We start from the raw sequence: 125,111 nt of genomic DNA, 5'->3' as shown, positions 1-125,111 counted from the left end.
ACCATTCTGGGTTGTTGTACTCATTGGTCGAGTGGATTGGTCGAGTGGTCCGGTCGACCAATCGGTCACATGCGTGTGTTATATCGAGTTTTGAGATATGAATCCAATTTGGTGGTTCAAAGGGTACTAATCAAGGGGTAGACTACATCGGTAGTATTCTAGCATATAGGGGACCTCAAACACCAATCAAATCAAGGTATCAAGATCCAAATTAGGAAACAAAGTTACCATAAATAAATCAAACATGGATCTTGATGAATTTTGAAATAGAAACAAGGACAAGAACAATAGGAGGATGGATCATTGCTTTGGTATGAAACATGACATGCATAGGTCTTCATGGAATAGGCTTAGAGCATAAATCTAAATAGGAAATAAACCTACCATATATGTACTATCATGCATCATGAGAACACATAGTAAGGTAGAAGAGACAACTAGAATTCTATGGATTATGGATCATAGAAAGCACAACCATTAACCACTAACATGATCAATGAGAAGATCCAAAGAGATCGAATTCGATTAGGAATTACGAGATTAAATCATGGTTTGATCATGAATCCTTCAAAGCTTGCAATGATCATGGTTAAGACCATTGTTCTAGCCTTAAATCCTTAGGATGATCATGAGAACATGTTCGGAGATGTTTGAAGAGGATGCAGCATCTCTTCTCTGTCTCAACTCAGGAGAACAAAGATGGAGGAGAGAAGAGAGAGTAGACATACCTTTTGATGCAAGAAGAGTTCCGACGAAGATCCGAAGAAACTCCAAGGATGAGAGAGTGACTTGCAGAGGTCTTTGGTTCGTTCCGGAGGGTTTGGAGGCAGCAATACGAGTGGACTCGAGGTTAGACTTAAATAGAGCAAGAATCAACCTAATTGCCAAAGACAGCACCCATTGGTTGAGTGGATTGGTCGACGGCCCGCCCGACCAATGCGCAACAGGCCAAACAGGGAATTGAAGGCCCGGATCAAATCCAAACCTAAAGAGGTTTTGCACACAAGTCAAGTGACTTACCTAGTAGGTAGAAATGCCTTCAAACCAAGATAGAGATCACTCCAAGTCCATCAACTAATTAGATCTTCATCAGGATTCTGTTTCCATAAATAGAACCTCATCATCACCTTCATGGATTCAAAGCCGACACCAAGTCCTCTCGGGATGGCCCAAAGCTGACTTCTTACTTTACTTCGGGTCATCGGACCTACAAATAACAAGGTTTCCGGGTCAAGGTTAGGGCTGGGTTTCCCAGAATCTCCTTCGTTGGATGCACTTGAGCCTTCTTCGGGTAGTCGCTGGATCTTATCAGTGAGATCCGTTGAGCAATAGACTTCTACTCGTTTGGGCTAGTAGAGGACTCCTGAGATAACCTTTAGGTTATACGATGTTTATCCCTTCAATAATGATTATCCACAGCCGTCAATTCGAGTCTGCCATCATTAGGGTGATTACCCTAATCCATAAGTAGGATTAGGGCACGCTTGCGGCCGAATAAGCTTTCTTCTTCAGCAAGCCATCTTCTGGATCCGGTTAGCTCGGGAGCGAGTCGGTTCTCTCCATCTCGACCGGGGTCGAGGGTCGGACCAGGTATAAACCCGATCGGATCATAAACTCTCCATATCACGTATTAACTTTATTTTTACTTATTTGGTAGCTTTTGGGAATGTGAATTCTTTAAAATGAGGTTTTTACTACTACTAACTTTAAGTAGTAGTGAAACTTTGGTCTCTCCCCTTCCTCTTTAAGTGGGAAATATTACTGGTAACCCATTTTCATCAAAAACAAATATTACTCGTTATCCAGTGTTACTCAATCTGTTAATTTTACAATTGAAATGACCATTTTGCCCATATGGAGGGTGTCATGAATAAATTACCCTTTCATACCCAGCCTTAGGAGAAAGAAGTCACATGACTTATCTTCTACCTACACTTTGTCTATCCAAAAACACCAGCCACCACTAGCTCCCTGCAGAAATCACTCACTATCGTCTCCTGCTGGAAGAATCTCTACCTATGCAAGGGTATAGACTCTTTGTGAGACGATTATTCAGAGAGGGAGTCTCCAACAATGGAACGGTGGTGGGTTATTAGAAAATCTTAGGTGAGAGAGAGAGATAGAGAGAGAGAGAGAGAGAGAAGAAGGAAGAAGAAGAATAGCCGACAAAGTTCCAAGGACAGTTGTTGGTGTAGATTTTGTCATGATCTTCAGACCGTGAATCTAACACCGAACTAGACAAATTTGGATTGATCTGAGTTGATCTTGACTGAATTGAATTGAACTCTCGCTCTCTGAAACTGAAGTTAGAAAAGCCTCAACCCAATAGCGCAATGGAACTGAGGCATGAAACATTAAAGCTAGTCCCAATTCAACAAGATAACGGTGTTTACGTTCCACAATACTATTTTGAGAAGGAGTGTGGGGACAAGAAAAATGATGAATGATACCCTGAGAGGCTAAATGTGCTTGAAAAGCAGTGAGAACAAACTCTCCTCCACAATCACTCTGAAAAACCTTGATTTTTGAACCAAACTGACGCTCAACCAAGGCTTGAAACCGAAGAAAACAAGAAAAGAATTCAGATTTCTTCCGAAGTGGATATAACCAAGTAAATCTTGAATAATCATCCACAAACAAACAATAATAACGAAACCGTTGAACACTAGCAATGGGAGCCTTTCCCCATAGATCACAATGAACACGTTCTAAGGGAATCAAAGCACGGGTAAAAGAAGAGGTATAAGGCAGATGAGCACTCTTGCTAGACTGACACCCATGACACAAACTTTTGTTTTTAGCAGTAACTTTAATAAGACCAGTTGAATGAAGATAGGAAGTAACTCTAGAATATGGATGACCAAGATGTTGGTGCCATAATTCCTTAGAACCAGCAATATTCTTTGAGGAAAACATAACTTGACAAGAAGAAGATTCAGAGATGTTACCAGTAACACAGGTACTAGTAGATCCATCAAAAACATACAAACCATTTCTGCTACTCCCCGATGCCAGGACCTTCTGATTCACAGGATCCTTAACACAAAAACCTGATGCAGTAAATTCCACAAAGCATCCAGTATCATGAGTTAGTTTTGCAATCAAAACCAAAATTTTCTGAATAGAAGGTACAACCAAAACATCCTTCAAAGGCAAACCAGACACTGTACTATCTCCAATATGAGTGATCAGTAGAAATGCTCCATTACCAACCATTAAACTGGAATTACCAAGAAAAAAATTGTGTATTACAAAGAGTACCTGGTGTAGTAATGACATGATCAGTAGCACCAGAGTCAGGAAGCCACCCAGGATCTTGAAGAGTATTCAAACGCATAGCAGTTAAAGCCCTTGGAATCCCTTCTGCTTGATACGCATTATCATAACGACTCCAACAATGAAGAGCATCATGCCTAGTTTCTTGCAGATCTGACACTTCAAAGGAGATCTTGAGGTAGACGATTCAGAAATAGCTGAAGAACCAGAAACACCAGGAGGTTGATTCTCTTGATTCGATGGAGACGAACCGAAAGTACTAGAAGGTTGTAACGAAGGAGCAAAACCCCTATTATAAGAGGTAAAACCAGAACCTCCACGAAACGCATAACCACCACGAAATCCACGAAAAACAGAGCGACCACCGGGAAAACCACCGCCAAAATTATGACGACCACCACGGGATCCCCGAGAGGATTGAGTGCCAAAAAACACCATATTAGAATGTGGTGGATCATCAAGAACACCACGGCTACGCAAATCATGACTCTGCAATAGTGGAATTAGTTCAGTGTAAGATGGAACTGGTGGCTTGAGCATCGTGGTAGCGAACGATTCGTAACGAGATCCAAGATTTGTAAGAAGTAGAAACACCTTCCGTTGATCAGGAACCGGCTTGCCAATAGCAGACAATTGATCACATAGGGTCTTAAATCGAAGCAAGAAATCAGTAAGAGACTGAGTATCACACTTGCGGAGAAAATGAAGACGAGAAAGCAACTCAAACTCCCTAGCCTCAGACATTTGTGCAAAAGAATCAGACAAAAGTTTCCACAAATCAACAATAGATTGAACACCGTAAGCAAGACCGACCACATCCTCAGAAAGAGTCCCTGTGATCCACGTTTTGACAAGACGATCAGTACGTAAGCACAGAGAATAAGCAGGATTAGAAACCATTTCTCCAACTGCAGATTGGATCAAATGATCTGGAGGAGCGGACTTGCCAGTGATAAACCCTAACAAATCTTGACTTTCCACCAAGGAAACAATCTGAGTATGCCATAACAAATAGTTCTCAGATCTCAAACGAAGAGTGACAAAATTCGCCACATTCAGATTGCTAGGATATGGATAGGTAGAAGACGAAGGAGAAACCAGTGAATCGGATGAAGAAGCCATGAGAGAAGCTTGAAGAAATAATCGTTTCAAAAGAAAAAGCAAGAAAAATTCACGAAAATCAAGAACTTTTGCACAAGAAACGAGAGTTTAGTAGAAAAGCTAGACTTGACTCGACTCTAGAAAAGCCTGATACCATAAAAGACAAAACAATCTTATTTCTCATTAACTAAGTATGATACTGTACATCAATATATATAAAGAATGTACCACACACGTGGCTACATCCTAGTATTATTCCCAATAGGCACTTTTACTTTTATTTGGATCTGCCTTTTATCATCTTGTCTGTCCTTTTCTTCAACTTTTTTTTCTGAACATTTGTAATTCGTAGATTAATAAGACAACTTTCTATTTCCAAATTATAATTCACATGTAAATTGAAGCCAATCATTTTCCACGCTTGTATACCCACCTTTCTCATTGATTTATGGACCTGTGAAGGAAGTTTAGGTTTTCCAAAAGTCTTTTCTTTATAATCTCGCTCATTTATGAAGCTTTATTGGAGAGTAATTACGCAATAGAATTTGCAACCTTTGATTTCAAGCACCTCAGTATCAGCCTCCAGCTGAATAGTGTAGGATCTCTAGGATTCTTAGTCATTTTGACTTGGGAAAATGTTATGGTTTCGTGTTCTTGTGTTGTGTACGCCAAGAATTTTTTTTTTTTTTTCTTATGTTAGGTTGTCAATATGTTAATTTCTCCAACTATGCCTGATATGGAGAGTTTATGATCCGACCGGGTTCATACCTGGTCCAACCCTCGACCCCGGTCGAGACGAAGAAAACCGAATCGCTCTCGAGCGAACCGGAGCCGGAAGATGGCTTGTTGAAGAAGAAAGATTATTCTGCTGCAAGTGCGCCCTAATCTTACTTATGGATTAGGGTAATCACCCTGATGACAGCAGACTCAAACTGACGGCTGCGGATAATAATCATCATCAAAGGGATAACTATCGCATAACCTAACGGTTATCTCAGGAGTCCTCTACTAGCCCAAACTAGTAGAAGTCTATCGCTCAACGGGTCTTATTGATAAGATCCAACAACTACCCGAAGAAGGCTCGAGTGCATCCAACGAAGGAGATTCGAAGGTACACTCTATATAAACCTCACTACTATACAAGGTGAGGGACGGATCAATTGATCAAGGAGAATATTATCTGAGACTCGAGTTCGGATACGGATCGATAGACCTCAACTATCGCATCCTCGCTATCTAGATCACCTTTCCCGTTTCTTCATTCATTAGCTCGTGCTTCTAGCGGCCGTTTGTGATTAAGTTCATCAACCGACTTAGCCTTCGGAGGTGGACTCCCGACCCCAGCGGTCGGGCCACATCCGACGCTTTTGTTTTGCAGACACTACGTGGAGATCCAAGGGCTGAGCGATTTTGGACGCATCATTTGGCGCCGTCTGTGGGAAAGACTTGAAAAAGCCATGGTGACTAGATCAGCAGCCGCAGCAGCCGCCGCACAACGCAATTCCGGTGTTCGGATACCGGGGTGAATAATCCAGATATTCCCTAGGAAAGCCAAAATCCTATCGAAGTGGATAAGGGCCGGGGAGGACGTAATCCTCCCGATACAATCCAAGATCAATTGGATAAGGTAAAGATTCAACTCTTGGAGGTGAGCCAAGCACTCCGCTTGCTCACCGGACAGTGGTTTTGCCACAAGAACCTGATCAACACGATTCGGGAGACGTGCATTGCCACGTGACCAAAGAATGGTCGAAGACCGGAATGTTGATCAGAATTTTCGTGAAGGAGATCGAGGACTTGGAGGATTGATGATCAACTAAGGCGAGGCGATCGGTTCGATAGACCGCAAGAGAGTACAACCGATTCAAATACAAGGTTGGATTCTGGGGTAAGAACTCACTCACCCACTGTCGAAGAACCGTTCGTGATGATCGAGCGATTCGTAACGATAGAAACGTTCGTGAAGGACGAGCTGTTCGTGATGATCGAGTAGCACGTGATGATCGTGTTAATCGAGGTCGTGATCGTATTGCTGAAGATCACCGGACCCAGTTGGTCAAGAATTGGCCAACATCAATGAGAAGTTAGGGCAATTGGCTAAGGGAAGAATAATCGAGGATATATACTCGGTCATTCGGAAGACTCCTTTTGCTGAGCCAATCGTGGGATATCGGTTTCCCCATAACTTCGTTTGCCTACCTTCTCAACATTCGATGGCTCCGGAGATCCAATAGCTCACATTGGCTATTACCAACGGACCATGGCGCTTCGTAATTCGATGAAATTTTATGCGGGTTTTCGGATCATCTCTAATCGGAGCGGCACAAAAGTGGTTTTCTAACCTCCCCTCTCGGAAGGATCGTAAACTTTGACGATTGGCACGCCAATTCATAGGGCGATTCCGAGTGGGATACAGTCAAGAAAACGGAAGAAACCTTGTTTACTGTCGGACGGGGAAAGAACGAATCGATCGGAGAGTTTCTGAAAAGATTCAACAAGGTGACGATGGAGATAGAAAACTTGGATGAACAGTAGCCGAACCGCTCTATTCACAGGACTCACAAATCGGAAACTCCCGGAGTTATTACTACATGATATACCCACGACTTATGCTGAGTTGGTACAGAGATGCCGAGCAGTGAAGTCATGGAGATTCTAGATGCGCGCCAAGGAGATAATAAAGTCTCCAATAAGGAACAAAAGGCTCCCGAGCGAGAGCGAGCCAAGGAAGAATGTTCGTGATCGGGTTGGAAGATCCCAACCTTGGCGCCAAAGATCCCCGGCAGTGAGTGAGTACACTCCATTGAATGCTCCTCGGGCCGATATTCTGAATATCCTCAAAAGAAAAAATATTTGAAGTGGCCGCCTAAAATTCTTTTGAAACCCGAGAGCAGCGGGATCGGGAAAAGTATTGCCGATTCCACAAGGACTATGGTCATTACACTAATGACTGTCGTCATCTCAAGGCGTATATTGAGAGATTGATATCTCGGGGACATCTGTCCGGTTTTGTTAGCGTGAAGAAGGGGAGGAGCCACGCGGGCCACGTGCGGCTGCTCCTAAAAGGAATCGTTTGGTCGGTTCGTAACGATCAAGGGAGGCCCCGAAGTCCAAAAAGGCAAGGAGGTGATTGAAGCTGCTACTCGGTCACCGATCCTTACCATCTTTGGGGGTCCAGAGCCCGAATCATTCCGGAGTTTAAAAACCAAATCCAAATTTGTTGGAGCCGGAGAGGTGCGGGGGGAGAAGCTGAATGGTGAAGATTCTATCACCTTTAGTGAAGAAGACGAGAGAGATGTTTGTTTACCTCACGATGATGCTATAGTCATCAAGGTAGAGATTGCACATGGGAAGTGCATAGAGTATTGATTGATACAGGTCTCAGCTGACCTAATTTCTTACGAAGTGTATCAAAAATTGAAGGTGGATCAAGATTTGATGAAACCTTCATCAACACACCTATATGGCTTTGCGGGGGTCATCTCAGTGGCGGAAGGATCGGTTCGGTTGGATCTTTCCATTGGAAGTTTTCCCAAAGAAACAACTGTCCGAATCAACTTTCTGGTGGTTCGAGAACTACCAGCCTATAATATGATTATTGGGCGACCATCTTTATCCAAGATAGGTGCTATTGTTTCGACAAAGCACCTAAAGATAAAATTCCCGACGATATGGGAATCGGTCAAGTCTCCTCCGACTCGGAAGATCTCTCGGCGGTGTTATGTTGCCTATTTAAAAGACAAGGAGGGTCCGAAGAAGGTTACTGCCCTCCCCATAGAAGTTCGAGATGATCGGGAAGAGACAGAGATGCAAAGGCCCGAACCAAGGAGAACTGGAGCAAATCCAGCTGTGTATCGAGGATGAGAAAAAATTACTTATGTCGGGTCCGAACAGATTGGAAGAGTTTAAAGATGAGTTGAAGTTATTTCTCCAACAGAATAAAGATGTATTCGCGTGGTCTGCTGAGGACATGCTCGGGATCGATCGGGCCATTGCAGAGCACAAACTCGGATAGACCCTAAGGCGAAACCAAGTGATACGAAAAGAAGAAATTTCTCTATTGAAAAGTATGAAGCCATTCGGAATGAAGTTGAAAACTTAAGAATTCTGGTTTCATAGAACCAATCGAGTGCCCAACTTGGTTGGCCAACGTGGTGATGGTGAAAAAGGCGAATGGGAAGTGGAGGATGTTACGACTACACGGATCTAAACAAAGCTTGCCCAAAAGATTGTTACCCGCTGCCTCGGATTGACCTCTTGATAGATGCTATCTGCAGGGTATGAAACTTTAAGTTTCATGGATGCCTACTCGGGGTATAATCGGATCCTTATGAATAAGGAAGATGAGAAATATACGGCTTTTATGACTGATCGTGAAAGCTATTATTACAAGGTCATGCCTTTTGGCCTGAAAATGCAGGAGCAACATATCGAGGGGCCATCAACAAGATTTTCAAAGAGCCGATAGGAAAGAACGTTGAAGCATATGTTGACGACATGTCGGTGAAAAGCTTTACAAAAGCAAATCACATTGCAGATTTGACCGAGGTTTTCTCAGATCGAGGAAACATCAAATGAAGTTGAACCCCGAAAAATGTGCCTTTGGAGTCTCCTCGGGCAAATTCTTGGGTTTCATGGTATCACAGAGGGGAATTGAGGCAAATCCTGCCAAAATACAAGCTCGATTGATATGGAGGCTCCCAAACCGTTCGGGATGTACAATGTTTGACGGAGAGTTGTTGCCTTAAATCGATTTATCTCCAAGTCCTGAGAAAAATGTTTGCCTTTCTTCAAGGCACTTAAAGACCAAGGGCGTAAGGAAGCAAAGTGGACTGAAGAGTGCCGAAAGCTTTTGAGGAATTAAAAGATGCACTTGGACAACCACCGATCCCGTCCCGCACCGGAGAAGGGGGAAATATTACAGCTATATCTAGCGACATCCCTTTCCGCGGTCGTGCGGTACTTGTTCGGGAGAAAGATAAGAAACAAGTGGCCGATTTACTATGTAAGCCACGTGTTGCTGGATCGGAGACGAGATATTCGCAGATTGAGAAGGTGCTCGGCTCTCATGATGGCCGCCGAAGCTAAGGCCATATTTTCGTGCTCATCCAATTGAGGTATTTACAACTTTTCCTCTTAGTAAAGTTCTTAACAAACCCGATTTGTCCGGAAGGATGGTATCCTGGTCGGTTGAGCTAAGTGAGTTCCAAGTGAGCTTTAAGCCCAGGATGCAATCAAGGCTCAGCATTAGCCGACTTTGTAGTAGAAACTACCGCACCAAGGAACCCACCATTGAAGATCCCATTATACCAACCACTTGGGAGGTATATGTCGATGGTTCGAGTAATAAAGATGGAGCAGCGCTGGAATTCTATTAAAAAGTTCGGCAGATTCATTATTCGATATGCTTTGAGATTCGCATTTGATGCGAGTAATAACGGCGGAGTACGAGGCCCTAATAGCAGGACTTCGGTTGTCAAAGGCATTAGCTATTGCGATGTTACTATTTATAGTGACTCTCGGCTTATAGTCAACCAAGTCCGGGGGAGTATGGCATTAAAGAACCACGCTTGCAAAAATATCGGGAGATAGTGCGGCATTTCAAACCAATTTCGAATTTGAAGATATCTCAGATTTCGAGGAATGAAAATTCAGGCGGATGAGCTATCCCGACTAGCCAATGCCAAGGAAAAGAATCTAGACCCTTCGGTCTATATTGAAGAAGTAACTTTTCCAAGTTACCATGAGAAAGAAATTTCTTATATTGAAGCGAACGTGCTGGATGGATCCAATAATTGAATATCTAAGGGATGACAAGTTACCCGAGGATCCAAGAGAAGCAAGGTTGATCAAGATTCGATCAACTAGATTTGTCATTCAGAATGGAAGACTATATAAAAGATCTTATGCTGGACCCCTTATGAGATGTATAGGCCCGAGGAGCAAACTCGCTTTGGGAGGTTCATGAAGGAATTTGTGGCGCTCACATGGGTGGCGAGCCCGCCCACAAAATTTAAGATTGGGGTTATATTGGCCTAAGATCCAAGAAGCGCTATGGACTACGTTCGCGATGTAGTAATCCAAATTTATGCTACAGATCGAGGCCCTGGAGATTATGACTTCAATTCTAAATCCCATTCCCTTTGCAATGTGGGGAATTGATATCATGGGCAAATTCACCAAGGCATCGGGCGGACGAGAATATCTGATAGTAGCAATTGATTACTTCACAAAATGGGTAGAAGCTGCACCATCGCGACAATTCTGAGAAAAAGTGGAGAAATTTGTGCTTGAATCAATCATATATCGCTTTGGGATTCCAAAGATAATTGTCACCGACCATGGTACTCAGTTCGACTATCCACAATTTGAGCAATTTTGTGGAACATATATGATCGAGCATCGTATGTCCTCGGTGGCATACCCCCAAAGCAATGGCCGGTAGAGGTTACTAACCGAACGCTACCGGAAGGAATAAAGAGAAGACTCGAAGCCGACAAAGCTTCTTGGGTCGAAGAACTATATAATGTACTGTGGGCTTATAGAACTACGGTTCGAACACCTACAGGAGAAACTCCATTCAGGTTGGCATATGGATCCGAAGCATTGGCACCAAGTGGAGATAATGGCAGGGACGTTAAGGGATCGTGAGTTCGAGAAAAAGCAAATGAACAAGGACCGCTTGATAGTCTTGATTTGTTGGATGAAGTTCGGGCAAAGGCAATAGCACGAACTCAACATTATCAAAGAAGGATAGCGTCTCATTATAATACTCGAGTGAAGAATCGTCGGTACTTAGCCGGAGATTTGGTGTTGAGAAACACCCTAGCTTCCTACCCGCGTCACCAAAGAAAGTTGGACCCTTCCCCGGAAGGACCTTATATGGTTGTGAAACCGGTCGGTTCAGAGCTTACAAGTTGAAGAACATTGATTCCCAGAAAGAATTGGATCGCTCGTGGAATGCTAGGCATCTCAAAAAGTTTTATCCTTGAAGATGATTTCAATTTTGTTCGCGATGTAATCATTTTCAACTCAATCAATGCAATTTTTGGTTTTCAACAAACTATCTTTTGATTGGGGGGCATCATACACCACATTCAAGAACAAGATCCAACTATAAGGCATCGGATGAAAATTCGTGTGGGTCCTTCAACACTTCAACACTTATGGAAAATCTTTCGAACTTTCTTAAGTCGGGGCATCGGATGAAAATCCGAGTGAGTTCCTTTTGCAAGGCGTCGGTTTAATACCCGAGTAAGTTCCTTCGAGACTTATTGAATTTTTGAATTATCCTTAAGTATAAGGCATCGATTTAAAACCCGAGTGAGTTCCTTCTCGCACTTATTGTATTTCTCCGGAAATCCTTAAGTATAAGGCATCGGTTTAAAACCCGAGTGAGTTCCTTCTCGACTTATTGTATTTCTCCGGAAATCCTTAAGTGTAGGCATTGTTTCGCATAACTAAGACCTAATACAACGACGATTCAAGTGGCTAGCAAAGTTCAAGATAAAGTAATTTCTTATTTCTTCGTAAGATCCAAAGAGGCCAGATCAAAACAATTACAAGAGCTGGATACAATCTCCGATCAAAGAAGAAGGTCATTACATGATTGTTAACAAGTTATACAAGATCGATCGACTTTGCTAGAACAAACATATGAGTCAACCATTGAGAGGAGTCAAGGAAAAGAAGAGAAGAAATGAGGATTACAAAAATATTCCAATATTCAGAAAATCCTCTGCAATTTCATACTCTTTGCCCAGCTTGTCCGAGAAGAATGGTCCTCACCAAACTCGCATTCGGCACAAGCTCGTCATAATTGACTTCTTCCAGCGGAGAATAAACAGAGAATCTTCCAGATATTGCATAATATCCGGATCGGAAGGTGAAGGATCAATCTTATCCTTGGTCCATCGGAGGAGGAATACCCATGTTGGTAAATACTTCATGGCAAACAAGACTCAGGGAGTCGTATCAAAATGAGGATCTTTCCTTAGTATTGATTCCCATACTTCTCTCACCATCCCACCCCAAGTTGTAAGCATTCAACATATCAACAAAAGGCTTACCGTGTAAATACTTGAAGACACAAGCTCCGAACATCGCTTGGAAGGGATTCGCAGGAACGACGCTTGCCTTTCTGTAATGTTTCGCATCCTTTAGCTCCCGACTTTCCAACCGTCCGTTCTAGTCGCCGGATCTTCTCCCGCATCATCCAAATCCGACCGAAGACACCAATCAACAAATTCTTTTCTCCGCCACCTCAGCTAGATTCAAGGCAGCAATCTCAACATCTTTAGCTTCTAGATTCCAGCCTAGAAACTTCATTGCTCAACCTACGAGTCTAGTAACCGCTTCCACTTGGTTGTGGAAGTTACCGGACTCCCGCAAACAACTTTCGAGTTAGCAGAGCAAAGTAATTTTTCAAAATCGAGAAATGAAGAAAGACTTACATCACCGTGACTTTGTAAAGACTTCATCCGGAAGTTTGGAAAGAACCGCGCTCTCGAAGTCATTCGAGCAGCAAGACACCATTCCAACGCTTTGTCAAACTCGTTTGACACTAATTCAGCGAAGGATGGGGTGCCACTACACCAGAGAAGGATGAGCTTCATCACTTGTCTCCCCTTCTTAGCAAATCCTCCAACTAAGAGGAGGTGCCAAACAAGACCGAGTTAGAAATATGAGCACACCCTCCCACCTCATCACCCAACATATTCCTCATGCAAGAGTCTCCTTCGGGTGCCTCACCAACGCTCCCATTACCATCCACAGTGATCAGATCTTGAAAGACTCACTGCGGAGCGGACCATCACGCTATCACTTAAGATTCACCCCCACGCTGGATTCCTACTAAACCACCACCCCCCAATCCCACCACACTTTCTTCTTTTCTCATAAATCCTGATCTTGGAGCCACTATACAAAAACAACACCATCGCGTAATAAACGCGCATGGGAAACCCTTTTTCTAAAGCATCTCCCAAACTAAACCCCAGTATAACTACTCTTCTTGGGGGAAAAGGGAAGGAGATGAGAAATCTAAAACTCACTTGTTCAAATGGATAGAGCTTCGTCGAATACAGCCCCGTTGCTTCACTTTAGCAATCTATCTTTCTATAGATGGAGGGTAAGCTTTAATAGCTCTTATAATTCTAAGACAACCACCCATCCACTTCCCTCAATCACTGGATGCCACATGAACATGTGGCCACCTCCTCAATCACCGCCATTAAATAATGAGGTTTTCCATTCATTGGAAACGATGGTACACAAAAAAAACCTTGAACTTCAAAACCACTTTCAATGGTAGTAGATTAACATCTTCCCAACCATCTTCACAATATTTCTACAAGATCATTATTCATGAGTTAGTGATAAGTTTTATCATTAATACTTTGATATTTAAGGCAATACTATGATTTTAGACCAACATGAGTAAAAATGTCTATTCATTAAAATGGGGTACATCTTTACGAAAGAACAACACCCTAACTTTTTTCATTTTGCTTACTTTCTTGAGGGTCTAGAATTCACTCTCACTACTTTTCTCTTCTTTTTTTTCCTCCCTTTCCCAACCTCTCCCCGATTCGATCTAACCTATCTCATTTGTGCCTCATTCAGTCTCCTTTTTGCCCTTCTTTCTTTTTGGATTCAACTTCATTTCTTAGATCCCTACTTTATTTTCCCCTTCCTGCTTTCCTTCTCTGTTTTCTCTTTCTTGCTTGCCATTTCTCTTCGTTTCACTATTTTTGCTCCTCTTCTGTTTGACATATCCTTCCTTTTACTCATGTGCTTTCAGAGCTCCACTTTTCCTAGACTTCCTCACATTTGTTGGCCATTTTCATCCTCCTTGTTCTGTCTTTTTTTTCCTTTACCCACACCGTTTGATGGCCTCTATTTTTCCAAAGGAAGGATCAGACATATCACTTAGATGTGTTCTCCATTCGATGGAGTTTACTCCATTTCATATCATGTATCTTTATACCACGAATTTATCTTATCCTCACTTCTTTGGATAAGAACCCTTCTTTAATACCTCTTTGTCTGCTATCTCGCGCCATCTTTTGTGGTTAGAAGGGCAAGTTCCTTTGGCGAGGATGCTGCCCCTCCAATCAAGTTCAGCCCTATTGCGTTTGGAAAGAAAGACCCATCCGGGAGGATGGGAGATAGAAAGAACATGAAAATGTACAAAAAGAGAAAGAGATGGCGTGATGCCAAGCTCAAAACACAAACCCAAGAAGCCGACAATGAGACGCCAGCTATTGGGGAGGAGCATTCCGGGACAAATGTTCCAGTGATTCAAAACTGCGGAAAATAAAGGATTAAAAAGGGAAAGCGAACCCCGCTTTCCGGGGTATCTATGTCAGAGAAAATTCACCCGAAAGGGATGAATCAACCCTCTCATCGGGTGCGGAGCCCTAACCCGATATGAGGAAGGAAGGTCAAAATCTTGGACAGCGGAAAGAAGAGTTTCTCCATTATAAATGGAGGGGAATGAGCCGGGTCCACTATTGGACCCGGAGGTTTGAGGTTGCCAAGAGGAATCAACAATCTTGGAAGATCCGGACTCGACAAGGACAGGAGAAGTTTCGGTTTTTCTTTCAAAACCTTTTGAGAAACTTCAGCGAACTCCCGCGCAGGACGGTTAGGGTTTTGTTATCACTATCCGATCGTTCGGGCGGGAGAAGCAAAAGCATCATCGCTATCACCAACATGGGGTACTAAAGAAGCCCTATCGTCCGCCATTACTCGCTTCATAAACTACAAAAAGAAAAGATCAAGAAACTTACCGATTCAGGAGACGAAAGCTTGAGAGCAGGAAGGCGCGGGCGATGACAAAGGTTCAAATTTCGCGGAAGAATGAAACCTACGAAGACAACGAACCGCTTTTAAAACTCCCGCACGAGTGTTCGGGAATCCGAACGATCGAGATTGATTCAAAATCAACGATTAAGATTGAAAGACGTTTGAAAGTTTGAACTCACGAATCCGAAATAGGCGTTCGGAAACCGTCGCTTGGATGACGTGAGCAACGACAGATCAACTACAACGAAGACATGTGGCCTTACACTCACAACGCTCGAGGAAAAGTGACCACCGCATTAAATGTGATATGACATTTAATGAAGCACGCAGAGATCATCACTTGAGGACGAACCCGGTTAAAAACCAAACCCTCGGATCGACCGACGCTGGTCCGGGGGCTCGTGATATGGAGAGTTTATGATCCGACCGGGTTCATACCTGGTCCGACCCTCGACCCCGGTCGAGACGGAGAAAACCGAATCGCCCCGAGCGAACCGGAGCCCGGAAGATGGCTTGTCAAGAAGAAAGATTATTCTGCGCAGCGTGCCCTAATCTTACTTATGGATTAGGGTAATCACCCCGATGACAGCAGACTCAAACCGACGGCTGCGGATAATAATCATCATCAAAGGGATAACTATCGCATAACCTAACGGTTATCTCAGGAGTCCTCTACTAGCCCAAACTAGTAGAAGTCTATCGCTCAACGGGTCTTATTGATAAGATCCAACGACTACCCGAAGAAGGCTCGAGTGCATCCAACGAAGGAGATTCGAAGGTACACTCTATATAAACCTCACTACTATACAAGGTGAGGGACGGATCAATTGATCAAGGAGAATATTATCTGAGACTCAGGTTCAGATACAGACTGATAGACCTCAACTATCAGCGTCCTGCTATCTAGATCACCTTTCCCGTTTCTTCATTCATTAGCTCGTGCTTCTAGCGAGCCGTTTGTGATTAAGTTCATCAACCGACTTAGCCTTCGGAGGTGGACTCCGACCCCACGGTCGGGCCACATCTGACGCTTTTGTTTTGCAGGACACTACGTGGAGATCCAAGGGCTGAGCAGATTTTGGACGCATCAATGCCATATTTAAGGGAGAGCATGCTTATGTTGAGGGGGAGCTCTATTTTAGGGGAATTTATTGATGGCAATTTGGGAAGAAAAGGTGTGTAGTATAAATTATTCATGATGAAATATTCATATGTTCATAGGAAAAATATCGTCTGCTGTGCAGATCGTCTACGGTACATAGCAGTGCAGCACCACATGCTGACACTTGGATATTGTTAAATTGAATGGCTGAGATTAAAATGAAATGGGTAAGTATTAGGAATAGAAATTTAAACCCATTTAACATATCTGACCGTACAGTTAAACCCATACCCGGCTACTTTGATCACTCATTTTCTCTCTCCCCCTGTATCTCCCCGTATCTCTCCTTCTTGTTTAGGTTTTGCGACTCCTTACGCAGAGGAACACATCGCCTGCCTTCAGCCACCGGTCACTTCGCAGGGATCCTCACTCGGAGGAGGTCGGAGATCTACCTCCAGCTCAACAGATCTGGCCAATTAGCTACTGTAATAGACGTTTCTAAACTGTAAATTCTTTCCATCTACTCCTTCCATCTTTCATCACTTTTCCTCTGCAAATTAAGAGAAATCTCATTGGGAAGAGTTGCTGAGAACAGTTTTTCAGTTTTCAAAGATCCTAGACCATGGTTGATCCAAAACCTTTGTGGAGATAGTTGATCCATCTTCAATATTCCTTTTATATCTGTTTTAACGATTTTGGGGAAAGTTTGAACTCGAGGTTTGCACCCATTTCTTCCTCTTTACCGTGAAAACTAAAAATAAATAAAGAAGCTTAGTTCTTCCTTGGCACAGTGGTTATTATCTGAGGAATTATTTTCAATATTTTAAGTCCTCCACCTTGGTTCTAATGGAGTGCAATCGATTACAAATTCAAGGATTGAAATATTAAGAAGCTTTCAGTACACCAAATCATTCGTTCAATCTCTCTGAATCATTCAAGTCTCAAAAGTGGCACTCAAGAAAGGGAAGGTTGTGCAGCAGAGTTGCAGCAGGCTTAGAATCGACCATGGTGGGGCGTCCGGGAGGTTCTGGAGTTGTCGGCGACAATAGTCCAAATCAATGGAGTTTTTGAGTCCCGGACGACGATATTTGCAGAAGCCGGGTTGACTGCAGAGGTTGGCGTCTTGGCGAATTTGATTCGGGCGTAAAAGTAAACCCGACAAAATAGGTCCAGTTTGATCAAATGAAACTCAAAAAATCCTAACCGTAAGATACTAATCTTCCACGTGGCATTTCAAGAAAGTGCACCGTTGTGCACTGCAGGGGATTTGCACTGCAGACGATGTTTTCCCATGTTCATAAGCATTTCTTTGATGAAATTTGTCTATTAATGTTCATTTGAGACGGTTTATCATTCATGTGTTTATTATCATCATAAGGGGGAAATTGTTGGGAAAATTGCCACATCAATCCCACATGAGCCTTCATTAATTTTGATAATAACAAACACAAAGTACTAATGACTACATTGAGTTGTGCATAAATCAAGCCAAATGAAGAACATGAACCAAAAGCATGCTTGAGACGACCCAACTCCAGTCCCAAGCAATATCCCAATCAAGTTGGATATGAAGATTGATGCTTGAAGCACAAGAAGATTCAACAGCAAAGATGAAGATCAAATCAAGCTCAAGAAAAAAAACTTAGTACACCTAGGGCCTAGGACACCTCGTATGCACAATTATATGTATTTGCACTTATCTTTTTGTAAAACATGTGCGACATATCAGCAGTATGGCCTAGGACATGCTAGGAGAGTCTATGTCGGCATAGGGTTGGTTAGGAGGATCAACACCCTATGAAAAATACAAATCTAAGACTTGTCCGTAACGGCTCATCTTTTTCTAGAAGTAGCACATCGTTTTGAAAAATCTTTCAGTTAGAATGTGATTGTTTTTTAGCGGTTAGGATTTGGACCAAGGGGAGTTTAATGCACTCTATTTAAGCCCAACTACCTCCATTTAAGCTACTCTACGAAGTGCATTGTTGATACTTACCATACACACTCTCAAGCTCTCTTAATTTTACTTATGTTCTTGCCTTTCACCCTTACTCAACCCTTAAAGCATATTCCAAGAAAACAAAGCAAGCTCATTGGAGCTAGGCTGAGGTGATTGAAGGCATTTGGGAAGTTCATTAGGGTTGCAAACCATTCAACATTTGCATTAATTCCATTTGCATCACACTCATTTAAGGGTAAAGTGTCATACCTCTTGATAAGCAATATCTTACCTTAATCATGTAACTTTGTTGTTTCAATTATAGTCTAAAGAGATTAAAATTTGTAGAGGATGCTTTTACCGTTGGATAACCAAAGATTGTAGAGGGTGCTCTTGCCCTATTAGAACAAGGATTGCAAAACAGTGTTCTTGCCCTTGACCAATCAAGACTTGTAAGGGTTTAATTCTCTGTCTATTGTATTGGAAGAGATCATCAGTTTGTACCCCTAACAAAAAATTATTAGTGGAAACCTCTCTTCAGACCAAGAGAGAAGTGGACATAGACTTAATAAGTCGAACCACAATTAATTCTTGTGTTGTGGATTAATCACAATTGTTTAATTTCATTTTAATTCGTCAATTTAATCTTGAATTTGCAATTAATCAAAGAATTTATAAAATCCAATAGAGGTAACCTATTTAACACCAACATTTTCCCCCCAAAAAAGATCATGTCTGTAACTCTAACTGATGCATGGAAACTTTGGGGGACAAAGAAAGTTTAAAAACATTTATATAGATTTTCATGAGTTATTTTTCCTAAATTGGTGAGATTTTTCAGAAAATGAGAGTACCCTTGGGTTTAAGGTAACACGTTTCTTAGAGTTAGATTTATTAAGAATTGATGAAGAGAAAAGAGTTAGATGGTACTATTCTTTTAGAATATGAAGAGTGGGTTTACATAATCATTAAAATTTAAAAAATATATAATAAGAATTAAAAAAAATTAAGAATGGTATAAAGACTAAGGAAATTGAAGAAATATTAGTTCCTAGGCTTTCAAAAATAATCTATTAATTTTCTTTAATTATTAAAATTTATTAGTTAATTATGATTGAAATTTATTAATTATGATGTATATAGAAAAGGATGTAATGAATATTAATCTATTTCATATTTATTAAATGTATACTTAACATGTCTATTAGGTTAAGTAAGAATTTTTAAGAAAATAAAATATAACCAAGTCCTTTGTGTTCATGCTTTATAATAGTAGTATGAATTTTATGAGAACTTCAATTGCTTTATCTTTATATGTAATTCAATGAACTTGTTAATGATCTATAAGAAATATATTTCGAGGAAAATATACATTCTCGATACAACAAAACAATAGTTAGCAATAATTAATTAAGAGGATAAAGTATTAGTTAAAGTCAATTATGAAAGCATTGTTTTATTTCTTTGTGGTAACGCTTATTTTATGGAAGAGCTCAGTGGGAGTCGAATCTAATTGATTTTGATACTTTTGTAGTTGATGTAGAAAATATTTTTCTCATGCATGCATTTAGTTATGTATTTGTTGTTATGAAGTGATGGAAATGGTGGTTGTACCATCTTCAAGATGTGATTTTTAGCTATAATTGTTGAATTGATTATCAACCAACTCTTTGAGCATGAAAATTTGTTTAGTCTTTGAATATGCTAGTGTTTTAAGGGGTATGATTAAGCATCTCTAAGGAATAATGTTATTAATGTGGATCACATTTGGTGAATATTCTGTTTATTTATCTCATTTTGGTTCATTTAGTAAGTAGAATTTTATTGTAACTAATAGAAATATGTATATCATATGATGAAGCATACACTTTGCTACTATTCCATATAGTGTAGACTTATTAGTTCGATCAAGAATTAATGACAAATTCTATTATAGAGATTCCATCACCACATCAATTCGATCTCGATCGTAATAGAGTAATTAACCTGGCCCAAGTGAGAGATTCTTAAGACTATCATAGGCAATCTATGACCTTAAATTATTTACTAACTTAATAATCGATGGAGGTCTTAATACATTAGCTTGATACATTACCATTTGATTTGAAATGAGCTGCGCTATTCTACTGTGGAAATGAACTAGGATCTGAAGTTATTATTGCTAATTGTCAAAATAGTTCTCCCTTCTCTCAACAAGAAAGAGGCATCGAAGGAAAGATAAGTAGATTGGAGGAAACTTCTCACCCTAAAAATCTCAACATTTCAAGTTTAAATTGATCTTTTCAACATATATGTGGTGTAAGGTACCTAATTTCTCATTAAATTATTTACATTGTATGCTAATTTGTGTATGTGTTTCAACTAAGGTTTTGTTCCAGCCATTAGGTTCCCAACTCACACTCCTCTGCTGGACCTAAAAACAAGGGAGCTGGATATAAAGGGGTTGTATGGTAACGATTCTAGCACACTTATTCTGTGCCATTTGCTGCAGTTCAAGAGCACAACTACAATAGAAAGACCAACCGAAGGATCATGGTCAAACATTCTACCTGAAAAAGATAATATTAGTAAAACATAGAAGCCTCCGCAACATATATGATATACCTGCTCTGTTTACCCAAAAAATATCAACATATACCTGCTCTGATATGTCATCTTCAATAAATTACCAAGCAGAGAACACCCCTACAAATCATTCTACTTCCACCAGAAAACGAAAGGCGTACTTTGGGAGCGAACACAAGGTCAGGGGCCTCTAACCTCTAAGCATTTCACATTTGCATCCCTCACCCCATGATCGGTATGATGACCACAAAAATTAAGGTTCATTGCCCATGGGACATGATAGACTTGATAACTTAAGCATGTTTTATCACTTCCATATGCTCACTTGATACTTCCATTGGGAATGGAAGATGTGCATGGACCTGCAGATGTCATAAATGGTACTCCCTTGAAAGTAGCCACACCCTTGTCGTCTGTGTAAAAATGCTGCATGCACCATTAACCACAATCATCACATGCATAGAAGAAAACCTATCAGAAACCAAATGAGTAGAAAGAAGCTAAAATTGGTTTTGACAACAGAACAATACCAGTTCATCCAGTATTAATGCGGATGAAAGCAATTACCTAAATGAACCACCCAAAAAAAATAAATTCTGGAAAGTGGAAAGTGGAAAGTGGAAAGCATGCCAACCCAAATCCCAGACATCCATGTGATCAATCTCTTGAAACCTACTTTCTACTTGAATGGTAACAAGAAAAACTAGTCAGGTCAGGCTTGGGTAGACAAAAGGTCAAACTGGGACCACCCCAAAACAGCATTGTGTTGACTAATAGAGAAAAGAGAGGGTGGTGATGGCAGGTTAATCAGGTTCAATGAATGATTCCAAATACAAACTGAACAAGTTATTGGACAGAATATGCAAGCAAGAAGAAATGTCTGGACAGGTTGGCAGTTCAGGTAGGCATTATTATGTAAGTTAAAAATTTGCATGTTATAATTGGTCATAAAGTTGCTTGGTTTTGATTGAAAAAACCTTTTCATTACCATTCCTGGATGGGTTCTACAGAGTGAAGAGGACAGAGGTACATAGGATTTGATACCAAGACCTGGCAACAAGCAACCAAAGCCCATTCCAGCTGCGCAACTGCCGCCAACACTTCTCACTGACACACCAAGGGCAGTGTCAATTGTTCAACCCTCGTCACTTGTTCACCCAAGAAACAAGTAGAGCTTACAACCCATTTTCTGTGACTTAGAAATGTGGAGTAACATAAAATTTAGTTTCAAAGATTCTCAACATGAAAGATTCATATACCGGTGTAATCTTGTCCAATTGTTTCTTTTTGGGATTTAGAACATCCTCTGGCTTTCCATCATGCCTGCACAAAAAATTCACGACTTCAGTGAACTAATTTCTTAATCTGTATTTAACAACTAACAGTGTTTGCTAGAACACAGTCATGCAGGGAAAATAATTCTATAATCAGTAGAAGACAACTTATAATGTTTGCTAGGACACAAGAATAACTCCAGTCAGCTTAAGCTGAACTCAATTGACAACCTATTTTGCTAGGGAAGTGGCTTTGCTGCTTTGGTATCTCAGATTGGGCCTAGGCCTGAGAAAGCAAAGCCAACTTGGGTACGAAGTTTGGGTCGCATTAGGGTTGAGCAATCAACTTTTTAATTTGGTTTGTGGTCAGCCCCAACTTGCTGAAGGGCACAACCCCCAAAGGACAAAAAAAAAATTGGATCAAATACGAATATAAAACATTACACTTGAATATCCCCCTATTGTAGCCAGAAAAATTGTACTATGTTAATAGGCACAGTAGAAAGTTCAGAGTATTTATTACAGCAGAGGGTTGGTACACCTGTATTTGTAAGTTAGTGTATACAGATTATGCACGATACAATAACTTTGAGCTACAATTGATATCCAGGAAAGGAGTAGTCAACAAACCAAACAGCAGCGTAATCCAATAAAATTACCATATAGAAACCTAAATAAGAATTTTGATGAAGTTTTTACCAGTCAAAGCAAAGGAGTGATAATTGATCCGGATAGGATTAGTTAGTGCTAGCTATATTTCAAAATAACAAATTCTATGCGATGAGAACAGGTTTTCCAACAAAAAATCGATTGACATACTTGTACTTTTCAGTATAGCTGCTGAAGATGACATATGTAGGTAACAGTTTTGTACTCCTTATCACCATAAAATGCATTTGTTCCATTATACATTCTTTGCATGCTTACCCTGAAAATGAAATGCGTTCACCATATTTAGCCCCTTCTGGAGGAAGCAAGGGCTCCACAACCGTATGATCCTGATTAGAAGCACACAGCACCTGAACAAGGGAGATATCAGTCACAAACGTATAAAACATTTGACACATCGTTTCTAGTGGTGAGAGAATAAGCGAATTAAATGGTGAAATTAAGCAACAGAAAGATGATATTGCAAGTTTGCAACTTTGCAGCAACTCAAAAGAATGGTTCAACGTACAAATATACAAAATCTAGGACAACACTTAAGTAAAACCAGGAAGTAGACAAAAAGACATACTGATGCAGCAAAGTCCAGTTGGGTCAATTTGTCCTCAGAAGACTTCATTTTAGCCCATGGTTGGGTCCTAAAGCAATAGGCTTCTTATTTTGGGGATTATTGATGTAGTGGGCCTAATATAAATTAGCCAAAAAAGTGGGGGTAATGTCAGTGCACGAGACTAGTAATTAACTGAGTGCTTGACTTAGATGAGAATATTTAGTAGCTAGATAAGATTCTCTTTTGATTTTATTTATTCTATTGTGTCTATCACGGTGATTGTGAGTTCTTTTATGAGTCAAATTAGGAACTCTGAATGTGGATATCTATGTAATTCATCCACCATCAATTGAAGATACTTTGAATAAAGAATGCAAGTTTCTAAGAGTTTCGTTGTCTTCCCTTATATCTCCTCTCTTTTCTTCTTCTCTGAAACATCTTCAGCCACTCAAACTGCCCTTCAAGAAAATCTTTTACAACAGCAATGGGATCATCCCAACCCATTTTAATTTGTCTAGTTCCCTTGACCACACCACTTTTCCTTCATCTGCAGAAACAATCCACAACCCCTAAATTCCATCTAGACAAAACTAGCATCATTTTGCTTCCATATTTGGATTAAATTGTCCTCCATAACTACGAGAACCTAATCTGAATTGAAGCCTCATCAACTCAGATGAAGACCAAGCTTTAACGGTTTCAAAGGATTAAGTTTTTATTTGTGTACTCTCTTGAAATACTATGTATCACTCCAGTCACCTCAAAGCCATTTAAAACGTATATTAGGTGACCTAACAAGATGATGCCAAACACTCTCTTATAGAATACATTGTTAGTCATTATTGAAACTTCACAGAGACGATACTCTATTGGCTTCAAGAAATGGTCAACATGCAGTGAATGACATGACTAGCTTAAGCAGACAATCCAAGTAACCAACCATAGGAAATGTCACAGTTTGCATACGAACAGCCAGCAGGCAATCAACTGGCCAAGGACTTAGTATGCATTTGGTAGCGGTTTTTTCTAAGAACAACTTTTTTTTCCCATTATCGTTTTCTAGCATTCTCATCAAGGAACAGTGGTCTGAGCACAGTTTTGGCTGTTTGGTAAAACATTTGTTCAGAATATTTGAGAATGACTGTGGAACAAATTAGCATTTGGTAACTTATGTTATTAAGAAAGATTTTTAAAATACAAAAATCTGAAAAAGATAATTGTTGTTGCCCCCTTGTACTGTAGCATTATTACTAATAGAACCTTGCTCTCTATGAAACTACTATTGCCTCCACACTTTTAATAGTATTAAGAGGCTGTTAACATTGGATGTGTAATGTCCATTTTTCCTTCATTAGAATGAAAAAGCCAAAAGACGAAATTACCCTCATATAGTAAAACCATATGAATTTTTTTACCTTTGTTTTCCAATCATTTTGGATTTCAAAGAGTTGGATCCTAATGAGATGGATAAATAGTAAAAAATATCTCCAGTTTATTTTGGAGTTTTTGAAAAGTACAAAAATGTCACGTTATCAATTAACTAGCAAAACTTAACAATAGGCGGCATTGGAAATTAAAAGTAAAGTCTAAGGTTATATTAGTAATTTCAATAATCACATAAGGTAGTAATTAAGCTATAGTTTGGGGTACGAGCATCAATAATTATCCCTTGTTTAAAGGGAAAGGAGTTGAATAATGTGCAAAGGAAATTTAAATCATGTGTAATACTGTAATCCCTTTCATTCATAACTGGAGTTGTTTTTTTAATTCTGAGAACGAAGAAACATGTCAAAGTTGTTTTACAAAAAGCCTTCTCAAGCATGAAAATTGGACCGGTTTGTTTCTTGAAAATGATAGACGACCCAATTTGTCAACCACATTTTGGTTGTTTTTCCGTGCTCTGAGAACGATTGATTGCCAAAAACTGTTCTTCGACCCATTACCAAACACGCTTTTAATCTGACCCAAAAAAAACTCCCTGTACCAAGGTCTAGATTTCTGATCATGCAACCAAAGGTAATATTACAGCCTCCCAAAAGATTCAAGCTTGTTGGACTCCACGACACCCTAATGATTAAAGCTAGTGAGGGTAACCACCTTGTTACCCTGAAACTAGAGCCTTTTCTGAATAGTATTAGGATGACATGGAGAAGTTTAGTGGCTATTTGGAATCACGAAACGTAAGAGGAAGATCCAACCTGAGATGCTCAATAATGTCTCAACTTGGGTAATTGTTATTCAGTATCTAGAGCTCCCTTCCACATCCTTAATGTTAGAACCATATCAACCCACCACAGGAGCAGACTCCACAAGCATGCTGTCCACCAGGAGAATCAACTGGAAAGTTACAGGTGCTAGTTTTTGTGCCACTCATCATGGCAATAATAGCCAGGGCTGTTAAGGAAACATTTTTCCTCCTGGATAAGCATTGTTCATTGATCGCACTTTTATGAGCCAAAACATTCATAGAACCCTAAAGAGCACCACGCCTGCGATAGCATACCATATCATTACAGTTGTCATTAGTGATGTACCGTATGATGCCACGCAAGCCCCACCGGCTAAAATACAGGTGAATAACAGGCCTGACACCACATGTATTGAAACATCATCTGTGCTCAAACCACATGTTGGACAGGAGTGGCAGCAAGTCTAGTGCAAAAGCGGTGGGGTAGGATAAAGGAGTGGAGGAGGAAGAACAGAGTATGGGATAGGGGTTGAGAGAGGGAGGAGGCACAAGGTGGGAGTGGGAGCAGGAGTGGGGATGGGTGAGGGCAGAAACCAGAGATGAGGGTAGAGGGCGCAGAAGGGGGCATAGGCAACACCTTCATTTCACAAGTAAAACTTCAGAGTTAAGTACAAAATCCAGCCTTCACTATATGCTTGCAGGAGGCTCAATCAGATATGAAGCCTGTTGGGTCTGGCTGGGTCCAAGTCAGGGCTAAAGTACCCTCGAGCTGTGGGTCTTCAAAAGACCTGGGCCTTTCTAAATGCATGGACTACCCCTACCTCCTCTAACCCACCACCTGTTGGAATTTCTAAATGCGCGGACTTCTAAATTGCCTTATCAAATACAATGTATCTACTACTGAGTCTACCATTAGTTGTTTGGAATCCAGTGCTGCTCCTTTCACCGGCTCACAACGTATGTGTTTGGATCTAAAAAATTAATTCAATAGCAATACAAACTCTATGACAGAAGCCACCCAATTATTTATCCTTAAGAAAACAAGAAATCTAGTGGCTTACTATTGACAAGGAAAAGCAAACCATCAACTCAGCTTCATGAATCATGCCTCTCTTTTTTTTAGGTCACATCAAGGGTTAAAATCATGGCCTCCTAATCATGAGGTGCTGGTGTTCATTGTTACCCATGTGGGATTATGCTTAATTATTTATTTCTCTATCGTAATAGAGATGTCCAACTCTGCCAATAGTTTAAATGAAAACATTGAATAATTCCACTACACTCATCATCATTAACAACAAGCCTTATTCCAACTAAATGGGGTCGGCTACATGGATTCTTGCCTTCCAATCAGCTCTGTTTGAGGTTATACTAGATACAAGGCTAAGCTATGCATATATCATTTTTCACCACTTCTCTTAAGGTTATGTTAGGTCTACCCCTTAACTGTTCTAATTCCTTCAATCCGGATTATATCACTTCTCCAAACAATGGCATTTACAGGCCTCTGTTGAGCGTGGTCATGCCACCTCAAACGACTTTCTTGTAGCTTATCACTTATTGGAGCTACTCCAGACCAACTCTAATCTGATCATTTCTTATCTTATCTTTTCTAGTATCTAAGCATCCTCATTTTTGCTACACTGAGTTTACCTACATGATTCTTTTTAACAACCCAATACTTCGCATCATAGTTGGTCGAACAACGGTCCTACAAAAATTTTTCTTTAAGCTTTAAAACAATACGCCAATCACGCAAGACCATGAATGCACCTCTCCACTTCATCCACCTTATTTTAATTTTTTTATAAATATCATTTTTTATGTCACATTTTTTATTTATGATTGAACCAATGTACCTAAAACAATCACTTAGAGGAATCTCCCTATCATCAAGTTTCACCACCTCATTGTCTGCCCGATCATGACCAAAGTTACAAACTAGATACTCTGTCTTCATTCTACTTCGTTTAAAGCCTTTTGATTTCAAAGCTCCTCTATGATTCTAACTTGGTATTAATCCCTACTTGAGTTTCATCTATCAACACAATATCATCAACAAAAAGCATACACTAAGGAACCTCGTTTTAAATGTCGTTGGTTAAGTCATCCATTATAGGTGCAAATAAATATGGGCTTAAAACTGATCCTCGATGTAACCCAACTGTATTCATTACTTTGTCCCCCACTATTCTTACACTTGTCACTAAACCATCATACATATCCTTAACTATATCCATATATTTACTGGCAACACTTATTTTCTCTAGTGCTTGCCAAATTAACAATCTAGGAACTCTAACATAAGTTTTTTTTAGGTCAATAAATACCATATAAAGGTCTTTCCTACACTCTATACATTTCTATAAGTCTCTAATTAGGTAAACAGCCTCCATTGTAGATCTTCTTGGCATAAACTCAAATTAGTTCTCTGTAGTTGTGGTTAAGTATCTCAAACAGGTTTCAATAACTCATTCCCATAATTTCATAGTATGGCTCATCAGTTTAATGACTCTATAGTTATTACAACTTTGAATATCATCTCCAACATTTTTTGTAAATGGGAACCACGAAGTTTTTCCCCATTCATCTGGCATTTTTCCTATGCTTGTAATCTTATCAAACAACTTAGTCAACCAAGCTAGCCAGTAGGTTCCTAAGCTCTTCCATACTTCTATTGGGATTTCATCAAGACCTTGTCTCTTGCCTATATTCATCCACCTTAGGGCTTCTTTACTTCAGAGCACACCAAAATTTTTCGCATATATGTTCGAAGATTGGTGTTTTGGTGAATGGTGTAATCATCCGAACCACAAATGCCTGAAGTATTCTCCTTTAGTAGACTAGACAAATAGATTTCTCATATCTTCTTAATGGCCTCATCACATACTAATATTTTACCATCTTCACTTTTAATACATCTAACATGGTCAAGATCTCTACTCTTCCTATCCCTTATTTTAGCTATCTTATAAATAGACTTTTTTCCCTTCCTTAATGCCCAACTTATTATATAACTCTTCATACTTCTTCTCCCTTACTTTTCCCACAGCTTTCTTAGCTTCATTTCTAGCCTACCTATACTTTTGAAGATCCTCAACATCCTTAGTCCTTTGTCATGTTTTAAAACTAGCTTTCTTATTCCTGATGGCTGCATTAACCTTACTATCCCACCACCATCTCTCTCTATAAGAATGGAACTTCCTTTTGATTCACCTATGACATCTTTAGCCACCTTCCTAATACCGTAATCATCTCATTCCATTTCGCATTAGTGCCCCCCCCCCCCCCCACTCAAAAAAAATCTCACTTTCCTTATTTGACTAGTTTCATCCAATCCTACTTAAGGTGCATATGAACTAATTTACAATCTCTTTCTCCATTACAAGCTTGATAGCAATAATCCTATCACCTACTCTTTTTAACATCCACCACATCATTCTTAAAATCTTTATACACTATTAAACCTAATCTATTTTTGTTAGTTTTATCCTCCGTATACCAAAGTTTAAAGTCATCCAACTCTTCAGTTTTCTTACCCTTCCATCTAGTCTGTTGAATGCAAACTATACTAATCCTTCTTTTCCTCATAACATCTATCAATTTTGAGCTATTACCTATTAAAGATCTTATGTTCTAAGATGCCAATCTATTCCTACATTTCTGGACTAGCTTCTTTACTTGCAGTCGTCCATGGCGCGGGACCCTTGCCTATTTATCACTGCCTCCGGGTGCCAATGCGACACCTCGCTTATGGGGACACCTTAGCTAACCCTTGCCCACTCATCACTACACTCAGACCATAGTGTAGCGCGTCACTTCTTTTGTCGAGGAACGCCCTAGTATAGCGACACATTCCACTTTATACACTCATATAGTTATTATATCTATTTAAAAAAAAAATGTACAACAAAAAGTAGTGACCACATTATAGCCTACATCACCAAAACCTAGAACTGGCAAATATCCAAAAAGCCAAGCTCTAAAAGAAGGCTGCCCACAATATGAAAAAAAAAAAAAATCTATGCTCAAGATAGACCAATCTGTTGAACTTCAGCAGAGTGCACATTTGGACTAGGGCTGATGTAGCCTCAGTCAAATGAGGGCCAATCTTCCAAGATCTCCAAGGCAGGACTACTTCCAGGCAAGGTTAAAGTATCGGTATCGAGTATCGTATCGGTCAGGTGATTTTAAGAGCCGTATCGTCCTGTATCGATAATTGTATCGTTCTGGTTAATGTATTTTAGTGTAAATCAATAGAGAGATGTATCGAGATGTATCGCATCGGTTGGGTCAAATAGGGATACGTATTGGCTAGTATCATATGGTATCGTGAGATACTTTAAACCTTGCTTCCACGCCCAAACTAATGAATTCGGCTATGACCCATGTGGCCACTAAGAAGGACCCTATGAATATGACACAAGAAGTGCTAAATTACTCTGATGGGAATAGTTGGTACTATTAGGTTAAACGGAGTAGTTTTAGATAGCTTTATAGGGTTTAGGATAATGGGGCACATGGGATGAATGTGGATAAGTTTCTTGAGATAACTTATGTGGTCTTAATGATGGGAACAAGATGAAACTTTAATTGAATATAAAGCTGATTGTCTCATAGTTCTTAAGGCGTCGCCTAGGCGTCCAGGCACCCTTCCAATGTGTAAGGTGACAATCGCCTTATGGTATGCCCATTGTCAACAAGGCAGTTGCCTCAGCCCCTAAAGCATCACCTCAAGCACTTCGGTCCAAGGCGTCTACCTTTTTGTTTTTTTGTATTTAATTAACATACTAATAGCATTTCAAGGGCTCTGATTGAGTTGTTCGTTAGATTATCATCCAAACAATATTATTGGTGGTGTATTACACTGATTGTATGATACTGCTACATGGGATAAGATAGTAAATTAAGAAAAGAAAACATAGAACAAACCTAAAAACCCAATTTGCAAATCAGTTCACAAAAGGGATCTACAAAACATAAAGAATCAATGGCATGACAACTCGCTGGCGATTATTTCTTGATTCTCTTTTCCAGCAAAGTTATCTCTCTCTCTCTCTCTCCGGTGACTCTTTTTTGTTTTTTTTTCAAACTATGTTACGGTTTGACAAAATCGGACACCTTCTTCTTCAGCCACAGCAACAATTGCAGGTTGCAACTGAAACTCTCCAGCAATTCTTTCTCGACTCTCTTCTTTGGCGAAGGTATGTCTCTCCTGCAGCAGATTAGCCCTTGTAGCATCCACCAGAGCTTGACTAGCAGTCTAACACCGATAGATTTGGAGGGAAAAGATGATCCCTAAATCAATAATTGATAGACCTAGGGTTTGGTTAGGTGCATTTTTTCTATCTTTTGTGTAGAAGATTGGCTGTGTTGGGTTGCACTTGGATCGAAGGTGTGAGATATGATGGGAGATGGATGCTGGAAATTGAAGGGATTGTGATTGCTGGTTGGTGAGATGGATGAGTTCTTGATATGAGGTGAAAGAAGTGCTCGAACCAGGCATAGAGATTTCCAAACCAAAATTAAAGGGAATGAGAAAGGGGACGGGGTAGGCTACCAGATACCCAGATGAAAACCTGGTAGATGCTGGATTTAGATGGAGGTGATGATGTTGAAGGATGTCCTTACAGCCATAGTGATCTAGGTTTGATTTCACCATAGAACCCTGGAAGTTTCTTCAATCTTCGATCTTGACCAACCAAATTGAACACAAACAGCGTAACTGCAGCAAAACACAAGGGGATACTTGAATGAAGAAGCTTTTTTAATCATATAATCAATTGGTGTCATCCCCTTTGAGCAAACGAACTTATTTGTACATGATACGGTGGGGGTCCAAATCCCCAGCTGGACTCTAACTGAAAAATAAAACGACTTATCTAGGAACTAGAAATACTACCACAATTAAGGTCTTTGTAGTCAAATCTCCTCATGACGTGGGCCACTTTATGACTAAAAACTGAATTAAAAGAGTTACCGATATGCCCTCAAAGTGGGCATCATTAAAATTCTGCCACTAACAAACAAAGCTAGAGCTATTATTTTCAAAGAGACAAGGTGAGGTGAGTCGGAAGAGGACAATGAAGACCAAGGCGACACCAAATAAGGCAACAAGGCGGCACTAGGTTGCTTTGATCCAAAAAAGGGCCAGGACACTTAGGTGACGCCTTGACAACTATGACTGGAAACTATAATTAAAAAGTTAATTATGCTGCTGGACAGAAACCCTAGGGGCTTATCTTGGCCTTCCACTTGGTCTCGGAGGGCTTGGATCCTTCATCAAGGACCATAGAACATATTGCTCGTCAAACTTCATAGTTTGATTGAACATTTAAGAGGGATTAAATCAAGGGCAAAGAAGGTGGTGATTTTTCCCAGTTCTGTTGTTCGCATGTTAAAATTCATCATTAATCAACTACAACTTCAAACAACACAATCATAAGAAAACTAGACGAGTCCAAAAGAAATATCAGTACACTATGAAATAGGCATAATTGGATAGAAATGCCAAGAGACATACCAGTCCAGCAGACATTACATCTCGCAACTTTCCAGGCTTAACATTTGAAATCAGTACCACACGACGATTCTGCATGACAAATCAAGTATCTTCAGGAACAAGTCATAGATAAGCTCCATAAGAAATGACGTAATGCAAGTTCATGGCCAACAAGTCAAACATCATTCTTACCACTAATGAATCAGGGCTGCAGTACTTTGCAAGTCCACTGACCACCTGCCGCATGTTACCGTCTCCCAAGTCTATCTCCTCAACTAGTAAACTAAGTGACAGTACCAAAATAAGTTAAGAGATCCAAGTTGTAACGTGTAAGCTGACCAACCAAACAAAAGTGATATCCTTGTTTATGTAAAGATATAGTAACCGAATAGGTTAGCTAGTTGAATAAACAAAAGTCAGAAAACCAGAACCAAAATTAACCAAAGATGAGAAACCTAAGGCACAAATCGTGAGAGGGATTTCTCATAAACCACAAAAACCAATGGCATAAGGTCCTAATCCTAGCTCCAGAACTCGATCTTGAGGCTCACTACAAAAACGCGGACTGATTGAAGATCTCAGTGAAACATCTGCGAGTTGAAGAACTTTTTTTTCTTCTTCAAAGCTCGACTGTTAGTGAATTTCAAACATAGTGGTGGATTCAGATTTATGGAAAAGGTAGTGTAAATGTGATTTCCACTTTTTAATCCCAATTTGGGAACAGCCACATTGCCTATTGTAAACATCAGCACCACATATACTCGTATATAACGCTCTTAGTTCAACTTCAAATAAGTCTAATGAATTACACAAGTTCATAGTGAAATGAAAGAAAAAAAATCTGGCAGAAGATCCAGGCAGAATACGTGAAATGAAGTGGCAGCAAGCAGTTCCTGGTGAAACCTTCCTGTCTTGGTGAGAACGATTCAAGAGATCTCAACTCACGCGAGTTGGGGCTCTTTTAAAAGCTGGGTAGGGTAGAGATAGCTTTATCCCCACAGGACATCCTAATGCCTAGATGCCATAAGAACTATGCTTGTCAGCCAGTAAGTTTCTAGGGAGTTTTGTACCGCAATATCACAGACTCATGCCTGACCACAACCCAAAAACAGCTTTAAGGAAAATGAAATAAAGGATAACAAAGACAGGAATCTTTTCAAAGCTCATATATCACAAGACAAATGCAGTAATCACCTTTGGATTATCGAATTCATGCACCAAAACTCCATGTCTCCAGTAAGGTAATTATTCTAACCCACATTATAAAATGCATTTCAAATAGGAAAACTAAGTAGAAAGCACAGTACTAAATTTTGCAAAATATCGGTTGTCTCAAGCCTACAGAAACAAAATTGAGTTAGTGGATTAATTTCCATTGAAATTTCAGTATTCCGGTGAAATTCCGGCAAAATTTGAAGAATTTCAAGGGGTTGTAATTGTAAGTTGTAGTTTATAGTTTGTAATTGAGATTTGATTAATTCACAATATTTGTTCTTAATTAAAGTTTCAATATTTTATTGTATATCCATGTTTAGATTTGTGAAAATACATGACCTAGTTTTGTGCGCATACAGCTGTGCAAATGTGCACGTTAAGAACCCATGAATCGACTCTAAGAACTACTAGTATTTAATTACTGTAATGGATAAACAAGAACAATAACAGGTTTTAATGGTGCTAGTCACCCCCAAAGCACCTTGCTGCCCTCAGCCAATAGGCTGCCCAAACATTAACACGAAATATTTCCCCCTCTCCAAATCCCTCTCTTCCCCTTAATATAACCTAGACACATCCTAGCAAATCTCAATCCAGACAACTACTTTCCATGTCCATGAGAAGAAGATGTCTTTCCAAGTATGAAATTGATCCCCTATCTTCCGCTTCATATTTCACCTATATTATGTGCGCCTTTTATTGGAATACTATTCCCTAACAGTGCAAATCAAGAAGACTCAGTTTGTGTTAGGTTTTAGTAAAAAAATAACGTTGTCATTGTGTTTATTAACCTAACATTAAGCTGTACAACAAATACCAGGTGAAAACTCCATCACACTGAAAACAATAATCTGAAACATGGTACACTATTGTACCATGTTTCCTGAAATTTTGACCATTTCGGTAACTCAAGTCAAAACAAAATCTCAAACCTTTATAGAAAGTAGTCTAATTTAAATAACATGGCTTCTTTATTGATATTTCTTGAATGCTGCTGATAAAAAATACAATGCAACAACTACTCAGCCCTCTCCAAACTAAATGGGGTTCAGTACATGGATCTTTGCCTTCCAATCAGCTATACTTGCTGATATTATTTACTCATTAGGAATAAAGTAAATGGCTCATAAGTTTTAAAAAACCAGATCATAGCTTCTTTACAGTTTAGCCTGGACATAGAAACCACCTAGAGACCAAAATCAGAAAGAATCAAGTTTTTTAAAGGAGTGAGGGGGAGTTCTTTTTATGTCCACCAGTTCTCCAATTTTTCCTACTCTTTACTTTTAATTTTGCTCAACTTTTAAACACTTTTAGTTCTCATTTTAAAAACCACGGTTTTATTGCTCAGAACCGGATTGAACTGGAATGTATCCCTTTTCAGTTCAATGCCAAGGTCTAGTATGAGAAATTTATGGTTCAAGCCACCTGGATTGTGGAATTCATGCTCTGTTGGAAATCCAACATAACTCAGGATTGTAGGTTGAAAATCTTCTTTCAACCCACCTCCCCCACCCCAAAATAAATAAATAAATAAATGGTTGGAAAATACAGTAGAAACAGGAAAAAGAAGCAACTGAGCAAGCACCTGTCAGCGGATGGATGCTTCCATGCCTTAACAATTAGGCCAACCTGAATATTTAGTAAACTAACAGGAACTTCTATATCATTCTCAACTGCTTCTTTCTTTTCCTTCTGAACTGATACACTTTCTGCTACCTTCTTTTTCTCCGTACTTTTAACATTTTCAGCAGCTTTTTTCTGTAAGTCCTCCAGGAACATAGCAACAAGATCCATGAGAATTAGGTGAATACAAAAACTTCTAAGTAGAAATAACACATCAGCCTACAATAACTACTCTATAAAACATGTTAAGAACAATGCCAACTAACATTCAGAAACTACTTAAGGAAGGGAAAACTTGCAAAGACAGATAATTTTACAATTTTACATTATTTTGGGCTGCACTGATCATTAATAAGAAATTATCACCCAAACAGTTTTTTTTTTCTGACAATGCATAAGATAAAAGGTGTTATAACCCTTTTCGGAATAAATAAATAAACACAAATCAACAAATAGATTACCTCAGAAGCATTTTTTTCTGACTTCAAGACTGCTTCAGTCTTTGCAACATTCTTTGAGTTTTGTTCAATATTCTTGGTAGTTGTTGCCTCCACCTTTTCTATACTTTTTGGGCACTGAAAAGCAATGAAGAGAAAGCAATTAAAACTTATCATTCAGAATTTCTATAAATCTATAAAAGTATATAAAAGGGGAACTACATCTAAATTATCTGATGCAGTTAGAATAAGAGATTGTCAGGGGCTTCCTTTTAATATGGAGTTATTTGTCATTTGCTAATTATGCTTATTGATCTATTTTCTTGCCAGTTATCACTGTTGGGTTCAGAGAAGCAGTCAAGTTAGGTTCGAACCCTACCTCCAAAACATTGAATGATCAGGAATAGTTCTAATTTCTTTAAGCTTGAAAGTTACCATCAATTCAAGTGATTGTAGTTTTTTGAATAGAACGTTGATATGGTTGCTGGTTGCAATTACTGGAGACCATTGTGCAGCTTACTCTAATGTCTCTCTCTGAGTGACCAATAATCAGGGAGAGTGAACCCAGGATCGCATCATTTGTTATCATAGCCAAATTCCATAAACTATGATAAAAACTCTCACATCACCAACCATAAAATTTACATGCTATATGAGGAATTACAGGAGATCCAGCAGGTATTGGAACGAAACTTAATAAGTTCAAGGCAGAGGCTCAGTACGACGAAAGCAACAAGACATTTGCTGGGAGTCTTGGCTTAAGAAGAGATTTAACAAATGATGCGATGTAAGCAAATCTACACCCAATCCTCAGTCTGGCTAAGGATTACAGATACACCCCCACAAGACAGAAACCTAAGGCAGTTAATCCCTAAAATGTCACTAAACAATTTTTAGACAGATTATTGCAGCAAGGTCAATGTTATAGAGTTCAATGCTTAGTTGCAAGATGACGCTTGCCTTCCAGGCACATTTCTCTCACCTTGTTTGCTGGTGTTGCCTAGGCAGTGTCATGTAGACTCAGTTGATAGAGGGCCATCTGCCAGATAGCCATGTTCTTATCAGAACAATCCTGACAGGTCAAAAGAAAAGGGTCTTTATAGTTTCAGTTATGTTATCTCTATGGGGGGGGGAAGAGATCTCTAAGAGGGTCCCAGGGACGTCTGTAGGCTATGCGATTTGGATGGTGTGATAATTAAGAGCTAGAAAAGCTGTGTGTCAAGTTAGGTATCAAACAGATCTACGTAGAAAAAGCTCTCAGTTGTCACGTGGATGTTTCAAAGAGATGCAGGCTGGGAGTTCAGATCAGGAGAATAGGAGATCATATGGTTGGATTGGCCTGTGATATGGGGAAAACCTAGATGATGGCGTAAGGAATGACCCCTAAAGTTTTGTCATGATCTAATGGGTAGATTGAGCTGGATCTAGAGTTTTGGTTTAGGGGGTCTAGGGAATCCAAAAATTCAAGAAACTGTTATAACTCAGAATTTGAAGATGGGAATGGACTGCTACTGGGATCAAGTGTTAGAGATTCTATACATTAGCTAGGGCTGAAAGAATAGTCAATTTCGATGCCTTGTTTTGTCAGTTAAGGAGGCTGCAACTCTAGATCAAACTGGGTCCTTTTGGCCAGGGTGTGAGGTGATGGGTGGGAGAGTAACCTGTTTTCAAATACTTTGAAAAAAATAAAGATGGAAATGGTAGAACTTAGAACAAAGGTTCCAGTCTGTGGGAAGGGGGGATCGTGACTTCCTGTATTGGTCCAAAACCTGCTTCATAAATCATTGAGCACTATTCTGCAGCTTCTGTGGATAGTGATAAGGTCCCAGACCTTGATGATGGTTCCTGCCTATGTCCCAAACCTCCTTGCAAACAAGGGATGAACACTGTTTCTTGGGGAAAAGATCCCTGACCTGCAACTCCAATTCAATTTCACAAAATCTGATTAACTAAACTATTGAATATTGATTACTTTATTCTACCCATGATTGGGGGGAAGGGGTATAAATAGAAGTCTTACAACCTAAAACTGAATAAGTGCAAAGTGAATCCTGATAACACATGAGCTTGAAAACTAAAGATAGTAGAACTCAGGTTCCCCCTTAACAGTGGAGGTCCCTAAATAGCCTAGGAATTAAATAGAACATAGTGCAATGACCATCTTGTCCTTAGAACTTAAATGGACCAGGATTACATTAGACCATTTGAACAGTGGCTGAACCAAATCCGGCCAAATTTGAACTCTGGAAAAACTAGGTATAGACTGACTTCTTCTACAATTAATAATGCTGCTGGACAGCAGCCTTTGGGCCCTATCTGCAATTCCTCTCTGTAGGTCTTTAAACCTGTATCACAGTGCAAACAGAATCCTGATATAACATGAGCTCAAAAACCTAATAATAGTAGAATTCTGGTTCCCCCTTAATAGTGGAGGCCTCTAATTAGCCTAGGAATTAAATAAAACATAGTGAAATGACCATCTTGTCCTTGAAACTTAAATGGATCAGGGTTACATTAATGGACCACTTGAACAGTGGCTGAACCAAACCCAGCCAACGTTTAAAGACTCCAAAGTATAGACTGACTTCTTCTACTACTGCAGCTGCTGCTGGGCATCAGCCTTTAAAGCCCTTCTTGCAATTCCTCTCTGTAGGTCTTTGGACCTGCATCAAGTGCCTTGTAGTTTTCTTACCCTCCTCCACCCACCCCCTCAGACAGAAAATCGCCTTCTAGATGACATTCTGATGTTACTGGATTCATGACCAAATTAGGGCCTAGGGTAGCTTCTCCAAACCCTACGGCCCTCAAGTACAAGCAGGGGTATTTTGATAATTGTGCACTTTTTTGTTGAGTCCAAATTAGGGTTTAGTCAGGTCCATTATGTTTGAAGGACCCTAGATCTACGTTTGTTTTTGAATTTGAGTCCATATTTGTAAAATTTTAAAGTCTCTCTCTTAGGTTAGGATTCCTAAGTTATGAAGAAGCCCTCTAGTTTTATCCTACTCCTTGCAAGGAACCAATATCTACTCCTAGAATTCAATTTAGACTCTTCTAGAGTGAGATATGAAGGTTCCTTATGTGAGTAAGAGTCCTAAGTCAAGTAGGATTTTCAATTTTAGTTGTTTTCTAAATTAGAGTCTGATGTGAACACAAGGACCCCCCCTGGCGGAAACCTCAAGTGGGGCCCCAAGATGGCTCCAAGAAGCCACCCCAAGCTGGTGGAGCCCCTATTTGGGGGTATTTTGGGCATTTTGCTCCCTTTTGAGTTGAGTTTGGATTGGTTTAGGGAATTTTATTTTGATTCAAAGTTGTTTAGTTGAGTCCTAGACTATCTTAAATTAGCATGTGCTTATTTAAGCTAACTTAAAGTTTAACTCTAGCATGTGTTTTTAATTAGTAGAGTTCAATTCAAAGAGTACATGTTATGAGGTGGGCTCCTAATCTATAAAAGAACCCCACCTAGAGTCCAAGTCTTTTACTTAATTAGATTCCAATTCAAGGGTTTTAGTCAAGAGGTGGGATCCTTATACATTAGGGAATCCCATCCCAAGTAACAGTATTTTTGAAAGCTATAAATAGCTTGTCAGTTCATTGTAATTCTTAGTCTGGATTATTGAATGAAAAGTTATTAGGACCGGGGTTCCTATTTTTAAGGGGACTCAGGCAGATTTTAAGAAAAGTTTCTTTAATATTCAGCATCTTCATTCAAGTTTCTTCAAGATCAAGCAATTCTCTGCAGTCTTCAACCAATTCCAGCAAATAGTCATCTTACACAGCAGCTAACCCAATCACAGCAACCTTTCAACCATGTAAGTACAAACCCCCTATCCTCCCCCACCTCCCCAAGGTCCTTGTACCCATCCCAGCCCTCCCCTGTTTCTGAGCAACACTCCCCACCCCCTTATTAGGGACAAGAATTGATATATCATGTATATAGTCATATAATATTTTTCCCTCATGGTATGGCAACTCTTTATGATATTGTAACTCTGTTGTTATATAAATATAAGCCTGGTCTCATTCAGAGGTCAGACAATTCACTTCATTTCAATACAGTATCACGAGCCTAGCTGGTTCTCTGTGGTTCTGGTTCTCTAACCACTTGGGCCTAACCGTTTTCTTAGCACTTTTTTCTCTCTTTCTTGATCTTTACCCTAATTTCCTGATTCTTCTCTTGTTTGTCTTCTTGGTTCTTCCTCCTTGGACGGCAATGGCGTCTTCTCTTCCTCCAGCTTCTGCTGTACCGAAGGTACCATCTGCATCGGCTTCGTTTTCGATGACTTCTGCTCCATCTTCGTCAGCATCTCTACCTTCTGCTTTATCTGCGTTCTCCAATTTTCACCATTTTTTGAACATTAAGCTCTCTGGTGATAACTCCCTCATCTGGAGGTCTCAGTTTCTTCCTATGTTAGATAGCTCCGGTTTTATGAATCTTGTTGATGGATCTACCCCTTCTCCATCTCCTGTTCTTGATCCAACTTCCTCCACCCCTGTTGCTAATCCTGAGTATCTTTCCTGGTATACTCACGATCAAATCCTTCAGAGCTGGTTATTGTCATCGTTAACCGATTCGATCCACTCACAAGTTGTTGGTCTTCGAACATCTGCAAAAGTCTGGCAAGCTTTAGCTTCAATTTATGCTTTGTCTTCTCAAGCCAGCATGATGCAATTGAGAATGCAACTTCACACCATTCACAAAGGAGCTAATACTATGACTGTGTATCTTCTTAAGATCAAGAAGATTGTTGATGATCTTGCTCTTGCCTCTCAAGCTCTCTCTGACTTAGATCTTGCTTTGTTCATTCTTGGGGGTTTAGGTTCAAAGTATCAAGCGTTTGTAACCTCTGTTACTACCAAGGATTCACCAATAAAGCTTGCTGATCTTCATGGTTTCTTATAATGTGAGGAAATGTGAATTGCTTCTACTCTACATGATATCACCAATATCTCTGCAAATCTTGCTTCTACGTCTCTCAACTCTTCTTCTGGTCATTCTTCAAGAGGTGTCTATGGCAGAGGTTCCTTTTCTCTCGTTTTCATGGTCGCTCTTCGAGTAGAGGTCATTTTCAGAGTGGAAGAAATGCTGGTCACTCTGTTCATTCTCTGATTTGTCAATTGTGTGATCGGCCAGGGCATCATGCAAAGAATTGCTATCAGAGAACTAAAATTCCTTCTTATGGCTAGTCCTCTATTTCTACTAATGTTGCATCAAAATTTCAAACTCCAGGAACATTTCCTCAACCAAATTACTCTTGGACTCCTGGTACAACAATTGATCATCTCGTTCAGCTTTCTTCTTCAAGTATAACTTCATTTGTAGTTATGAATTGGATTCCAAATTCAGGAGCACCACACCACATTACCACTAATCTCACTGTTGTTAGTTCTCCTTCAGAATTTTTGGGAGCTGATACTGTCCAAATTGGTGATGGATCTGGTTATGTCTATCAAACACATTGGTGATTCTTCTATATCTCTTGGTGATTCATCTTACAAGCTTACTGGTGTTCTTCGTGTTCCCACGATATCTCAACATTTATTATCTTGTGCATAAATTTGCTACTAATAACCATGTCTTCTTTGAATTTCATGCCAACTGCTTTCATATTAAGGATCCATTCTCGGGGTGTGTCCTCCACACAGGACCTATTGAAAACGGTGTCTATAACCTTCCTGTGATGATGCAATCAAATAATTTTGTGATGGCTTTCTCTGCAACTAAAGCTTCACCAGATACTAGGCATTTTAGCCTTGGTCATGCAGTTTTCCTACTATGAATAAGATTATTCAGAAATTCCAATTGCCTTTTGTGGGTGTTAAACAAACTTCTATATGTTCTTCTTGTTAGTTGGGCAAATCTCATAAACTCCCACTTCAATCTTGTGATCATCTTACTACTGCACCCCTTCAGTTAGTCTATTCTGATTTATGGGGGCCTTCACATGTTACTTCTAATGAGGGGCATCGGTTTTATGTCTCTTTTGTGGATGATTATACTCGATTCACATGGATATATACCATTGCTCATAAGTCTGATGCATTGCATGTTTTTCAAATTTTTTAAGACTTTGGTAGAGAATTAGTTTTCTTCTACTATCAAAAATTTGCAGTCAGATTGGGGGGGGGGTGAATTCCAGGGTTTTTCCTCCTTTCTTCAAAAATGTGGTATTCAACATCGATTGTCTTGTCCATATGCTTCTGAACAAAATGGCAAGGAAGAACGTGCATCGACACAATGTTGATATGGGTCTTTCTCTTTTGGCTCACTCTGGTTTACCTTTTCGTTTTTGGGGCAATGCTTTCATCACTGTTGTTTTCATCATTAATAGACTTCCTACTTCTGTTTTGGGGTTTGACTCTCCCTTTTATAGAGTTTTTCAGTGCTTACCAGATTATAATTTCCTTCAAGTCTTTGGTTGCACTTGCTATCCAATGCTTTGCCCTTTTAATAGGCATAAAATGGAGTTTAGGTCTACTCCTTGTGTCTTTGTTGGATATAGCCCCAATCATCATGGCTATCGTTGCTTGAATCTCTCTACTGGAAGAATTTTTATTTCTAGACATGTTGTATTTGATGAGTCTAGTTTTCCATTTCGATCTCCTGATCCTCCATCTTCTGTCTCCCCTTCTCCCTCTTCTAATTCCCCATTGGTTCTACCTTGCTTTCCCCAACTTGACACTAAGTCTGTTGTACAATCATTCTACTGGTGTTGATGCTCCTACCACTATACCTTTCTCATGATGCTACTGATGTTTCTGATGGGCTATGTTCAAAGGGTTTTTCTACAGGACTTTTTGAAGCTTCTCCAAGTGGTCCTCCTAATGTCACTCATTGTACTAATGATGTCTCAAAAATACATGGGCAGCATGATTTATCTACTAATGGTTCACTACCTATTTCAGATTCAGCTTCTCCACATGGGCCCAGATGTGCACAAGCTGCTGGACCTTTTCAGATGTTTAGTGGATGGGATAATATTCATTCTAATGTTGAAAATTTTGTACTTAATGGATTGTATTGGACTGTAGATGGGACTGTTGTTAATACTTCCAACAGTTTAGATACTATTGGCACACACCTCTGTTTTGGAGCCTCATGGGTCAATTTTGTTTGATGCAGCACATTCTCCTTTACAAAAGGACTTGGTTATTTCTCAGCCCTTTTCTACTCGAGTTCATCCTATGATTACTCAAGTCTTTAGAGGGGACATGAATCCCTAAGATACCTATGAGCTATTATGCTACCAAGCATCCCTTACCATTGGCTTTACATGTTGTTGGATCTAGTGAAATGGAACCCACTTGCTATAGTCAAGCTACTAAATCCCTTGTTAGGCACCAAGCTATGGACAATGAGTTTAATGCCTTGGTATCCAATCATACTTGGATTCTTACTCCTCCAACAGATCGTCATGTTATTGGGTGTAAGTGGCTTTTTTGCATCAAATGTAAATCTAATGGTACCATTGAACGTCATGAGGCTCACTTGGTAGCCAAGGGCTATACTCAAGAATATAATTAGATTATGAAGAAACTTTTAGCCCTGTTGTCAAACCCACTACTATACGAATCATTTTTGCCATAGCTGTTTCGGCGAAGTGGCCAATTTGTCAATTAGATGTTAATAATGCCTTTTTAAATGGTGTTATTTTTTAGGATGTCAACATGCAACAACCCTCGGGTTATATTGATTCTAGATATTCGGCTCATGTCTGCAAATTACAGTGATCTTTATATGGCCTCAAACAGGCTCCACGGACTTGATTTCAACGCCTTAGTGCATATCTGCTGCAACTTGGCTTTGTGGGGTCAAAGACCGATTCTTCACTCTTTATTCGTCGTCATACGTCTGAGCCATTATATGTATTAGTATATGTGGATGATATACTAATTACAGGACCTTCTTCTTAGACTATTGATGCGTTAATGCAATCTCTATCTTTGAAGTTTGCACTTAAGGACCTTGGTGCTGCTCAATACTTTTTGAGTATTGAATTTATGCCACTTGGATCTGGAGTCTTGTTATAGCAACAAAAATATGTTTACAGTTTGCTTGATCGAGCTGGTCTTCTTGATGCTAAACCTGTTTCTACATTATTGCTCCATCTCATCATTTGAGCTCTTCTAGACAGCTCTTGGACGATCATATATTGTATTGAATCTTGGTGAGTGGCTTGCAATATGTGACCCTCACTAGACCTATTTATCTTACTCGGTCAACAAACTTTGTCAGTTTATTTCTCGCCAACAGAAGATCATTGGTTGGCCTTAAAACGCCTTTGCGCTATCTAAAAGGCTCTATTCTATATGGACTTCATATTACTCCTTCATGTTCTATCAGTTTGGATGCCTATTCGGATGCTGATTGGGCAGGATGCCCTGATGACAGAAAATCTCAAGGTGGTTATCTTGGATCCAATCTCATATCTTGGCAGTCTCGCAAATAGACTATTGTTGCTCGCTCTAGCACGGAGAGTGAGTATCGTTGTCACATCCCCCTAGCCAGTACCCTAGCTGCAATACCCGGAGGTGTGACCCACAGCCACAAAGACCAAGTCTTAACAATCATCCTCCCACATAGCACAATAGTACAATCATAAGAAAGAAATAATCACCAGTATTAAAGTAATTAAAAGAATAATCAAAGAATGAATCTTATAAGGGCCGATGTACCGAGGGCTAAGCTTTCTTTTGATGTTGAATGTCATTACACCCTTCATAGGTGATACTTTCGGAAAAGCTTTTTCTGAGCAGTCACTTTTGGGAAATTAGGTTCCGAAGCCCTATTTAATCAATTGTTGTTCTAAAACGTGTCATTGTGTCGTAAGGTTGTCAGAGACACTCTATAGAACCCACTCCAAGGTGAAGGAAGATTTTGAAGCATCCGTGAAGTTTTCTGTCCAACGATTCTTCTTCTACAAGGTTAGCATTCACTCTCTTCCTTCTAGTTCTACTTTATCTATTGTTTCTACCTATTGTAGTCTTTGAAGAAGGTTTAAATATATTGTAATGACCTATTTTTCCATTCTCTTCATTCTAGAGTGAATGGAGATTCACTCTAGCTCTTCCACGAACTTCACGGTGTGATTTCGGTAAAAACCTAATATAAATCTATGTGATTTCTATTCTTGTTGATTAGTCTGATTTTCGAACCATGTTAGATCATATTCTATTATATTTTCAAACCTTATTCTACTATTCTCTTTACCTTAGAGTGAATTTGCGGTTTGATTTCAGATGAAACATAATATAGGACTCGTTAGGTTTTCATTCCTTTGGCCATGATTAATGCCTAAATCATACTAGATAGTGTCCTACCAATATTTTAGAGTTTTCTAATTAATTTCAAAGTGGTTTGGAACCCAAACGATGAGTTTCCGATCAATTTTAGGTTTTACTGTTCGTACACAGCAGCCTTGGTCGATTGGCTTTGCAACCTTAGGCGACCAAAGGTACTGCTAATAGCAAAATGCCTTGATTTGCCCTCTTTTCATCTTTGAACCTTAAGGTTTTTTCCTAACATTGAATCATCATATTATTAGGACTTTTTAGGCAAATTTGAATCCATCTTTTGGTTTCCTCTTCAAAGGTTTCAAAACAACAAGGTGAGGACGTTCACTTACATATAACATAAGTTACTTTCTTATTTGTAATAAGACTTGAATGCATGTTCTATATTACTGTTTTAGGACTTCAACATGATTACCATTGCCTCTATAATTTAAGAATATTATTTTATTTGTAATGATGTATGCATATTTGACAAATTTGTGAATGTTTGGAATGTGAATGAATTATGATATGATGATGTGATTGGAATCATATTGTAATGTGAATGCTTAGGTTGTGATTGTGGAATGGTGAATGCCAATTGGGAGTTTCTGTCATGGGACATCAGTGGAGGTGGTATGGGACGCATTATTATGATGCCCCTTGGCACTTTCCATGATTATTGGATGTCATACCTAGGATGTCTAGAAGTGTCTGGTTAGAAATCCCGTCATATCACACCCTATTAGCGTGGGTATTGAGGCCGAGTGACCCGTGACAACAATGGGGATTGTGGGCACTCAAGACCAGTAGCTAACCCGTGAGAGGACACAATCACATTGTGGGGGCCATTCATTGGTAGGATCACATCATAATAAGCTTGGGCTCATGGGTGCTCAAGACCGATAGACAACCCGTGAAAGGACATAAGAGCTTCCCTTTTGTTATATGTGGAAGACCAACAGGGTTAAGAGTTCGAGTCGGTTGGAGCCATAGGATACGATGACTTTAGGGGGAAGGATACCGGAACCGATTATGAGAGGCATGAGGGGAAGTATCTAACCCTAAGTTGATGTGACTCAGTAGATTACTTGCACTCAGTAGATAACTTGCATGCGCCAGTACTCATACCAAATGGTGTGGTGAGAGAGCGGTGACCTAAACCTTAGCCATGGTTATAGTCCGAGAGGGATGCCTTCACCCAACTACCGCGGAGAACTCGTAAGACGTGCTTAAGAGTCGTGAGGGAGAGTGACTGAGACCTTCCCAGAGGAGGCTAGTATTCTATCTTAATGTGTGTCCGCCATCAAAGACTAGCATCTATTAAAGTTAATTGCATACTTGCATATTGTCTCATAGCATATTGCATCATGCTTTGTTCTTGAATTGGATTGTAATTGTTATTTGTATATGAACTATTTGCTGAGTTCTTTTAAGCTCACCCTTCGGGAACAATGTTTACTTTAGACTTAGTTGCAGGTGTTGATGACGTCAAGGCCCAAGAATACAAGACCCCGACAAGTGACCTGTACTATATAAAAAGTGTTGGCGATCACGAATATCACGGTGAAGAATGTTTGTGTGTCAACCATAGTTGTCACGACGACGAGGCGATGCAAGGCGGTTTAGGCTAATTGAGGCGATGAGTCGACGAGGCACCCTCCGAGGCGCTTTTGAGGCGGTTGAGGCGTTTTAAGTGAAATTTTTAATGTACATCTCATTCACTCTAAATCTATCATATCTTATATAATAAAAAAAACTAATATTAGACTACCTTAAGTCATCCAACATACTACAAACCACACATAATAGGTCCTAAATAAAAAGTCACGAGAAGAAAGGAAGAGAAAAAGTTGTTTGTCGCTGGCCACTGCTTGCCGGAGTGTCGTCGCGGGAATGGAAGAGAAGAAGAGAGGAAGAGAGAAAGAGATTAGGGATTAGAGTGAGAGTGAGAGTGTGAGACTTGAGTCAAGAACTTATTCTCTTTCGAATTTTGTTTGTTTTTATTTTTATTTTAACATTTGATCACATGTAGTGTCATTATACATATACATATAGGTTCAAACAATAGATACTTTACAATCGGAATCTAATAAGTATTTCAATATATGCCTTCGATTAGGCATCTTCTCGTGATTTAAAAAAAAAAAAAAAAAAGTGGAAGCCTTATTGCCTAAAAATAAGGTGACGCCTTGACAACTATGGTGTCAACTACACATACCAGTATTAGTCCAATACTGGAGTTGGTCTATCCCATACTGGATACAGAGATCTTTGATTATAGACATTACCTTTTATATAAAGAAACATACTATGAGTAGTTCTTAGAACAATTTCGAGACTTCTTTATTTCTTTCAGTTGTAATACTTTAGTTTGACCGTTCTTCCACACTTTTGACTATTAGAGTTTACTTTCACATACTCTTTTACTCTGATTACTTTGGTACCATTTTCTGCACTCTAATATTGTTTTGAGATCCATTCTTTGATTATTCTTATAATTACATTAATACCATGATTATTTCTTGCTCATGATTGTACTATTGTATTATGTGGAGGATGAATGTTAAGACTTGGTCTTTGGGGCTGTGGATCACACCTCCGGGTAGTTAAGGTACCAGCTGGGGGGATGTGACACCAATTCTATCTTGAAGTCATAGTTTGAGTTAGTTGTTTGAGTTCTATCATCATAGGGAAAATCTCTTTTAAGTAGGACTCTTTAGGAATAATTAGGTCTTTTCAGCTGTTATTTAATTGTAAGGGGCATCCTAACTAATAAAGGAAACCCTAGTTGGGTTAGTTTATAATTCCTAGCTAAGTCTAAGTCGATTTCCCAGCTAGATTCCAGTTTTTTCTTTCTTGATGTAAGGCTATAAATAAGTCATTCTCTTCATTGTAAAATCGGTGTGCATTGAATGAAGAATTGAGAATTCCTGTGGAAAAATAGGCTGTGGCCTTCTTGGGAGGGCCACAGCGGATTTCAAGTTTCTTGCCTTCATTTGCAGCATTCAACTTCAAGAACCAACAACTCCTCCACCTCCAGCAGCTTCTCCAAGTAAGTACACACACCCAGCCCCATTTCCCTTCATCCCAAACCCATTGTAGCCCTTCCCCTTCCCTCCCGTTCCCTCTATTGCGCAAACCCTAGGAGCCCACCCCACCCCCGTCACAGCCCCCTAATCCCTCTCCCCTGCCCTGCAGCCCCATGGATCCCTCCCCCAACCCCCAACGATCCTTCTAGGCCCATCCCCGAACCCACCCGTCCATACCCTGTGGCACCTTCCCACCCTCTCTTTCTCTCTCGGCTCCCTTTCTCAGTCTTTTCTGGCTTGCAGCAGAGCAGAAACAGAAAAGAAAGAAAAATAAAAGAAAAGAAAGAAGAAACAAAAGAGAAAGAAAGGTAAAGATCCAAGTAAGATTGCCCAAGATCCATTCCCAAAACCCTAAATTTACCCTTTTTCTAGATTTTGTTAATAGAGCTTTCCCCATATTAAGTTTGGGTTATCTCAAATCATCTCACAGGAGCTTATTAGAACCCTTAACTTCCCCTTATCAACCCATTTAGCTTGATCAAACCAAATCTTATTCAAAATCATCTCTTAAGAATTTAGTAAAATGCTAAATTCCCCTAGCAACCCATATCCCTTTCCATAAGCATTCCTTGTTATCTTAAATCAGTCCGTAGAATTTTTTGATTAGTTGCTGGAAGATTCTAGGCTAACCCTAAACTTTAGGGAATTATTTCAAAGAACCGTAACCCCAGAGTTGGTTACATCAATGTGCCTCCTCATCAAGCTCATTACAAGTTCACCTTGGTTTCACAACTGAATTCAACAGGGCTTTCTTAGAGAGAGAGCAACTTGGTGCTATTTTGTCATTTGGCACTTTTTCATTTTTTTTTTCCCCTTATTTTTTTCACTTAGCACCATTGGATGAGTCAAGGAGTTTAGTTTGATTCAATATCGATCTTCATAATAGAGTACGATTATGACATTTTGATTAGTTTAAATATGCATGATCCAATCAATACAACGGATTGGAGTTCTAATAGAAGGTTGCAATTGTTGCTGGTTTCTCTCATTCGAGACCATCATGCAGCTCTATCCAATACATCTCTCTCTAAGCAAACCCAAAATCAGGTTCTTGAACCTAGGATCCCATCAAAGTCCCAAAGAGTCCTCCCATAACGAATGCTATAACCAAGGGATTTTCGAGCAAGTGTTGAGCACATTCTAACCCAACTGTAGGCAGCACACTACAACCATAGGAGCACTCCTATGAAATAATATCATTGTCTCAAATGTGCATCCAATCTTCCTCCCAAAAAAAATTATTACTTTCCTGAGTGTTACAACTTTACCCTTACAAAGACCTGGCTCCCATCATAGGTCAGTGCGGGTGTGAAAGGAAAATACAAAGGAAATAACCATAAAACCTAGGGAGTCAAAAGAAGCAAAGTTATGTTTAGCATCACATAAGTATAAGCTCTTCATCAATATAATAAGAGATCTTTGGAGATTACTCACTGGAGGTTCAAATGCTGTCTTTTCCACTGAGATCTTCTTCTCAAATAATCCCAAGAGATCCTCCTTGCACTGCACAAGTGAACATAAGAATAAAACTGCAACTAAGCCTTGTCCAAACTAAAATTATATCAGCTACAGTAGATGTGACAAAACAGCTTCAATAACATACGCTACAATTTATAAGCAGAAAACACATAAAAAATCACAAGACAGCTTAGACTTTATAGAATACTGCTCAATACATCTTCATATACTACTACAGTAACAGTACTGTTTGTGCAATGAAAATGTACTATAAGTGGACAAAGGAATGAGAAAATCAGGACAAGACACATAATCATGGTTCGAAATCACGATTTCTAAGGCCAATGCAGTGGTCCAAAAAACTGAGTTGGACTACGTCTTGCCAATTTGGTGCTTTTTTTTGGGTTGAGAGAAAGCTAGTTTTGGGTGAGAAGCATTGATTTAAACTAAAATTATGAGATATATCAAGATCTTGCCTAGATCTAACCAAAATACCATCTCACAGGGCATTTCATATTGATCAGAGAGAGAGAGATTGCCAAGGATCTCAATGGGATCTTGGTGAGTTCTTGTACTATGCATATAACCTACCACTTTAAAATAGATAGACTATTACTAGTAGCACTAGTTAGTGTTAAGTATCTGAAAATTTTGTACAATACCACATGATGTGGCCCTAGATTGAAGAGGTTCAACTAGAAGCCAGCTTTGCAAGATCTCAACTTTAAAAAAAAGGGCTCAGGGTTTTAAGATTTTGCAGTAGTTGATTGGTATACACAAAAACATAGGTTATGGTGGTCGGATAGTTATCCAGAGGCTGAGTAATAGGGAGGACATGGTGGGTTCTTGAGATATAAAAGAATAGCTCTAGTATGGGATTTCATAGGTTTGGGAAAGGGTGGGATGGGATGACCATTTAGCCCTTTCGGGCTTCAAGCTAACCATACACCACCTACGGGGGTGGGCTCCGCACGGTTCGCATTTTCTTGTGTTGAGAGCTTCTCATTCTCTTAAAGTGAGCCCCATTATTTATTCTTTATATAGAATAAGATGTAAGGCAACCTAGTTTTAGCTCCCTTGCCCTGCAAGAAAACCAAAATTCAACAATCTCTCGCTCGCGAGAACAGAAGAAAGTGACACCATCCTCCCAATCACTTAAGAGGGAATCTAAAAGCACTCCCTATGTGGACATTCAAGCTGATGATGATATAAGGGTACTTCAAGAAGGAGCGAAAGCCATAGACCATCATAGGAAGCAAATGGAAAAGGAACACCGAGTGGGATTAAAGAAACTAGTGGATTGATCACTAAATAGATCCATGGAACCCTTCTCTCAATACACTACATTTGCTCATTGTCCCCCTCTGCGCTAGAAACATAGCCCCTGTGACATTTCGAAGATTCACCGTCAAATTCCATTAACAATGGATGAAGCACTCATTTCCTCCTTTTTCATGTTTTCTTATTCTTGTAAAAGCAATTCATAGAAAATTAAATTGTCTATCTAGTCGTATATCTTTCTTCAGTTGGAAACTGATCATTTTAATCTCTGATGCACGGTAAGGATTTTTTTTAGACATGTTTATGCCACTGGTTCTACTTTTCAGCAGACTAACTTTAAATTGACCAAAAAGCAGGGCACACTTCTTCTAACTTGGGAAAGAAAATGAATGCCCAAGGAGATAGCAACTTAGACACAATTTGCATGGGCATGTGTTGATCCTATCTATTGAATGTTTGTTTTCTATTTGTTGCTAGAGTACCTCCTCCATCTCTTGCAGATTATCATAATCTCCTAATGGTTTCTTTTAATACTTTCAATCTTTTGAGGTGTACAAAATATAATTTGAGGTGTTTCTTGATAATGCTGGTAGCATAGAAGAAAATTCGACCGAAATTGTCGAAATTCCGGTCAAAATTCCGGCATTTTTCAAAAAACGACACGAAATCCCAATTATTTCGGAAAAGTGTCAAATTTCAACCGAAATTTCGGAGATTTCAACATTCCAACTTGTTTTTACTTAGTTTTTGTTGATTTATATCCCATTTTTACCTAATTTCCACAACTCCTTTGCCTTCAAACACCTCCTAAGTCACAACAACTACAAAGAAAACTCTGGCAACAATAGAATGTGAAGCATAAGCCATACCCAACAGTTTCCGAACTTCCCTTTTTTATTTTTGTTTTATTCATGCCTTAAATGATCTTGTATTGTCTTGAGATTAATATATGTTTAGCCTAAGACTATAATCTATGATTGTGTTTTGTAACTTACCTTTTTATTATTTGCTACCATTTTTTCATTTTCTGATTTTAATAATTATTTTCTAAAATTATGTATTTTTATTTTATGTATATATGATATATAGGCTTCAACTTAATATATGTGAGACACCATCACTTGATATAGTCGGTCATTTTATTTTGTTGACTTATTATACATGTAATCATTCTACCAAACAATTCATGTATGCTGATGATTTTATGCTTGTATGCAATACAATTTGCACTTATCGGAACCAGTCATTTGTTAGTATACTTGAATGATAAATTTTCAATGAATTTTTTAGGCAAAATACTAGTTCCATTGTATTTATTATGCTTGAAATAGGTAGTATGCAAGAATCCAAATCATTTTGAGTCCATATGAGGCCCGAAATTGAAGTTTCAATTTCTAGAAAAAAGTGTCCAGTTTAGACCGAAATTTCGGCCTTTTGCAAGGTTGAAATTCCTGTTTCGGTCGAATTTTCTTCCTTGGTTGGTAGATGTTAAAAAGTTGTTAAAGAATAAGGAAATCTTGAGTTACTGCTTCAGAGTTCAGTGCAAATACTGAAACAAGGTGTACTTGGTTTTTGGTAATTGTTAAAATATATGTTTTTAGGCCTAAATGTTATGGATAGAATGTTTTAGGTTATACTTTTTTTGGTGGGAACCATATCAAATGAGTTTAGTGGTATTATATGTTGATTATTGGGTGTTGAATGTCATTGCCCAAGGTTGTTGGGGGTCATGCATTCAAGACAAGTGATTTATATCAAGCTGAATAAAGCATAAAGCCAGATTATATTCACGAAGTTTAAATTCTGTATGTGTAGACCAAGTTGAAATATACCAGACATTATTGTTTCAAAGGCCAGTGTAAATACTGAAACAGGGTGTATTTTGGTTCTATAATTATTAAAGATAAATGTTTTGGGGCTTTTACCAACAGATAGAATGTTTGAGGTTATGCTTTGTTTGGTGAGAACCATATCAAATGAGATTAGTGGCATTATATGTTGATTGTTGAGTGTTAACCCAAGGTTGTTGTGGGTCATATATTCACATTTAGTAATTTGTATTAAGCTGAATAAAGTATAAAGCCAAATCGTCTTCAAGAAATTTAAATTCTGCATGTGTAAACCAATTTGAAGTATACCAAACGTGTCGCTAAATTAGAGAGAGAATACTAAAAATGAAAATATATTATAATTAATATAATTCTCGAGAAACTATATTGAAATTAAATATTAAGTTGTACAAACAAATTAAGTAAACCCATTACAAAGTATTTTCCTCTATTTTAATCTTTTGCATTTATTGTCTTCAAATTCTTCTAAATCAACCCATTGTTTAATCTAATCATTTTTTATTGGCAGCTGCAATTATTACCTTTGATGTACGGGTGTAAGTTGTTTCTGCTATCCAATTTGAAAAAGAAACAATACACCCTAAAATGAGTTCAATTTACTTTTGTGTTGCAAAATTATAAGAAAAGCATCAGAAATCTAATGACGCTATCTGAGTGAGTGTTATAAATAATTTCTTTTACGATGTTAATTTCATTGCATACTTAGCTTTCCAGGAAATCTTACATATTCAATTGTTGAACATCCAACAATATTTTGAATAACATCAAACAGAGTAATTCATATTGTATTTGTCGAATCTAAAACTTTAAATCTTACCATAAACTTGTGAATAAAAAAATAATTGGTAACTAATTTAGTCATTAGCATTATTTGTCAATAAAAATTAGTTCAACAAATATTCCTATGTTGTGTATTATAAGATCTCGCTCTCAAGCGAGATCTCGACCATCTCGGCGAGATGTCAAGATCTCGGTCGAGATATGCCATTTTTTAGGCGTCGTCTCGGTAGGCCATCTCGATGGGTTTTAGGGTCCCATTTGGGCTAAAACTTGGAATTTAGCCTATTTAAGGCCTTTTGAACACGCTAATGACTTTGGATTTGTGAGAAAATAGCTCTAAGTATGACTTCTAAGCCTACCCATAGTGGGAAACCAAATGCTGTAGGATTAAAGAATGCAAGTTTATATAACATTTAATATAAAACCATTAAAGCATATAAATGAAAATCAAGTGTATCAAATACATTAAATAACTTAAATGTCATCAAGTTAACATTCATATGAGTATTACAATCTTAATTTTCGAGAATAGAATGATACAAGTATACAATTGTTAGAAGTTCTATATAAGTCATTAAAACATAAGTTCATAAGACAAGTAGAGGATGATTGAGCTTCCTTTGATGTTGTAGATGTGCTAAGAGTAGTTGCAAGAGAAACTTTGGCTGAAATCTACAATTGGGCAAAAATTGAGAGTTCCAGCGAGATATGGTGAGATTTGGGGCGAGATATGGCGAGATCTCAAGTGAGATATCCCATTTCGCAGATCTCGCACTTAATCTAGTCTCGATTTATGAAAAAACCAAGATATCTCGCGAGATCTCCCACCATGATCACCATTGACCCCACGATGTTGTTTATCCTCTACTACAAGAGCCGGCATGCATTGTGTCATAATTTTAAATTTTTCATTTTTATGATTATTCATTTTATCTAATAGCATTCATCTATAAATGCATGTATATTATAAATTGTAAAAAATATATTAAAATATAAATAATATAAAATTATTTTAGAACTAAAATGATCAGTAAATATCAATAACTCTAATGGTTTTAAATTAAATAAATATATGAATATTACATGCTTTGTATCCATTTACTTTTGGTCTCTTGGTTTTTACTGATAAATTTTTATGATATCAATATCCAATTTTAACCTATAACATACAAGTTCTGTAAACCACATCTTATCGAAATATGTAATAAACGAAACTTTTTGTAAAAAATGATTACTTACCATCTCCTTAATTCTACAATTATGAAACTTTGAGGATAGATATAATTGTATATAAGAAAAATCCTAAGAAATATAAACATTTTCATAATTGAAATATCTTCAATAATAATTTTTTTTTAAGAATATATATTCACTTTATCTTTTTAAGATGATATTATTACCGATAAAAAACCACAATCGGGTTTTCTTATACAAACTCCATCAACTTGTCTCCTTTATTAATAGTGTATTCTCTCCACAAAGTTAACATGATAGAATTTAACCTAGTAAATAATAAATCGAAAATAAATTAACTAGTAATTCTATAAAATTTTCTAAAATTATTAATATTAAAGGAAAACTTACTTCATATTGCTAATTTGACTCTCTTTGTTCTCCTTTTCTCATCTTGTTAGTATTGTAGTTAAAAGTTTAAATTTTATTACAATCTCAATAGTAGCTAATAATGAGAGCTTAAATAAGCAAACATGATCAATAAACTTAAATAAATAAATGATTAAATAATTTTCATAATAAATTATAAATTACTTACTAAATACATCTTTTTCTTTTATATCAATTTTATTTCTCAAATCATTAAACTTAATGAAATTATAAATCATAGTGGTAATCTCAACTTTCTTCTATAACTAAATTGTTATTTAAAGAAAGTTCATATTGTTTATGCACATTATTATAAGCTAAATCTATCGATTTTACCATTCCGTAACTTAGAAAATATAATCTCCCAAAGTTAAGTTTATTCTCAAATTTATTAACAATTTCATTGAACATGGCTACTTGAATTTTGGTTCCCTAGAAAATAAAAAATTATGATTATTTTGATTGAAGACAATAGAAATTAAATTGATGATGGGACTATACCATCTAGACCAATCCCGATATAAAAAGAAATTGACCCACTAAGGGTTGGAATTTCAGACTTTCAGGAATTTCTTGGAGTAGTTGACCCATTAGATTGGAATTTCAGACTTTTAGATGTATACAAATATATAGGTTTAAAAATTTTCTGGGTTGAAATTTCAGACTTTTAGGAGTTTCCAAGAGGGCAATCTCTGAGGGTTGAAGACTAAGAAGTCGGTAGTGTTTAACTCGATGTTTGGTGTTGCCCAACCGGCATATTGAAAGGGAAAATAGATTGTATGAAAAATGTTGATTACCCTTTTTATGATAAAGTATTTAATCACAAAATCATCTTTTACCATTTTTTTCAGGAAACCAAAATTCAAGCGGTCATGTTCAATGAAATTGCTGATAAATTTAGGGACAAACTTATCCCTAGAAGATCATATATTTCTATGTTATATAATGGTAGAACTGATAAATACAATTTATATTAATGTGCATAAAGAATATGAGCTTCTAAACAACAATTCAGTTTTTTTTAAAAAAAAAAGAAAGTTAAACACGTAATGATAAACACTATGACCTATAATTTCATTCAACCATATGATTTGAGAAGAAAATTTGATATGAAAGAAAAATACGCATTTGGTAAGTAATTTATAATCTATTACAAAAATTATTTAATCATTTATTTATTAAACAAATGTACTAACCATATTGGTTTATTTTCGTTTTCACTTTTAAATGTCATTAGGATTGTAATCAAAGTCAAACCTTTGACTACCATACTAACACTAACAAATGAGGGGGAAAAAAAAGAAAAATAAATTTAAATTAACAGCATAAAGTAGGTTTTTCTTTGATATTAATAATTTATAAATTCTATATAAAATTTACAAATAAGTTTATTTTTTTGTATTATTTATTAGTTTTTATCCTATCATGTTAATTTTATGGGAAAAATATGCTATTAATGAAGAAAACACATCAATAAAACTTCATTAAAAACCCCATTGTAGTTTTCTCATCGATCGCAGTATAATCTTATAAATAAAAGTGGATGTACATATATTTTTCTTGATAAAAAAGTCACTATTGAAAATATTATAGTTATAAGAATATGTTTATTTCTAAGGATTCTCCCTATGTACAACTACATTACCATTGATACCTTATCAATCCTCAAACCTCACTAGTGGAAGAATAAAAGAAATGATAAGTATTCATTTTATACACATAATTTATTTACCATTTACTAACTTTTCTACTAAAACCTTTTACATAACTTGTATAGCATTTGTTAAAATTGAATGTTGAATCATCAAAATTAATTAATACAAACCAATAAAGCAAAACTATAAAGATAGAAAGCTTGAAACACTCATCGACTTAATTAAAAAACTATTAGAACATTTTAGGGTAAATATTCATTGATCATCTTAGTTTTCAAATAACCCTAAAATATCAATTTTTCATTTTAACATATTTCTATAACTACAAACACATGTACATTTATAGGATGAATGCTATTATATGAATCATGGTACAATGCATGCAGCTCTTTTAGCAAAAAAAATACAATTAAAAATAAAGACGGCACCATACGAAAAATGTGAAATTAATAATGCACAATACATATCACCGTAAGATTTCTAACTATAATTTTTGTTTAATAAAAATATAATGCTATGAACAATTAATACTAATTAATTTTTCATTCACAGATTTATAGTAAGATTCAAAATCTTATATTCAACAAGTACAACAATAATCTACCATGTTTGATGCTATTAAAAATATTGTTGAATGTCCAACAACCGGATAGTAAGATAACCCCAAAAAATGAATATACAATGAAATTAACATCATAAAAGAAATTATTAATAACATTAGCTTAATTAACTTCATCATATTTCTAATTTTTTTTTAATTTTGATCCAAAGAATTAGTGCCTTGGATCAGTCAGATGTTACAGTTGTGCGACGACACAAGTCATGTAACAACGTAAAACATCTATTGAATTTAAGACACTTGGTTTAAGGTAAATAATCATATTAGAGTTGGTCTGGAGTTGCTCCCATAAGTGATATGCTTTGAGAAAGTCGTTTGAGGTGGCACGGCCACGTTCAACGGAGACCTATAAATGCCCTTGTACAGAGAAGTGATATAATCCATATTAAAGGAACTAAAAGAGCTAGGGGTAGACCTAAGATAACCTTAGGAGAAGTGGTAAGAAAGGATATGTATAGCGTAGGCCTTGTATCTAGCATGGCCTCGAACAGAACTGATTAGAGGGCAAGAATCCATGTAGTTGACCCCATTTAGTTGGGATGAGGCTTATTGTTGTTGTTGGTTTAAGGTAAATGAATGTTGAACTATTATTGGTGTTTTAGTTGTGATGGGTGTTAGGGTTATGTTACAGCACAAACCATGTAACAGCATTGAGCATCCATTGAATTTGAAACACACAGTTTATGATAGATGGATGTTCGGTTTTACAACACACATAGGCCATATAATGATATAGGACATCTTATCGAATTTAGACCAATGAGATACTTGATTACTAATGATTTATCAGTGTAGTATTGAGTAAAATTTGCATAACTGAGCATATTATGTTATTCTTGTCACATTCATTAAATTTATTGTGTATAAAAACTTTTATGTGGTTATGCAAGAAAAAAAAAAATGTTAATTTACTATATGGTTATGCTTGCTAAGTTTATTCCCGAAGCTTATCCCTTCTACAAATGTAGGCCTCAACCAAGGAGATGATGGATACACGAAGGATGAAGGAGAACATATCTATTGTCTTTCTTATAGTAGAACTATTTGGAAATTCTATTAATTATAATCTTTTGAAATTTTATATTTTAAATTTTATCAGAATCACGGATTATTTATGAAACATTTTTTTATTTTAATATTTGATTATATTCAATAATAATGTTATTGGATTAATTTTACAAATCTGGCCAGTGGTCCACAAAGGGTTTCAGTTCACCACCTAAATATTATCAATCCTTGACAAATTATGGCCTTCTCCCTAACATAAAGAGTGGGGCGTCACATTTAATGCATCAATACACATAGACTAAATGCTGCAACCTGAGTCTAAGGTTAGGGTAGGTAAACTCCCTACACTTTAGGGTTAGCCCAGGAGGGTCCAACAAGGGGGAATGACAGAACTGAAGGGTTGAGGGAGGGTTATGGGGTCAAGGGTCCAAATGAAGGCTGGAGTTGGGGTTTTAGGACTGCATTAGGTTAACTAGGTTCATAAAAATTCTGCAAAATTCAATTGGAGAAGAAGAGTTGCAGAAAATTTCCAGAATTGTATAGCTAGGACAGATGGGGCAGTGGTTATTACGAAAGGGTTCCAGGATTAGGGATGATGCTAGGAAAAGGTAAATAGGGTCTAAAGGGGCTGGGGATTAAGGAAAAACAGAGGTGGGAGGTAGGCTGTGTCACAGGGAAGATGAAGAAAAGGGGAAGAGCTATGGTGGCTAGGATTTGGGTGGGAATGGGCTGGAACTGCGAGGGAAGGGGGCTTCTTAACTTACTTGTCAATGAGTAAGCTTGCTAGAATTTATCTTGAATGCTTGGAGAAGAAGATGAAAGTCTTTATTGAGAGAGAGAAGAACACACAATCCAGCCAGAGGTCACCAAGGAGGTTCCCACAACTTTTCCAAAACCAATCTTCTATTCAATTCATTCAATAATTAGCAAACTGACTCTTATATTAAAAGTTAGGCTATTTATAGCCTTCAAAACCAAAACAGACTCTAAAAGGAATCCCTAAGTAATTGGGATCTAATTTGACCCTTAAGCAAACAAATAGTTACTATTATAGGACTCAACCAACTCGAAAAGTACTTTTAAGATAAGGAATCCTATCCTAACCAACTTACAACTCATAACTAACAAACAAATACCTAATTTTACTCATCAACTATGACTCTAAAATACAAATAAAATCAGAATTAAATTAAGAATTAAAGCTGAACTTGATCCAGCAAAGTACGGCTCAAACCAGGGGTGGAGAAAGACCAACTAGCCCCTAGTCTATTTTGGCCTCCCTAGCTTAGCTCTTGCTCCTGCATGGGCTTGGGCCCTCTTTAGGGGTTGTCCAAGTTGGTTACATCAGTAAAATCAATATGATACTCTTCTCAAATAATACTAAATTGACTAAGATGCATGGTTGTCAAAGCATCCGCCTAGGCCACAAGGCGGTTCCCAATCGCCTTGTTTTGATCCACTTGACTAACGTGCAATTCTTTTACAGCTTTTTCGTCTTATTCGCCCTGTTGCCGCCTAGACACTAAAGCAGCAGCTTTTTTGACATTTTGTACATAATATTTTTTTCTTGATTTTATTTTTTAAATCAAAATTTATTCTACAAAGCAGTATATACATTTAATAGTTAGTCATTTTGTAATCGAGAATCAATGAATCATTAAATGCTTGATTTTATTCTTGAATGCTTTTTTTTTTGGATGAATGTGATTACTAAATGTTTATTTAGCTTATTATAGAAAGTAGTTGTATTGAAAAATTTTAACCCAACTGCTTTGGTCACCTTATTGCCGCCTAGGTACAGCTTTGTTGCCTAATCGCCTAGGCAGAACTCCAACTGCTTTGATCGCCTTGACGCCTTGACAACCATGCCAAGAAGCAAATCTTAGTTTTGAATATCGACAACCAGGAATAGAGATATCGAAATGTTGGTTTTTAACACCCCAAAACTTTTCTTTCTTTTTTTTTTTTTTTTTTTTCCAGCTGAGTTTTTCCACACAACCTTGACCTTCTAAACAAAATCCATGAACCATTAACCCCCAAAAAAAAAGAACACTCAAAAATGATGCTTGTGGTTTTGAGCCAAGTTTGATATGGTATGTCACTATTGGAAATTGGCTGCAAAATATGACACGGTAGACACTTTAAGCCAAAAACATAATTCAACTAAAATTATGAAAATTGTAATTCCAAGAGAAAAAAAAAAGAATTTGTGCTCCTCCCCTCACAGTTCCCCAAAAAAAATCTTAATATGTTTTTCTAAGGCTCTTAGACATTTAAGTTGTTTTTACCTTGCAATGTCTTATTTATACCTAGCATCATCTAAGTAAATTAAATTAGAAAATCTATTACTACATTGGTACTAACAAGTACTAACAAAAACAAATTGTAGTATGTGCAAATTTGTCAACATAAAAAAGATATAGCCTGGCATAATCCACTTATGCAGGATACTGAAGGGGGTTGACTAGAGTTGATCCTAGTCTTTGGCAAAAACAGTTTAAGCAAGTGGCAGCTCTCAAGCACTAAGCCCCTAACACTAGTTCTCAAGTGCAGTCCGAGATTTAAGCACTACATGATGGCACCTTGAATCTCTTCCATCTATAAACTAAAAGCAGAAGCATCTAACATATGGCAACATTATACTACTGCTTTTAGGAAACTTTAGGTTTCATGAATGTAAGTTTTGACCCCTGGTTTCATGAATGTAACATCTACCATAAACAATAGATCTTCTTACGGGGTCAAAACTTACATTCATAAAAACTAAAGTTCCACAAAATAATGAGGTCCTAAAAAACAAGTCATGAATGCAGATCTCTTACTTGACAGCATCATCAATGAAGCCAAACCAATGGGATGAGATGATGATAAGGAAAGCACATACCTGAATGTAGTCCATCCATCTAATCACATGTGGAAACCTCAGTGTCTGTGAAATTGAAAGGCCACTCTGGCAAAGAGACAACACTAACAAAATAGTTAGAACGTATGCTTCATGTGAAGTTCTACACTTACTTCTACTGTTTTAAACAAAGTAATTGATGAATTTAGACCAACCCTATCTGATGCAAACAGTAATAATCAGTTTTAAAGTAGAGAAAGAAACCAACTTCTGAAACCATGACAATGTAAGCAGCCTCTTAAATATGTGGTCATCCATTCAAGAACTGTTTCGAAGAAATTTAAAATTCCCAGCAACAAATCAATTCTTGAAACTTCAAGATATCAAAAAGAAACAATAATGAAATTTAAGTAGAGCATAAAGATAACATACCACAAAGGAATACAGCACAGAGAAGACAAAAATATCAACTTCAGCAGGTTTCAGTCCATTCCACAGGAGAACAGATCTTTGGACCAATTCTTCATTCAGACCCTTGAGAATCTCATTGCAGGCTCCAGCATCGGTCGGGAAATTCTCTGCAAACTCCACCCACTTAATCACCTACACAGAACATTTGTACTTGAGGAAACAAAATAAAACTTAAACTGTATTATTTCACTGATGCAGTTACAATTAGGAAAGAGAATTTATTTTCTAAGTTATTTTTGTAATATTATTTTCTTTATTATTGATTAATTGCTGTTGATGGAGTCATAGACAGAAATAAGAGTTCGTTTCAGTTTTGAGTGTAAATTATATTCAAACTTTCTTTTGTTTTTGGATAAGGAATTTTTACAATTATTTACCTCTTTCTATAATCTTCACAACCATCGTATTATTAAAATTGGAATTGAAGTTGGCAAATGGATTAACCTGCTCATTACAAACTGTATTACTCGGATCGTCCTTCCTCTCGTCACTCATTGTATGTAGTTTCTCTCCTGAACTCATTTAATCTCACGTAAGATCTCCAAAATGCTTCTCTGGTTCTATAGCAAAGTCTCAGTAACGTCATACACTCCCTTTTTACATCATTATTTCACATGGTACTGTGGTTCATATGCTTTCCAGTTCTTGTTCAGACAGCAAGTGTCAGGAGTGAGTTTTTTGGAACTCAATATAATACCAGTTTACTTGAGAATTTGGCCGAAGGTACATAAAAAGAAACCTTGAATACTATCCTTCAAGCCCCTCCTCTATCGTGTGTAACTGAAGTTGCAGGTTAGAGATTGCAAGTACTGCCAAATTAGGTTGCAAAACGATTTTTTTCTATTTGTTTCATGATTGTAGGAAAAGTTCTTGGTGTAAGTTCAACAGATGCCAGATTTATAATTGAAATGTCTTACTATCTGGAGCAATGATTGGGAGAATTTGTTAATCAAAACCCAGCCTAGTACCACTGGTTGGTCAATATTTGAGAGGTTGAACTCTTGCTAACTTAATACTTTGTCACATGGTTTTCAAAGCGCCCGCTTAGGCCTAGGCGGTAAGGCGGTTTTTCAACTACCTTATTTGCAACCGCTTTGCTGACATGCATTTTTCAGCCGCTTTTTCGACACACTTGCTATCCTTTTTGTCACCTTATTGCCGCCTAACGCCAAAGCAGCCGCTTTTTTTACATTTTGTACATAATAATAAATTTTATTCTACAAAGCCGTATATGAACTTAATAGTTAGTCATTTCAGAATCAAGAATCAATGAATCATTAAATGGATAAGGCACTTATTTGACATCACACTATCATAGAGGTAAGTAAAAATGTAAAATTACTACTTTCATTTCCATACTTATAATTTGATATAGTTCATAGTCATATGTTATGATGATTGATGAGATGAACCTATGTTTGTGTCCTTTTTTGGATAATATTACATAATTATGATTCTTGAATGCCTGGTGTTTTTTGGATGAATGTGATTCTTGAATGTTTGTTTAGCTTATAATAGAAATTTATCAATTTAAAAGTAATTGTATTGAAAAAATTTGACCCAACCACTTTAGTTGCCTTATTGCCGCCTAGAGGCCGCTTTGTCGCCTAATTGCCTAGGTGGAGCCCCATCCGCTTTAGTCACCTTGCCACCTCGACAACCATGCTCTATCATATTTATATAATTTACCCTTCTTTACCCTTCTATTCATTTCCAACATTTTCCTTGTCTTATTCAGAGTTTCTTGCTTCCCTTTAACAATTTACAATTTCCCTGACTTCTAACTTTTACTCCCCAAGAGACCCATATAAGATGCTCTAAATTACAATTCTGCCGCTCTGTTGTAACACTTCATTTATTTATCAAATTGCCACCAGACTCGTTGAGTCATCTATTGTTACATTAGGCCCACAGCAAACAAACCTAATTAGTGTTTCTGAACCCCGGGATCACATCAGTGGCTCCAAGCAACTTACTAGATGCGTTTAAGCAACACCATGGACTAACTTTGCCAAGTGGCTTTTAAAGCACAAAGAATGATATGCTTCAGAATCAAAAGATTGTATCATAAAGAAAACCTCCCAGTCACCAGAAATTCTTACCTCCTTGTTTCCAAGGTCAACATTATTTCCTGAAACCTTCAAAATGTTTAAAAATAGCTCCTTGAGGTCATTTTCCCCGATGGTTTCGCTAGGTAAACTTCTCTGCAAGGATTAGTTTCAAAATACAGCATCAGAATCAGCAACTAATCATCATATTCATATCAACCAAAAGAGAACAGATTAGGGGTCCAAGCAAGGTTTAAACTAGTTTTTGGAATTGTATCAAAAGGGTGATTTTAACTATTGTATTAATTTATCCAAAAAACAAAGCAAACCACCTCTTTGTGAAAGCAGGGTTAAGTCTGGTTACATTATAACCCTTACCAGACCCCACAGTGGTTGGAGCCTCATGCGTCAGGTATGCCCTTTTCATTGACTTACCAAAAAAGAAGAATATATTGTATCGTATTGTATCTCAGAGTCACAAGATATGCTCAAATTACATGGAAATGACCAGAAATAACTGCTTAGGACTTGGATGCACACATCATTGGAAAAATACATCGTTAGATGCAATTACTCAGGTTTTTTTCACTAATTTGTGACTGAATGCAACAAATAAAACATTACAAATCAATATAAGCAACTAAACAACAAATTAAAAGATTTAACAGAAACCACTCGAACACAAATTTAATTTCAATCGTCGATTGCAAACTGTTTGATGAAATCTCAAAAACCCAATGAGGTTCACTTACAAGCTCAAACGACTAATGAAAAAACTCACTTGTACTGTATAATGGTCGTTATATTAATAGATGTGTTGACACAGATCCAACACCAAATTGGGATTCTGTACTTAGAAAATAGCCTAGGGATGGTTTATGTAATTTATAGCCCTTTGGTCCCTTGAGTTTTGTGCTGTAATTGGCCAACTTCTTGGACCTAAAACATGGGTATATAAGTCAAGTACAAAAATGGGTTAATTAGTTTAATTTTTGTTAAGAGGTCATGTGACCACTTAAGAGTCACGATAACTTAATCAGAAATAGTTGCACAAATTTGAGATAAGGTACTTTACTCTTTTAGACTGATTAGTTTTACATTTTAATTCCATTTTCATTCCTAGCTGGGATAAAACCTGTAATTTGGCTGACACAGCCCATCTTAATACCCCCATTGTGGGAGAATGAAAGTAGACCTGAACAATTGAATTTTGCATTGAAAACACTTGGCTGTTGCCTTCCTACTCTGTGAGAGAGTTCTCTGATGTTCAAATACAGATAACCTAGCTGTTGGTGTTTGACGTAATTTATTGTGCTGGAGTTTAAGGTCCAAGAGCTGATTTTCCCCGTGTTTTAAGTCCAGCAGAAGCTTGGATGTAAGATATTTGAAGTCCCAGTGCTTGTCTTTGACCCTAGAATCAGTCTACTACAGAAATCTGCACTACAAGTTGCTTCCAGTCACAAAGTCAAATCGATTCTTCAAAAGGAAAACAAGTTGCTTCCAGGCACCAAGTCAACTTGGTTCTTTGATAGGATAGTTTCCTTTCACAAATGGGTATCAATACCCTATCCCATAACTTCTACATGCCATTCACTAGTTTAATCCCTCTATAGTTATTGCAGGTCTAAATATCCCTTTTTATTTTGGTAATCACAGCACCATTGATTGTCCTCCATCCATCTGGCTTTTTCTATGGTCAAAATTTTGTTAAGCAGCTTGATTGGCCAGGTTAAACGACACAACCCAGGCTCTTCCACACTTTAGTTGAGACTACTCTTGTTGTGGAAGTGGTACCTTTCCTATTTTCGTCTTAGTCATAGCTTCTTTGACTTCAGGAACCCATATTTTGCGCGTATCTACAAGTTGTGCCACAATAATAAAAATTTTCAAAGGATCAAACAAATGGTTGATTCATGTCCTTATTAAGATGGGACAGAAGCTTATCATTTCTATGAATGGTCTTCTTATAGAGAGAAAAAAAGAGGGGAAAAAAAAGGGAAAAGGCCAAGGTGACAAAATTATATTTTTCCAACAAGACTCAGAAATCACTCCTTGCCCCATGGTGGGAGACCTCGGCGAAATTTCACAAGATATCTCACTAAATCTCCTTAGCGAGACGAAAGAAGAGGCGAGATGGGAGAGATGGGAGATCTCGCCATTAGTGGTCCAAACACATGCTTTAGGGGCTTTTAAAACCCCCTATCTTATGCAAGAGAGGTAGATCTCACCTCTCTCTTGCTATAACTCTCCAATCTCGCCGGAAAATCGATTTTTAGCTGGAATTTTTTGGGGATCCAATTAGATTTCAACTTCCAAACATCCTTAACACATCTACAACATCAGATTATCATCATTCAAGCCTATTTCAACTAGATCTTCAATAAAACTAAGATTTGTTCTCAAATTTGAATTTTTTCAAATAGAATGTTCTACAATGGGTGTGAGTCTAGTATAAATATATATATATAAATTGCTCTACTAGAAACACATTTAATTTTCTGCTATTAATTTATTTTTTGAATTTTTGTATTTAAAAAATATGATATCCAAAAAATTAAAAAAATATTAAAAAAATAATTATGATATGAATGTGATTATCACTTATGTCTATAAACAACATTGAGAGGGCAACAACCCCATGCAGTCATATTTTGATTATCATGCTTGCTGTATTTTTTTAATAAAATAATTATGAAAAATAATATTTTATTAAAAATTTATCTTTTTTTTTAAATGATGCTTATATTATGTAGTTTATTTTAAATATATAAACATGTCTGTTTGAGCATTGTATATATGTTATTTTAGAACAAAGTTTGTGTTTTGTTGTTTTATAAATTGTTTTTACTATGTTTTAATTATCTAAAAATTATTCTAATGATTATTTAGGAACATTCATGTATGTATTTGAGTGTTTTAGACTTGTAGCTTAAATGGCAACTAGTGGGAGTGGCGTCACTGGCAATGCGACTCAGGACATTGCTTGGCAACATGGGGACCCACTAACTGCCAAAAAAAATAAAAAATCCCGATGCAAGTATTGCTACAAGACCTTCAATTCTGGTGGTTCAACTGGATTAAAGCAACACTTAGCTGGTGGCTACAAAGATGTTGCCAAGTGTCCCAAGGTTCCTTATGAAATGCCAAAAGCAATTGCAGCAACTTTAAAGGGAATGAGACAAAGAAAAGATGAGATGGCACAAAAGCAAAGGGAATTTGAGGATACAATGTTGTGTAGACCTTTTTGTTCACGTTGATTAGGAGTCGGACAATGATGAGGAGAGGAGAGGAGAGGAGAGGAGAGGAGTATGGGTATTGAATCACAGGCTGAGTGGAGATAGATAAAGTCTATAATGGAAGCTAGCAGACAGTCCTAACATTTTGAGAATGTGAGGCAATATGAACAGACAAGAGGAGCAGGTGGTTTGGGGTCAGGGGCATCCATGCCACCTAGACATAGTTTTCATGGAAGTGAGGAAAGTGAAAGGACTGAAAGGAGGAAGACTATACATTTGACCAAGACCCTTCCCTCTTTAGGCATCAAGACACCTATCAAAGAAGCATTCCATACACGTTTATTGGAGGTAGAGAAGGCAGTAGAGATGAGGAAGCTAGGTTGGCGATTAGCAAATTCATGCTCTACAACACCATTGCAGCCAATGTAGCCAAAACACCATACTATCAAGGGATGATCAATGCAGTTGCTAGGGCAGGTGTAGGGGTTAAAGGCCCAACAGCTTGGGAAGTAATGAATAAATATTTACCAAAGGTGAAGCAAGAGGTGGAGGAATACATTGGTTCATTGAAGGAAAGATGGACAACATATGGAGTTACTGTGGTGGCTAATGGATGGATTGGTCCTACTAGACAGTCCATCATTAATTTTATGCTGAGCTGCAATGGAAAGACATCCTTCCTTAAGTCAATGGATGCCTCAGATAAAATCAAAGATGCTAATTACCTTTACAAGCTTCTTAGGCAGGTGGTCCTCGAGGTAGGGCCAAGCAATGTTGTCCGAATTGTCATAAATAATGGTGCTAACTTCAAAAAAGCTGGTTAAATGTTGATGAAGAAGAAGAGCAACAGGATCCACCTCTTTTGAACACCACGTGCAGCACACTCGATTGATCTTATGTTGAAAGACTTGGGGAAGAGAAAGTCAATCAATGTTGTGGTTGACAGGCTAGAAGGGTCAGTAATTTTATCTATAACTATGGTTATGTGTTAAAGATAATGAGGAACCACTGTAAGGGTGATCTAGCTAGACCTAGATTAACTCGATTCACCACCAACTATGTAGCGCTCTGAAAAGCTTCCAAAAGAAAGTGTTGGGTCTACAGCACATGTTTGCAAGTGAGGAGTGGTTTAATTGGCATGGATCTAGCCATTCTAATGCAGTAGTAGTCCAACAAACCATTGCTGATGATTCCTTTTGGAGGCAGCTAAATAGGACAGTGGACATTTTAGAGTCGATTGTGTTTGTTTTAAGGATGGTGGATTCGGAGAAGAAGGCCACAATGCCCCCACATATATGTTGCCCTCTAACAAATGAAATAGTTAGTTAAAGCTACTGCCCCTGGCTCCTTCAAATCCTATACGGGGTAGTCATCGGAGTTTGGCCAGTTGGCAATCATCTGAGTACCTATATAGGGATCACAGCACTGGGTCAATTTACAATGGGAATCACTTGATATCTCTATATTACATGTTGTCAAACCTTGCATTTCACAGCATTTCGGTTTTACACATAGGGTTGACTTAGAAAACATACTCAGGGTTATTTTTCACAAATCCAAGGCAACCAGTGTGTTTAACTAGGCTAAATACCAAATTTCAGCCCAACCAGGGCCCGAAAACCCACCGAGATGGGCCACCAAGTTTATGCCAAAAAAATTGGTATATCTTGATTCTTGACTGAGATCTTGCCATCTCGGTTAAGATCTCTGTAGTTTAAGGTGGCGAGATCTCGCCATCTCAGTTGAGATTTTTGAGGTGGCGAGATCTCGCTATCGAGCGAGATCGATCTCCCACCATGCTTGCCCCACCCACCCTCAACCCAAGAAAAGGTGGAACATAGTAACAGTTTCCATAGTTTTTAAGAGATAGGAACAACTCTCGCATCAATCCATTCACATCATTCACTGAGGAAACCTAAAAATTTGTTCTCGCATCAATCCATTCACATCATTCACTGAGGAAACCTAAAAACTCACCATTACAATGAAGACAGTCAATACCTGGTATTCCAATTAACCCTCCCAACTCCTCTCCCAATAGTTCATATGCATCTATGAGGAATCCAAATTGAACATCATACAAGAAAACCACTTGATGGGAACCCGATGTTAGGGTTCCTACGATGATTTCCTTAAAATTAAGGGTTTGCCCAAAACCTTCCAACAAATAAACTTAAAATCCTATGGGTAGAATGGATATATGGAGGGCTAGTTAGGAGTCATAGGAAAGACAAGGAGATAAAATTGGGATCCTAAGGGTTGATAGGGAAAAGGTTAGGGTTTTACCAAATTCCCATTTGATGATCTTGAGGGATAAAAACTTAACCTAGGATTGGTAGGAAAAGGAAAGGAATAATTTGGTTTAGTTTTGGTAAGGATTAGGGAAGATTTTGGGCAACTATGGGCTTGGTCTTTGAGGGCAGGAAAGATCTTGACAAGATCTTGAGCAATCTTTCAATCTTTCTTTTCTTTCTTCTTCTCTTTTCTTTCTTCCTTTCTTTCTTTCTTTTCTTCTTTTCTTTCTTTCTTTCTTTTCTTCTTTTCTTTCTTTTTCTTCTTTTCTTTTCTTTTCTTTTCTTTTCTTCTCTTCCTTCCTTTTCTCTTTCGTCTTCATTCTTTTCCTTTATTTTCTTGTTTCAGATCTGCCCCAAGTCAGAGAGGGGTTGGGAGGGTAACTGAATGGGGGAGAGGGGGAAGGGAATGCCGCAAGATGGAAGGGAGGCAGGGGAAGGGTTCAGGTGAGTCACAGGGGGTAGGGGAGGGGTTCTAAGGTATCGCAGGGGTTAGGGAGGGTGCTGCCAAGGGTGCAACAGCAAGGGTAACAGGGTTTCTGGGTTGTGCAAACAGGGGGAGGGGGCAAGGTGGGTTGCGCAATGGGTTTAGAGGTGATGGGAGAGGACTGGGGTTGCTGCGAAAGGGAAAAAAGAAAAGAGTGGCTTCTGGTACTTAGCTGTGTGCAGAATTAGGAGGAAGGTTGCTGAACTGTGCTGGAATCGCAGGACAAAATTGATGAAGATAAGAGAACTCTTGATAACCACAAGGTCCCTCTCAAAAGGACCCTGCCGTACCTCTTGGCTGCAATTCTTCAATAATTTATTAATTCAGACTTGAAGATTACAATGAAAAGACTAGGCTACATACAGCCTACACTAAAGACTAATGATCTGCATGCGAATCCTTTATAATGTAGGATCTCCCACACATTTAATCTCAGCCACTCTATTAAAAGACTCTATTTAAACTAAACAACTAATGGAATATTTTTGAAAATAGATCACCTAAGACACTAAGACACAAACATAAAGGAAAGGAACTCTTCTTGAAATAAAAGACTTATAAGAGTCCTACTTTAAAGAAAGACTTCTAAGGACTCAAGAACTCAACTCACAAATCAAACCAAGACTTCTAAAGATAACAAGACTGAAAAATAAGAATAAAATTCTGAAAATTACTTCCAACAGATAATTAGTGTTGAAATTGACCAAAATACCCCTCTAGAAGAGTTTGGCCAGCCCTAGGTGTGCCACTTTGGAGTGGCCTTAGGGCCTTTGGCCCGGGGGGTGAACCCTTGTTCACATCACCACTTCTCAACCATTCAAATCTTTATTAAACCTTAGAAATCCAAGATGGAATGACTTCTGATTCTTCAAGACAACCCCAAACCAAAGCTTATTGCATCCTTTCCAACTTGCACAACATTGGCTAATAGTGTCAAAAGCAACCCTTGATGTAAAATGTTTCTAGGAGTTCCACCAAGGCCTAGGGTTGCTTCACCAAACCCTAGGACCCCAAATTCAAACCAAGTGTATTTTGGAAATTCTACAAATTTTCAGTTGTCATAGATCCAGTTCCCATTGAGTCGAGTTTGTTGTGTAGACACCAAATCCATTTTTGTTTTCTCATTGGTTTAGTATTTTAAGAGTTATTGCAGTCCTTATCAGGTGTGATTCCCAGTTGCGTTGAGATCCCCTAATTTGAGTCTACTTTTTATTAGAACTCCTAATCTACTCTTACAATCCTAATTGGATCTCTCAAGAGCAAGTTATGCTAGAGTCCTTGTTTATGTTGGAGGTTGTTAGTTAAGTCAAAGTTCTAATTAGATCTAGTACATCAATTTGAAGTCAATTAGATTTCCTAACTAAGTCCTACTCTACTTGTTTTGAGGCTATAAATAAAGCCTTCTTACTCTATAATCAACAAGTTGAATTGAATAAATTATTTGAGTTTGGAGACAAGCAAAGTCATGGCTTCCTTGGGAGGCCCATGGCGGATTTGATTGTTCATCTTCTTCAAAGCTCAGCCTTCTACTTCAATTCCAGCAGCAATTCAACCACAACAGCAGCCTTTCCTTCTCCAAGTAGAGCCCCTCCCCTCCTCATTCCAGCCCCTTCCCCCACCTTCCCTAACCTACTCGCAAGCCCCTTCCACCCTTCTGCTTCCCACGGCAGCAGCAGCTTTCTTCCCATAGAACTCCAAGGTTCCCATTCCCATCTCCTCCCTACATCTCCGTATAGGACTGCACCATTTCCCTTCCCTTATCCCTACTTTTAGTTCCATCAAATGCCCTTAATCCATTAGGATCTAAAATTTCTCCAATTCATCTTCAACCTCTAGAAACCTTAAACCTTAGTTTCATTAGAACTCCTATATCTCTCCAACCCCAACTCCAATCACCTCACCCTCTTACGATTATCCTTTCCAACCCCTCTCACACACTCATCCCAACCACAGCCCAATCCAAGAACCCTAAACCCTAAAGGACTCGTCAAACCCATCCTAAACCAACTAGGACTGACTAAACCAATTAGAAAAAACCTGAAATTGCAAAACACCAACATCAGCCTCTATCCTAAGCCAACCGAACCCTAAGGCATCAATTTCTCAACCCTAATTCTAATTTCAGTTCCGAAATTAAAATACAGCACCAGCCAAAACTTTAAAACATCCCTTAAAACCTAAACCTTGTCCTAATCCCTAAAACCATTCTAAGCCTGGCCAAACCCTTCTAGGGTATTTTTTTGTTACTTCCTCCAAGAAATCTCCTACAAGACTGTTGGTTCCCTGAGAGAGGATCCTGGAGTGAACCTAAATCTAGGGCAACATTATTACAAGCAAGGATCAAGGTTTCAGTTTTGAGGCCGGTTTCGACCTAGCCAAAAACCAAAATCTTTCGACCCCAAGTTTTGAGGTTTATACGCCCTCCATTTCATCTGATTTCTTGCCTCTTACCTATTTAAAGCATAATAAACACAATATAACTACTAGTTCCCCCCCCCCCCCAAAAAAAAAAAAACACTGAAAAGTTATCACTTAAGTATACTAACAAATGACTGGTTCCAAGAAGTACAAACCGTATTGCATACAGTCATAGAATCATCAGCATACATGAATTGTTTGGTAAAAGGGTTATATATACAACAAGTCAACAAAATACAATGACCAACTAGATCAAGTGATGGCTCATTCAATGCATGAACAAAACAAAAATAAAAAACTGGGAAGTTTGTATGGCTCATATTTCACATTCTAACAAACACAGGGGTCAAAACCTACGATATTTCACAAGTTCCGATTGAGAAAAAGGATTTTATAAGGAATAATTGACCAGTTTCAGTTGAAATTTTGGTCTATTTCAACTAAAACATCATAACGACATGAAATATTGTAGGTTTCATTTTGATTTTGAAAAAATGTAGTAATTTTGGTCGCTCAACCATTTCGGTCGAAATTTATTCCATGATTACAACGTAACCTAGAATTTCAGTTTACATCAACTCGGCTTCCTCTTTCTACCAAAGAAGGCAATACACTCCTCAAAGTCCTATGCTTGATACCATCCATTTACAACAATCACAATTTTTGAAACATTAAACAACATGGGAAAGAATCTAAAAGAAACACCACATGACCAACAATCTTCCTAAATTTTAAACATGCCCCCCCCCCCCTCCCTTCCCATCTTCAGTGACCAAATACCACCACTAGAATGGTTTTATTACTCCTCAATTCTCAAAATCATGCTCCGACAGTGAGAACTAAAATCCTCAACCTTTACTAGTTCCATCCAGTTTGGAGTATCCCTTATACTATTATACTAGGACTAAATTGGACATACCAAATCTTAAAATCAGTGTTATGTTAAATTTTGGAAGCACTTGTCCTCAAAATTTACTTTTTGCATTAATGAGACAAAATGCATATATATCTTAATTCACGTATAAATGTGTACAAGGATAAGCCAAAGGGCACTTCTAAACATAGAGAATATTCTAATTTGTCACCCCGTACTGTCACTTCTTTGCCTGCTCTTGCTCATGTCTCATGCTTTGGCCATTATTTTCCAATTCCCACCTTCAAGGCTATAGACTTATTAAGCTTGGAAGTTACCCTGCCCCCATGAGAGGCACTGTCTATGGGCTATCACAATGTTATGTAGCTAATTGACAAATTCATCTCCATACCACAATGTATGACCAGCATCCACCAAGAGTTGTTGTCAATTGCCCCCCATTAAGTTCTACTTAGTTCATTGAAGTTCAGAACTAAAATACAGAAAGTATCAAGAGCGAAACTCAGAATTCCTTTCAATGAACATGATATCTCAACTATCCAATCATATATGAGCCTGAATTCCTTTGGTGATAAATGCTAAGAATCCAAACAAGACAGAAGATAAAAGAATGTCTTGTTGAACTAAGGCTAAATATAAATTCAGCCAATGGAAGAGTCAAAATGGTAACTGTGCAATTGAGGATAGGCTCACAATAAATCCTTCATCCACAGTTACAGAAGTATTACAGCCAATAAAGTTCATCCCATCACACAACTACTCTAATTGAAGCAACACCAACCCAGAAAATTGCAGCAAACCCATGAAAAATGTACTAAATAGAAAATATCATCCATTGTAAAATTCCGATTAGGTTTGAACATAAAGATTTTAAAGAACGCGTTGCATGCATGTAAACTGCTCCACAGAACCACATTCACCGTTGCAGGGGAGGGGATATCTCACATACTAAGCAGTTATCCATGCTTACCAGATCCAGGTGGAGGTATTTGCAGAGACAACGAACGACATCTTGCTTTCTTCTGTGAGGGATGCTATCGCTTGCAGAACCGTTGCTGTCCATCGCTTCCGTCTCTGTTCGTGCTTTGCTCTTTGCTCTTGCAGTTCTAGACTTCTAGTCCATGTCCTCTTAAGTCATTGCTTACTATATTGATGCTCCTTTGTTAGGGTTGTCAATAATAGTTTATGGACTGGTCCTGTTTGGTGCCTTTTATTACACAGGCCCACTCAAATATGGGCTGGTGGATATTGGCAAATCAGGCTCATTCGAACCGATATACATGGGCCAGCAAGGCCTAACTTTAATTTGCACTTCCAAATAATAACCAATAACAGATCCGAACTGGACCAATTCTAATAAGATAAGGTTTTTCTTAGATGCACAATCACGAAGAATAACACAAGCAAAACACACTCACAATGGCAAGAAATTCACCATGATTTGGCAAACTTGCCTACATGGAAAAGAGATTTCACTATTTATTGAAAACCTCTATACTCTACTCTCCACTTTACAAAATGTAATCCTTTTATTGTCATATTTGTTTGGGTTATCCCACAAATATATATTTATTAGGAAACAGATACCCTAATCGCCATACAATAAAAATTGTACCATATACAAGTATTCGTTCTAAAACCCATTTTTGTTATAATTACAGTCAAACTCTAACTATATATATATAGATCTGCATTCAAACCCAAGACTTTACAGTTTCAAAACCGATCAAAAACTTGGTCCAAATCTGGATCTTACTTCCATAGCTTGAAAAGCAAATACTTTCTTGCAACTCATACACTACAAAAAGTATTGTTACTTATTTGATGAAGGATGAACCAATGACATGTCATTTTCCCCAAGTATAAATAGATTGTCGAGTAACACACACCACCACAGTAGAAACCAAGTAACACCTGCTGTGAAACTCCAAGTTTCAATTTCAAAGTATAAATTAACCTAATGTGGCATCCAATGATTAATCTTTAACCAAGGTTTAACGTATCAATATCAAGAATTATATTGGTTTAGGGATTTTAAGAGATGTATCTTCTCATATCGAGTATTTTATCATATTTACCAATATATTTTGATGTGATCCAATAGGTGTCTCTTAAAAAAAAAAAGACGTATTAATATGTGTTGTATCGATTGTATCCAATATGGACATATATCAACTAATATCGTCTTGTATCGTAGAATCCTTTATACCACACTTGTAACATCATTGTGTCACTACTTACAAGAAAAGAATTATAAATCTAGTGCACCCAATGGTCCCAAGTCAGAAATGTCATCCATATCATGATGAGGAAGACAAAGACACATAAATGGAAAGGTCTTGAGGCCAACAAAGAATCCCCAGAGACACTAGTCGCTGAAGCAATGAAGGCCCATGTCCCAATAAAACTCACATGGTGGGCGCATTGGGTTGGTTTTAGAGCCACCACCTTCAAATTTTGGCTATTGTGAGTTAGGCAACAGGGCCCCCCTTATCTAACCCAAAAATTTTATTGGCTAGGGTGAGTTTGGCAACTGATGGCTGGGAAAGGAAAGAGAGGGGTGTCCCTCTTTGATCAGTTGAGAAGTCCATATCAAGTGGGGACCAAAGGGACATCCCTTATGAAGGGCTCTTTCAATAGAATAATCATCAAAATAATAATAACATAAAATTCACGTGCTTTGTCTTTGAGTAGAGTTCATCATTCATGTAATTAGAGTTCTCATTTCGATTCGAATAAATACAACCATATACATTAAGGCTCTTTTTTGTATCAATTCTCATTCTCAATTATGAGGTTTTTTCATTATTTTAAGTTGTTTGGTATCTATTACCAGTTTTATTTGTATTTAAAATAATAGAAAAACTTTCAAAATCCATAATGAACTTTTTATCTATTATGAATTATGGTAAGAATTTCATTCTGTTCATTTATGCACAAGTTTACTTAAAATTTAATGGTTAAGATGAGGGTAAAATAGTCAATACACATTCTTTTAATAAAAATCATTTTTCCTCTTTTATCACTTGCTCACTATTATTTACTAACAATTATTTATTTTGACACCAAACTTATTTTTCATTCCATAATTTATTTTCTACAAAATTCACCAAACCATTTTTCATTCTTGACCAATAATGAATTCTTGAACTTATTTCTTTTAAATAGGCATAATAGAGAATGAAAATTGATATCAAAAAGAGCCTAAGATGTCTCACGTAATTGAAAACAAAACAATTAAATAAAATCCACGTGCAATAGTTAAACAAAAAAGAGAAAAGAATAATAATGAATCAAATAACAATGACGGAGAACCTTGAACAAAATTTAAAGTTGTTTGCCAAAGAGTTACCGATACAAAAGATTTTTTTTTTTTTTTTTCGCACAATATTACATCTAAGTAATATGATATACTATACAACCATGTTGTGTAATACCACATCAATGTGTGAAAGTGATATAATGTTCAACACTGTATGACATTAATATAAGACTTTTGGTGTTCAGTACTAAAACCATACCAAATTGGTCTCTTATAATGACCGATGATGCAACTCAACCATGCTAACCTCTAATAATGTTATTTCTATTACATGATTATAGAGGATGTAATATACACATCAGTGAAAGATTAGTAGGAGTACTAATCATTAAACAACTAGACAAATTCTTGGGTAACAAGTCAGTCTTCCTAACGAATGCAGACGAGATGAACAAATGAGATGCACCCATATCAAACAATACAAATGCAGGAATAGAAGCGATTAACAAAGTACCTGTCACAACTTCATAGCTTGCATCTTGTTCAATACCAGATATACTAAACACTTTTCCAGGCACAGGGGCAGGTGCACTCTTCGCTCCAGAGACATAGGGCTGATTAGGCTTCTTGGGACAAGTACGCGCAAAATGATCGGGCTGCTTACAAACAAAACAAACCGGCTGCCCAACTGAAGGTGATACCACTGGAGGCTTCTAACCCATAGGTCTAGGGTTCACATTCACTGGCCTAGCATTTGGAACATTCACAATTGGTCTATTCCCACTAAATTGGCGCTGCTGTCCGGCCGGTGCAAAACTAGAATTTTGGCCTACACTTCTAGGCTGAAAATTAGGAGTAGGATACGGTGTAGGTCTAGTGAACCTTCTCCCCGTACGGTCAACCAAACCAGTGTTCCTTGGTTGCCACATTCTTTACACACGTGCATTTTCCTTCTCAGTTTCTTCAATCTTCTTCGAAACTTGAACTACCTGGGCGTAGCTCTCAATCGGAATCACAGTAAGATAAGCCTTGATTGCAGGACGCAATCCCTTGAAGAATTTCTTTGCCTTGGCACGGTCATGTCTCACAGAATCCGGGGCAAAGTAAAATAGTTCTTCAAACTTCTGTTGGTACTCCAACACAGAAACAAAGGTCCTTGCATAAGGGCCATGAACTCAGCTTCCTTAGCATCAGTCACTGCTTCAGGGAAATAGTTCTTACATGTTGGAGTTTATTAATATAATTAATAAATTAGTTGCCCAAGGGCAAATCTGGAAACTCACAATTAGGGCGGTTACAGAATATAGGTTATATATTTGTAACCACCGCATTAGTGAGTAAGGGTGTGATTCATTCGTACGAGATTTCTTCAAGAAAAGAGGCGGCTCCATCTTTCTCTCTCTCCTAGAATCGCTGGCTTGGAGGTTTCCTTCCTTGCTTTAGATCTTCTTGCATCTTTTATTCCACAGGCATTTGGGTTGTGGAAATACTTCCCTTTCCTTGTGATTGTGGAATCATCTCGGTAGAGATTTGGTGGTGGAACGAGAACGTGGATCCAAATTTACTTCCGCTGCGAATACTTCACAAAAGGGAAAGCGAATCCAAGTAAGGAATCTTTCCCCATCAATTAATTGAATTGAACTATTTTTGGAGTATTACCAACATTGGCATCAGAGCCATTGGTTCCCACGGTTCTTTGTTCCTCCCCATTGTTTAATTTCATTGTATGGATCCAATCGGAGGATCAAGGGTTTAATACGAAACCCATGGGAGAATTGATAGGGTTTTTGGAAACCCTTATTTTTTGTTCGGATCCGAGTGGGAGGATCCTTGTGAATTTCCCTAATGAAGATTTGCATGAATTAATAATCCATGATGATAATTTTTGTTTAAGATTTAATGCTGGATTTTTTTCATGTGTTTTTGGATGATTTTTTGAAAGAAAAAAAAAACGTGATTTTCCGTTTTTTTTGAAATTTTTTTTTCGTTAAATGGGGAATTGATGTCTGTGTACCAGACAGATTCGGAGATGGCTCACCGTCTCAGAATCCGTCTGGTCACAAAAGCCTAACGGACTCTCAGACGGTGCGCCGTCTCAGAATTCGTCTGATCACAGAAGCCAGACGGACTCTTAGACGGTGTGCCGTCTCAGAATCCGTCTGGTCCTGAAATGCCGGACGGATCGTCGGTGCAGGCGAGATGGACTCCCAGACGGAGAGCCGTCTCAGAATCCGTCTCAGACGGATTGTTAGACAGTGATCCGTCTCAGAATCCGTTTGAGTTTTTTTTTTGTCCAGTTTTGAATGTGTTTCTATTTACTGGACATCAATGGCTCACAATCTATGTGATGTTTGAGCATTGAGGGCCTAATGGGGCCTAGTGGAAGCTAATGAGGTAGAAGTGTTATGTGTGAACCACCTCATAGCATTAACATGATTACATGTTTTATTTTAATAAAACTATTTTTTATTATGGGTCTATCAATCATGTTTCTTGCACAGAATGAAACTAGTGTATAAGTCTATGTGGGTTTGCATGAGAATTTGATTGAATGTTTATTAGCATCTCTTTTGGTTTAAGTGCTTATCCCATAGGTTGACTATGCTAGTGTGATTTGTTGTTGCATGAGTTGTGTTTTATGCTAGATTTATTGAACTCATTCTTGTATTTAATATCTCTAGAATAAATGGCTGCTACAAAGAGCATTGTTGCTGACCTCACTAAAGGAGATAAGCTGAATGAGAGGAATTATGACCTCTAGCACCGAAAGGTGCAATATCTCCTGGAAGAGCAGGATATGCTGGAGACCATAAACCAGACCATGAACCCACCTGAGGAAGGTACCACTGCACATCATCGCAGGGACCTTGAGACATACAATGCTTGGAAGAGGAAAGACTGGGTAGCCAGGATTACAATCCTGAGTTCCATGAGGGATGACCTGATGCTTCGTTATGAGAAGCATAGGACTGCAAAGTCTTTGTGGGAGGCTGAGAAGTTCCAGTACGGAGGGACTTCCACCACAAGAGGCCGCCAGCTCGGACTCACCTTTGACAGTTATAAGATGCGCCAGGGTCACACCATGAGGCAGCATATAACCATCATGTCTAACATGATTAGAGAGTTGAGCGCATGTGGGCACCAGAAGACTGATGAGGAGCAAGTCTCCGCAGTCATTAGGTCATTGCCAAAGACTTGGGAGCATAGGAAGATCTTCTTGACTCATGCTGATGAGGTCAAGACTTTTGATCAAGCTGCCAAGCACCTTGAGCTTGATGAGATCGGATATTGGTCGATGCCCCTCAAACTGATGTATTTGCTGCTGAAGCTAGCACTAGTAAGGGTGCAGGTTTCAAGCTCAAGAGAGAGAAAGCTCAACCTCAGCGGTCCAAGCAAAGTAACCAGGGTGGGAACAAAAACAAGAGTGGCCCCAAGCGTTCAAGGGGGACTAGTGCTGGCAAGAAGAAATCGGCTTTGATTTGCTTCAAGTGCCGAAAGCCTGGTCATTTTGCTCGTGATTGCACCGAGCAAGAGGTATGTCTTGTGTGTTATACCTCATCTTGTTATGTAACAAGTTCTACTATGCTTGCTGAACTAAATCCTTTGTGGATTGTTGATTCAGATGCGACATAACACATAACAAGGGAACGCTCGAGCTTCATGGAATACCGTTGTATTCCAAGAGGAAGCAGAAGAATAACGATGGGGAACAACTCAAGCGTGGAGGTTCAGGGCGTAGGCACATGCAAATTAGTTTTGCGAGGTGGCCAGACGCTATTACTCTATGATGTGCTGTATGCTCCAGACATTCGGCGAAATCTTGTTTTATTTATTTTTCTTTTAAGACATGGTTTTAGAGTTGTATTTGAAAACAATTCTTTGGTTTTGTATCTGGGTGATACAGTTTATGGTTATGGTTTTCTTAATAATGGTTTCATTGTATTGGATACAATTGATTATTCATTTAATTCTAGTAGTGCTTTTGTTTGCCAAAATACTGTGTGTATTGATTCTAATTTGTGGCATGCTAGACTAGGACATATTGGCTTAGATAGGATGAACAGGTTGGCAAGAGAAGGTCTCTTAGGCCAAGGTTCACTATCTGATTTGCCAACCTGTGAGTCATGTCTAGCAGGAAAAGCAACTAGAAAACCATTTAAAAAGGCTTTGAGAGCCTCTCTTCCTTTAGAACTTATCCATTCAGATGTGTGTGGACCCATGAATGTGCATACTAGAAAAGGACAGTCTTATTTCATCACATTCGTAGATGACTATACACGGTATGGTCACATTTATCTAATTTCTCATAAGTCAGAAGCTCTAGAATGTTTTAAGAAATTCATGAGCTTAGTCGAGAATCAGTTAGATAAAAGGATTAAAACTCTTAGAACGGATAGAGGTAGAGAGTATCTCTCCGATATGTTCAAAGGGTTATGTGATGAAAAGGGGATATCTAGACAACTTACTATTCCAGGGACTCCACAACAAAATGGGGTTGCTAAGAGGAGAAATAGAACCTTGCTAGACATGGTGAGATCCATGATGGCGCAGGAAAATCTACCCATCTCTTATTGGGGAGATGCTTTGCTAACTGCGGCCTATATCCTCAACAGAGTTCCAACCAAATCGGTTCCTTCCACACCATATGAGTTGTGGACCGGAAGGAAGCCAGATTTGAGTTACTTGCGCGCATGGGGATGTGCAACATATGTTCACTCTACTTCTCACCAATATGGAAAGCTTGGACCCAAAGGAAGAAAGTGTATCTTTGTGAGATATTCTAAACCCTCAAAGGGCCATGTCTTCATTGGACTAGATGAGAGTGAGAGGAGAATGGAACTTGAGTCTAGGGATGCAACATTCTTGGAGAATGATTTTCCATCTCTTTCAGGAGTTAACAAAGAATCATCGGAATTCTTTGAAATACAAGATAGTGGTCTTGTCACTCCAGGGATTCAGATTCTGGATAATGAACCTGGGGTTCATCCAGAAGATCCTAGTGGGAGTGGGAGTGCATATGTGATAGCTACCTCAGAGGGTGAGCAATCTGACATGCACTTACGCCGTAGTGGGCGCGGACAAGTTCCTTGTCGACGTTTCGACATAGAGGATGAAGCCTACATGGTAACTCCTGAAGAGATCAACTGTGAGATGACTTCAGTCGATGAACATGAACTGAAGAGCGTGCAGGAAGCTCTTGCGGGGTCAAGCTCAAAGGAATGGTTGAAAGCAATAGAGGAAGAGTTGGAGTCGATGAAAGTTAATCATGTCTGGGACTTGGTTGACTTGCCGCCAGGCCGAAAGGCAATTGGGAACAAGTGGGTTCTCAAGATCAAGAGAAAGGTTCTTAAGATCAAGATCAAGAGAAAGGCGGATGGATCCATTGAGAGATACAAGGCTCGTTTAGTGGCTAAGGGCTACACCCAATTAGAGGGCGTTGATTATGAGGAAACTTTTTCCCCTGTGGTTAGGTTTGCCTCAATTCGCCTCATACTAGCCATTGTTGCTCAGTTGGACTTGGAGCTTTATCAGATGGATGTAAAAATTGCTTTTCTCAATGGAGAACTTGAGGAAGAGATCTATATGGATCAACCTCAAGGCTTTGAAACTAATGGACTTAAGCGCAAAGTGTGCAAGCTTAAGAAGTCCATATATGGCATAAAGCAAGCATCTAGACAGTGGAATGTGCGCTTCCACCAAGCTATAATGGAAAATGGTTTTTCCATGCTTGAGGAAGACCACTGTGTTTACACCAAGAGATCTGATAGTAATTATGTCATTCTGACACTGTACGTAGATGACATACTTATGGCTAGCAATAGCAAGGAGCTATTGGAAACCATTAAGAAATGATTGTCCTCCGTATTTGATATGAAGGACATGGGTGAAGCAAGCTATGTGCTTAGTGTCAAGATTGTCAGAAATAGGCAAAAGAGATTACTGGGTTTATCTCAAGAGACCTATATTGACAATGTCTTGACGAGATACTAGATGCACAACTGCAAACCAATTGATACTCCAGTGGAGAAGGGTTTGCATTTGAGCCTTGATATGGGTCCTAAGACTCCAGAGGAGAAAACCAAGATGGAAAGAGTTCCATATTCTAGTGCAGTGGGTAGCCTTATGTACGCTATGATGTGTACTAGGCCGGATATTTATTATGCAGTGGATTTGGTTAGTCGGTACCAATCAAACCCAGGCATAGAGCACTGGAAAGCAGATCAAGAGGATATTGAGATATCTCAGAGGAACGAGTAACTACATGTTGTGTTACCAAGGATCGGATTTGCGGTTAGTTGGCTATAGTGATGCCGACTGGGCTGGAGACATCGATGAGCGCAAATCAACCTCTGGATATGCTTTCTTGCTGAATGGCGGGGCCATTTCATGGTGTAGCAAGAAGTAGGCTTGTATATCCCTCTCGACCATGGAAGCAGAGTATGTGGCATGCTCAGCTGCGGTTCAAGAGGCTGTTTGGTTGAGGAGATTCCTTCGACATACTAAGATTGTGATGACATCCAAAGAGGCTGCCCTTGTTTACTGTGATAGTACGGCAGCTCTTAGTTATGTCAAGGACCCCAAGTATCATGGGAAGACCAAACATATACAGTTGAGATATCACTTTATTAGAGACATTACATCAAGGAAGAAAGTTGTACTTAAGCACATATCTACTAGTCAGATGGTAGCTGACCCTCTTACCAAACCTATAGCCAAGGATGTTTTTATTTCTCATGTAAAATCCTTGGGCTTGCGTAGATTGTGACTTACTTTTGTATTGAGACTTTCTTATTATAGAGTAATATGAGTTCATTCCAGCATTTATTTTATTCACTTTCTGTATGATTGTGTTTCTTCTAGCATAAAACAAGATATGTCAATAGGCAAGAGAATGGCTCACTCACATGAGCATTCGCCTCTGGCGCCTTGGAGGCGAGCAGAGATGAGACGGATTGTGAATGACTTTGTGTAGGTCAATTCATAATCATGATGTCGCCTTGATTTGGAATCAAGATGAGTTTCTCTATTGTGAAGAGAATTGACATGAATGTTCCCACTATTCATGTTGCCTATAGGAGCAAGGTGCGAGTACTTTATGTAGCGCTGGGGTGGCGACAATAAAGAAACTCGGGTTAGGCGCAAGAGGTTGCGACTAGACTAAGATATGTATGGTGTGGAGATGGACATATGTTCTATTGTATATAGAATGCTCCACCATAGCACGTATATCATACTATGTGTGCTTAGCGATCATTGGAAATGAGAGGATGGATCCCTACTCCTCTCATTGTGTGAGTCCTGGACCTTATGGTCCATTAGTGTTCTTAGTGACTTTCGACAACATCATGAAACGAAGGGTTGATGTGGCTACTTTGGGGTGTTACCTATGGTCATGATTGATTCAACCTAAAGGGGCACTACTGGGAAAGGAGTCAATCCTAAGTGTAGTGATAGTCTAGGGCGAAAGGAAAGATTTGATTCAACTGCACCCTAAAAGTGTTTGCTGGCGCCAACTGTATGTGTTACAGTAGTGAACATTTTAAGGACAAGAAGGTGATCTCTCAGAGGGATCGAGATATGTTTAGTCTGTTGAGTTTGAATAAACCTAGGACATTGTGTTATACTAATGCTTATTTGATTTGTTTCTTTGAGTGATGTGTCATTCTGGCCTTCTGGGAAGGTTTCTAGTTTGGGGCTCACGCGTGTAGGTATATCACAGGTCGCACAACCCATTTTGCCAGTATGACTTGTGGATGTTAGTGTCTGGGCCACAGGTGGTCTATGTATCTGGGATACATAGCGAAGAGATCAATATATATGTATGTCTGGGATATACATGTGTGTCGGGACACATTGAGAGATTAACACTTGCCCTTGTGCAAGTGGGAGCTGTTGGAATTTATTAATATAATTAATAAATTAGTTGCCCAAGGGCAAATCTAGAAACTCACAATTAGGGCGGTTACAGAATATAGGTTATATATTTGTAACCACCGCATTAGTGAGTAAGGGTGTGATTCATTCGTACGAGATTTCTTCCAGAAAAGAGGTAGCTCCATCTTTCTCTCTCTTCTAGAATCGCTGGCTTGGAGGTTTCCTTCCTTGCTTTAGATCTTCTTCCATCTTTTATTCCACAAGCATTTGGGTTGTGGAAATACTTCCCTTTCCTTGTGATTGTGGAATCATCCCGGTAGAGATTTGGTGGTGGAACGAGAACGTGGATCCAAATTTACTTCCGCTGCGAATACTTCACAAAAGGGAAAGCGAATCAAGGTAAGGAATCTTTCCCCATCAATTAGTTGAATTGAACTATTTTTGGAGTATTACCTTACAAAATGCATCCTTGAAAATCTCCCAAGTCAATCCACAAATATGCAAGGTTTCCAAGATAAGATGAGTGGAGGTCCACCAAGCGTCGGCTTCTTGCTGAAGCTTTTGTTCGGCAAACAAGATCTTCTATGCCTCAGAGCACTGCAGGTGACTGAATGCTTTCTCTAATTCCCTCTGCCACTTGTTAGGGAACAAGGTGTCCTTAGTAACACCAGTGAAAGAAGGCACTTGCATCTTCCTAAAACTTTCCATCAGACGAGTATGAGGAGTTCCAGCTAGCTTTTCCACATTAGGGGCTGCGGTATGAGGAGTTCCATTCACACCAGTACGAGTCTCATTATGAAGCGACATGAAACCCGTCATCATCTGGTTGAATTGATTCGATTGCTGCTGCATGATGTTGCCCATGATATTGGCAATATCACGAAAACTATTCACTTCATGAGCATTAAGTATACCGGTCGTATTATCACCATTCACATGAGTGTGCTTGTAACAACCCCCATATTTCTAACCCGAGATCCATATTCCGGTCCGAGAACCCGAAGGTCTAGTCGGGTGAACTTGTGGAGTGTCTAGATTGAAGCCCATAATCCATACCCTGGACCCATGGATCTGGATCCTTTATCTGAAGAGCCTGCCTTGGCTGGAATTTGGAATTCTGGAAGTCAGGTGTTGTTCAGAGATGTCCGGAATGAAGGTAAGATCTTCCCCATCTCTTCTTTAGGGCTAGGTTGGCCTTGGGTATCAACCCCCTAGCAAAAGCACCCTTGTATGGAAAATTACATGGGGGCGGTTACTAGTGGCGGTCGATCAAACCAAGCGACCGGCCCAAGCGACCGCCCGATTTGTTTTCTGGGATTTTGCCCTATTTTGCCCCCTGACTTCTATAAAAGGCAACCTTCGTCTAATTAACGAATACTTTATTTGTGGTTGCTTATTTGGGAGGTTAGACTGCTGCGGGGAAGTTCCGAAAGAGCCTCTGGAGGCTTGGCAGTGACTTGGAAGATCAGTTCTTTCCTTCTCTAACTCTCTGGCGTGAGGTAATGAATTAATCCTTTGTTCTTTACTCTCTTTGTCCGTTAAATTAGTGTTAACCCATCCCCTCGTTTTTGTGATTACCCCCTTGAATATTTTAACTCTCTTTTTAATCTACTTGAGATGAATTAACCGTAAACGAAACCCTGTTTTCGTGAGAAGGTTAATCCAGTCAAGGGGAGAGTTCTGGGTAATCTATTGATGGTAATGGTTAATTTTCCCTCACCCTTTTGGCTTAGGGAGTATTAGATTCGAGACTTAGGTCAAGATTACTCGAAATCCGGATTGAAAATGAGTAATCAGAGGCCTAAGTTTTGGATTGGAACTCACTGTTTTTGGGGCGGTCACTAGTGGCGGTCGCTCGACATAAGCGACCAACCCAAGCGACCGGCTGGTAAACAGAGACCAAATGGTTTTTGGTTCTGATTCAAATTGATTCATTTAACTTATATGTTACTGTAACCCTGTATATAGGTAACTACTGTTTGAAAGAAAAGTCATATAATTGTTATCGGATTTCATTTTACGGACAATCTTATTATATGCAGGTAAGGACAATTCATCTCATCTCTTGAATAGACTTATAATATGTTAATCTAGTGTATATTTGAAATCATATCTCTTTATATATGCTGTTGTTTATATGTCTTATATAGAAATCATATTACTTTATTGCTGTTTGTCTTACTTATATACATATTGTGTTGATTTTGGATGTTATGGATTGATGGTAGTTGGTATATAGTTCTGATGGATGAGGTATCTAATTTGGGATATCTTAGCTAGGGATATCAGGAGGCTGTGGAATGGGACACATGCTTGCTGATGTCTCCAGCACTGTCTTTACTATTTGATGGCATTATTTAGGTAGAGTCTAGATTGCATGGTTAGGTACCCCACATGCTACTACCCTTTCGGTAGGGGGATTGAAACCGAGTGACCCGTGATGACAGTGATGTGACTTGGTGGTCCATTGTTAGTCATATAAATGGTAGGGTTGCATATGTTAGGGTTGGCTCATGGATGTCCAAGGATCGGACCGGGTGTCGTGAGGAATCATGAGAGCATCCGCCCCAATAATATGTGGATGACCATAGGGTTAAGGAGTGGAGTCCAACAGAGGTATCCAGTCCATGAGGATTCTCTCTCCTAGGTTGCGAAGGATACTGAACCGAGTTGGTTGGTGCCATAGGGAATGTATCTGGACTTCATGTAGACATGTAACCAATATGACCTTGCATTGGATTAGAAACCCCAACATGCGCCAGTACTCATTACCAATGGTCGTGGTAAGAGAGTGTTGACTTAACCCCCAGCCATGGAATTGAGAGCCAGGTGTGGACTTTCCCCTTTTACCCAGGATCCCTACAGAGGTAGCCAGTCCTTGCCGGATCAGAGTGATGAGACTTACCAATAAGGAGGGCTGGTGTATAACTTAAAGCATGTCAACTATTAGAGACTTGCATAGTTAGAAATCATAGTATCATTCATGTTTTGCATTCACTTATCTTATTCATGTATCTTGGCATTATTGGATATATTGATGGGATGTTGATTGTTTCTTACAGAGTTCTCTAGAACTCACGTCTTTATTTTGTATTGTTTATTAGCCTGCACAGAAGAAGGAACTTTATAGGAAGATGGACTGGTTTCCTATGAAGGAACCATCCCGTATGAAGAAAATGTGGCACCGTTAGTGGGAGATGGAAATAGCATGTGCGGGAGCTCCTGTAGCTGCATGGAGTGCGCTTATCGCACCTATTGATGATCAAAGGCGGAGGGTGGTCAGAAAGTTTGCTCGGCAAATAGAGTTGAATTGGAGAACACCTTACCTTGAGATCCATGAAAAACACTTTTTAGATTTAGAAAAGGAAACTGGGAAGAAATTGATATGACCTTTTTGTTTACTTCCGCTGAAACCTTTATTCCTTTTATTCATTATTTCTTTCCTTTATTTATTGAGATTGAAGTATTTTGGACTCTTGTAATTTATTTAATTCAGTTATTGAATATTCTTTGCTCTTGATTATATTTATTTGTCTTAAATATTGTTGATAGACTAAAACCTTGGATCTTGTGACGGATCGCACCCACGGGTTGTCGGGCGGGTAACCAAGACCGACGGATGGGGTGTGACAGTGCTGACCAGTGCTACCATTAGGAGTATCTTTATGAAATACTTTTTCCTCATTTTCAGTACTATTAGAACCAATATTGCGATTCCTTAGCACAACCATTCTGCAAAACGAAACAAGTCAAAAACACCGAAATTCCAATATACCATCAATAATCACTCATCCTTAATCTTAGCATATCCAAATAAGGGTCAAAATCATCACTTTAATCATCAAATAGTCATTCATGAATCATATATCAAAATCCCCAAATTTATCCAAAATCCCAAAAATTTTCTCTTTGGGTCGATTGGCTGGGTCGAGTGATCCAGTCGACCCACGCATACATTGCGCGAAAAACACCTTAAAAAACACATTTTTCATTTCAAACTCATTCCAAAACACAAGACTTCGAGGGAGAGCTCTAGGGCAAGGTTTTCTAAGGTCTTCAAGAGTCATTCTAGGCCATTTAGTGCAACAACAAGTCTCCAACATTCTTGCAACATCAACTAAGGTAAAATTCCTTCTTTTCCTTGCTTGACAACTTCAAAACTGATATGTATTCTTCCAAATGTCATGATTTACTTGTTATAATTGTTAGGAATCATGTCTAGGAATATATAGGAACGAGTTCTAGGTGATTTTAACACAATGCCATGTCTTTACAACGCTTGCTATCAATTTCATGGTCTCTTGTTAACGATTTCTCAACCGAAAACCCTCTTTTGAAAATCTTCTCTCATTTTCAAACCACAAGGAGTTTCGTCTTCAAATCAATTCCTACATACTTGCAATGATATGATGAACATGTGTATGTAAATTGATTGACCCAAATCCAAACTTCAAAAATCGCATTTTGACATAATTTGAGAATTTTGCCCCTTTCTATGCTTGCTGAATTTTGGGTTTTAAACCACCAAATTGAAATGTTTTTCTCAAATAAAACATGCTAACACACTATTCTAAGTACCATGCACATGCTAATAGGCTCAATTTGAAATTTCGCCAAAATAAATTTTTTTGAAAATTTACGAAAATACCCTTCATGCTGAAATTTGTAATTCTACTAACGTCAAGTCTCTTTTTGTCTTCTTTACAACTATATAGACATCATGCCTCCTCGCGGACGACATATGGGTGGTAGGAGAGGCAAAGAGAGGCAGAGCTCAGGTTCCACTCTTGGAGCCACGAGATGTAGTCATTCAAGGAAACTTATTTAGTACACCCCGAGCAGAGTACTTGTATGAGGTCTTCTTCGAGTGGTGCCGCATTGAGTATGGCCAAGTACTCAGGCTACGACAGCTTAGCACTTTCCGGATCCGTCAGAGATTCGATACGATGAAGTGGACGCATCTTTTCACTGAGGATCTTCCAGTCTATCCGGACTTAGTGAGGTTGTTCTTCAGCAACCTTACATCAGTCGAGGAAGGTCGGAGGGGAGGTCCATTCGAGTTGATCCTAGAGAGTCGAGTTCGAGAGACGCAGATTCGATTTTCTACTAGCACACTGGCAGAGATCTTCCTGGTACCTCACTTCCCTCATGAGTGTGTATGGATACCTATTGGGGCAGAGATATATGCTTTTCTACTACCACACAAGCTGCATGAGATTTGCATCACGCTTTGGAAAGATGATGGGTGCTAGACTCCACGGACTAGTGCACAGATGACAGATTTAGCTAGCACCATCGATTGCATTGTGGGCCGCAACATCATCCCGAAGGCAAGGCATCATGGGAGAGTATCAGTGATGGATGCTCTACTGATTTACCGCATATACCCGGGTTTCGAGATTGATCTTTCCTACATCATCCAAAACGTCATGCTAGAGGTTGTGACGTATCAGGCGTACGGAACCTTTGCTTCGGACGTCTACTCACACTTATCTTCCGGCATTTCGGAGTGAGGCTGGAGGATACATTGATGCAGACACGATTGCTGGGCTATGACATCGGGACGAGGACTATTCATCAGATGCACATTACTCAAACTGAGAGGTCAGATGAGGAGGATGATGAGTCGGATGGTGGTGACTACGATGCGGGTCCAGATACAGATGACCAGGCTGGAGATGACATTGAGATGTGTGAGGAAGATCAAGGCCATCAGGAGATCCCCACATCATCACATTTTGAGATCGGAGGTCCTTCACTCACATTTCCAGAGACTGCGAAGCTATGTGCACAAATGCGCTCTATGACTTCCATTCTAGAGAGGATAGAGGTGAGGCAGGAGAGGATGGAGTCACAGTTGACTCAGGTTGTAGAGGATGTTAGAGTACTGAGAGAGCAGAGAGAGTAGTCTATATAGATTGTACTAGGATTTCCTTTTATGTTTCTCAAATGTAACTTGTTGTAGAACTTTCCTAGAATTAATGAAGTTCACTTTTGTTTCACCATCTTATTGTGCATTATGCATTTTCTTTTGTTGCATTATGTAATGTTTGTTAAATCATACTTATTGTGTATTATTCAAAATATATTATTCTTCACTTTTAAGTTTCTAATTCAAGTGTTCTATTATTCACTTCTAAGAATACTTGAGTCACTTTTGGATTTATGACTCAGGAATGTTCTATCATTGTTTCTATGGTTAGGATTTTACTTGAACTGTGGGCTCTGATACCACTCTGTCACATCCACCCAGCCGGTACTCTATCTGGCATACCCGAGTGTGTGATCCACAGTCCACAAGATCCAGTATCGAGAAAATCAACCTCCCACATTCACAATAATATAATCAAGAACAAGACTAAATCAAAGTTAACAATATTATTTAAATGAATCAAAGTAAAGTAACGAGATAATCATCAGAGTGCAAAAATGATACAAATGGATATATAAAATCAAAATGTAGAGTGAGGCGGAATCTCACTCCACGAGTACAGCGGAATGTAGATTGAAAGTCAAAGGAGATTACAACTGGTTCTAAAGACAAGAAAGAAAGATATAATCAAACTAAGCTAGAATATATTCTACTTTATAAAGAACGTCTTCATAAACATAGACTTAATCAATCACGCTCAGACACTCCCACTCCACAGTAGGGCTAATCTTGGTAACAAGTAAGACCACTCGAGGAATCCTCAACGTAATCTTCATAGTTGCCAACACCTTGCGTGAAGTACGCTTCTTCAGTTTGCGCTTCCTCATATTGATCTTCATAGTCATCAATGCCTGCAGAGTAATCTAACAAAAGATGTTGTACAAAAGGAGTGAGTTTCAAAAGAAACCCAGTAAGGCAAGTTATTCCATAATAGCATAAATAACATGATAGCATAAGTAAAGCATAATGTGATATGATATGAGACAGACAAATGCAGGTATGAGTCTAACTCTATGTATGTTGGTCTCTATAGGCAGACATGCTTTAAGTCATAGCACCATACTTCTTTGGGTAGGTCTCAAATCACTCTCCCTCAACCATTTCGGTATCTTGGGTTCTCCATTGGTAATTGGGTCTTGCATCCCTCATGGACATTCCTTGGTTAGAGGTTTAGGTCACCTCTCTCTCACATCACCATTGGTCTAAGTATTGGCGCATGTCAGGGTAAAGCCTAGCCCAATGCAAGTTTTCTACTTAGTCATATCAACTTAGGTCCAGATATGTCCATTCCTTGCCCCGGGCGATCCTTTCCGGTATCCCTTCCACTAGAGTCAGCATAGTCCCAAACTACGGACTCATCAACCCTATAGGTCATACACATATAGTAAACGGGAAGTTCTCATATCCTCTCACGGGTTGGTTACCGGTCTTGAATGCCCATGAGCCCAAGTCTATCCATATACAACTCTACCCATAAATGGCCCCCACAATGTGATTCATGTCCCCTCACGGGTTGGTTACCGGTCTTAAGCACCCATGAATCCCCATTGCTACCACGGATCGTTCGGTCTCAATACCCTTCCGAATCGGGTATGATATAATGGGGAATATCCTAACCAAACACTGCTAGACAAGTCCTATTTATGACAACCAATAATCCGGGAAAGTGTCAAAGGGCAACATTGGAAATATCCCATACTATCCCCAATGATGTCCAAGGACAGAAATGTCAAAAGGACATTCCCCAATCCCAAATCATACCTAAACAATCACAATCATAATTCATTCATATCATCCACGATAGATATCTCATCAAATAGAAGAGTATAATAAGACAAGATCAAATGAATAAGCAACATACATGAATAAGTATTCATACATGATCAAGTACATAAATTAAATAAGGAAATATGATCCTACTATACTTACAACATTCATATCATAATAGAAACTAACATAACAGTAGCAAATCTAAGTAGTTCCCAAATTAGAAACTAGATCTATGCAATCTATGTTAATATGGTAACAACTTTCCTTACTTTAAATAGATTTGAATATATTCCGGACGGACAAGAGGATGAATCCAAAGTTAGCAAACAAACCCTAGAATAACATCATACAGTCATTAGGAAGTAGTCCTAAAAGAATGAACATCAATCGAATCGAAACGGATGAAGAAATCCAATTCTGTCACTGCGGGTTGATTGGGTTGATTGATTCAGTCGACTCAGTCAATCTGCCCAAGAGTAAATCCGAATCCAAAAATAGTATTTTGATCCGAAACCTATCCTATACAATCCGGAATGCTACAAAACTTGGAGAGAATGTCTAACACAGTAGTCTAAGACTAAAAAGCATATTTTAGACATCAAACAACGATTAAAACCATTACTTACTAATTTGAAATTATACTTTCTATTTTGGTAAAAATCATGGTTTTCATTGAAAACATGCTATGAATGAAAGAGATGAACTAGATATGATGAGATCTCATTCTAATAGATGAATACAGTAAATCAAATGTATGAATAATCATGGAGAGGCATCTACAATGCTAGAAGAAATCAAAATAAAAATATGATCATAGTTTAAGAAGAAATCATAAAAATCATATTGAGAATGAATAAGATGATCATGGAATAAGAGAATGAAAAGAGATTGTAAAAGATATGACTACAAGGTTGCAGCATCTTCATCGTAATCTTAGTTCAAAGAAGAGAAAGATCATAGAAAAAATGAATCAATATCATAGAAGTAAGATTACTAACCTTTGATTGAAGAACAAGAGAGAGAACTTGCAAGTTTGCAAGATTAGGTCTTCTTCAACACTTTTGGAGGCTTTGAGATGAGTTCCCTTCGTTCTCTAAGTGTTTTGGAAGTCTAGGGATACTTAAATCATGAAGTCATGAGGTATATATAGCAAAATATCCTAAACAACAGATTCTGCTCGAGTTCAGCATCTTTGGGTCGATTGGCTGGATAGTCGACCCAAGCAGTCGACCCAGGCTGACAGCAAAAAGCCTAAGTCAGGGAATTGAGGGCCTTCCACTACTCGGAATCAAACGAAACTTTAAACACATATACTATAACTTACCTAGCATGGAAAAATGGCTTTAAATCATATCTCACCAAGCTCTACGGTCATCAACCAATCTTCTCTTCATCAAGGCGTAGTCTCTTTTCTATATCCAACATTGTCTTCAAATATGGGGCATCATCTTCAATCTCCATAGGTTCGGAGTCGAACACCATATCTTCTACTAATATGGCCCATAGTTGACTTTCACTTCTACCTCGGGTCTTCGGACCTACAGACAATAGAGTATCCGGGTTAAGGTTAGGGCCGGGTTTCATAGTAAGATCACCCTCACATGTTGTATAGGGTTAGGTTTGAGTTGGGGATCAACCCCTTGAGCAAAGCACCCAAGTACTAAAAAGTGCTAGGGGGCGTTTGTTTAAGGCAGTTGATTGGCCAATCAACCACCCCAAGCGACCGCCAGGTCTGCTTACGGGGTTTAAACCCTAATTTGCCCCCAGCCTCATATATATAGAAAACCTCGACCTTTTTACTCATTATTCTATTTGGGATTGCTGCTATGGACGGTTAGGAGGTAGAGGACATGCGCTAGAAGGTGAGAGAAGCGTGGTTTGCAAAGAAGATCCAATCCTTCGCTAATTTTGCCAATCAAGTGGAGGTAAGTGATCCCACACTCTCTATATTCTTTCCTCATCTCTTAGAATGGTGTGGATCGATCCTCTTTAGATTGGTTGTGAGTTTTATGTGATGATTCTATTCCCCTTCAGTGATTTTGATTAGATCCTTGTATTCGAATAAATGATAGATCTAGTCAAAGGAGATGATTTGAGTAATGAATCATTAGAATTTTAGAGTTTTAGAGTTTTGTTTTGTGCTTGTGTTGTAGGCCTCTTTAAGGACAAAATTTGGATTTAAATCTTCCCGAAATTAGATCCAAATTGGGAGATCAAAAGTCGGAATTTTGGACTTAGAAGTAGTCTGGAACAGGGGGAGTCGCTTGACCCAACCAACCGCCCCAAGCGACCGGCTGGTTCACAGTAGCTCTATGAAGTTGGACTTTGCTTTGATTTGACTCATGTCTTCAATATATTTTTGCAACTCTATATTTAGGTGATCTTTGAGGTTCTCTAAAACTATTGTGGGTGAAGTCTACTTGCATTTTAGTAAGCTTTTTACATATTTATAGGTAATGACACATTCTTATATATATATATGCGATGATATGCTCTATGATGAACTGTTTAATTCTTATATATATATCATTGCCCTTGTAACTTGCTGTAGTTGTATAATTCAATGATTAGTAGTTAAACGTATGTTGTAAATGATGTTTATATGTACTTTATTATTTTGTGTTATAGAATGAATGGTTATGTTATCATGATTGGTGATGTGATGTAATTGTGATGGATGGGTATCCATTTGGGTATCCATTGCTTGGGATATCAGAAGGTTGTGGTATGGGATTCATACTTATTGATGCCCCCAGTACTATCATGATTGCTAGATGACATACCTAGGGAGTCTAGATTACATGGCTAGGTACCCATACATGCTACTACCCTTTCGGTAGGGGAATTGAAGCCGAATGACCCATGATAATAGAGTGACGTGACTCTGTTTCATCCTACAGCGGTAACCAGTCCGTGCGAAGATTCAGTGGTCCACTGTTGATCATGCATTGGTAGGGTTGCATATGTTAGGGTTTGGGCTCATGCAGGGGCGGAGCCAGGATTGAACATGGAGGGGGGCCGAATATATGTGGGCCAATGTGGGACCCACTATAGGTCTCATCTTAGAATATATTATTATATTATAATGTAGAGTCTACATTAAAAATTAGGTAAATTAATAGAAAATTCGTGAGTGTAAGAGAGAGAAATGAATAATTTGAGAAAGAGAGAGTGAATACCTGATGTGGAGAAGATTTAGGAAAATTCCAAACTTTGCTAACTACTTCAATATTTTGTGAGACGTGTGAAGAAAAAAAAGAGAAAAAATAGAAATAAAAGAGGAAATCCATGAGAGAATAAATAGAAATGAAAATAGGAGAGAATATATAAGGAGAAATTCATGGATCGTGAGTTAGTTTTTAAGTAGAATTTAACCTTTTATTCCTTAAAACTAGGGATTGAATGATAACCATTAGATAGAGATTATGAATGACATTTGTACCCATCATCTTTATATTAAATTTTTATTTTTAATTTTTGGAGGGGGTCAAATAGTGGTATTTCACATTTAAAGCTAGAGAAATAAGGAAAAAAAACAAGCATATTTCCAATTTCAAAAAATCCGGGGGGGGCCATGGCCCCCTCCGGTCCCAACGTGGCTCCGCCCCTGGGCTCATGGACATCCAAGGAGCGACCGGGTGTCATGAGGGTCATGAGAGCATTCGCCCCAACAATATGTGGATGATCATAGGGTTAGGGAATGGAGTTCAATAGCAGGAGCCAGTTCATGAGGGTTCTCATTCCTAGGTAGAGAATGATACTGAACCGAGTTGGTTGGTGCCATAGGGGAAGTATCTGGACTACATTGTAGTATGTTACTATATGACCTTGCATTGGTTTAGAAACCCCGACATGCACCAGTACTCATGCCAATGGTTGTGGTGAGAGAGTGTTGAGCTAAACCTCATCCATGGATGATTGATAAGGACTGAACCCCTTTGCCCAGGATCCCAATAGAGGTAACCAGTCCGTGAGGGATCAGAGTGACTGGACCTACCCAAAGGAGAGGTGGTGTTATATCTTAAAGCATGTCCACCACATAGAGACTTGCATAGTTAGTTCTAGCTACATCCATATATTTGCATATCATTCTTTACATATGTGCTTACTTTGATATACTGTCGATATGTATGTGACATGTGTTTTCCTTATTGAGTTCGTCAGAACTAATTCCTTTCTTTGTATGTTAAATTATATTGTACAAATGGTATTCCCAAATCAGGAGAGGTTTCGTATGACTGGGGAAACTCCTGTGAAGAAAATGTGGCGGCGTCAATAGGTGATGGAGATGTATGTCACGAAGCCTCCTGTGGATGCATGGAGTGCGCTTATAGCACCCATTAACGGCAGAAGGAGACAAATCGTTCGACATTTTGAGGAGTCCTTGGAGTAAAGCTGGATAGCTCCCCATATTGCTAGGACAAAAGCAAAAGTTGAAGCCCAGAAGCGAGCTACTGGATTGAAACTGCTTTAATTTAATAATTGTTTCTGTTGAACTCGATAAATTTTGAAACTTGGTTACTTTGATTCTTTTCCTTGATTCATTTCTTTGGAGTATTTGGACTCCTGTAATCCCTTATAATTAATTATTTGAACTTGTTTTTGTTTATGATTATTATTACTTGCATTTATTATTATTGATGATAAAATCGTGGATCTTGTGACGGATCGCACCCACGAGTTGTCTGGCGGGACCAATATCGGCGGGTGGGGTGTGACAAGTGTTGCTCAATGATTAACCAAAAAATGTTTGTGTCCTTACCTAAGGATTGAGACCTTGTTAAATAGTGTGTGGGTTACTTTTCTTAGAACCAACAGGGTCCCGAGCACTTACCCGCCTAGTTGTTTCTAGGGTGGACCTTTTGTTTATGTTGGTATTTCCTTCTTTGTCTTAATGTGAATGGAACATTTCATATTAGTCACATTTGACCGGGATAAGTCGCGACCACATAGCCAAGTGATTACCTGGGTAAGAATCTGATTCGATCAGCCATGTGCGTGTTTGCATGTGTGCATCTTATCTATAAAAGCTACATTCTCTCTTACTTAAAAAGGTGATAAATCCTTAATTATTTTCTTAATTAAGTAGTACTTTTGTAATTAAATATTAAAAAAAAAAAAAATAAAAAAACCCAAAATGCCCTTAATTTGTTTTGTTTCATTGATCAAAAAGCTTTTGGAGATCATAATGCGCAGAGAGTCATCAACTAATCTCCCTTTTCTACAAGACCCATTTCTGAGATCCATCTCAAATGCCAAAACCCAACCTTCTCTCACTTACCAAAACGATTCTCGAGTGTCTCCTAAAACGAAATTGCTTGGGTCATGTGCATTAACCGTCAAGTCGAGATTTTGGACCATTAGATCCGAAATCTCGGTCAAATTGAATCTCGACCAATGAATTTCAATGGTCGAGATCGAAATTATGCATAGGACCCAAGCAAAGTCCCTCCAAAAATCTTTCTTAAGCCTACAAAAATGTTCTTATAAGAGCCTTTAGCATCAACAGACCTAAATCAGTTATTGCAGCAGTCTTTGACACCGATAAATACCCCACACCCCAAATCTCCAAGTACCCATTGCTGCTTTTTGCTGATTCTCCCAATACCTTATTACCCAAATTAGAAAATTTTTTTTCAAGCTTAGGGATTTCATAAGAATTTGTTCAAAGGGATGAAGATATGATTATCATTCTGGGTCGCTTGAAATTGTTGTAGGGGATCTTGAGTTAAACATTGAGATCTTGCACGAACATGGCTTACCTAATTCCATTATTTAGGAGCTAATATTCCGCTGAGCTCAATTGTTAACTTGGAAAACAAGCCAGTTTAAGGAGAGAAGCCATAGCAAACCAGGTCACTGGGTTTGGATACCTCAAGTTCACCGTTTGTTCAGGGGTTCCAAGCATTTGCATACATGGAAAGCATAATTGGAGGTTTTCAAGAGTTCTACATGATTGGAGATTAGTTATTTTAATGGCGGCGGTTTTGGGAAATGCCGGCATATAATACATTATGCCGGCGTTTTTTAAAAACTCCGGTATTATATAATACTTATGCCGGCGGGATAGGTTTTTTTAATTAAAAAAAAATTCCAAAAAAGCCAAATTCAATTCCATCAAATTCTAAATTCAATTTACAAATGAATATTCAATTCCATCAATCCAAATTCAAGTTTACAAATGAAGTCCAATATTTAACAGGAATGCTCTACTTTACAATCTTCATTTTTATACTAATGGAGTACTAGAGGAGATATTCGACCTTGCATCTGGGGTGAATCCCACTAACAAACCAAGCTGGAGGGTGCTTGTAGCATCACTGATGTAGGAACAACAACAGAAACTCTTTGTTTCAATTAATGGATCAAGCTTTCAAGAGTCCTCACAGCACTTGCACCAACACACTTTGTGGAATTACTTTTTCACTACGTGCGATACAATCCAGTTTAATCTGTCAAAAGAGAAGACATGAGCTAAAAATGACTCAGCTCCTTAAATTAAGAGTAATAAAGAGGATCACATGATTAAGGAAGCAAATTATAACAAGATATATGGCTAGAATTTACAGCAGAACAAAATCCATTACATGTTAACTAACCTATTTTTAAGAGTTCAGGGGTTCCAAGCATTTGTATACATGGGAAGCATAATTGGAGGTTTTCAAGAGCTCTACATGATTGGAGATTAGATTCTCTAAGAATATTATTAGGACCCATTTGAATGTCTATATGAACAATTTGGATTGGACAGCTAAGGAAATCATCGAGAATTCAATACTTTTACACCAAAGCTTGGAGAAGATGGGTGAAGGGAAATTTTGTCACCCACATTTTTTTTGGATAATAACTCATATCTATTAGTTAAGGACATGTTGGGCATTTAAACAAAATTTAATAGCAAAAGTACAATTAATTTAACTGAGAAAGTTAACGGAAGGAAATGATTTGACACCTTTGCTAGCTAAATGTCATTTGGTCAGCTACCAAGGGAGACAACTATCTTTTATACCAAATAGAATTAAAAACGAGGTTTAAAGTATACATAATGAGTATCGTATCAGTCATGAGGTTTTAAAAGGCATAACATCTCATATGGTCTAGGCTAATACATTTTAGTGTATCCAAAAAAATAAGAACCGCATCGATATATATCATATCAGTTGTATCTGAGATGTATATGTATCAATTATAAAACACTTTTAAGACTAAGAAACCAACCAAAGTTGACAAAAGAATGAGAGAGAGAGATTTGGATCCGAGAAAAAAGATTTTCTTGAAGGATCTTTAGAAGGGGATTGGAATGATGTTTTTTTCATTCATTTCCTTTTCAAAGTAACCAAATCTACAAAAGGCCGAAAGGCACCGTGGTTAGTTTGTTCTCTTCTCATGTCATTATCAGATTTCTTGATTTCTTCTGTTATTTGATTTGTTCTTTTCTGTTTAATTAGTCTCCAAAGATATGAAAAGGAAACATATAAACTATAATTAAGGACCGCAATGATCGGTTATTCAATGTGCTCATAACATGGTAGGGTCCATAGAGCAAATCTGTCCACCTTTGAAATCAGGTTTTCCAAGTAAGTTAGAATTACAAATAAATAAAATAAAAAGACTGCTATATATATGTCAATCAGATTAATGTTTTTTATTTGATTAAAAAAAACTACGACATGATAAAAATAATTTCTTTAATTGATTTTGTATGGAGAATAAGTGAATTATTTATACTATTTTTTTCCTTCCATATGTTTTAGATAATAAATCAATCTGTGCTATTAGAATAATAGGGTTAAGTGATAGATGCCCTATCAAATGTATTTTCAACTCTATTATGTAGTTGGAAATGGATGCTCAACTCAAAGGTATTTTGTCTTTACACAGGATTGTACTTACATGTCTTTTGTAACTGTTTGTAAGGGTATATTTGTCATTTCATGGGTTTGTATAAATAGGTCCTATTTAGGTTTAGGGTTTTACGTTCGTTTCATTTTTTGGTTTTTGGGTTTTGGTTGCTCTGCGAGTGCTCTGATTCTAAGGTTCATAAACCCTTGTTGCTCTCTTGTTCAAGGTATTACCTTTAGTTTTTAGCATGGACGAAGCGTGGATCTTCAGGTTTCCTTCGTGCTAGGTGAGATCATTCATTTTCAAGATATTTGGTGTTGTAATACTTGGTGGTTGTTTGATCTTTTAGTGTCGTTGTTCTTGAGAAAGTGGAGTGTAGAGTGAACCTTCTTGTAACCTCTTTTTACCGATCTAGTTAGTGCATAGTGCCTTGAGGCATTGGGATTCATTCTTTGATGTAGGAGTTTAAGTATGAACCAAGTAAATCATTGTCTTTTGTGTATGTGCTTAATTTGCGATGTTCATACTTTGATATTCTTAACAACATTAAAAAAATAATAATAATAAAAAATAATAAAAATATATAAAAAATATATTAAAAAAAAAAAAAAGAAAAGAGGGAGAAGGGAAGGGAAGAAAGGGGAGTGTGAAGATTAGCAACGATTGATTTTGAAGTATCTTTCAATGGTTTTTTTTCTCGCTTATAGAAGATTCACCAAGGGTAAATATATTTTTTCTCTAATAAAAACTACTATTAGGCACAGAGAGATGTTGTAATAGTATAAACTCCAAGTGGTGTAAACATAGTAGTTTGCAAACCGGGGCATGTTTATGTAATTTACTCTATTTTCATGTTAGTTCAAATTGCGAAATGTTTTTGTATTAATAATATTATGTTCATTCAAATTATCAAATAAACATTATATGTTTAATCTTATTATTCACTTAACACCAATAGAAATGGGGGGAACAATAATAATTTCATAAGGAGCGATGTGCGATAAATAATAAGTTACAGTGCAAGGGACATCAGTAATTATTTGTTTCATGTATACACGATCACGGGGCAACCATGTATCTTCCTTGTAATGCATGACTCAACACTAACAAATATAGTTTGAGATTTTGCAATGCTTTGATTTTTAGATAACTTATATGCCTACTCAATTAGAATGTATGCATTAGTTATTATCTAGTCACTGAGTAATACAGTAAGTAGTTTTTCAAACTTTCATCAAAGCTTCCACTTCCACCCACACAATTGGTTGCCATAGGCATGTCGTATAACGGGCAGCCCCATATGTGAGGGTGGGGAGATGTGAGGACGGGGCTGCCTTGGTGAAGAGGATCTAGATTCTCTCTATTTGATATGTCATATTCTGAGAATCCACATTAGAAAAGAAAAAGAAGCTTGGAGTTGTTAAAAATTAAAGAAGCGTTTGATAACGGTATCAGAGAATAGTTGTGTTAATGACTAAAATAGTCACTCTACCCTGACTGGTCCGACCAATGGGTTCAATACAGTTGTCTCAACCATAGTGTTAATGGACGTTCCGACCATCGTGTCAAGAGTACCTGATCAGGATAAACTTCTATCATCTGCCGACTTCCTGGAAATGATAAGTCAGGTAAAAGATTCTTTCTAGAGTTACTTTCCTAACACAACTCTTCTTAGAGTTATATTCGGAGTCGAACTCTGATATCTAAAGCTATATAAACATCTCAGGCAGGCTTTATGTAGTAAGTATTTATATTATGTGTGATCAATTATTTGAATTCTCTATTGAGTAGTTAAGATCAGATCATTGGTACTGACTTGTTCGTCGGAGACGTACCTCGACCACCCAAGGTCGAGCACGTATTTTGCAGGTACTTGACAAGGAAGGACGAGCATGATTTTGTATCAACAAGTTGTGATATTTTTTTTGTCCTCGAAAAATAGAAAACTAGATGGCAGGTATTTGTTAAAACATTTCATTCTTTTGTTCTTAAAGAATGAACCAATGGGAAAAAAGGTTTGAGAAATGGTTTTTGTAACATAGATAAGTTGACCAGGGAATGGAAACTTGATAAACATTAATACTCTACACAATGAAAGTCTCTCAAGATCATCTCCACCACCACCCTGGCTTAAGAACCCCGTTACTTGCTCTTTTGCCCTATGCTTTTGCTAAAAAAACTATATTTTTTGTATTGTAGACTTAGTTGAGAAAATTTCAAAGTGCGTTTGTCAAATGTCCATTTCTAAACAATAAACAATCTCTGAGAACAAAAACATGTAAAAATAGTTTTACAGAAGAACTAGTCTTTTGGAATAAATACATTACCAAATGCATGCTAACTCTACCATAAATCATGCAAATCACTATTCTAGCAAGGAAAGATGTTCATGGCACTGCAAAAGGCCTCTACAACATTGAGGTAAGAAAGATGATAATGCTAGAGCAAATTAATCCCTCCCCCCGTTAAAAGTTACACAAACTTTAATAATTATTTGATTATATAAAGAAAAAAATTGTAGAAAACTAGAAACAACCTCTATGGAAATAGGTCTATATATTTTTCTTTGGTAATCGGAAATAGTTCTATATAAGGCTGTATACATCTGAGATTCCCAAATCCTCCTGAAGTGGAGCCTCTTTTGCATTGGATATAGCTAAGGGTGCCAATTGCATACCAAAACCATTAAACCGTACCAAATCGCACCGTACCATTCAAAATTCGATATAGTACGTACCGAAACCGAATTTCTTTGGTACGGTTCCGGTTTTAGGTACTCATACCCAGGGGCGGACCCACTAAGGGGCTAAGGGGGGCCATGGCCCTTAGGGTGTCAATACGGTACCAAAACCATTTAACCATACCGTACCATACCGTTTAAAACCGCCCGTACCATACCAATTCAAATTCGGTACGTTATGTACCGAAACCGTTTTTTGGAATTTGGTACGGTACGGTTATGGTTTTAGATGATATACCGTTGGTACATACCATATACCGTACCGAATTACTGAATATCGAACCGTACCGAATACCGTTTCTAAGGTTAGTTTTGTAATTTTAGTTTAATCTTTAAACCCTAATAGGTGAATAACCAAGGTGTTAAAGGACTATAGTTGTAATAGATGGTTCTTCCATTTCTCTAGATCTTAGCCAGTTAGTCTCTAAACAACTTGTGCTAATTTGGGATTGAATTTCTATTATTGTTTCCCCACCAAACAAGTTGCCTATTTGCCTAATAACCATTAACCTCCTAGCAGCAAGAGCCAAGAAAGCATAGCATTTCATTTGTATTTGCAATTTTCCAAGCATTTCAAGTATGAAATTTACATGGGTGTTTCGTTATATTGGAAACCTAAAAAATGTTGTCTTGTATAGGAGAGAACAGACAAACATGTAAGCAACTTTGAATTCCAAAATAGCTAATGTTGTCTCCATTTTTTTGTCTCATCCATGTCCTTCATGCTATCTTAAGGGTATGTTTCCCCTGGCTATTATTTGGCTTAATCAATCTCTTCTCTTTCTCATCTATTGGAGTGCTTTTCTAAATTAAGGTTCTTTAGCAAAGTGATATGATTTTATACCGAATTCATACTGTACTTTATATACCGAACCGTTTTTAAAATATCATTTTCATACTAAAATTTATATGGTACGGTACGGTTATGGTTGGACGGTTTGAAATGTGGAACGGTACCATACCGTACCGAATTACCGATACCGTCCTGTATTGACACCCTTACATGGCCCCCTAGATTTTTAAATTTTTTAATAATTCATTTCTTTTTTCACTTTTTGTATTAATTTTCTTCATTTTTTCAGTTTTTTTCTCTTCTCAAATGTGAAATGTCACTATTTGCCTCTCCTCAATTTTAAGAATAATTTTTAAAGGTAAAATATTGGGTATAACGGTCATCCCCAGTTTTTAAAAAACTAACTCCTCAATCCCTATTTATTCTCCCCTATTTTTTCTCTCCTCAATCCCTATTTATTCTCTCATATCTCTCCTCTCTTTTCTTCCTATTTATTCTCTTCCGTTTCTTTTTTCCTATTTATTCTTCTTCAACTTTCTATAAGCGTGAGTTAAGGAAAATTTGGGAAAAAATTCTTCTTTACAATTAGGTATTCTTTCTCTTTCTCAATTTATACATTGTTTATATTTTTTTCACTTTTTTTTGTTATTCTTTATTTGATTTTATATTCTTTGTTTCTATATTTCTTCTATAATTTTTGTTATTTGATTTTATATTGTAAATAAAATGTCTACAGTTAACCAACGCGGGTTGGTCCAAGTGGTAAGCAGATTGGTTCGCTTAAGCAAGGTTCCAGTATCGAATCCTTGTGGATGCAAAAAATCCCCGCTGGGAGACTCACCCACCACAGCTAGGTGTGCGACGCGAGTGAACCATCGGTTTATAAACCGGGGTTGGCAAAAAAAGGAAAAAAAAATGTCTACCTTTAGTAAGTTAAACTAACTACCATTGGTTTGCATCTATTATCTAAACAAAAATTAGTTTGCACCAGGCTTTTTAGGGTGGGAAGTCATGTGTATTTTTTTGTACTAATGCTTTAATTTACTTATATCTTGTTGAAAAAAAAATATCATTATGAATAATTTACCTATTTTTGTCAAATATGTATAGGCCCCACAAAATATGTGGGCATATTTTTTAATATAATAAAATAATTCATAAGTGGAAGCCCCAATGGGTCTTATAAGGGCCCACATAATATGTGGCGAAAAAGTATTTGTTCTTCCCCAATCTAGACTTTCGTTCTTCGACCCCCCAATATTCAATCCTGGGTCCACCCCTGTTCATACCGTTGGTATGTACCGAAACTGTATCGAAGTGGTACCATACCAAATGAAGGGATATAAATTTTAATTTTACAATTAAAACACTTTACCTTTACCTTATCCTTAATTCCCTATTTCAGTTTTACATTTCATCATTCACTCTTCTTCTTAGATTTATTTGTTTTGTCTTTATTAATTAGATTTACTTGTATTATCTTTGTTAATTTCAAATTCTATTGATTGTTTGATCGCAATTTCATTAGAATCTTAATGAACTAATAACAACAGTGGCATAAGTTCATTCGTACAAAAATTGTAGCGCACTAGATACCGTGTTTAAACCGTTTTCTCGTATCGATTTAATACCAAAACCGTACCAAATCGTTTTTCTAAATACCGAAACTGTACCGTACTGTTTAAATTCGGTACGCTACGGTTCTGGTTTTCGATATTCAAAGTTGGTACCGTACCGAAACCGTACCGAATTATCGAAACCGTACCGATTGACACCCTTAGATATAGCCTCTTTGAAACGGGGTTAAGACAATTGAAACCATACTGTATATATTATTTATGTTATTTTTGTGTTTCAATTTTGTACCGAAACCATACCATACCAATAATATGGTATTGGTATGCAAAAGTAGGTGTAGAATTGGTATGGTACAAATTTTAATTTTGGTACCAAAACCCTTAAAGAGTTCTTATTCCAAGTATCATTCAAATAGAATTCACCAGAAATGAGTCTCACAGGGTAAAGTGCCTTTGAATGCCTCATATACATTCGTGTACACAACGATCCATTGAGCTCTTAATTAATTTGACAAACCATCCATATCACCAACCACACTAATTATACAGCACCTTCATGTGGCCCAAACCATCCACCCAAATGCCAACACATCATCCCACCTTAATTGACTTAAATTCCCAAACAGCTGACCACAAAAATGAGGTGTTGGTCTCTACAATTAAACTCCCCTCCCCCGGTCCTCCTCCTCCTTTCCATTAATTGAAAACAAAATAATAATCAGAAACTATAACATTGATTGACTGAATCCTAGATTTAAACATGTGTAATATTTTAATCTAAAAGCACCTACTAGATTTATCGAGAACCTTAGATTAGAATATGCGAATTACTGAATTCTATAACTCATTATTCCCACAAGAGAACCAAACTCAAAAAATAAGGATAACATAAACAATAGTCATTTTCAATATTTCGGCGGATATAACAAAAACAGACATGCAAAAACAATTTTAAGAAAAAAGAAAATAAAGTTAAGCAAAAAAAAAAAAAGAATTCTTTTGATAGATAGACTTGCATGTGCGTGGTGGGACCCATTGGGCTGCAATCCAATTGAAACATTTGCATGTGCATTTGAATTTTGATTTTGCTGGTCACTTCAGTATTCAAACCCGTTTTATGGGTTCTGTCTGTAAAAATTCCCAAGAACACGAGGACCGCTAGTTTTGTCCCTTTATCTAAACCACCTCTATAAAATCCCCACCTTCACCACCTCTTCTTCACTCCCACCAAAGCCTCTCTCTCTTCTCTTCCCTTCCCAATTTTCACCTCCTCTAGCTTCTCAGCACAATGGCCTTTGCCCTTTCTTCTCCTCTCTTCTTCTTTTTCTTCTCTGTGTTATTTTTTTCTTTACAAGGAACATATGGAGACGATGGAGGTTGGGAGACTGCACACGCCACATTCTACGGCGGCGGTGATGCTTCCGGCACAATGGGTAAGCTTCATTCATTCATTGAACCCATTTAGTTTTAGTTTTAGTTTTAGTTTCTCTCAAGAGGTTTTCTCATATCGATTCAATTGGTATCAAAATTTCAGGTGGAGCTTGTGGGTATGGTAACCTATACAGCCAAGGCTATGGCACTAACACTGCAGCTTTAAGCACTGCTCTATTCAACAATGGATTGAGTTGTGGTTCTTGTTATGAGATGAAATGTGTTTCTGATCCCAAATGGTGTCTCCCTGGAACCATCACTGTCACTGCCACTAACTTCTGTCCTCCCAACTATGCTTTATCTAATGATGATGGTGGATGGTGTAATCCTCCTTTGCAGCACTTTGACATGGCTGAGCCAGCTTTTCTCCAGATTGCCCAATTCCGTGCTGGAATCGTTCCCATCGCATTCAGAAGGTTAGACTGAAAATTTACCTATTAAAAAATGAATGTACATGAAAAAAGTTTTATTTCTTGGACTTTTCTCAACTTCTTCAGTGGGTCATATTGATGTTTAGGGTTTTGGATGTTTTTGCAGAGTTTCATGTGTGAAGAAAGGAGGAATAAGATTCACAATCAACGGCCACTCATACTTCAACTTGGTATTGATCACCAATGTTGCCGGCGCAGGAGACATCCATGCAGTATCAATCAAAGGGTCGAGAACAGGGTGGCAGGCCATGTCAAGGAATTGGGGTCAGAACTGGCAAAGCAACACATACCTCAACGGCCAAAGCCTCTCCTTCCAGGTCACCACCAGCGACGGCCGAACCGTTACTAGCTACAACGTTGTCCCAGCCGGTTGGCAATTTGGTCAGACTTTCGAAGGTGGCCAATTCTAAGGGATATTCTGGTCCGATCATTTGGTTCGGTGGCGGTCCGGTTTAATCCGGTTGGTGGATGAGTAAAACTTGCACAATATTTCTTTTCAGAAATTTTCAGCTCTACCAGCAAAGGGGTTACTTGGGTGGTCCATGATGCTGAGGTTGCTATATAGTACCCGCTGGGCCTTCATTTAGATATATTTGGTTAGGTCATTTATTGCAAGCTTTGTTGAGAGAGGTAGAGAGAGATTCTAGCTAGCCCCAATATGAGAGGTTAAAAAGGGTAAAAAGTGTAACATTTATTTTGATATCTTGCTTGCAATATTCAATAGAAAATATCCTCATTTTAAAAATATATTATGTTTGGAGATGAATATAATTTCTTAAAATTTTAATGTAATTTTTAAAATTTTATGTACCTATATGGAATCAATGGGGGTATTTTAATAGAAAAACCGTTATCTACACCTCGAAATGGGTGAAACAATATAAGTGAAATCATTTAAATAAGAACAAATTACATATACACCTTCAGTTTAGATTTATAAATTATTACATTTATACCTTTTGAATTTCCTCTATTTTGGAATTGAGATTCATCTAGATCAATTTATGTGCACATCAATTGCATCCACACAAGAGGGTAATTTTTTAACTAATATCTAGCGAGATTTGTTCTTAGTCCTAAAACAAATTCGAACTCTTGATCTCAGATTATGAGACGTTGGTCTTTGCTTGCTGAGCCAACCCTTTGAGGATCTCTCAAAATTTATTATATTACTGAGTGTTTCTCTCGGAGTGTCTGACACTATTAATTTCAACATATTTATTCTTAAATATAAGGAAAAGTTAAAAAGATAATAAAGATTTTATTGTTATTGAGTGAAATTAAAGTGAGTTGGATGCGCAGCTGAGCAGGTAGGTTTGGTGGTTGTGAAGCTGCACGTGAGAATGTGGGAGAGAGACTTAATTCTAGATTGGAATAATTATGTTACAGAGATGGTTGGCTTGAATCCATTTTCCGTGCACTTCCTTAAATAAAAATTAATGGGAGCTTCTTGTTTGAGAAACAGAATTACTTTGTTGTTGGCTTTAAAGTGGGGGATGTGGGTCTTAAATGGCTGCTAATAAAACAATGATGCAGTGAAAAAGAAACTGACATGTGAATTCACGGGGAGATAATGATTTGACTATTATGTTGGATGTTGTTAAAGTGTCATCAATTCCATATTATTGAGTAGGTACTATATTGAATTTAACGGGTAAGAAAAGTTGACTGTGGATCCTCTAAACCACTCTTGAAGAGAATAAAAAAATTTACATGATTGATTTGGGGAATTTTACGTTAGGGTTTTGGATGAGAGTTTCTATAACGCTGTTTTGATGATCGGGTAAGACATCTCCATTTTAATATTTTTTGGTATACTAACCTCGAGGGGTTGTCTCAATTGATTAAGAGTCTTAAGACCAATGCCTCAAGTATGAGATAAAGAGTTCAAATCTCATTGGGGTCAGGGGCAAAGCCCTGCTCAGCTGCTCTAGATTTAAGTTATATATGAAACTATCTTTTGAGATATAGTTGAGCTTCGCGTAAGCTAGTCTAGATTAACGTCATCCCCCCCCCACCAATAATAATAATAATAAAAAGAATTCTTACATTGTCAAAGTTCTTTTTCTTCACCAATGTAACATATTGCATTGGTGTGTAAACCATTTTAAGTTTATGTATTATTTTCAACTGGTTTCCGTTTCTATTTGTGATTTTGCTGTTCGTTTTTTACAGTCATATTACCAAACCATAGTCGTGTATGGCATTATAGTATAGGGAAAATGGTATAATGTTGGATATGCTATGATAATGGTATAAGGTGTTTGCCTTTGGTATTATATCGATCAAATCCTTAGTATACTGTCAGTATGGAGGTTGACACCTATTGTGAATAAATCACTCTGAACCCGGTTCGTCTCTGTCCAGCCGGGATCAACCAATGGTATAAACCAAATAAAGGGTCAACCTAAAAGCCACACAAGGATCTAATCCTGGCCATCAGATTTAAAGCATCCGATCCACAGTTAAGGAAAACTTGAGTCAACAGAACAAATCTATAAATAGGGTTGTGATGCACACATAAGGTAAGGTAAGACATTTGAATTCACTCACTAAAAACCTACACTGCTCTCGCCTATAAGCATTTGAACGCTACTGGAGCTTCAAGGAGCTCTACAACCCTAATCTTTCAAACCTCATTGACTTGACCGTCAGAGACGGAACGCCGATCTAGCTGATCAGCTCCATTTCTAACAGTTATTCATCTACCTTGCAGGAAAGAGTGGATTCTAGTCCAGATCAAGCCAGATCTAGTTAAGTTTGATATGAGATTCACGGTTCACAGACCCCAGCGAAATCTGCACCAGCATTTGGCGCCATCTGTGGGAATAACTTTTAGAACAAAAGCCATGACTTAGTCACCTGAGCAACAGGAGGTGATGCTGGTAATTGAAACGACAGAGACTAGTCAAAGAGAGTTACGAGGAAAAAATCCAAAGAGGAAAATGAGAGAAGCAACAACACTGCCACCCGCTCTAGCAATGCTTACTTGTCAGAAACAGAAAGTCGTTGAAGATCATTCACCTCATCTCCCTGGAGTTCACAATAGGCAAGAAAAACAACTTGCAAAAGCACCTGCCACTACTTCGCAACTCGGATTTGATCCAAATCAAATCTTAGCAAAAACGGAGAATATGCAACGTTAGATTTTAGATACACCAAAATCTGATGAGATCGTATATTCGGTAATCGGAATTCCAAAGCCAACCGGAATTCCCATTCCAATTGATTTTGAAGGAGATAATTGTAACACCATTACCACACAGTTTTTAACTCCTGGTGTTCACGATGTATGATGGAAGTACAAATCCACTAGAGCACTTGGCTCAATTTAACTCGGTCATGATGTTTGTTGGAGAATCGGAGGCTTTGAAGTGTCGATCATTTTCTTCATCTCTTAAAGGTCCTACAACAACCTGGTTTTTCAGTCTATAGCTGAATTTGGTTGGAAGCTTCAAAGACTTGACAAGGATTTTCTTGTCACGTTTCCAAAGTAGTATGAAAAATAGTAAAACAGTAGACAATCTGGCAGCAATTCGTCAAAAGCCAGGAGAGTTGGTGCACAATTATATGAAGATATTCAATCAAGAATCAATCTATAAAAAAAATCTGAATGAAGTAGTGGCTTATGATGTGATGTTAAGAGGCTTGACTGACGATCATCTGTTAGAATTTTTGATCATGAATAAGCCGGCGAACATTGTAGAATTGACGTCGTGGTGTAATCAATGTGCGAACATGAAGGACATTCTACAGGCAAGGAAGGAGACCGACGGAGAAGGAAGCAAACAAAAAGAAAGTGGAACACTACGATCTGATCAAAATGATCGAAAGAATAGTAAGAATTATTCAAGAAATGATAGTCAGATAAGAAGAGATGTTTCACAGCCAATTCCAGATCAGTGTACACCTCTGAACTCAAGAAGATCAGAAATTATGATGCAAATTCAGAATAAAAAATATATAAGATGGCCAACGCCAATGATTGCAAAAGCAGAGGAGCGAAATCCAAATAAATTTTACAAATTCCATAGAGATCACAGTCATATTACGATGACTTGTAGAGTTTTGAAAAATGAAATTGAACATTTAATCAATCAAGGACGTTTGGATTGATATGTTCAAAAAAGAAATGTAGGACAACAAAGAAATGGCTTCGAGAAGATGGAATAACCGAGGATTGGAGAGGGAAAAACAAGCAAAGAAATATTTTCAGTTTAACTCTCCAACTGAAGATCATGAAGGCCAAAGAACTCAACAAAAGTAGTCACCAGTCATGACAATACTGGGAAGTATGGATCTAAACTCAGTTACAAAGTCAAAAGCCCATGTCGGGTTCGTTCATTCTGTAGAATCTCATACTATACCAAAGAGAATTAAGAAAATAATCTTCACAGAGGAAGAGATGTTTGGAATCCAAGAGCCAAATGATGACGCAATTGTGGTAATTATTGAGGTAGCAAACCATGATGTCCACAGAGTTTTAGTTGACACAAGTTTCTCAATAGACATTATGTCATATGAAGCCTTCCTATGGTTGAAGCTAGACTCAGTGAAGATAAAACCATCTGAAACCAGATTGGTTGGATTCTCTGGAGAGTCTACCCCTGTAGAAGGAACTATCGAATTGATTGTAACATTGGGATCTCATCCACGAACAGTAACGACAATAACAAAATTCTTGCTGATCAAAAATTTGTCAGCATATAATATGATTTTGGGTAGACCAACCTTGAATGCAATAGGTGTTGTCATTTTGACAAGACATCTAAAAATGACATTTCCAACATAATCTAGCATAGGAGAATGTCAATTTGATCATAAGTTTTCCAGGCAATGTTACACTACATTTCTAAAGGACTCGAAATCTCAAAGTAAAGCCCTAGCTTTAATTATTAAAATTATAGATAACAGGGATGAAGAAAAGATCCAGAGAGGCAAACCAGTGGAGAAACTGAAAAAGATTTCTTTAAAACTTGAAGATCCTGGGAAGGAGACCATGATAGGAGCTGAAAAGACAGAACGAGACAAAGAGCTGCTGACGGAGTTTCTTCGAAAGAACGCAGATGTATTCTCATGGTCAGCTCAAGGTATGCCAGAACTGAGCAGAAAAGTGGCAGAGCACAGCCTTTGGATTGATAGTACTGTGAAGCAAAGGAGGAGAAATTTCTCATCAGAAAAGCATGAGGCTATTAAAGTTGAAGTGGAAAAGCTCAAGAAATCAGAGTTTATAGAACTAGTCGAATGTCCAAAGTGGTTAACATAACATACATGGTAATGGTGAAAAAGCAAAATGGAAAGTGGAGGATGTATGTAGACTACACTGATCTGAACAAAGCATGTCCAAAGGACTGCTATCCATTACCATGAATTGATCAGTTGATAGATGCAACCACAAGTCAGCACATGTTGAGTTTTATGGACGCGTATTTTGGCTATAATACTTATGAAAAAAGAAGATTAGCCTTATACAACATTTATGACCAACCGAGAAAGCTACTGCTACAAGGTAATGCCTTTCGGTTTAAAGAATGTCGGAGCAACATACCAAAGGGCAATGAACAAATTATATGCTGATCAGATTGGCCATAGTATGGAGGTGTATGTGGATGATCTCTTGGTGAAAAGTAAGGTTAAAGTTGATCATCTATTTGATCTGGAAGAATGTTTTGACATTCTGAGAAGAAATGGAATGAGGCTCAACCTCGGAAAATGTGCATTTGGAGTTTCATCAAGAAAATTTTGGGGTACATGGTCACCCAACAAGGTATTGAAGCAAATCCACTAAAGATGAAAGCTATTTTAGACATGGAGCCTCCGAGTAACATGTAGGAAATTCAGAGTTTGACAGGGAAGATAGCGGCCCGGAGCATATTTATATCCCGGTCTGAAGATAAGTGTGCACCTTTCTTCAAAGCATTGAAGAATTTAAATGCACAAAGTGAATCAGATGGACAGAAGAATGCCAAACTTCATTCAAAGAATTAAAGAGGAGATTGACTAGTCCACCAGTACTATCTCAGTCAATTCCAGGGGAAGCTCTACAAGTATATTTATCTTCTTCAACAGTAGCAGTGAGTGCAGTACTAATCCGAGAAGAAGGTATGCATCAAAATCCAATTTACATTGTAAGTTATCCATTGTTAGATGTGGAAAGTAGGTACCCCAAAATTGAAAAGCAAGCCTTGGCTTTGATAGTGATGGCTAGGAAACTTAGATCGTATTTCAAGCACACTCTATTATTGTTTTAACTAACTGGTCGTTGAAGAAAACTCTTCATAAGCCTGATCTCGCTGTGGAAAATTGTCTGCAAATTGGGAAGGACCCTACGTGGTAGTCAAGATTGCCAACTCAAATACTTATTGGCTCAAAGATCTATATGGAAGTTGGTTGAGACGACCATGGAACGTAATTCACCTCAAGAAATATTAATAGTAATAAATGCTGAAGTTCTTCTTGTTTGAAATGATCTTTCAACTTTGAATCATCTTCATCAATCATTTTCTCCACATGCTTCTCTCATATGCAAAAAAGGCTCTCGTCAGCTAAAAAGGCTCTGATCAGCCATTTTATCTAAAGGTTTCTATCAGCCACAAAAAAGGCTCTCCTCAACCAAAATGGTTCCTCATCAACGATAAAGGCTCTCATCAGCCATGAAGGCTTTTGATCAGCCATTTTTAACATAGGCGAAGGACCATCAAGACTTTTAATAAGTCAGGCTTTTCATATGCTACCAAGACTTTTCATAAGTCATACAGGTTTCTCATCAGCCACAAAGGCTTTAATCAACCATTATTTCTAAAGGCTTCTGTTCAACCACAACAATGCTTCTCATCAGCCATAAAGGATCTCATTAGCCATGAAGGCTTCTGATCAACCATTTTTAACATAGGTGGAGGACCATCAAGACTTTTCATAAGTCAGGCTTTACATAAGCCACAAAGACTTTTCATAAGTCATAAAGGCTTCTCTCAGCCACATAAAAGGCTTTCATCAACAATTTTTCCTAAAGGCTCCTTATCAGCAAATTCTGCATAGGGTTTCTGATAAGCTATTTCTACGAAGGTTTCATACAATTTATTACGTGATCATACAATTTATTCAGAAGGGGGAAGGTCAATATCAACAATGCACATGAACGTAAGATGAAATTGGAGCAAAAGTTGTACTCTTCGTAAATGAAAATGTAGCAACTGATCAGAGATACAAAAAAGTAGCAGCTGATTAGGGATACAAAAAAGTAGCAGCTGATCAGGGACACAAAAAAGTAAGTAAAAAAAAAATTGACATCAAAATTCGGAGTTAGGAAGACATTTTCTCTTCAAGAAATATGATCAACATTTCTTTCTTCAATAGAATCTTCATCAGTAGATTCATCACCATCAAAGCTAGAAGTCTCATCTTCAGTGGAGTTTTCACTTTCAAATTCCCTTGAAGAATTGTCATCTTCAAGGTGATGGATTTGCCGGAGAGAGGAGAAATTTTTAGTTGGGAGAAAACGAGAAGAACCTTTCTGAAGTTCAATTTAGGATGAATTTTAAGAACTTCACCCCAAACTTCATCACAGCAAGTCTTCAACATATTTTTGCAAAATCCCATGAAGGCAGGATTATCTCTTGCTTGGCTAATGGCCTCAACAACGGCCTTGACAGAATTCTCATAATCATTGCGCAATTTCTCTCTTTTTGACTCAAACTTGCTTTTTTCCTCCTCTAAAGCTGCTTTTTCTTGAAAAGTTTCATTCAAACTAAAATATAAGTTGTCCCTCTTAGTCTCTAGATCAGTTTTTTTCTTGAGAAAGAGAATTAACAATCTCTTGCAGATGCCTATTTCCCTTTTCCAAACCTGAATTCTTTTTCTCAATTCCGTGGGATTTGACTAGCAACTCATCCTTCTCTTTCTTGAGACTCCTATACCATGCTATGGCCCTTTCCAACCTTTGACGACTTGCTTCTCTCTCATAATTAGCAAGTCTGGCCCTCTCCAGAGCATCATTTTTTAACATCTCCAATAGCATAAGTTCATCTCTTTGTTTCAAAATAGAAGCTTTCATACTAGAGTTTTCCTCCCGCAATTCAACACAAAGGTCAAAACACAAAGCAAAATCATCTTGCAAACCTCAATTTCAGAATATAGCTCCTTTTCCTTCAATTTGGCAGCTTCTAATCTTCTCTCTGAGGTATTTAAGTTGCTTTTAAGATCTTGTACCTCATCAATCTATTCGAAATTCCTTTTGATTAGATTCTGGTTCTCTAGGGAAAGAACTTTCTCTCTTTCTAGAACTTCAGAAAAAGCATTAAAAGCGACACCCAACTTAGTGCTGATGCTAGTTCTCCTTGAAAAATGCAGGAAACCATGCTCACTTCCAACCTTCAGCGTATAGTAATTCCTAAAAAGGTTAATAGAGGCATTGCGTCTCATCTTCTGAACAAATGCAAAGAAACAGTAAACAAGCCTCCAACTATTCGGAGTCAGTTGGCATGGATAGATTTTATAATAATCAAGGAGAGACTTAACCAAAGGAATCAGGAGAATTCTAAACCCAGCTTCCAAATGGCCGATATAAACAACAATAATCTCAGGAGCAGTCATATAAGTACGGTCAAAAGGTTCAGGAGTCCAAGCCATAACTTCAGAAGGAAAACAATAATCTCGTGAATAGGAAGACAATTTGGATTTTTTGATCTTGGAAGGATACCATTCGGGGCCAGCAGTTTTTGGGTTCTTCTCTTCTTTTTCAACATCTACAGGTTCATAAGGGACCATCACTTCATCATAAGCATAGGGAACAAGTTCCCAATCTGACGGAAGAGTTTGATTAGAAGAAGGGTTGACTAGGTTCTTTTGTGAACCAGCCTTTGAGGGACTCCCTACTTCAGACGTAGAGCTAGGACCAGGAAGACCGGTGGAGTGACCTATGAGAGGAAAAAGAAGAAGGAAAAAAGAAAAAGAAAGAGGTTCGAGTACTATTCAATAGAATGATAAAACAAGTTGTAGACAACTAAAGAAAGCAAAAGAAAGTCGAAGGGAAGATTGAGAAGAAAAGGGGCAACAAAGGCTGAGTATGTGAAATCTAGCCCTAACCTTGACCCGGAAACCCTGTTGTTTGTTGGTCAGAAGACCCGAAGTAAAGGAAGAAGTCAACTATGGGCCATCTCAGTGGAAGAAATGGTGTTTGACTCAGAACCCATGGAAGTTGATGATGGTGCTCCATACTTGAAAGCTTTAGTAGATTTGTAAATGAAACTACACCTTGATGAAGATGAGATTAGTTGATGGACTTAAAGCTTAGTTGGACATGATTTGAAGGCATTCCTCTATATTAGGTAAGCATATGTTGAGTTGGGAGAAGCCCATTGGATTTGGAAGAGGTTTGGACCTTGATTTCCCAGTTTAGGCCTTGCTGTCATGGTTGGTCGATTGGGCCAGTCAACCACCCAATCGACCAACAGGGACACAATCTTTGGAGATCCTCTGTTTAGGTCTTTTGGTGCTCTATATATTAGAACTACATGTTTCTTAACCTCTTTTGTTTCTACAACCCCTAGAGAACATGGAGAACCCCTCTCAAACCCTCTCTTGTGATTGATGAAGATCTACTTGCAAGTTTCAAGTTTTCATCGATTGTTCCTCAATTAAGGTTAGTAATTTCTCATACTTGTTGTTGATTTACTCTTGCATGATCTAATCTCTGTACTATGTTTACGAAGAAGGTATTGCATCCTTGCAAACACCTCTTTTTACAGTATTCAAGGTTGAGAATGAATCTCCATTCATTCCAAACAATCTTCATACTTGATCATAGCTATGATTCTTATGATTTCTTTATAAAGCCATGATCATTCTTTTGATTTTATTTCTCTAGCATGTTAGATCTATTTTCATGTTAGATTCATGTATGATCTACTATTTATGTTATACTAAAATGAGATCTTATCATCTCTAGTTCCTCTCTTGAGTTCATAGCTTGTTTTCATTGTAAACCATGATTTTTACCAAATTAGAAAGTCATGTTTCCAAATTAGTAAGTTTTGTTTTTAACCATTGTTAGTGTCTAATCTATGCTAGGTAGTCTTAGATTATTGTTCCTAATGTTCCTTTGAAATTTCGGAGTGTTTTGAATCCCGAAAGATGAGTTTCGATCAAAATTTTGATTTCTTGCTGCGTATTGTTCATGTGGTCGATTGGACCAAGCTACCACCCAATCGACCAAGGCTGAAAGTAGTTGTGTTCTTCGTCCGATTTGATCCGTTTGATCTCTTGTCACACCCCACCCGCCGGTCTCGGTTACCCGCCCGACAACCCGTGGGTGTGATCCGTCACAAGATCCAAGGTTTTAGTCTATCAACAATATTTAAGACAAATAAAGATAATCAAGAGCAAAGACTATTCAATAACTAAATTAAATGAATTACAGGAGTCCAAAATACTCCAATAACAATAATAAAGGAAAGAAATAATGAATAAAATGAATAAAGGTTTTAGCGGAAGTAAACAAAAAGGTTATATCAATTTCTTCCCAGTTTCCTTTTCTAAATCTAAAAAGTGTTTTTCATGGATCTCAAGGTAAGGTGTTCTCCAATTCAACTCTATTCGTCGAGCAAACTTTCTGACCACCCTCCGCCTTTGATCATCAATAGGTGCGATAAGCGCACTCCATGCTGCTATAGGAGCTCCCGCACATGCTATTTCCATCTCCCACTGACGGTGCGACATCTTCTTCATACGGGATGGTTCCTTCATAGGAAACCAGTCCATCTTCCTTTAAAGTTCCTTCTTCTGTGCAGGCTAATAAACAATACAAAATAAAGACGTGAGTTCTAGAGAACTCGGTAAGAAACAATCACAATCCCATCAATTATCCAACAACGCCAAGATACATGAATAATATGAATGAATGCAAATTATGAATGATACTATGATTTCTGACTATGCAGGTCTCTAATAGTTGACATGCTTTAAGTTATACACCAGCCCTCCTCTAGGTAAGTCTCATCCCTCTGATCCGGCAAGGACTGGCTACCTCTGTAGGGATCCTGGGAAAAAGGGAAAAAGTCCACACCTGGTTCTCAATTCCATGGCTGGGGGTTAAGTCAACACTCTCTTACCACGACCATTGGTAATGAGTACTGGCGCATGTCGGGGTTTCTAATCCAATGCAAGGTCATACTGGTTACATGTCTACATGAAGTCCAGATACATCCCCTATGGCACCAACCAACTCGATTCAGTATCCTTCGCAACCTAGGAGAAAGAATCCTCATGGACTGGCTACTGTTGTTGAACTCCACTCCTTAACCCTATGGTCATCCACATATTATTGGGGCGGATGATCTCATGATTCCTCACGACACCCAGTCTGATCCTTGGACATCCATGAGCCCAACCCTAACATATGCAACCCTACCATTTATATGACTAACAATGGACCACAATGTCACCTCACTGTCATCACGGGTCACTCGGTTTCAATCCCCCTACCGAAAGGTTAGTAGCATGTGGGGTACCTAACCATGCAAATCTAGACTCTACCTAAATAATGCCATCAAGTAGTAAAGACAGGTCTGGAGACATCAGCAGGCATGTGTCCCATTCCACAGCCTTCTGATATCCCTAGCTAAGATATCCCAAAATAGATACCTCATCCATCAAAACCATATACCAACAACCATCCATACATAACATTCATAATCAACACAATATGTATATAAGTAAGACAAACAGCAGTAAAGTAATATGATTTCTATATAAGACATATAAACAACAGCATATATAAAGAAGCATGATTTCAAATATACACTAGATTAACATATTATAAGTCTATTCAAGAGATAGGATGAATTGTCCTTACCTGCATATAATAAGATTGTCCGTAAAATGAAATCCGATAACAATTATATGACTTTTCTTTCAAACAGTGTTTACCTATATACAGGGTTACAATAACATATAAGTTAAATGAATCAATTTGAATCAGAACCAAAAACCATTTGGTCTTTGTTTACCAGTTGGTCGCTTGGGCCGGTCGCTTATGTTGAGCAACCGCCACTAGTGACCGCCCCAAAAACAGTGAGTTCCAATCCAAAACTCAGGCCTCTGATTACTCATTTTCAATCCGGATTACGAGTAATCTTGACCTAAGTCTCGAATCTAATACTCCCTAAGCCAAAATGGTGAGGGAAAACTAACCATTACCATCAATAGATTACCCAGAACTCTCCCCTTGACTGGATTAACCTTCTCACGAAAACAGGGTTTCGTTTACGGTTAATTAATCTCAAGTAGATTAAAAAGAGAGTTAAAATATCCAAGGGGGTAATCACAAAGGCGAGGGGATGGGTTAACACTAATTTAACGGACAAAGAGAGTAAAGAACAAAGGATTAATTCATTACCTCACGCCAGAGAGTCGAGAAGGAAAGGACTGATCTTCCAAGTCACTGCCAGCACTCCAGAGTCTCTTTCGGATCTTCCCCGCAACCGTCTAACCTCCCAAATAAGCAACCACGAATAAAGTATTCGTTAATTAGATGAGGGTTGCCTTTTATAGAAGTTAGGGGCAAAATAGGGTAAAATTCTCAAACAGACCGGGCGGTCGCTCCAAGCGGTCGCTTGGTTTGATCGACCGCCACTAGCAACCACCCCCATGTATTTGCCATACAAGGGTGCTAGGGGGTTGATTCCCAAGGCCAACCTAGCCTTAAAGAAGAGATGGGGGAGATCTTACCTTCATTCCTATGCCATCAATTGGACGAAGTGACTTCCAAGGAGAGCCCACCCAAGAGGCTCCAAGTCCATCACCGACTTCACAAGGTCCATAAGCTCCATCATCTGCCTCGGGGCCGGGCCGCCCCCCCGGGGGGGGGGGGGGGGGGCCGCCGCCTTCTTCTCCTGCGGCCCGGGGCCCCCCCACCACCAGGGTGCGGGGGGGGGGGGGGGGGGGGGGGGTGCCCCCCCCCCCCCCCCCGCCCCCAAGAGGGGGAGGGGGGGATTCTACCTTCATTCCGGACATCTCCGAACAGCACTTGACTTCCAGAAATCCAAGATCCAACCAAAGCAGGCTCTTCAGATAAAGGATCCAGATCCATGGGTTCAGGGTATGGATCATGGACTTCAATCTGGACACTCCACAAGTTCACCCGACTAGACCTTCGGGTTCTCGGACCTGTAATACGGATCTCGGGTTAGAAATATGGGGGTTGTTACATCTCTAATCTTCTAGGCCTTTTTCCTAATGTTGTATTGATGCTTGTTTAGGGTTTATTTGCTAACTTTGGAACCATTCTCTTTGATGTTCGAATATCCATCAAAGTTATTAAGCTAATGATAGTTGTTTCCATATTAACATAGATTGCATGAATCTTAGTTTCTATTTTTGGAATTTCTTAGATTTACTACCATTCTTATACTTTCTTAGTATGATAATACTGCAGCAAGTACTTCAAGTACAGTAGTACCTTGTTCATGTACTTCTTTATTATTTATGGATACTTATCCTTGTCATTTACATATTCAATTGATCATGTTTATATGTATCTTTCTATATGATGGAATATCAGTTGTGTATGTTATGGCTAAATTGGGAATGTGATTGATTAGGTATGATTTGAGATTGGGGAATGTCCTTTTGACATTTCTGTCATTGGACATCAGTGGGAATGGTATGGGACATTTCCGATGGTGCCCTTTGACGCTTTCTCGGATTATTGGTTGTCATACCTAGGGCTTGTCTAGTAGTGTTTGGGTAGGATGTCTCTGTTATATCAGACCCGATTCGGAAGGGTATTGAGACCGAGTAACGCATGGTAGCAATGAGGATTTGTGGGCACTCAAGACTGGTAACCAACCCGTGAAAGGACATGAATCACATTGTGGGGGCCATTTGTTGGTAGGGTTGCGAATAGTAGACTTGGCCTCATGGGCGCTCGAGACCTCTAGCCAACCCGTGAGAGGACATGAGAGCTTGCTTCTCGTTTATTATTTGTGGATGACCAACAGGGTTGATGAGTCCGTAGTCCGAGTTGGTTGTAGCCATAGGATATGCCGACTCTAGTGAGAAGGATACCGGAAAGGATCACCCGGGGCGAGGAATGGACGTATCTAACTCTGACTTGATATAATCAAGTAGATGACTTCATTGGGCTAGGCTTTACCTTGACATGCTCCAATACTTAGACCAATGGTGATGTGAGAGAACGGTGATTTAAACCCCAGCCATGGAATGTCCCGAGGGATGCATGTCCCAACTACCACCGGCAGACCCAAGATACCAAGATGGTTGAGGGGGAGTGATTTAAGACCTACCCAAAGAAGTATGGTGCTATGACTTAAAGCATGTCTGCCTATAGAGACCAGCATACATAAAGTTAGACTCATACATGCATTGTCTGTTTCATATCATATTACATCTGCTATGTTTTGCTATCATGTTATTTATGTTGCTATGGATATAACTTGCTTTGCTGAGTTCTTTTGAACTCACTCCTTTTTGTGCAAATATCTCTGTATTATTTTACAGGTACTGACGAGTATGACGGCTAGTACTATGAAGCGCAAGCCGATGATGCATACTACTCTCAAGGTGTTAGCGGTTACGAAGATTACTGTGAAAATCCCTCGTGTGATTATGTTGCGTACCAGGATTAACCCTACCTTGGAGTGGAAGCGGCCGTGTTTAGTTATCTAGTTTATGTTTATGAAGATACACTTTATAAGTCATAAATGACTTTAGTCTAGTTTGATTACTTCTTTTCTTTTTTCTCTTTTTTTTGGGTATCAGTTGTAATCTTTCCTTTTTAGTTTTTGAGCTACATTTCCACTGTGATACGTGGAGTGATTTTCCGTACACCCTACACTTTGATGATTATATTGGTATCATTCTTTCCGCACTTTGACTATATTGTCATTCTTATCTTGATCTCTTTGTTTATATAATGTTACATTGATTATATCTTGTTCATGATTATGTTATTGTGTATGTGGGAGGATGATTTCCTCAATACTTGATCTTCGGGGTTGTGGATCACACACTTGGGTATGCCAGGTAGGGTACCGGCTGGGTGGATGTGACAGAGTAAATATAGGAAGTAGAATGATGTGATTGGACACTCTTAAAATTTGGAGGGAAAATATACAATGATTCAAATCAACGACTGTGACTAATTCGAATAGATATCTAAGGCTAATCACTTGATTTTTGAACGATACAACTGAACACGTGGAGAAAATGGGTGAGTCGAGGAAAAGGCATTGGAATCGTGCGTCGGAGGATAAATAACATTTGTAGAAAACTAAAAGCTCGCATTTATGAAGGAATGGAAAAGGCTGACAAGCTAAGATCTTCACCAGATATTTGAGATGATTCGGGGGTTGAGCTCTGTTTTTGAAATGATTACAAAGGATAAGCACTTTCCCAAGACAAGAAAAGTTCATTTTCGATGGGATTCAAGACGTAAATCGGTTTTAAAAAGCCAACATTACGGTTTCGAAAATTAATTTTGTGGTTTTAGAAACTCAAACATTGACAAATCTGAACTTCACCATGTGGAGGAAAAATTGAGAATCAACATTCAAAGCTAAACGGTTAACTTCAAAAGCAAAGATAAACGAAGAACGACTCTAATTGAATCCAGTATTCATTGATGAAGTCTCCCGCTCAGAGAACTTGATGATACCTAATGAACTCCTTAGATCAAGTGATGAGCTCAGAATTTTGATAAACTCTATGATTCAATAGATTGAACTCAGAATCTCTAATGAACTCAGTTGGTCAAAGGATGAGCTCGGAAGTTTCTGATGATCTCCATAGGTTGAAAGATAAACTTAGAATTCTGATGAGCTCTATAATTCAATAGATTGAACTCAGAATCTTAGATGTAACTCTTTCAACTGAAGGATGAACTCAGCGTTCAAATGATTCCTCTTAACTGGAGATGAGCTCAAATACTGAAAAATTCTCATAGCCCGAATCAGATGAAGAAATTAAAGATGATTGAGCGAACGCAATTAAAGAGGTCCAACGAAAAGTTTAAACCTCCTAACTAGAGTTTCCATTTTGATTTCAACTTAATTAGTAGGCTAGGGGGCTCGTGTTGTGAATAAATCACCTTGAACTTGGTTCGTCTTGGTTCAGACAGGATTGACCAATGGTACGAACCAACTAAAGGGTCAACCCGAAAGCCACACAAGGATCTAATCCTGGCCATCATCAAATTTAAAATGTCCGATCCACGGTTAAGAAAAGCTGGAATCAGCAGAAGGAATCTATAAATAGGGTTTGATGTGCACAGAAGGTATGACATTTGAATTCACTCACTAAAACCTGTACTTTTCCCGCCTTTAAGCATTTGAACACTACTGGAGCTTCAAGGAGCTCTGTAACCCTAATCTATCAAACCTCATTGACTTGACTGTCGGAGACGGAATGCGGATCTAGCTGATCGGTTTGTTTTCTAATTGTTCTTCTTCTACCTTGCAGGAAAGAGTGTAACCCAGATCAAGCCAAATCTGGTTAAGTTTGGTCTGAGATTCACGGTTCACAGACCCCGACAAAATCTGCACCAACAACACCCTTACATTTGATTGAGAATTATGATATATTTTGTGAAGAAGATGAGAGCCAAAATATTAACTCTTCCATATTTCAATGTTCAAGTAGTTGTGAGGAGCTAGTGAATGATTGTGGTCATGTAGAAGTTATGAGAAGTTACTGGAACAATGGAGGTACCAGTGCAATGACCCAATGAGTCATCCAAGGAGAATATTTATAGTCACTACCTAAAAGGGACTAACAGTCGCATCAACATTCCTCTTGGCATGTGTTGTGACTAAAATATCCACTTCCAGTTTATACTGGTCTAACCAAGTTCAACCGGATTCAGCTGATGAGATGAATGAATTTAAGGGTCCGCCCAAAGGTTAAACAAAGGCTTAATCATAGCCATCCGATCTATACTTTCCATCCGAAGGTCATCAGTGATAAGAGCCAACATATTAAAGCCTATAAATAGAGCCAAGATTCTCATGAAAGGTAAGCTCATTCGAATATTCACACACTTCTCGCTTATTTTCCATTAAAGCTCTATGAGAGCTCACTTCGATCATCTACTTGACTAGATCGTCGGAGACGGGCTGATCAAGACGATCGGCTTCGTTTCTCACTGGTGTTCTATCTTTCAGGAGCAAGAGTTTGATTGACTGAAGAGCGAGTTGGATCGATCCAGATCTGAATGGATTGGTGCAAGGATTACGGTTCAAAGCCTCCTGCAATTTTAGCACCAACAATTACCTGTTTTGAACATTTTCCAAATGCAAGAGAAGATCAAGATTGAAGAATTCCCACAGACGGCGCCAAAATGTTGGTGCTATTTCTGCCGATCACCTTGAACCGTAGTTTTCTGCAGATCGAACTCCTCAGATCTGATTCGATCTGGTTTGCTCTTCGATCGATCAACCTCTCACTCCTGAAAGAAACAGAATACCAGTAAGAAACGGAGCCGAACGTCTTGATCGGCATCTCGTCTCCGACGATCTAGTCAGATGGTGTAGATGGTGTTTCAGAGCTCTCTAGAGCTTCTAAAATGCTAGTAATGGAATTCAATCAGAGTGAGCTTAGAGTTTGGATGATCTTAGAGACTTCCCTTGTTACGAATCTTCCCTCGCTTTTATACACGCTTTCCCGCTTATAACACTTTTTCGATCACAGCCATTGGATCATCGCTCCTTTTTGGACGTCGCTGATCATCCTTCCTTTATCTCTCAATCGAACCCGGCTAAGATTGGTTTGGCCGGTATGAACCGGCAGTGGATATTTTAGTCACAACATAAGCCCCCAAGCCTACTGATCAAGTTGGGCTTACATGAGACTCTGATCAGTAGGTTTAATCCTTTCAATCAAAATTATATAGTATTCCCTGCTCAGCCATTACGCCTTTTCCCCAAATAATCCTTGATTTCTTCAAAACTTTGATGCCAAGTCACCATATCATCATTAACCTGAAAGTCGACTTATGACAATGTTCCTTATGAAATTATGTTCTCTGCAATGGTTGAAATTATATTACCGTACTCAGCCCCCAAATTATATTAAAGCTGGCTGAAATCACTTTCCTGTCAGACCTTTTATGAATTTTCAAATATAACTTTCCAGCTTCCTTAATGTTACCGCCGCTTGATCATTAATTTCGTCTTTTTCCCATGTATTATCATCATATTGTTCCCTTACCTTCTCACACATCATCCTCATTCTTTTCAACTGCAGTTTTCATACGTTCACCGATTGATCCCACGCGTCGGTTACGAAAGGTAATGACCATTGATTTTGGACCATCGTGCATTTCCCCCTCCTTTCAAGAAATATTCTCTCATTCTTTATATATATCTCATCTGTCAACTGTCACCTGCTCCTTTCCGTACTCTGCTCTCCTTCTTCGTGAACATCAAACATACCTATCTGCCATTTCCTTTATCATTCCTTTTCAGATTTTATCTTTCAGGTTTTCTTCTTCTTCCTTTCTTGTCTCCGCCATGGATCCTGCTTCCAATCCTTCAATACCTAGTACCTCTGCTCAACCTGATATACCTCCAAACGACGAGCGGATGAAAGATATATCTGGTGCTTCCTCTTCTCAGCATAATCCTTCAGACTGGAAACCTGTTCCATATGCTCACGATGAAGCCATCCTTATTTATACTCCTGTCAATATGTCCAGAGAGAAAATGGACCCAAAGCATGCTGGTCCCGAGTGGTATCCCACCAAAATAAAGAAGTCCCATCTGGACTCTTATTTGGAAAGTTACCATTTTCCTTCCGATGCTAGAATATGGGTTCCTGACTCCTCTGACCGTCCTTACTTAGTTGACCCAGGAGTTATCACCATTTACCTTGATCATCTTGACTCAGGCCGACCTTTCCTTAACTTTATAAGAGCT

General features: G+C 38.3%; 2 protein-coding genes across 3 annotated transcripts; one reads left to right on the top strand and one right to left on the bottom strand.

Moving 5' to 3' along the window:
* Window positions 1-19,727: 19,727 nt before the first annotated feature.
* Window positions 19,728-73,689, bottom strand: LOC149022417 (Nucleic acid-binding, OB-fold-like protein). Of its 2 annotated transcripts, none has more exons than XM_089150537.1 (12): window positions 73,500-73,689; window positions 63,278-63,379; window positions 61,137-61,307; window positions 60,747-60,812; window positions 49,044-49,112; window positions 35,272-35,385; window positions 34,773-34,954; window positions 32,165-32,255; window positions 31,994-32,062; window positions 22,994-23,085; window positions 22,052-22,115; window positions 19,728-21,218 (listed from the first exon to the last, which is right to left on the bottom strand). In XM_089150537.1, the coding sequence occupies exons 1-12, from the start codon at window positions 73,590-73,592 to the stop codon at window positions 21,114-21,116; spliced, it is 1,218 nt and encodes a 405-aa protein (XP_089006663.1). In that variant the 5' UTR covers window positions 73,593-73,689; the 3' UTR covers window positions 19,728-21,113. The 2 variants fall into 2 exon arrangements, with proteins under 2 accessions (XP_089006663.1, XP_089006664.1); XM_089150538.1 differs by having other exon boundaries at window positions 19,738-21,218; window positions 34,773-34,945; window positions 73,500-73,685.
* A 31,909-nt stretch (window positions 73,690-105,598) lies between these two features.
* On the top strand, window positions 105,599-106,950 carry LOC149022416 (expansin-A8-like). The gene is made up of 3 exons (XM_089150536.1): window positions 105,599-105,753; window positions 105,855-106,167; window positions 106,289-106,950. Exons 1-3 carry the CDS (start codon window positions 105,609-105,611, stop codon window positions 106,590-106,592), a joined length of 762 nt encoding a protein of 253 aa, XP_089006662.1. The 5' UTR covers window positions 105,599-105,608; the 3' UTR covers window positions 106,593-106,950.
* The last annotated feature ends 18,161 nt before the right edge of the window (window positions 106,951-125,111 follow it).

Source organism: Hakea prostrata, chromosome 3 (assembly GCF_041222555.1).
Source record: "Hakea prostrata isolate BN-2017 chromosome 3, UWA_Hpros_2, whole genome shotgun sequence".
Classification (NCBI taxonomy): Eukaryota; Viridiplantae; Streptophyta; class Magnoliopsida; order Proteales; family Proteaceae; genus Hakea; species Hakea prostrata.
The sequence above is the reverse complement of the archived record's forward strand: the minus strand, read 5'-3'. Positions and strand labels throughout refer to the sequence as shown.

Excerpts from the sequence above, each read along its gene's own strand:
- LOC149022417 (XM_089150537.1), bottom strand. The coding sequence starts at position 73,592 with ATGGACAGCAACGGTTCTGCAAGCGATAGCATCCCTCACAGAAGAAAG. Across the intron at positions 34,955-35,271 it reads CAGAAAAAAATGCTTCTGAG|GACTTACAGAAAAAAGCTGC; the intron begins GTAATCTATTTG and ends ATGTTCCTGGAG. Across the intron at positions 22,116-22,993 it reads GAACGCATTTCATTTTCAGG|GCATGATGGAAAGCCAGAGG; the intron begins GTAAGCATGCAA and ends TTTTTTGTGCAG.
- LOC149022416 (XM_089150536.1), top strand. The coding sequence starts at position 105,609 with ATGGCCTTTGCCCTTTCTTCTCCTCTCTTCTTCTTTTTCTTCTCTGTG. Across the intron at positions 105,754-105,854 it reads TGATGCTTCCGGCACAATGG|GTGGAGCTTGTGGGTATGGT; the intron begins GTAAGCTTCATT and ends TCAAAATTTCAG. Across the intron at positions 106,168-106,288 it reads GTTCCCATCGCATTCAGAAG|AGTTTCATGTGTGAAGAAAG; the intron begins GTTAGACTGAAA and ends ATGTTTTTGCAG.